The following is a 144,179-nucleotide window of genomic DNA, read 5'->3' as shown; positions in this document are numbered from 1 at the left end:
GCAATCATCAAGAACATAATGAATGTTGGCAAGGATGGGGGCAGGAAGTACATTCATAAGTTGTTGGTAGGATTGCAAATTAGAGCAACCACTGTGGAACACTGTATAGAGAATACCCAAAATACATATGACAGTTATCCCACTCCTTGGTATTTACACAAAATAAATAAAATTAGCAAACTATAGTGATATAGCCACATCAATTATTATAGCAGTGCAATTCTCAACAGCCAAGTAATGGAATCAGCTCATGTGCCTGTGAACAGATGGATAAAGAAAATGTGGTATGTATACAAGTGGAGTTTTATTTAGCCAGTGAATCTCCACAACATGTACAAACACAAGAATGGAATCCTAATTAGAATAAGATATACTTCATGTATATACTATATATCAAAATAGAGTTTTTTTCTTTCATGTATATTCAAAAAGAACAAATCAAAAAAAAATTCTGGCATAAGAGATTGACAGTTTTCTAAAAAACCAACTATATTTATATTCACTAGAAAATTCCATTGATCCTAAAAAAAATAAAAATTGTACAAATTTGATATCGGTTGAAGGAACATCTGAATTAGGTCCTAAACTCATTTCAAATTGACTTCTTAGACATGTTATTAGGCATTCCCAGGTAAAACACAAAATATTAAAAGCAACGACAAAAAAATAATGGACCATAATATTATGGATTTAAAAACTTAAGTGAGAATATGTAAAGACATGGAATGGAAGGTTAAGTTCAAATATTTATTCAACTTGAGAATGATAAAAAGTAAAACTAACTTTTATTGAAGATTTTTTAAAACATATCAAAATAGAAATTATAATATTATAAATATAAATCTTTCCAAGACTTAGTTATTAATACTTAATATTTCACTGCATTTACTACAAGTTTATGTTTAATGTGGACTGCAGGTTTGATTCATGACATACTGTTTCCATCACTCTGCAAAATCTCTCAATTTTATTTCATTTTTTTCATTTCTTGCTTCCATCACCAACAACAGGCTCCTCACAGATAGTAATATAATATATGCTCAATGTGCCAGAAACATATATTTGATATACATTTTGCTACAAATATGATTTCTTAATTTTAACATGGAAGTACATTTTAAGAGCTATCCTATTTGCAGTGTAAAAATCAATAACATTATTTATTATTGTTATATTGTATTTATATCTTTGTGTATCTCACAATTAATTTATGCATTATTTCACTTGGTCTTATTCTGTTCCAACTGCTGTAACAAAATACCAGAGACTGGGTGGGTTTATTTATATGTTTTGGAGCCTGGAAAGTCCAAGATCATTGAGTCATCTTACTTGGTTCTTAGTGATAGCTCTTTGCTTCCAGTGTGCTCACTTGGTAAGGAGAGAGAAGGAGAAAGCTCTTTGGTTGTTTTTATTTGTTTGGTTGGTTTATTTGAAACACAGTGAATGCACATATTTATGGAGTACAGTGCAATAATTTGATAAACGTTTGCAATATGTGATGGTTGAATAAAACTAATTAGCATTTAATTTAAATTAGCATTTAAACAGTATTATTTCTTTCTGTTTGGGAACTTTCAAACTCCTCTCTTCTAGTCCCCCAACATTCTATGTAACATAATCTCTCCCATCTAGCTGTATGTTGGTACTGTTATCACAAGTCCTTCATTACCCATAACGTCTACACTGCTCGCCTCCATTTGATCACTCTTTTAATCTCTTCTTCAGTCAGATCTGTTCTTCCCTTATAAGGGCACTAATTGCTCTATGAAGACGCCACCCTCATGACCTCATTTAATCTTATCCCCTCAAATGGCCCCACTTACAAGTATCATTACATTGGAATTTGGGGCTTCAACACATGAATTTGGGGAGGACAAAAGTATGTAGTCCATATCAGTTAAGTTGTTCTGCCATAATATCATGAAACAAGCAACTTGAAATTCTTGATAGCTTATACAGGTTTACATATTTTCTATTACTTTGCAAAAAAAAAAATTATGTTTCTGCAGAGCTCAGCCCAAATCAATGCTACAGTAAAGTACATTCTTCCCTCAGGGAAGCCATGTTAAGAATGGGGGAGAGAGAAAGAACCACTGTAGCTAATACCTCATGACCAGGCAATGGATACTCTAAAACATGATTCCTGGTGCACATGCTGAAATTATTATCAGATATTGACCAGGCATAGATTTTCTGATTTAATCCAACCCTCAAAAAGTTCTTTGGTTTGTTCATTTGCTTTTTTGAGATGCCTCTAATGACTAACATTAGGTAGGCCAGACTGTTTTAGAAGAGTGGTGCTATCATGCTTCCACCAGCAAGGTCTAAGGATTCTCATTACCCCAAGATCACACCAGCATTTGGTATCATTTGCTACTTATTTTCCAAGTCAGATGGAAATGAATATTTCTAAATTTGTATATTTTTCCCTTTGTATGTTAATTTATGTGACTTTAAATGAAGTTGGGCACCTCTTTCAGAGTTTTTAATTCAGATTTCTCATTCTGTAACTTGCCTCTCCATGAGAGTCTACTTTGTCCTTGTGGATTGCCAGGCATGCTTTTAGAAATCTAGATGTCAATTCAAAAGTAACATTGATTTCTTTAGTGAGCCACCTTATGATAATATTTCCATGGCTTTCCAGATCAATCAGATATCCTTGGTTAGTGCTGAAATTGTAGCTCAGTGATAGAGAATCTGGATAACATCCCCAACACTAAAAAGAAAAAAAGAAGAAGAAGAAATTCTTATCTATAAAATTATTTATTTATATATTTTATAAAAGCTATAAAAGCACATCATGGTCTTGGGGAGTTATATAAAATTTTTCCATCCATAAAGTAATAGCAGTATTTTAGATTTTCTATATCCTTGTAGACTGAAGATGAGGTTTTAAAAGTCTAGCTTTTCCTTCTTATAAGAAATATCAGTCAGGACACCTGGTTGCCTTTCCACAAGTTTTTAACATTCCCATAAAAATCTACCCTCTCCTTTTCTCCTTTCTTGCAGAATAGTTCTGTGCTGGGTCTAAAGGGCAAAAAAAAAAAAAAAGTCTCTGAAACTTCTTTCAGAACCCAGTCTCTAAATTTCATCCTTCTAGCCCGATAGTCTTCTAAATGAGCAGCCTGGTTTCTTAGCCTCTGGGCTGCCTCTTCTTGGAATCATTAAATGACTTCACAGCAGAAACCCAGGACTCAACACTGAATTGGGGTCTTGTTGACTCAGGAATTATTTACTATACTAGTAATTTCCTCAGACCCTCAACAAGTTCTTTGGTTTGTTCATTTGCTTTTATGGTTTTTTCAGCTTTCCTAATTGTACTCTGATGTTTTCTGATATTCTACATTTATGCTACAATAAATAAATTTTTCAGTATTTATGTGTGAGTTTGAAATAATTAATGTATCACTCAGAATAATTAAGCTTTTTACTTATTTTTTTTAAAAAAAGGATAATTCACAAACTGTACAATAACCCACTTAGAGGATTTTTTAGTTTATGTATCCAGTAGTGCAGTGATCATCATAGTCTACTTTTAGAACATTTTTATCAATGCCCCCAAGAAACCACCATTACTCACCACCAAAATCTCCTGTTCCAAAACAAACACTAAATTGAGTTTCTACAGACTTGGCTAATATGGATGTTTCATAGGAATGGAATTGTACAATTATGTAGACATTAGTGACTGGTTTCTATATGATTGCATCCTATGTCCATCCATGTTGTACCTTGTATCCATAATATTCATGTTTATTGCTTACTAAAATCAAGGGTGGAATGCTTTCTCTCATACATGGAAACTAGAGCAATACAAGGAAGAAAAGGTGGTGTTTAGGGATTAGATATCAGAAAAAAAATAGGAAAGAGTAGAAGGTGGAGAATGAGAGGGCAGGGAAGATCAGTACAGTACAAGGTGGAGAATGTGAATAGGGAGAAGGATGGGAAAAGTGTGGAAATACAGAATGAACTTAACAAAATAATGTCATATGCATATTAAATGTACAAAAGGCAATTTCCCTTTGTGTATATGTAGAAAGTATCAATAAAAAATAAGTAGGCCTTACACCTCTTTTGTTAGATTGATTCCCAAGTTTTATTTTTTGTCTGTTTGTTTGTTTTGAGACTATTGTGAATGGTCCTCTTAATTTCTCTTTCAGCTGATTCATCATTGGTGTTTAAGAATGCAATTGATTTATGGAACACAATTTTATATACTGCTACTGTGCTGAATCTATTTATGACTATTATTAAGTAATGTTCACCATCTCTAGCAATTAGAGAAAATGCAAATTAAAAATACACTAAGGTTTCATCTAACTTCAGTCAGAATGGCAATTATTAAGAATACAATTAACAATAAATGTTGATGAGGATGTGAGGAAAAGTGTGTAATCATACATTGTTAGTGGAACTGCAAATTGGTACAATCACTATAGAAATAAGTATGGAGATTCCTCAAAACACTGGAAATGGAAACACCATTTGTTCTGATCATACCACTCTTAGGTATATATTCAAAAAGGTTAAAAAATCAGACACATCGATGTTTATGACAGCTCAATTCATAATAGCTAAGCTATGAACCAACCTAGGGGCCTTTCAACAAATAAATGGATAAAGAAAATGTGGTGTGTACATACAAAGGAATATTATTCAGCCATAAAAAAGAATGACAGTATGGCATTTGCTGTTAAATAAGTGAAATAAGCCAATCTCAAAAACCAAAAGTTTTTATGTTCTTTCTGATATGTGGATGCTAACACACAACAAGTGGTGGGAGGAGAGGAGAAGAGTAGAGTTCACAGATTAGACAAAAGGAATGAAGAGAAGGGGGGCTGGAAATAGAAAAGACAGTAGAAAGAATCGAACATAGCTTTCCTATCCTTATATATGAATACATAACCAATGTGATTCTACATCATATACAATCATAAAACTAGGATTCTTATTGTAACAATTGATACTTATTTTATGTATGTATAATATGTCAAAACACACTCTACTGTCTTGTATATCTAGAAAGACCAAATACATTTAAAAAAAGAATAGAAAATTTAACTTAAATAAATAAATAGAGGGACAAATGAAAATTGGTAGAGCAAAGAAAGACTAGGTGGAGGGAGAAAGGAAGGGAAAGGGGGGTTAGGAATTGAAATAAAATTTCTTGCACTATATGATGTTTTGTCAAAATGAATCCAATGACTACAAATAACTATAATGCTATAATTTAAATGTTAAATAAGACACATATAGGTTTATTTCCAGATTTTTAATTAATTTTCTTTGATTTATACACCTAAACTTTGCTAGTCCAAAACTATCTTGATTTAATTTGATTTTGTACATTAGATTTTTATCATTTAACTTATTAAACTTGTTAATAGTTCAAATGTGTTTGTATCTGTGTAATTGTCTAATCGTCAATAAATACCTCAGGATTGTGTACATACATGTAAACTGCAGAGTTTTACTCTTCTCTCTCTCTTCCTGGATACGGTGTGTGTGTGTCCTGTATTTTATACTAAACAAAGGTGCCAAAACCATACATTGGAAAAAAGATAGCCTGTTCAACAATGGTGCTGGGACAACTGGAAATCCATATGCAGCAAAATGAAAATAAACCCTATTTCTCATCATGCACAAAACTCAAGTGGATCAAGGATCTAGGAATTAGACCAGAGACCCTGAGCCTAATAGAGAAAAAAAGTAGGCCCAAATCTTCATCACTTCCTTAACAAGACTTCTAAAGGACAAGAAATAAAATCAAGAATTAATAAATGGGATGGATTCAAACTAAAAAGCTTCTTCTCAGCATAAGAAATAAGCAATGAGGTGAAAAGAGAGCCTACATTTTGGGAGCAAATTTTTGCCACACACACATCAGATAGGGCACTAATCTCCAGGATATATATAAAGAACTCAAAACCTTAACATCAAAACCACAAGTAATCCAATCAATAAATGGGCTAAGATTCTGAACAGACACTTCTCAGAAGAAGATATACATTTGGTCAACAAACATATGAAAAAAAAATCTTCAATGTCTCTAGTAATTAGAGAAATGGAAATCAAAACTAATATTTCATCTCACACCAGTCAGAATGGCACTTATAAAGAATACAGACAACAATAAATGTTGCTGAGGATGTCGGGGGAAAGGCACATTCATACATTGCTGGTGGGACAGTAAATTGGTGCAACCACTCTGGAAAGCAGAATGAAGATTCCTTAGAAAACTTGGAATGGAACCACCATTTGACCGAGCCATCACACTCCTCCGTTTGTACCCAAAGGTCTTACATTAATGTTTATAGTACATAATTCACAATAGATAAACTGTGGAACCAACCTAGATGTCCTTCAACAGATGAATTGATAAAGAAACTGAAGTATATACACACAGTGGAATATTACTCAGCATTAAAATAGAATAAAATTATTGCATTTGTAGGTAAATGGATGGACTTGGAGAATATCATTCTAAATGAAGTAAGCCAATCCTGAAAAACCAAAGGCCAATGTTCTCTGTGATAAGTGGATGCTAATCCATAATGGGAGGGGGATCATGGGAAAATGGAGGAATTTTGGCTGAGCAAAGGGAAGGAAAGGGTGGGGAGTGGGAAAAGGACACAAAAGATAGTGGAATGAGATGGACATCATTACCCTAGGTACATGTATGACTGCACATATGGTGGAATGTTACATCATGTACAACCACAGAAATGAAAAGTTGTGCTGCAATTGTGTCCAATGAATCAAAATGCATTATGCTGGTATATATACCTAATTAAACTAAATTAATTAATTATTTTAAAAATAATTTCCAAAGATTCCAATAAAACATTGAGGGTAAGTGGTAAAAGCAAATATCCTTGGCTTGTTCATCACCTAAGGGGAAAATATTTCAGTCTTTCAGAATTAAGAATAAAATTCTTCAAAAACTCGGAATAGAACCACCATTTGATCCAGATATCCCACTCCTCAGTCTGTACCCAAAGTACTTACATCAATGTTTATAGCAGCATAATTCACAATAGCTAAACTGTGGAACCAACCTAGTTGCCTACCTAGATGGTGGGAAATTTTTGTATATTCTGTTTATTAGATTGAAGAGTTTCCTTCTATTCTCAAGGTGCTAAGATATTCCCAGTTTTACAATGAAACAATGTTGGATTTTATACTTTTCTCTGATTCTATTACTATTATCATGGGTTTTTCATCTTTTATTCTATTGATTATGGAGTTTACTTTAATTCACTTTGTTTGCTTGCTTGATGCTCACTTCGTGTCTTAAATGTAGTAATTCATTATATTTCTACCTCATTGGGCAAACTTCATTGTCATTGTTCAGAAGACACAAGCTGTGCATAGTTATACCCTATGGATGACTATGCTCTTCTTTGACTCTCTTTTTCCTAAATTACTTGCTAAGTTTCTGGCTGGTGGCTTTTATTAGTATCATACCTACGTTTTAGCTTTCAGTAATTGTTAACTGATTCCCATATTGTTCCCAACAGTGCCCTGTCCTATAAATTTTTCTAATGTTCAATTCAATTAAAACCAAATTTCTTTGCAGGTGTAGTCCATAAAGTCACTTTGAGGCTTGCTCCAATCTCATAGGATTTGCCATATGTGTTCCCCACCCCACCCCCCGTTCTCCCTGTGGAACATCTGATGTGTCTACAATTTCGCTTGTTGCAATGATGAATTTATATATTTTATTTTCTTTTATAATTGTTTCTTTGGGGAAATGGTCCATAAACCGCCTCACAATGTTATTCTGGAAGTGCTTCTCACTGTAGCTTCTTCTATTTATGGCATTTTTGAGTTGTTGAATCTGCTCTTTACTCTTTGCCTATTATAAACGTACTTGGAGACCAATATTAGAGATTTCATATTAAATTATAAAGAAAGAAGATATAGTGCCTATGTGATTCATCTTACCTCTCTTGTTTGATTGGGCAAGGGGAGGCAAAAGGTCTCAGAAACTCACATATAATAGGCTTCCCCTTGCATTCAGTTATTCAGAAGGTCAAATGTGTATTTGATCATCATTGCAAGAGAATCATAGAAGATGTTATCTAATTTTACTTTATTCTGCTAGAATAGATTTTTTTTGGCAAGGAAGAAGGTGTTTGGAAATGGCTATTGGGTTAAGAGCTACAATATATCTCATAATGTATCATGTCTATTATCTTATTTTTCCAAAGTGTCCATATCTTTATGATTCTTTTGGTTCTAAGAGATTTCTTTATTATTAGCTTTTGATTTACAAATTTTCTTTTCATCTGGGTATAATCTGCTATGTAACTCAACAATAAACTGCTTTACTGTTGATGTGTAACTCATAATGTCTATCATGAATTTACTTTTATTTCTATTTTTATGCATTAAACAATAAAGTTGGAAGTATATTTTAAAATATTAGAGGAGGTAGTTTTACCATTTTAGTTACATTGCTTTTCATATTTTCAGAATATACAAGGCTTTCACTCATTATGCCCCATCATTGCTATTTTTTCCTTTTTATTGGTTCACCTACATACACAATACATATTTATTAGGATTCATTTTGACATAGTTATAAAGGCATGGAATATATTTTTTGTCAATTCAGTCCCCAGTACTTCTATTTTTCCTCCCCTCCTCCCTTCCCCCTGTTTCCTTAACTCTTCTGATCTTTCTGCTTTTTACATTTAGTGCTTTTTATTTTTATTTTTTAGTGTCTTATACAATGATGGGGAGATTCACTGTGGTGTATTCTTATAGACACATAGGAAAGTTAGGTCAGATTCATTCCCTTGTTCTTCCCTTATCCTGTCCCTTCTCCCTCAATAATAATCCTCTCTTAGCATTTATGTTTCATGCCTTTCTTCTCTTATATTATAACACCTATTTCTATCTTTATATATTTGAAAACATTTACCATAGTTATTTTAATGTCTGTTTTTCCTGACTGTACCATTACCTATTTTCCTGGATGTGAAATAAATTATATACATCTTACATATAAAAGTCATCATCATCTGTCTTTTATTGCTGAACTTCCTCATATGTCCTGCAATTTGTTCATGTAAATTTGTGTCCTACAGCGTTTTTTTCTCGATTGGTTTTTCTCCACCTGTTCCTTACTGTGGGCATTTTCTAATGGAGTAATATCACCACAGCCTCTGTACTGTCTTCCAAAGTGTTCTAGCCTTGAGCAAGATTGTATATCCTTGATACAGGATGATAATTATTCACAGTGAAATTAGCACAAGTATTTGCTCTTTAAATATTTGTTTAAATTTATGGGAAGAATCATGGGGTGGGGGGAACTGTTCTTTAGAAAAACTTGGCTATAAAGTATACTAGCTATGTAATTTAGGACAAGTCATATAACCTCCTTTAATCTTTGCTTCCTTACGTGTAAAATAAGGGTAATATTTCTGACCTTGCCCAAACTGTAGAATGGTTTAGAAATAATATGTACAAAAAATGTCAGCAAATTATCAGCACATCATAAGTGATAATAAATAATGATAATTCAGACACTGAATTATATTAGCCTATATATGATGATTATTGCCATATATTACTATCTTTGATTATAATATGATTATCTTCTTTTATTATCTATATTATTGTCTATATGATCATTATTATATTATTATCTTCCATGAAGAATTTTTATCCTGAATTAAACATCCTGTCAATGCTATATGTTTACTAATTTGTTTATCCAGTAGTGGTTGAACTGAGATATTAATGTTTTCTTCATAATCACCCACAAAAATATATATCTATATACACATAAGTATCAAAAAGAAAAAAATAATTTGTCTACTGTCTGACCCTATTTGCATAAGAAAAAAGAATTACAGGAAATTTCTCTTTATATTAGAAAATTGTTTTTAGTCATGGCCCAGATAGGCATATGAACAGACTGTAAGACTCTATGTGTGCATTGTGTGTATTTATGCATACATACAGACAGGATGAGATATTGCAGAGTAAAGGAACATTTATATGCTGGAACATTTAAATACCAGATTCATCACTCTCTAGCTTTTTGAGCATGTTTCTCAGTCTCTCTAGGACTCAGTTTTGTCATCTGTAAAATGGAGACTATAATTATTGCATACAATTGTTCAATGGATCAAAGATAAGAAAGCTGTTAAAGCAATAAGCACAGTATTATTTTGTGAACTTTCAAGAATTTAAGTAGTTTAATGATAAAAATATGTTCATAGTTCTCTCATTGAGAAGAACAATAAACTCTTCATGATAATCCTAGAAATACTGGCATATTTACTACTATTTACATTTGTACACATTTTATTACTAGTACAGAAAGTGTCATATAGGCCTTGGAATTAAAAGTGAGCATTTAGATATTTCAAATTTTGTTTATTTAAGAAAATCATTTAACTATACTGAGCCTCAATATCCCCACACATAAATATGTAATAGTGACCTAGTAGGCTGTTAAATGGATTAAAGAGACAACACATAGAATTCTAGGAGGAATGTCTGATACATAATATAAAATCTGATACATAATATTAAATTTTATTAACATAGCATTACTTAAGCACACGGCTGCATTACTTTTAGCAATATAAAGTTAGTAACTCGATAAAGTCAATTTATGTTACTACTCCCTACTCTGTGATCATTAGCATGTTGGTGATTTTGATTGTGTGAGGAACATGACAATCTCATCCTGCATGATGTTTACTACAACATAGAAATTGTGGCATATACAAGGTTACAATGAGCTCTCTAGTGTTTCCTTTTTTTACAGTTCAAGTAAGTTTCAATTTACCATTTGTTCTCAAATTTTCTCAACTTCTGGAATTTACTAGAAAACAAGAGGAATCTGAGGCTAATGAATTAAGAAAACTTTCATGGGAGAAACCTTTACAGTGAGAAAAATCCTATTGCAATTTTAAAGTTTTATTCCCTGCACCTACCCCTCTAACTGGAAAAAAAAAAAGTTCACTGCTATTTGATTTCAGCAATAGAAATACTCTGCTCATATCACAGACTCATGGTGCCTCATGGGCATTAGAGTATGAACATCAATAAAGAAATTGTTCTTAACCTTCAACTTATAACTTTAGAAAACAAAGCAAAACTATGATGGAAGTGAAAAAACAAAAATTACTGCATGGAAAAGTGGCATGCTCTCATTTGAACACAGTTTGTGTTCACAAGGCTCATGTGCAGGAATCATGGACCCAGGGTGGCAGTGTCAAGGTGATGCTTTTAGATGTCCAGAACTGTGAACTTAATAAACCTCTTTTCTTCATAAAGTACCAGCTTTGATATTGTATTATAGCAACACAAAATGGACTAACAAATGGTATGCAATAGGAAATCTCCTAAATTGAATTATTTTTTTAATTGGCCAAGAATGATGAAACTTTAAAAAATATATTTTTCTTTCTTTTCAGTGAAACTCATCAATGTTGATTAATATTTAATATGTGTTTACAGCTATGTCACTAACACATGAAATATTTAATTGATATTTTCCTTTTCAGAGGAAGAAAATCTATTAAGCTATCTCTTACTGGATAAGGAGCAATAGTGCATAGAGCTCTGTATAAGTAACATTTTGACAAAGAACTAATACAATAATTCATATTCAAAATACTGAAATTTGGCCGGGCATGGTGGCACATGCCTGTAATTCCAGAGGCTCAGGAGGCTGAGACAGGAGAATCATGAGTTTAAAGCTAGCCTTAACAATTGCCAGGCACTAAACAACTTAGAGAGACCCTCTTTCTCTAATGAAATACAAAATAGGCCTGGGGATGTGGCTCAGTGGTCGAGTACCCCTAAATTCAATCCCCAGTATCAAAAAGAAAAAAAACTCTGAGATTTGTATTAAAATTAACTTACCATTAGATTAGTAATTTATAAAGCCTGCAATCATCCTTTCTCCCCATTAAGATGTGCACCAGACATCAGCAGAGAGATACAATATGTATTTGTTTTGCAGTTATAGTCTAAGATGTCAAAAGCCTTTCATAGAATTTTCTCATATTCAAGAAACTCCATTTTATTTAATTTGTAAAACTGTAAGCCCCCTCTCCAAATTGGCTTCTTTTTACTTTATTTTAAAGCGAAATAAAGATATCTGTATGGTGATCAAATTATATCTGCTGTGGTTTAAATAGGGTTTATTTCCTTTGAAAACTCATGCTATAATTTAATCCCCATTGTAAAGTATTAAAATGGTAAAAATTTAATCTATTAAGTATTTATAAGTGGGGCTTTTGAAGATGATTAGAACTAGATAAAGTCATCATGATTGACTCCTAGTAGCTTTAAAAAAGATGGAATGAGACCAGAACAAATACTCAGTTTCTCTGTCTCACACGTGATGTCCTGTGCCACGTTGGGACATTTCCTGAAAAGGCTACCACCAAATGCAAACCCCTGAACTTGGGCCAGAACTATGAACCAAAATGAAAATTTTAGCATAATACCCAGTATGTAATATTGTATTATTAGCAGTAGAAAATGGACTAAGACAGTATATTATCCATGTAACAAGTATTTGGTTCAATTATTATCAAATACCATGCAAGAATATGCTATGAGGAATAAAAACCAAACAAACAAAAAAAATTGTGTTCACCTTATTAACTTGGTCAAGATTTTTAACTTCTCTGTATCCACAAGGTGATGATACAGCCTATAGTAAGGGAATGAAGTAAAATAATCAATATCTTCAAGTTAACAAATGCAAGTAGAGACATTCTTTAAATTTTAAGTGAACGAAGCAAAATGTAAGTTTTTAGGTAAGGAAGAGCAATTGTATGCGTTGATTCCATTTAGCCAAGATCTCTTATGTGCAATCAGTATGGCCCTATTTTAGATTTCTTAGAGGGAAAAAAAATTTACACAAACAAATAGAATATTCACAGTTCTGTTCTTTTCTCTCTCAATTCCTGATTGGTCAGTAGGGCATTTCAAGACAGAAGACTATGGAATACGAAACAATTGTGTCTGTCACAAAGAATCAATGAGGCAGAAGTTAGGCTTAAAATAGGATCAGGCTAGTAGTCCCTGCTGCATACTCTTCCAACTTCCACTAATATACACATAAAAAGCAGAACATTTTGAAAGTTTTCAATGCAGGAAACTATGATTGACAGTCAGCCAATTGCCAGAATGTGGAGAAAATTTCCTGTAGCTAATAGCCTGAGAGAACTAGATTGAAAAATATCAGCTAGCCTGCTGTGGTAGGCTACACTTGTCTGATTTCCTGAAAGTGGATAAAGAGACATTTATTGTTTTCTCCATTGTCTGTCATTTTCATTAAAAACAAAAACAATCTAAACAAACTGAAGACTGGGGCATGCCAAACTTTGGGATGCTCTTTCCTTTCATCATGAAAGATATTTTTCAGACATCCAAAAGGCTAAATCTCAATTCCTCTTTCTTCATCCAAATGGGAAAAAAAGCAACTTTCAAAAAGCTTAACAGATTTGGAACCTGTGTGACTAAAGATGAGCCATTTCATTCTTGAGACAAACCCCTTGCAATTCCCACAAAATTACCTCTGTCCAGCAAGGTGATCTGTGGGAACCCTGGAAATCCAAATTCCTTTTCTCCATTTGCAGAGATTACACACTCAGTCTATTGGAAGAGGATACCGAAATAGTTTTGCTGCTGCTGTTGTTTGTTTGTTTGTTTTTAATCATTTCCAAATGTTAAAGTAATGGTGCTACATGGGAGTCACTGACTTAAGGCTCCTGAAAGATGTGTTTGGGTATTTTCCCTTTGTTGTTGTTGACTCTGAAGTTATTATATTGCTTGCTGTGTGCTTTTCATCTGTCAAAGGCAGTTCTTTTTTTTTTATGAGAAAAATTAGATCCAGTGTAGCAATTCCCATGGATTCTTTGTTCACTTTGTCACCCATGAGATTTTCAGCAGGATAAATGAGGAATTTATCAACACTGTTTCAAGCAAGATGAGATTTCTCATTTTCTGGATAGTTGAAAGATCACAACCATACTGTGATTTAACAGCATAGCTTTGTGATTTTTCTTTTTATAGGCAGATTTACATCCTCTATTTAGCTTTAGCCTGACTTCTGTCTTCAAGTTGGTTCTTTTCTATACTATGGTATTTCCTGCTGAAATACTTTGATACCCTCCTTTGTTCTATGAAAATATATTTTTCATGGGATTTCCCCCACTTTTTCCTCTTATTTTGCTCTAGCTTCTTTTTATGAGAGAATATTTTGGCCTTTAACTTTCTCAGTCTGCCTTATTTCACTTAAAAAATACATATATATGGATAGTTTAAGTATATAAACTATATCCATATATATTTTATACATATAAGTATATAAACTATATCCATATATATTTTATACATATACATATATACTTATACATGTATATATTTTTACATTACATATGTATATATTTTCATGTAATATATACATAAGCTATTTTCACAGTATATTCCAATTATGTGCCATACTTCAACAATTGCTAGTGATATGTAAAAGATTTTCTTGACATTCTTGTGATGCCATTTTCTATTGACTTTATCATCATACACTACATTTGCTTTGCTAAGTCTGATTATTCCAAGATTCCCTCTGGTATGCTTCTCTTGAGAGAATTTCAAAGATGTATATTCCTTTGAATGAGAAAATAAGTAAGTGAATTCTGCAGTTGAATATTTCTGTAACAAGAAAGCAATTTTGATTATGATAAGTCAACCTGTCATAAGAAGACGAGGCCTTTTGGTTTTTTATCAGTAGAAGTTATCTTTGCTATAAAATCAAATTATTCTCTTGGTGAAATGTAAGAGCTATTTGATTTTTTCAAATTACATTAGAACTCTAATTCTATTATTTTAGAAATGTGAAGAAATTGACATAATATCAACTGACTTATCAACCACAATCTTATGGATTTAATAATTTTCACTAATACCAGGAAACTACTGGCTTTAGTACATACTGACTGTGAGATGAGAAGACTTCAGAATCTAGAGTGAACTACTCTGCTAAACTTAAATTTTATATATTATTAATTAATAAATAGTATGAAATTTTTACAAAAATCCAGCCCAAATTTTAACCCATGGCAGAATTTAACTCTTTGTAGAAAAGCAATTTCTCAATAGATAATTTATTTTCAATTCAGGAAAAATATTTGAAAGAAATACTATGAATTGAAATGTTTTCTGGTTTCATATAGTTATGACTCAGAAGAAATACAATGGATGAATTTTAATAAGTATATAGATATTTGTCCATTGATAGGAGTGTTTCTTTTTTCATTTTAAAGTTCGTTTAGAAGGCTATTTATATATTCTAACACAGATATTATTGCTCAAAATATTTAGGTAACTTATACCTGAGATTTGTTCTTTGTGCCTATAGAGCACATATTTGAAATATCCATAACAGTGAAAAATATTTCATTCTTGAAAGCAGATTTAATTTTTAAAATATCTCAGAGTCATCTGGAGGCAAGCATCAGGAGTAAATTTGATGATCAGGATGAATGTTAGCTTCTGGGTCAGTGATAAATCTAAAGTAATGAAAACTAATTTAATCGCACAGTTTATAACCTGCTTTTATGGAAATTCTCCTTCTCAAAAAATTACAGGATAATGTTGCGAATGAGCAGCATTTTTTAAGCATATAGACCCCCAAAGATAAAACTCTCATTCAATTTTTCTGTATCTTTGAGTATAATATTTAAAAATCAATTTTATTGCTGAAGAGTAAACTCCATATCTTCTGATATGATGCTTAGCATGTGCCAGGGGAAATGTTACTAGAATTAATAAGACATACCTGTTAATTTAAAATATTTATGGTAGGAAAAAATAATTTCAACTAAATCAGTGTTTTTAAAGGAACTTTCTGCAATTACCAATAGAATTTATAATCTATTTATTTTAGAAATAATTATAGTGGCTAAATTTATTTGTTTTTTATTACATCTATACTTATATTTTGATAGTATACATATATTTCTATCTAACACACAATTTTTAATAAGGAAACAGAAATACTTAAACAAAATTGCTATCATGGATTACGTGAATTCCTGCCCCTTTATAGATATGTAATACTTCATTTAACTTATGAAACTCTTTAATAAAGAAAAACCACTTAAAAACTATTTAGTCCCAGCTCTAAAATTTAAATATTTTCAAAAAATCCATGCCTGCTGTCCATCTGTATAATGTATCCTTTCTCTTGTCATTCATCCTATGGCATGGGCATTTTGATCTGTTATCCCTTCTTGGTCCTTTGAATGTAAATTTCCCTCTTCACCTGACAACTCTTACTCAGCTTTCCAGTCATAAACAGACTACTCTTTCCTACCACTACATAAATTTATAAGCATATTTACATTATTATATTATTTTTAATATAACTGTACTTTTATTGCATTATTCCTTCCAGACTTGGGGTTCTTTCAAATTCACTTTTTATCTTTCCAACTTTGTATCCCAATCATCAATATAGAATTTGATGCACAGATATTTAATAAATATATGTGAGATCAAGTAATAAAGAAAACTTTCTTTCAAGATTCTTCATGTTTTCAAACCTGAAATATTTATAAGCTTTTTATTTTTCTCTTCTCATTTGGCATCAGTACAGTGCTGAAGAGGATATATAAATGATCAATTTTCAATGAGATCTTTCTAAATATATGTACATTTTGGATTATAATTTGGCTTAACATTATTATTACAAATATAATTACTAAAATAATTTGTATTTTTTTAAATATTATACTGCTGGGTAGCTAGTCCCTTAATGAGGAGAAATTCATTATTCAACAAATATTGATTGTAAGCATAAATATGTAAAAACTTATTTTGGTTTTAAAGCAAGTTTTTTTTTAATTACTAATTTTTATATTTTATATTTTATTAGATTTTACATAGAAATACATAAGTAAAAACAGTAATTCTGTAACCATGTTTTATTCTAGGATCTTTTCCCAAAGTGATTTGAGTAAGGAGATTTAAATGATTTTCCTGGGTTATAGTTGAATAGAATCAATTATTTCTTGCAGTCAATATCTAGGTTAGTGTTCCTTTAATTCGAGTATTTTCATTTAGAATTTAAGGGCATCTTAGTTTATTAAAGGAGAAGTAAAAATCCTTGCTGCTTTGGAGGAACAGGATTTTTCCATTACTAGTTAAAGGTTTTGCTTGAGAGAATAACCTGTTGTTCATTTTCTGTTGCTGACAGTAATATTTTCAAAACCAGTCCTTTCAAAAATGGTTGTTACCTTACTTAAAACCTAGAGTATATGCTCAAAATTTTTTTAATATCTTTATTTGCTTCTTTATTTTTATGTGATGCTGAGGATCCAACCCAGTGCCTCACATGTAGGAGGCAAGCGCTCTGCCACTGAGCCACAACCCCAACCCAATGCTCAAAATTTTAAAGAGCTAAATGTACATTATTTTCCTTCCATATTGACTAATTTGTATCAATTGTAGCAGGTTAAGTCTCTGTGTACCTGTGTGTTTTACATATATATATATATTTATATGTGTGTATCCAGACATACACTAATGTGTGCTTTATTTTAAAAAGTAAACAAAGTTTATAAAATGAACACTTGAAATAAATGATTGTTTACTTGAAAAATTATTTAAAAGTTTTTTTGAATGTGTAATTTGTTTTTCTGTATTTCACTTTTATAAAATACCTAATAAATGTAACTATACATAAACAAATACCTCCCATTTGGCAATAGCTTAGAATTCAAGTATCCAGTTATCTCATAAAAAGAAAGGTGAAAGAAAGAGGGGGGGAGGGGAGGGAGGGAGAAAGTATCCAAGAGAGAAAGAGAGAGAGAGAGGACCCTGGCTGGGGAAGGGAGAGAAATAAGAAAAGACTTCTGCAATTAAAGGAAACAGGGAAGTAGATTTGCCTTTTTGCAGAAAAGAAAACTTTAATTTTAATTGAAAATAAAGTGCTATGGTTGATTATTCTCTGACCAGAAGAGCAGAAACTCTGTTTAGTCATCCTCAAAAAAAGCCAAATTTGACATGCTAGAGAAGAGATATAAGATAAAAGACAAAATAATGTGTCAGTAGTAAAGCAGAAAGAATGAATCAAAAGTTCTGGAAGGCTGAGAAGGAGTGAAAAAAAAATCAAGTAGAAATCCACAAGATGAAGGAATCAATAATCCAAGTTAAAAATTCAATGACTAGCATCATCAAAAGACTATACCACTTGGAATACAGAGTTCCAGGCAATGAAGACAAAATGTATTGTCTTTATTATGACTATTATTATTCAATAGTAATAGACATGAGTGGTAGAAACATGAAATTAAAGGGATAATTCTATTAACTGGATCTTCTGTGCTTTCTTCTAAAGGCAATTTATCTGTGAACCTGCCTGGCTTAAGGATATAGGATATTCCTCAGCAAATAACCTCTTATGTATAGGAGAAATTTAAGCCCAAAAGGTTTCTCTCTGCCAGTATGAACAAAGTTACCCTGAATAGGGGACTTTTGTGACCTTTGTACAGACTGGACTCCAGGATGCAGGGAGATAGGATAATTAAAAGTAAAGCCCTCTAACCATAAAATCTATAGGAACAAGCTTCAGTTAGAACCAGTCAGAGTGGGCCAAGGTGATCCAAAGTTGCTTTGGATCTTGAACATGTCATTATAATACTAAAATCTTCCTCCCTATCATGTGAGGTGATGTGCAGTGGAGATTTGGAGTCTGATGCAATCAGGTTGTCAGTCAAAAGTCAAGAGGTGGACCTGGGTGGGACTCTAAAACTTTCCTGGGATCCCTACAACATTGGAGGGCAGGAGGGGTATGTGGTCTGACTGCTCTTGGAGAGGACCCACTCTCTCCCTTTCTCCATTGAAAGGGTCCCTTTTCCCCTTTCCCATATCTTTTAATAAACTCTTGCCAGGCATGTGGCACATCTGAAGTCCTTCCTGCATGGTCACAAGAACTAGGGAGGGAGGACATCCATGGTCTCTTGGGTTCTACAAATGTTCTTGCTCTGCAGTAATTTCAGTAATTCTTAATGTAAGTCACTCTCACATAGGACTGCTGCTATTGTGCAAGTGGTGAGGAACAGAAAAAGAAAATCAGCCAAGGGAAGAGATCAACTTCAATATCTTATGAAACTTGGGGAACTAAAAATTATTGAGTAGCTATTATGTGTCAGACATTATGAAAACTGCTTCATACAGTTATCCTTTTATAAATTTCTCCTCCAAATTACACATAAATATAAAAATGCTTGAAATATGCTATAGGGGAAGACTGGAAACACAATTGAAAAAGTTTTTTTCCACAGTGCAAAATCTGCAATACCTCTTAAAAAGGGAAATTAAATTTTACTTTTATTCTATATTATATTTATGAATTCTCCAGTATAAAAACAATGCTTTAGTTTTCTCATAATTGAATAAAAGCAATGATTAAAAACATGGACATAATCTTCATCCCCTCCTGTGTAGGAAATCTGAGTTTTAATAATGACTTACAAAATCTCAATTTTTTTAAAAAGAAACTATAAACACAAGGTTAATGACAGCTACATAACACAGGATCTGTTTTTATCTAATTGTAGAATTCTCTAACTTGGGAATACTCTGATTCTTTGTTATGTCATAATAAATATACATAATTATAATTGTGTTAATATAAGAAAAGTGGTCAGATTTTTAACATTTGGGCAATGCCTCCTTAATATAAGTAACCCACACCTGGGAGTTAGGCATACTGCCCCCAAATCCTTTTTTCATTATTTTAAATTATTAAATATATGATGTTTTCTAAAATACAATAAGTAAAATATAGTAAATACTGTATGTAAGTCATGAATTATGTCACTGTACAAAATGCTTTGTGATTACAAACTATTAATATGGATATTGACAAAGATTCATTTTGTCAGTAATATCACCTGTTAGTATCTGTTAGAAGAATCTGAGGGACTTATTTCCTTTGTTGAAACTTTATGAAAATCTTCTTCATGATTTTGACATTTTACAAATTTTATTTGGAATATGCTCAAGATTTTTTTTTTCCCACCAAGACTTTTCAACACATCATTTTGTCAAAATGTTCATTCAGAATATATTAATATATTAAGGAAAATTTTATTGAGTTTTGAGGATGCAGATACAATTTTATATATAAAATTCATCTGAAAGATTTTATTTTGACAAATATGTACATTAATTGAAGTCTGACTTAAAAATCGAGAGGTCATGCAATACCTGATTTCTCATATGTGGGATCCAAAATGGTTGCTGTCATTGAAGGACAGAGCATGATGTTGATTAACAGACTGAAGTGTTTTAAGGAGGAAAAAATGGGGAGACATTGGCCAAATTACATATAATTGTAGAAAGATAGGAATTTTTTAAATCCAAATTAGGCAAATATATAAAGAAATTAAGCAAGTTATTGTCTGGGGCCAGGGAGAGGATAGGTGGGAGGATGGGGGAGGAGTAATGGGGAATTACTATCAATGGTTATGGAATTTCTTTTTTGTGTGATGAAATATTCTGCAATTGATTATGGTGATGGTTACACAGTTCTGAACAAATTAAAATCATTGTGGAATCTGAATGGATAAATTTTATGTAAATTATTTTTTAATAAATCTATTTTCATTTTTAATATGTTTTTTATTTATATATGACAGTGGAATGCATTAAAATTCTTATTACAAATATGGAGCACATTTTAATATTTATTTATTTATTATTCAATCATTTTGTTTAGCCTGATATTCTCCAGACTTTGAGAATATAGAAGAATGAAAGAAAATGAGAGAGAAGAGGACTAAGTCCTTCTGAGCATGCTGACATTAAAATACTAAGAAAAGAGGAGAAACCACCAAAGCAACTAGGGCAGACAGAATCATGTCTCCCAAGAACCTGTGACTATGTTATGCCATGATGGAATTATGACTGTTAATTGCTGACTTTAAAATAGGGAGTTTGCAATGAATTAGGTGCCTATCTCTTTAAAGTGGAAGTGGGAGGCAGAAGAGTCATTGTCCAGGGATACAATATGGGAAAGATTTGACCAATCCTATTGCTAAATTTGAAGATAGAAAGAAATCAAAAGTCAGAGGATGTGGGCAGAAATTTTGAGACAGGACCTCACTAAATTGCTGAGGCTGGCCTCAAACTTGCTATCCTCCTGCATCAGTCTCCCAAATTCGTGAGATTACAAGCCAGGCCTGTGCTGCTATGCCCAGCTAGAGCCTTTTAAAATATCTTACCCTGCTAGTCCAAATCCATTGTGATTATTATTTTCTTTTCTAAAGAGAATCTGTTCATTATTTCAATGTTCATCTGTGGTTCAGACATGGGCTCTCATTTCCATGAGAGTTACCCACACTAATCCATATAAAGTAGTTAAAAAACACTTCCTAAGTGCTAAATTCATACCTATTTTAAAGATCATATTTTTACAGTTGAAGAAATTAAGCTTAGAGAGAAAAGAAATTTGCTGATAAGTGGAGGTGTCAGGTCTAACGTCAAAGAAGGGTTCAGTTTAGTACCAAAATCAGAAATGAGAAAGATAACAAATGAAAGATCTGATTTTAAATTTGAAATGTATTAATAGCAAGCCATACAAATGTTATTTAACACCTGATATGTTACTATGTACAGACTTTAGTCCAACATATTTTTGTGTTTCACCATCAAGGTGTTAAAATGAGTTCAAATATTTTAGAGATAGACTCTCCATGGTCCATCATATCTCTCTCTGTAAGTTTAGTTTATCAAATAGTGCATTTCAAAGAAGTTAGTCTACCCCACAGGGAATTATTAAGGAAATTAATCAACTTGAATTTCAACACTTATTTACTAGCCAGTGGAGACAGTTTCTAAATAATGGCAATAAAAAATAACAATGATTAAGATTGATTGCAAGTTTGAAGAGCACTTTACATGCATTAAGAAATTTAATCTTTGCAAAAATCCCCGGAGTTGTGTCCATTTATTACTCCATTTTTTTTTTTTTTTTTTGGCACATGAGAACCTTGCTGAACCAGTCACTCTGTGAAAACAATAAAATAACAGAGAAAAACTGCAAATAGAAAGATAGTATGGGTTTTCTAATCAGAGAAAACACAGTCTGAGGATATTTGAAGGAACAAAAGCTACAAGAAATATACCTAAAATAACTCTTGCTAGTGATGAAGCAGAAAAGCTAATTTAATCTGAATGTGTGGAAAAGAAACAAGTGCCAGAAAAAGGAACTACTTTCCAGGAAATGAATGAATTTTGCCTTTCTATATATATAGCTGTTTGAGGTCTGAACATTCCGAGAAAGTTTGGGATTGGAGAGGGCATGGCTGTCACAAATACGAGACGTGGCTTATGATTTCCCTGAAGGCAGGAGTCATGGTTTAGATGTGAAGTGAGCCCCTAAAGTCTATGTGAAACAATGCGAGAACTTTCAGCTGTGAAATGAGGGATTATGATATAAAACCTGATCCATAGATTAACCCACAGATATGGATTAACTGGGTGGTAATTAAGCTGGGGGATGTGGGCCTAGAAGAGGTGGTTCAGTGGGGGGTGTGACTTTGGTGTATATATTTTGTCTCTGGTAAGCAGAATTTTCCTAGTGGCCATGTCCTGAGAGGCTTTCATCTGTAACACTTATAGCAATATAAAACCTGACCAAAATCCCAGGAAATGAGGCCATAGGTGTCTGAGGGGTGAGGGTGGTAAGAGGTGTCAGCACTGAAGGAAAGGAATGAAGACAGTTGACTCTGATATGAACCTATCCTGGTTGCCTTCGGAAGTTAAGCATGTTTTAAATGTTTCTCGATTTGGTCCTTAAAAAACACCACTCTCCGCAGCCTAATGATGGATCCAGCAGGTTGGGGAGCATTGGATAATTATACTGGCATCCTAAATGCCCAAGAATGTTACAACCTGAACATAGAAGCGAGTATATCCCAAGGACTCATAAGCTACCATGAAAACAGAATCATGATACCAGCCGATGTGGATAAGGTACCAAGTCTGAGCTCTCTGAGAGTTCTGAGTGTGTCAGTATCTAACGTGTGTCCTCACTATGAAATTTGTGAGGTGTTTTTTTTTTTTATAAACTCAGATTCAAAACACAATGTTTTCATAAGCATGTATGTGCCTTTTCTAAAGGAAATAGGCTTCCCGACATTATTCTATGAACTAAGTACATAGGAAATGTTAATTTAAAATAATACTGAAATGGGTACTAAATAATTTCTGTATTATTTTTTTTTTAATTTGGGATAGAATTATTAGAGATAAAGTGTCTAATAGTTGTTTACATGTTTATAGCCCCTAATAGTTGTTAGTACTATTAGAAGGAAAATAGTATTCCAAGTACCGAAGAATTCATAATGGCAAAAATCCACCTTATTACTATAATGAAGCTCACAGGTCCAATTTCCCACATAAAAGAAACATTAAATAACAAAACATCTTTCCATGGGAAGAATAATACCTGGAATAAATAGAACAATGAATTATACAGCAAGACATGGAAGGAATATGTATCCATCCAGTAGTTCCCTCACTTTCTGGGCAAATCCCTAAGAGTTCCTGTAACCATAGTTTCAATATATTTATTAGTACCTTGTCCTTGGAGTTCTTCCTAATAGATACCATTAGATCCAAGTCTATTTGGGCTGCATCAGAGTAAAGCTAGTATTCAAATATCAAATCCTTTCTTGTTTAATTTTATCTTCATTTGTCAAGTACATAATAAAATATATATGAAATATGTGTCAATATATATTCTCTAGCATGCATAAAAATAGTCTTCCAAAGCCTATACAAATGTAAAATGTGAAATTTTGATGCCCCTTCTTTTTTATTTTGAACACCATATCTGCTATGTCATCCAGTTCACATATAAATTGTGAATAAAGTATAAAGATTACCCTCTACACATTTACCAAACTAAATCACCACTTCCCTTCTCATTTAGGCCATAGTGTTTCCAATCATAGCAATAAGTGTGATTGCTCATGCAAAAATCTGCACCTGTGACCAATAACAAAAATCATATACTGGTATTTACTAAAAATCAGTATATTGATGAGATGTGCATGGTATTTTTTTCAAGACTAATGCAAAACCTGAGGGACTGTAGAAAAGTCCATTATTTTGCATGTAACAATCTGCCAGGGAGACACAAAATTTGGCCTTCCTTATTCACTATAGGTATCATTTTGAGAACGTGATGAGTTTGTCAAGGATAAGATAGGAAAATAAAAGTATGCCTACCAAGTCTAGATTCACTTTTCACACTATCTTTTCTCATCAGTATTCTGAAGGGTTTTTTCCCCTTGAAGAATCACTGTCACTTTTCACATTTTAACACCCCATCATCAACTTTTCCGAAAATGCAATAACACCAGGAACTTCTTCATCTGCATGTGTCAAAAAGAAAATGTAAAAGATGTATGGTTCGTGACATAATAACATTCTACAAATTTCATAATTGAATTCTGAAACCTTTGGAGGTATTTTTCTCAGACTGATCCAATAGCTATGTCTTCACATATGTGTTTTAATTTCATCTTCATTTTTGTTGAATTCTCTTAGTATCATATCTCTCTGCCCATATAATACTTTAGATTTTTCCAGTGTGGTATTAAAAATACATTTAGTATGTTGAATTTCATAGGGTAAATACTGGGAAACAAGGGGGAATTCAAAATAGTTTAACCCATTTGATTTAAAATAAAATTCCTAACTGAATAAGTAAGTATTTCAATTTTACATGAAGAACATGGATTCTGAAAAATCTTCTGTGGTATTACAGTTCGATAATCATACCTTTATAACTACAAAGCAATAAGGTAGAACTGCTATATATAAACCAGGTTCACCTTGAGTTCCTAAACACCATAAGGTTAGTCTAAGCATTGAATTTATAAAAGTTTGGCATATACTAAGTGGTTTTATGAGTTTCCATTACTGTTAGAACATATTGCCACAAAATTAGTGTTTTAAAACAAAATAAATTTATTCTCTTGTCATTCTAGAGGTCAGAAATCTGAAATCAGTTACACTGGCTCATGTCAAGATGTTGGCAGGACTAGCTCCTTTGTAGGCTCTTAGAGGAAAATCCTTTTCTTTGCCTTTTGCTAGTTTTAAAGCTATAAGCCTAGTGTTGATGGCTCACACTTCCCTTCTGTCAATCATTGCTTTCTCCTTCAAAGACAGCAGCTGGAAAGACCACATTGTCTTCCTTTGGGATTGCATTAGACACCCAAATAATCTGGGAGAATCTTCCCATTTCATGATTCTTAATCACATCTGCAAAGTTCCTTTTGTTATGAAGTAACATATTTATTTACTCATTCCAGGGATTAACACATGGACATCTTGAGGGGCCCCTTTCCAGACTATGTAAGTGCTCAATAAATGATAGGATTTATTATTATCAGCAGTGGTATATCAATGAAATAGGAAGTTGGTAACAAAAGTAGCAGTAGTAAGCAAAGTATAGTTAATATAACGGTTTGGACCTGAAATGTCTCCAAAAGCTCATGTGCTAAGGGCTGGGTTGCCAACCTGTGGCACTATTGGGTCTAGATGGAAACTTGGGAGGTGGAGCCTGTTTGGAAAGTGTGGGTCATTGGCGGCATGCCTTTGAAGGGTATGTTTTGCTCCTGGATCCTTTCTTTCTGGATCTCTGCTTCTTGACCTTCACAAGGTGAATAGCTTTTCTTTGCTATGTCCTCCTCCGTGGTGTGCCGCCTCACCAGGGGCCCAGAAGCAATAAATCCAGCTGGAAATAGACTGACAGGTCCGAAACCATGAGCCAGAACACACCTTTCCTTCTTTAACTTGTTTTTCTTAGGTATTATGTCACAGCAATGAAAAGTTGAGCAATAGTTAAAAACCAAGTATAAGATAACGAGTTTTAAAAGATGTTGCTGCTCTGTCATACATAATCTTTCTGACAAGCCTACAATGAAACATAAATTTCGATGGCTAATTCCAATCCTTTGATTTTAGCATTTCTTAGGCAGCCAACATATTAATCCATCAAGTTCCTACATGATATAATAAAGACATAATATAAAGAGTGATAAATGCTTCCTCTTTATGTCATTGGAGCCCAGTAAATCCTTTAAGTAATGATGCATAAAATGAATAGATTTTTATGGAAAAGAAGAAAGAAATTAAAATGGAAAGACAAAGACTATAGTGTGTTACCTTACAAGATAGGATACATAAGAACAATGAAGAAGAGGAGGGAAAAAAAAAAGAAGGGGAAAGGAGGAGAATATTTATTGAGTTTCCGTTATGTCTAGAAATAATTTTTAGCAGGTTACTTACATTCATTCTGAAAATAATAGCAGCTTTATGAGTTTGAAGCTATTATTCTCATTTTACAGATAGAGTAACAAAAACAATGAGCCAAATTGCAGTGGGCCAAATACATATTTCTGGTGCCTTGTCTCCAGATTGCAGACTCTTAATGAAGAAGCCTCAGGAGACACCTGTGGCTGGGCAGGGGGCAGCACGCCCCCTAAACTCTAGCAAGCAGGTGGTACCCAGAAGAAATCACTGCCAGTGGACAAGGATTGGGAGCTCAATTATCTTTGAGAATTTCACCAAATACTTTTCCCTTGAGATGAAAGGTACTCAGACACAATGGGAGAGACAAAAATTACAATACACTCATAAGTATTGAGTTTATTTAATGAAAATATGTTTTCTGATCTAAAAGTTAATATAGGTGCTTCATTGAAAACATGGAAAGTGCAGAAATGTACAAAATAATAAATAACCTGATGGTACCTTTTTCTCCATTTTTTTAATAGAATTGAGATGTTTAATATCCTGATGGTTTTCTAAGATTTAAGTTATAATTTATGAAATTTAAGCAACAGTGAGTTTGAAGAAAGATATCACGTAACTTTTATAATTTGGAATTTCTGAAAATCATGACATTTGTAAAGTAGTGATATGGTTTAGATATGAGGTGTCCCCCAAGAGTTCATGAGTGAGACGATGCAAGATAGTTTAGAGGTGAAATGATTGGGTTATAAGAGTCTTAGTCAAATCAGTGCATTAATCCACTGATAGGGGTTAACAGGTGGTAAGAGTAGGCAGGTAGGGTATAGAGAGAGTAAGTGGGTCATTGGGGGCATACTTTTAGGGTATATATTTCGTTTCTGGTGAGTGGAACTCTTTCTCTGCTTCCTGGTGCCATGTTCCCAGAAGTTATCCTTTGTTACATATGTCTGCCATGATGTGCTCTTACCTGAGGCCTCGTAATGGAGAAGGCTGTATATGGACTGAGACCTCTGAAACTGTGAGCCCCTCAGAAAACTTTGCTTTCTACCTAAAATTCTTCTCATCAGGTCTTTTGGTCACAGCAGTGAAAATGCTGACTAAAGCAGTAGTAAAGTCTGATAAAAGCTAGAGAATGCCTTTTATAGCAAAAAATTTTAAAAGATAATTTTGGAAGATTTCAATTAGGATAACTTTCATGTTCCTCTGAAGCCAAGAACCTCGATTCTAGATAATTAAAATCACCTTTGCCAGACTCTACCCTGGCAATCTGGAACACTGTCATAACTCTGTGCTATTATTTTCAAAACAGAACACCAGGAGGTCCTATTTTAATGGACTGAGTTTTCAGTGTTCTCACATATGTTAATTTAGAGGAACATAGCTTTTTTAATGTCAATTTTCATATGCTAATTTCTGTAAGAAAGTTATAAGAAATGAACCATAATACTAAAAAAGTAGTAGTTCCAATTTGGGTATTATATTTGATTCCTCAACAATTTGGTTTTAAAGTGGTATATTCTTTTTTTAATTTTTTCCAAACCAGGGATTGACCTCTAAGGCATTTGACCACTGAGCCATAGCCTCAGCCCAATTTTGTATTTTATTTAGAGACAGGGTCTCACTGAGTTGCATAGTGCTGCACTTTTGCTGCAGGGGGTGGACTTTCAACTGGAGATATCCTGTCTCAGCCTCCAGAGCCACTCAGATTACAGGTGTGCACAAATGGTATATTCTTTTTATTTTTTTCTCTTTTTTTCTTTCTTTTTTTTTAGCATGTAGTAAAGTTTATTGGATAGAATCTTTGGGAGCAGGACATTTTTTAAAAAAATTCTAATTTGTTATATATGATGGCAGAATGCATTACAATTCATATTACACATATAGATCACATGTTTTCATACTTCTGGTTGTATATAAAGTATATTCACACCAGTTATGTCTTTATACATGTATTAAGGTAATGATATCCATCTCATTCCACTACTTTTTTACCCCCATTCCCTGTCCCTTGCCCTCCCACCTCTTTGCCCTATCTAAAGTTCTTCTAATCCTCCCATGCTCCCCTTCCAACCCCACTATGAATCAGCCTCCTTATATCAGAGAAAACATTCGGTATTTGGTTTTTTAAGATTTGCTAACTTCACTTAGCAATCTTCTCTAATTCCATCCATTTACCTGAAAAGGCCTTGATTTTATTCTCTTTTATTGCTGAATAAAATTCTATTGTGTATATATATAGCAAAGTTTTCCTGTCCATTCATCTACTGAAGGACATCTTTGTTGGTTCCACAGTTTAGCTATTATGAATTATACTTCTATAAACAATAATGTGGCTTGTCCTTGTAGTATGCTTTTGTAAGTCCTTTGGGTATAGACCAAGGAGAGGGATAGCTGAGTCAAATGGTGGTTCCATTCCCAGGTTTTCAAGGAATCTCCATACTGCTTTCCATATTGTCTGCACCAATTTGCAGTCCCACCAGCAATGTATGAGTGTGTCTTTTTCCCCACATCCTCGCCAACACTTCTTGTTTGTATTCTTAATATCTGCCATTATGACTGGAGTGAGTACTTTTGATTTGCATTTCTCTAATTGCTAGAGATGATGAACATTTTTCCATATATTTGTTGATTGTGTATCATCTTCTAAAAAGTGTTTGTTCAGGTCCTTGGCCCTTTTATTGATTGGGCTATTTGGGTGTTTTATGGTGTTAGCTTTTTGAGTTCCCTATATACACTAGAGATTGCTGCTTTATCTGATGTGCGAGTGGTAAAAATTACCATCATGTATGTTAGTTGAGTTTTCTCTCTCCTTCTCTTTGTTAGCATGGCTAAGGGTTTGTCAATTTTATTTATTTTTTCAAAGAACCAATTTTTTGTTTTGTCAATGTTTTGAATTGTTTCTTTTGTTTCAAATTCATTGATTTCAGCTCTGATTTTAATTATTTCCTATCTTCTACTGTTTTTGGTATTGATTTGTTCTTCTTTTTCTAGGGCTTTGAGATGTAGTGTTAGTTTATTTATTTGTTGACTTTTTCTTCTTTTAAGGAATGAATTCCAAGCAATAAACTTTCCTCTTAGAACTGATTTCATAGTGTCCCAGAGATTTTTGATATATGGTATCTGTGTTCTCATTCACCTCTAAAATTTTTTTCATCTCCTCCTTGATGTCATTTGCAACCCATTGTTCATTTAGTAGCATATTATTTAGTTTTCTGATATTGGAGTAGCTTTTATTTTTTATTTTATCATTGATTTCTAATTTTATTCTATTGTGATCTGATAGAATGCAGGGTAGTATCACTACTTTTTTGAATTTGTTAAGAGTTGCTTTGTGGTATAATATATGGTCTATTTTAGAGAAGGACTACATGCTACTGAGAAGAAAGTCTTTGCTCATTGAACTATGAAATATTTTATGTGTGTCAGTTAAGTCTAAATTATTTTTCTTCTTTTAAATGAGTTCTATAGCTTCTTTGTTCAGCTTTCGTTTGGAAGATCTATCCAGTGGTGAAAAGGTGTGTTCAAGTCACCCAGAATTTTTTGGTTGTGGTCAATTTGACTCTTGAACTTAAGAAGAGTTTGTTTGATAAACATAGATGCTCCATTGTTTGGGGCATATTTGTTTATAATTGTTATGTCTTGTTGATGTATGGTTCCCTTGAGCAGTAGGTAGTGTCCTTCTTTGTCTCTTTTGATTAACTTTAGCTTAAAGTCTATTTTATACAAAGATGGAAACCCATACTTGCTTCCACAGTACATGTGAGTGGTATGATTCTTCCCAACCGTTCACCTTTAGTCTATTGATGTCTTCCTATGAGATGTGTCTCTTGGAGGCAGCATATTGTTGGATCTTTATTTTGGATCCAATCTGCTAGTCAATGTCTTTTGATTGGTGAGGTTAGGCCTTTAACATTCGAGGTTATTATTGAACATGATTTGTATTCCCAATCATTTTTGTTTATTTTGGTTATTTAACTTGACTTGATTTCTCCTTTGATTAGCTTTCCTTTTAGTGTAATACCTCCCTCTGCTAATTTTCATTGTTATTTTTCATTTTCTCTTCATATAATATTTTGCCAAGGATGTTCTGTCATGCAAGTTTTCTAGCTGTAAACTCTTTTAACTTTTGTTTATCATGAAGATTTTTATTTCATCATCAAATCTAAAGCTTAATTTTGCTGGCTATAAAATTCTTGGTTGGCATCCATTTTTCAGAGCTTGATATAGTTGTTCCAGGATCTTCTAGCTCTCAGAGTCTGGCTTGAAAAATCTGCACATAACCTAATTAGTTTCCCCCTATATGTAATCTGATTCCCTTCTCTCCTGGCTTTTAATATTCTCTCCTTATTTTCTATGTTAGGCATTTTCATTATAATATGCCGTGGTGTGGCTCTGTTATGATTTTGTACATTTGGTGTCCTGTAAGCCTCTTGAATTTGGTTTTCCAACTCGTTCTTCATGTTTGGAACATTTTCTGATATTATTTTGTTGAATTGATTGCTCATGCCTTTGGTTTGGAATTCTATGCTTTCCTCTATCCCAATAACTCTTAAGTTTGGTATTTTTTTTTTTATTGTTGGTCGTTCAAAACATTACATAGTTCCTCATACATCATATTTCACAGTTTGATTCAAATGAGTTATGAACTCCCAATTTTATCCCGTATACAGATTGCTGTATCACATCAGTTACCCTTCCATTGATTGACATATTGCCTTTCTAGTGTCTGATGTATTCTGCTGTCTGTCCTATTCTCTACTATCCCCCCTCCCCTCCCCTCCCCTCCCCTTTTCTCTCTCTACCCCTTCTACTGTAAATCACTTCTTCCATTTGAATTATCTTGTCTTACCCCTCCTTTCCTCTTATATGTCATTTTGTATAACCCTGAGGATCGCCTTCCATTTCCATGCGATTCCCCTTCTCGTTTCCTTTCCCTCCCACCTCTCAACCCTGTTAATGAAAATCTTCGTCTCAAGCTCTTCGTCCCTACCCTGTCCTTGTTTCCTCCCCTTATATCAGAGGAGTCATTTGGTATTTGTTTTTTAAAGATTGACTAGCTTCACTTAGCATAATCTGCTCTAATGCCATCCATTTCCCTCCAAATTCTATGATTTTGTCATTTTTAAATGCAGAGTAATACTCCATTGTGTATAAATGCCACATTTTTTTAATCCATTCATCTATTGAAGGGCATCTAGGCTGATTCCACAATCTTGCTATTGTGAATTGTGCTGCTATGAACATCAATGTAGCAGTGTCCCTGTAGCATGCTCTTATTAGGTCTTTAGGGAATAGACCGAGAAGGGGAATAGCTGGGTCAAATGGTGGTTCCATTCCCAGCTTTCCAAGAAATCTCCATACTGCTTTCCAAATTGGCTGCACCAATTTGCAGTCCCACCAGCAATGAACAAGAGTGCCCTTTTCCCCACATCCTCTCCAGCACTTATTGTTGTTTGACTTCCTAATGGCTGCCAATCTTACTGGAGTGAGATGGTATCTTAGGGTAGTTTTGATTTGCATTTCTCTGACTGCTAGCGATGGTGAGCATTTTTTCATGTACTTGTTGATTGATTGTACGTCCTCTTCTGAGAAGTGTCTGTTCAGGTCCTTTGCCCATTTATTGATTGGGTTACTTGTTGTCTTATTGTCTAATTTTTTGAGTTCTTTATATATTCTGGTTATTAGGGCTCTATCTGAAGTGTGTGGAGTAAAGATTTGTTCCCAGGATGTAGGCTCCCTGTTTATCTCTCTTATTGTTTCTTTTGCTGAGAAAAAACTTTTTAGTTTGAGTAAGTCCCATTTGTTGATTCTAGTTGTTAACTCTAGCGCTATGGGTGTCCTATTGAGGAATTTGGAGCCTGCTCCCACAGTATGTAGATCATAACCAACTTTTTCTTGTATCAGATGCCGTGTCTCTGATTTAATATCAAGCTCCTTGATCCATTTTGAGTTAACTTTTGTGCAAGGCGAGAGATAGGGATTCAGATTCATTTTGATGCAAATGGATTTCCAGTTTTCCCAGCACCATTTGTTGAAGATGCTACCCTTCCTCCATTGCATGCTTTTAGCCCCTTTATCAAATATAAGATAGTTGTAGTTTTGTGGATTGGTTACTGTGTCCTCTATTCTGTACCATTGGTCCACCCGCCTGTTTTGGTACCAGTACCATGCTGTTTTCGTTACTATTGCTCTGTAGTATAGTTTGAAGTCTGGTATCGCTATACCGCCTGATTCACACTTCCTGCTTAGTATTGTTTTTGCTATTCTGGGTCTTTTATTATTCCATATGAATTTCATGATTCTTTTATCTATTTCTACAAGAAATGCAGCTGGGATTTTGATTGGCATTGCATTGAACTTATAGAGAACTTTTGGTAATATCGCCATTTTGATGATGTTGGATCTGCCTATCCATGAGCAGGGTATATTTTTCCATCTTCTAAGGTCTTCTTCTATGTCTTTCTTTAGGGTTTTGTAATTTTCATTGTATAAATCTTTCACCTCTTTTGTTAGGTTGATTCCCAAGTATTTTATTTTTTTGGGGGATATTGTGAATGGAGTAGTTGTCCTCATTTCCGTTTCAGAGGATTTGTCGCTGATATACAGGAATGCCTTTGATTTATGCGTGTTGATCTTATATCCTGCCACTTTGCTGAATTCATTTATTAGCTCTAATAGCTTCTCTGTAGACCCTTTTGGGTCTGCTAGGTATAGAATCATATCATCTGCAAATAGTGATAATTTAAGTTCTTCTTTTCCAATTTTTATCCCTTTAATTTCTTTCGTCTGTCTAATTGCTCTTGCCAGTGTTTCGAGGACTATGTTGAACAGAAGTGGTGAGAGAGGGCAACCCTGTCTTGTACCAGATCTTAGAGGGAATGCCTTCAATTTTTCTCCATTCAGAATGATGCTGGCCTGTGGCTTATCATATATTGCTTTTACAATGTTGAGGTATGATCCTGTTATCCCTAATTTTTCTAGAGTTTTGAACATAAAGGGATGCTGTACTTTGTCGAATGCTTTTTCTGCGTCTATCGAGACTATCATATGGTTCTTATTTTTTAGTCTATTGATGTGGTGGATAACATTTATTGATTTCCGTATATTGAACCAGCCTTGCATCCCATGGATGAATCCTACTTGATCATGGTGTATAATTTTTTTTGATATGTATTTGAATCCGGTTCGCCAGAATTTTATTGAGAATTTTTGCGTCAAGGTTCATTAGAGATATTGGTCTGTAGTTTTCTTTCTTTGAAGTGTCTTTGTCTGGTTTCGGAATCAGGGTGATGTTGGCCTCGTAGAATGAATTTGGAAGTTCTCCCTCTTTTTCTATTTCCTGAAATAGCTTGAAAAGTATTGGTGTTAGTTCCTCTTTAAAGGTTTTGTAAAACTCTGCTGTATACCCATCCGGTCCTGGGCTTTTCTTAGTTGGTAGTCTTTTGATGGTTTCTTCTATTTCTTCTATTGTTATTGGTCTGTTTAGGTTGTCTATATCCTCCTGGTTCAATCTGGGCAGATTGTAAGACTTAAGGAATTTATCTATGCCTTCACTATCTTCTATTTTATTGGAGTATAAGGCTTCAAAATAGTCTCTGATTATCTTCTGTATTTCTGAAGAGTCTGTTGTGATATTGCCTTTTTCATCCCGTATGCTAGTAATCTGGATTCTCTCTCTTCTTCTCTTCGTTAGCATGGCTAAGGGTCTGTCAATTTTATTTATTTTTTCAAAGAACCAGCTTTTAGTTTTGTCAATTTTTTCAATTGTTTCTTTTGTTTCAATTTCATTAATTTCAGCTCTGATTTTGATTATTTCTTGCCTTCTACTTCTTTTGCTGTTGTTTTGCTCCTCTTTTTCTAGGATTTTGAGATGAAGTATGAGATCATTTATTTGTTGGTTTTTTCTTTTTTTGAGGAATGAACTCCAAGCAATGAATTTTCCTCTTAGGACTGCTTTCAATGTGTCCCATAGATTCCGATATGTTGTGTCCGTGTTTTCATTTAACTCTAGGAATTTTTTAATTTCCTCCTTGATGTCTTCAATAACCCATATGTCACTCAGCAACCTGTTGTTCATTCTCCAAGTGATGCTTGATTTTTCCTTTCTTCTTTTATCATTGATTTTCAGTTTCATTCCATTATGATCAGATAAGATGCATGGTATTATCTCTACCCCTTTATATTGTCTAAGAGTTGCCCTGTGACATAATATATGGTCTATTTTTGAGAAGGTTCCATGTGCTGCTGAAAAAAAAGTGTAACTACTTGATGTTGGGTGGTAAAGTCTATATATGTCAATTAAGTCTAGGTTATTAATTGTGTTGTTGAGTTCTATAGTTTCCTTGTTTAACTTTTGTTTGGAAGATCTGTCCAGTGGTGAGAGAGGTGTGTTGAAGTCTCCCATGATGATTGTATGGTGGTCTATCAGACTCTTGAACTTGAGAAGAGTTTGCTTGATGAACACCGCTGCACCATTATTTGGGGCATATATATTTATGATTGTTATGTCTTGTTGGTTTATGGTTCCCTTGAGCAGTATGAAGTGTCCTTCTTTATCCCTTTTGATTAGCTTTGGCTTGAAATCTATTTTATTAGATATGAGTATGGACACGCCTGCTTGTTTCCGCTGTCCATATGAGTGGTATGATTTTTCCCAACCTTTCACCTTCAGTCTATGGATATCTTTTTCTATCAGATGCGTCTCCTGTAGACAGCATATTGTTGGGTCTTGTTTTGTGATCCATTCTACTAGCCTGTGTCTCTTAATTGGTGAGTTTAAGCCATTGACATTTAGGGTTATTATTGAGATATGGTTTGTACTTCTATCCATATTTGTTTGTTGATGTTACTAAACCTGATTTGTTATCCTCTTTGACTACTTTCCCCCCTTTACTGTCCTACCTCCCATTGTTGGTTTTCAATGTTATTTTCCATTTCCTCTTCCTGCAATGTTTTGCCAAGGATTTTTTGAAGAGATGGTTTTCTAGCTGCGAATTCTTTTAACTTTTGTTTATCATGGAAGGTTTTAATTTCATCTTCTAACCTGAAGCTTAATTTTGCCGGATACACGATTCTTGGTTGGAACCCATTTTCTTTCAGTGTTTGAAATATGTTATTCCAGGATCTTCTAGCTTTCAGAGTCTGTGTTGAGAGATCAGCTGTTATCCTGATTGGTTTACCCCTAAATGTAATCTGCTTCCTTTCCCTTGTAGCTTTTAAAATTCTTTCCTTATTCTGTATGTTGGACATCTTCACTATAATGTGTCTAGGTGTGGATCTCTTATGGTTTTGTACATTCGGCGTCCTGTAGGCTTCTAGGATTTGGGATTCTGTCTCATTCTTCAAGTCTGGGAAGTTTTCTCGTATTATTTCATTGAATAGGCTGTGTATTCCTCTGGTTTGGAGCTCTGTGCCTTCCTGTATCCCAATGACTCTTAAATTTGGTCTTTTGATATTGTCCCATATTTCTTGGATGTTCTGTTCATGGTTTCTTAGCAGACTTGCTGAGCTGTCTATGTTCTTTTCCAGTTGAAATACTTTGTCTTCATTGTCTGATGTTCTCTCTTCTAAGTGATCTACTCTGCTGGTAGTATTCTCAATTGAGTTTTTAAGTTGGTTTATTTTTTCCTGCATTTCTAGTATTTCTATTTGTTTGTTTTTTATTTCCTCTATCTCCCTGTGAAATTGATCTTTTACTTCCTGGATTTGTTTGTCAATGTGATCTTTCATTGTCTGATTTTGCTGTCTCATGTCTTCCTTGAGACTCCAGATCATCTGAAGCATGTATATCCTGATCTCTCTATCTGACATTCCATCTGTTGCACCTATTACCTCTTCTAAAGTTGAGTTGACCTGCATTGCCTGTGGTCCTTTCTTTCCTTGTCTTTTCATACTGCTGGCGTTTCTTTCTGCTTGGTGAAACTGTTGTGTTTTGAAATTTTCCCTCTATTTATTTATATTGCTCTTGTATAGTTGAATAATCACCCTTGCAGGGCATGTAGTGGCTGTGATCCTCCTCCAATTGGTGTGATCCGTCTACCACGCTGGCAGGCCCAAGGTCTGCTCTGCTGGTCGGTCAAAGGTCCGCCTACCCAGCAGGCACGAGGGGCACCTCTATCACTCCGCAGGTTGCTGGGCCTAACCTCCCGATGGGTCGAAGGTTCGCCTAGCTTGCAGGGGGCTGCTCCCGGAGCGAGAGCTAGGCCTCCCGGGGGAGCGCGGATGGTGGAGGCCGACTGCCGGTTCAGGCGGGGCGGGCCAAGCCGCACTGGGTGCCGGCGGCTTGCAAACGCGGCTGGTATCAGCAGGACTTAACTCCTGCACCCGCTGCGGGGGCACCTTTATCGCCGAGTAGCTGCGGTCGCGTGGTTGGGACCCGGGCGGGTGGGGCCGCTTCTCCCAGGGCGAGAGCTGGGCCTCCCGGGGGAGCCCGGATGGCGGAGGACTGCCGGTTCAGGCGGGGCGGGCCAAGCCGCTCCGGGATCCCGCGGGTTGCAAAGGTGGCTGGCGTCTGCAGGACTTAACTTCTGCACCCGCTGCCGGTTCGGGCGGGGCGGGCCAAGCCGCTCAGGGATCCCGCGGGTTGCAAAGGTGGCTGGCGTCTGCAGGACTTAACTTCTGCACCCGCCGCCGGTTCGGGCGGGGCGGGCCAAGCCGCTCAGGGTTCCCGCGAGTTGCAAAGGTGGCTGGCGTCTGCAGGACTTAACTTCTGCACCCGCCACGAGGGCACCTTTATCTCCAAGTAGCTGAGGCCACCTGGTTAGAAACCGGGCGGGTGGGGCCGCTTCTCCCAGGGTGAGAGCTAGGCCTCCCGGGGGAGCCCGTATGGCGGAGGACTGCCGGTTCGGGCGGGGCGGGCCAAGCAGCCCAGGGATCCCGCGGGTTGCAAAGGTGGTTGGCGTCTGCGGGACTTAACTTCTGCACCCGCCGCCGGTTCGGGCGGGGCGGGCTAAGCCGCTCAGGGTTCCCGCGGGTTGCAAAGGCGGTTGGCGTCTGCGGGACTTAACTTCTGCACCCGCCACGTGGGCACCTTTATCGCTGAGTAGCTGTGGCCGCCAGGTTAGGAAGCGGGCGGGTGGGGCCACTTCTCCCAGGGCGAGAGCTAGGCCTCCAGGGGGAGCCGCCTGCCGGAGCGGCTGATGGTTGGGGGACTAGACCTCTGTGCCCGCGTGGCCTTCCAAGATCCACTTCTCTGGGGCAACCTGTCACTTCGAGTAAACCTACCAGTTCACGGCAGCTCTCCTCTTAAGGAAGTTATGCTAGAAGTTCCTCCGTAGCTAGGCTGCAGCTGTTTCGATGAGTCTTTCATATCCCGTTAAAGTGGAGATGTTGGAGTCGCTTCTTCCTCGCCGGCCGCCATGTTGGATCCCCTTAAGTTTGGTATTTTTATGCTATCCCATATTTCTTGAATGTTCTATTCATGTTTTCTTACCATTTTCACTGCGTGGCCTACATTCTTTTCAAAATTATATATTTTGTCTTCATTGTCTGAGGTCCTATCTTCCAAGTGGTCTAAATGTTGGTGATGCTTTCAATTGAGCTTTTAATTTAGTTTATTGTTTCTTTCATTTCACGGTTCTCTGTTTGGTTTTTCTTTAGAACCTATATCTCCCTAATAAAATGATTTTTTGCTTCCTGTATTTGCTTATGTATCTCTGTCAAAATGATCTTTTGCTGCCTGTATTTGCTCTCTTATATCATCCTTGAATTCACAGAACATTTTAATTATTTGCATCCTAAACTCCTTTTCTGTCATTTCATCTGCTGTGCTGGCCATGGATTATAATAATGTGGTATCTTGATTTGTTTGGGGAACTTTCTTCCCTTGTCTTTTCATGTTACTCTGTCTTCCTTTCTAGCTCTTTGGATCTGAGGCGTTACTATTTTTACCCTATATGCTTATAGTGCCCAGTAGGGTTCCAATACCTCACCTTTGAGGGGAAGAACAATGTTTATACATCCCAGTATATACAAAATATCACCAAAACCAAATAGTTCTTATTAAGACATTTACAGTTTGGCCACAACGTAAAGAAATGGTGAATTCAATTATTATCTACAAAATAATCAGTAGGTATATAAAAGGTTTTATAGTTTCTGACAGTGGACAAAGAACCAGGGGTGAGGTGTAGGAAGATATGCTGAGGAGGTATGAGATGAGGATATATAGAGAGTTATTATACTAGGAAGCGTGAAAGAGAAATCTAAAGAAGAAGGTAGTAGCAGGAGAATAGAGAGGTAGTAATTTTGGGTAGACAAATAAGAGGGAAGACAGTAGAGTACATAAGACAAACACACATATATATTAAGAAAAAATGTTTAAATAGTAAAAAATGGAGAAAAAAAGAAAAAAAGAATATACAACACAACTATAATATACTATTTAGTAGTCTCAGTCCTCGATATCCTAATTCATGCAAAGTACTTGGTTTCACATATGTTGGGGATGTGAGAGCAGGAGAATAAAGAGGGAGGAGAAAGAAAACAAATCTCAGAAGAAACAAGGATTGTTTTGAATGGAGCTCAGTATCTTTCCTGCTTCCCTTCTCATCCAATAGGTGGGGTTGTCTGTTCTTAGTTGGTACCTCCATCCTTAGGATGGTGGGGGTTGCTAGGGTGTAAGGGTTGGTCTTGAGGTGCAGGGCACCTGGAAGTAGGGTATGGCATGCACTGGTCCCATTGGGAGACTGCACCTCAAGGATCTCCTTTGGGGTCTGCTTCTGTGATGTGGGCACCTGGTCTTATCTCACCTGTAGAACTCACAGTTCCTGCCCTCTAAATTAGTCTCTAAAGTGCATCTCCCTCACCCTCTCCCTTTCTACTTCCTAATCAGAAATTTTTCTTTCCCGGGTTCTTGTGTGTTGCACTCTGGTGGCTGCACACCTATCATGGAGGGCTTTTTTGAATTGGGCAGTCACAATGCCAGGTTGGCAATTGCTGGGAATTTGGGGGAATTAGAAAACTATGGGTACCTGACTATCCAGTCTTCCAAACTGGTAGTTGCTCCAACTAAAGATGGTGATGGAGGTTACCCAAGATGCAGGCTTCTGCTTTTAGTGATGGGGTGTCAGGTCAGGTGGGGAAAGTCAGGTGATGGCATTGTGAGATGCATTCAAAGATCAGCTCTGTGTGCAGTGTTGAGGCTGTCAGCCTTCTCCAGAGCCGGTGATGTTCTAAGGTGCAGGCAGGCTAGTGCGAGTAGGGGACTGTGGCAGTTGCTGTCAAGTCCCAAGATGGACGTGACCAGGGAAGCTCCACATTAGTAGATCGGGGTCCATACAGGAGTGATGGCCAGAGTTCCTGTGCATGGGTAGTGGCCGAGTGCCCTTCATGGGAGCGGCGTCTGGGAGTTTTGCACCAGTGCTGGTGCCAGTGGTGTCCCTGAGGCACCCTGATTCCTGTGTGGGAGAGTAGTCAGGAATGGGGAGTCCGTTTCTAAGGCTGAGACCCGGGGCCCCACGAGGCACAGCGGTTGTGATTCCTGCACGAGATCAGCTGTGGAGGGGTACTCTATCATTCTCAGGAAAGCAGTATTCCCACTAGTTGAGACCCTGGTCATGGAACAACACAGAATGCTGTCTCCCTCTGGCCTGCCATCTTGGATCTTTTTAAAGTGGTATATTCTTAACATAATGTGTTTTCATTCTTATTTGAAAATATGGAAAAATACAATAAAGGAAAATACTAAACATGCTTCAAAAATTAGTGACGACTTTGTCTTGTAGAATATTTTTGCCTCTCTTTTTATACATAAATAATTGAAATTTCATTGTGTATAAAATTGTTACCTTGTTGCATTTTAGGTTATACATGTACTATGAGGCATTTCCATGTCATTATATATTCTCTGAAATGATTTGTGAGTAAATTTATGAATAAAATTATATCATATAAATTTATTTAGCCAATGAACATTCAGTTGTATCCTAATGATTACATTATGAATAGCCATCTATAAATATTATATATGCATTTATGTAATTACATATATTCACATATATTTATAGTTTTTTTCTATCTATAAGGATTTATATAGGTATCTGGAAATAGACTATACAAACACTATCAGATAGTGGAGAAATTAAAAGTTGAAAATATCTGAGAAAAGTGAAGAGAATTTGAGGAAAGGAAGAGAAAGTCAAATAGAGGTCTACCATAATTTCCATATGAAAATACAAAAAAAGTGAAAGAGGCAATTTTCAAGGAGATAATGAATAAGAATCTCACAGCATTGGGAAAATATCTAAATTTTCAGATTTAAAGAAGCATATCTACACAAATAGAATAAATGAAACAAATCTATAACTAGAGTCAGTAAAGTGGAAATTATAGGATTCCATACAAAGAAAAATAATCTTGAAAACGTTGAAGTAGTGGGAAGCCATTAAAAGAAGTGTTCAATCATTGAAGTACTTTAGATAGATGTATGTCTTGATTAGATTCAATCTGTGAAAAATTATTTTGGTGTGAGAATTGAGAACATATTTTTATGGACTAATGTCAAATGAAGAGAGATTAGTGTGACAGTTCTTGCTTTAATGTTGACCATTAAATCCATGAGAAATGTCAGAAAAAGATGAAGAAATATTGCAGGAAGGCTACTGCTTCACAATGCCCAATTCTCTCTTTCCTGAGCATGAAACTAAAATGCATTTCTCATCCTCATTTGCATGAGCAATGTCTAATGGAACTGGATGAAAATAAAGTGCTGTATTTCTAAGATTCACTGTTAAATTATCTTAGTATTCTTCTGACCTCCTTCTTATCATCTTACAATGATTTTGCAGTTCTATATAGACTCAGATTAAAAGTTTTAAACCATTGTTTTGTCTGGCCAAGAGAGCTAACTCACCAGGGACATGGACTTTGGATTTTACATGAGTGAGAAGTAATTTCGTTTGTGTATTTGAAGGAATTAATGTTTTGTAGATTGTTAGTGACAGCAGTTGACATTAATTACTCTTTATTGTAAGACAAAATGTATTCAATGGTATTAGATTTGGTAGCATTAACAGGACTAGACCACAAGTTGCACGTGAATAAGGAAGCAGAAGAATCTATAGTGATGACCCTTGGTTTTCTGGTAGAGAGTCTGGTAGTGCTAAGTTATGTGACGTTCAGAAACAATTGCCCTTCACTAAGAGAAGAAAAATAGGATTATGTTTTTCATGGGGAGGCCAGGTAAGAGTTAATGCTGGTGCTCTGATTTCAGACAAAGCTATGGTTTAAAACTTTTAATCTGATGACACTATCTAAAAGATACCATAGACTGGAGATGAACAACAGTCAATAGAAGAATCTAGAAGAGAACTCGGCAGGCCTATACCAGTGTGTGGCACTGAAAATAAAAAGAAGGGTATTTTGGAATGTATGGTTATCAAAATACAGATTGTGAGTGGCAGGAAACAGAAAAAAAATGAACTTTTTAGACTGTGATACCATAGGTCAAATATGACATTGGGACATTAAACTTTAAAGAGAAATTTAATGGCACCCTTCACAGTAAAGAGCAACATAGATATGGAAATAATTTTGAGTAAATAGGTGTGATCAAGTCATTAGCAAAACATTCAAGTGGAGAGGACTATAAGTATTTTTAAAACTGTTAAAACTCATATCACTTTTAAGATATAAGAGTGTTCAAACAGATGCAAATAACTGATATATCAATTATTTAATATATCCCAAGGAGAGTATAGACACAGGTAAGAAATTCAGGACAAGAGGAAGAAACTATATTATGAGGCAGATAACTGATAGAAAAAATAATGGCAAATACTATGTGAGAGTCATTGTTCTGATCACTTTGCATTCCCTAATTCAATTAATTTTCCCAGCAAATCTATAAGGTACTGTTTTAGTCAGCTTTTTTACTGCTGTGGTGAAAAGACCTGATAAGAACATTTTAGGGGAGGAAAAGTTTATTTGGGAGTCACAGTTTCACAGGTCTCAGTCCATACATGGCCAGCTCCATTCCTCGGGCCCCAAGGTGAGGCAGGGCATCATGGTGGAAGAGTGTGGTGGACAGAAGCAGTTCAGGATATGGCCACCAGGAAACAGAGAACTTGCTTTCCTCATCATGGACAAATTATATACACTAAAAGTATGTTCCCGATGACCCACCTCTTCCAGCCACACCCTTCTGGCCAACACTTAGAACCCAGTTAATCCCTATCAGTGGACTAATGCACTAACTAGGTTAAGGCTCGTATAACCCAATCATTATATCTCTAAACTTTCTTTCATTGTCTCATACATGAGCTTTTGGGGGACAACTGACACTTAAACCATAACAGATACATATTCTTATTAGTTTCATTTCACAGAATAGTGTTCCAATGCAGTGGGGTAGGTTGAGGACAAGATGACGAAAATGCTGGGTGATAGCACAGGAGACATGTGATTTATTGGGAAAGATTACTATGGATTAGAGATTATCCCAAGAAGAATTCAGTGTTTATGGGTTGATAGCACCTCCTTCTTCAAGCCACTCTGCCAGGCAGTACTTCTTTGTCCAGTGGTAGCTGATGGACAAGTGGTACATATCCTTTCCATACTCATCTCCACTCAGAGAGGGATTTTATATGGTAGGCTACAGAAGCAATGATGTTATCAGCATTAACTTGTTTTTTTAACTTACATGAATAGTGTCCCAAGTAGCTCCGGTCTTGGTATACTTGTAAGAAAGTAGCTTCTACATTAACACTAACTTGCTCTAGTTCCCAGTGTGCATAGGAGAAATCCAGCATCCTTCAGAATAATATGTACCTGGACTTTCCAACCCAGGCTTGCTCCCATTGTTTTCTTAATTTGGTTAGGCTTTGGGGAAGAGAAAGGGGACATGCAGGGCCATGGTGGTTTTCTATCGTGACAATACAGATGTGTAACTAGAATTTTCACTCAGGTTGTTTGTTCAAAAAAACTCTCTTTAACTGCTGAGCTATGCTACTTTTTAAAAGATAACAAAATGCAGTACACAGAAATCACAGTTGGCTTTTCAAAAAGTCATGGATTGAAAATAATCCACAAGGCAGTCAAGTCAAGAGGCAGGAAGATAAAAAACAATAGCAACCTACAAGTTTAGAGAACTATGAGAAAAATTGACTCCATAAATTGATGCAAATAATATTCAGAAGAAGGAAAGAAGAGTGAGTGTTTGTTAATAAGCATTCAGAAAGTGAAGGCTTTGGATTTCAAAACATTGTATGCACTGAAAAATGAAGAGAGGTGAATGGTAGCTTTAGATATAGCAAGAATAACTCAGAGGGGAGAATTTTGAAAGCAATTAAAATATGTTTTAAAGGAATGCACCAATAAAATAAATTACTAGGCTTTTAGTTCATTTAATCCTGACAAGAAATTCTTATGATCAGTGTCATTATCATCCCTATTTTAACAATGAGGCAAATGAGGCTTAAGAGAAATTACTAGACTTTAGTCTCAGGTAGGGATGGGTAAAACAGGGATTCATATCAGCTGTTAACCCCATTCTTTCACTTTTCCTACTAAAATCCTAATAAGCAAAAAGCCAAAATCTAAGTTAAATCATTAAAAAATGAATTCAGCATATTCATTAACAAAATGAAGAATTTGACTACAGTCAGTCCTATCCCTAAAATTCTTGATTTTCAGCTATGAATCAGGAATAAAAATAACTATTTTGTTATAAGACAATAAGATTGTATTTCAGTAAAAGGATAAGATATTTAAATACTTTGGGATTCAGTTAATATGGTTCTTTTTAAAAGAATTTTATGGGGAAAAATGGAATCAAGAGGACAACAGTAGAATATTGGTTGTCACTGCTGGAAGTTCTTAGTAGGAACCTGACATCACAGGATTTTGCTTAAGGTTTTTTTAAAGGTCATTCTTGACTGCAGAACAATTTAATAAATTATAAGATCCTGAGGTTTCTTGAAAATACAGAGAGGTTTTGAATTTTTGTGTTCACTAATCCTTTATTTATTTTGGTGTTGACTCTAATCTTTTTAGTTTAGCTTTTTAAAAAATATGTGTATAATATTTAAAGTCATATACGTCTATAAGCAAGAGCAGGAATTGTTTTCCTTATGATTTAGAAGAAGAATTTGCTAAGGGTTTTTAATACCAGAAAAAGAAATTTAAATATGGGTGGCTGATTTCATACCTTGATTTATTTGTGATTGCAAATTACAACGTATATGGTTCTACCTAACTTTGTTGCCTAAAGGCTTTTTGTGTAGTTTAGTTATGTTGCAAACTTTACACTGTTTTTTTATTCAATATTCCTCATCAAAAACTGTTTAAATATTCAGCAAAGCTTTAAGGCAATTTTTATTTGTATTAACTCTTTGGCTATTTATGCATAGAACCACAATGAAATTGATAAATTATAAATGGAACTGTAAGCTTCATAATGGGGCAGAAAATTCCTCTGCATTTAACAACACAGCGTAAGTTTTCTGTGAGATTTGAAAAAGTATCTAACAGCAGTTTGGATTTGGAGAGGAATTTTAGTTTCCTATGGAGAACCAGTACAGACAGTTGTATTTGTTTTATTTGGTGTTGTTGTTGTTGTTTGTTTGCGTGTGTGTGTGTGTTCATCCAATGAGGCATAGATCATGCTAAGTTCTCCTGGTATAAGAAAGACAATGGAGACATCAAACATCCTAGTGTTCCTGTGTACCTTTGCACTTGCTCTCATTTCAACTTAACTCACAAAAATTAATCATTGACCCTTTCAGGTCTTCTTACAGATTCCTTTTGTTCCTACTTTGTTTGATTGATGGCTTTTATTTCATTTCTATAAATTAAGAACAGTTTATTTCTACTCCATTACTGGAGCAATAATGTACAGGAAGCTTGAACTCCAACTTGTGGCCTGAACAGCTGAAATCTGGGCCTAGTTCTCAACAAGAAGCTTACTCAGTTTCCTCATCTAGAAAATGGGGAACACGTCTACATAGCTTACTATTAGAGAATAATTTTTTCAAGGACACAAGGAAAAATACAAAGTCCATGGAAGTGTAAATAGTAGCAGTTCTGCAGACCCTGAATCCTTATATCATGAAGCCTTCCTTAAGGGATAGTTTTCTCCAAATATTTCTAGGGCCCTGTGCATGCACAGAATGATCATTATGCAGGAAAAAAAAAAAAAAGAGGAATTTCGTGAAGCCAAAATAAGTGGGTGAATGAGACATAGACTATTATTTGACAAGATTGTCTAAAAAGATGCATATGTGCATTGGAAGACCCCCATTAGCCTGTATAGTGCTGCCATCTTAAAAGAAAGTACTCCTTTCACAAAGAAAGTACATAAGTATACCCATCTAGGACAGCACTTTTAGAAAATATACAGAGATCATCAATGCATACAACTTGTATTTTCACTTTTATTCTACTTGGCATGTCTCTAAGATTGAGATCTAATTTCTTAATAAGCATGAGTGTGTGTTTGTGTGTGTGTGTGTGTGTGTGTTTTCACTATACTGAGCAACAGTCAATTGACAGAGTGCAGTACAGAGTACCTAGGCTTACAAAGAAATGAGCTGCAGTGACAGCAGCAGAGGTGAGTCTGGTCTCAAATTCCTAACCCCTTTCACAAAGGAACAAACACAGCCAAACACAGATTAATGATAGAAGTGAATAAAGATTGCAACACAAGATTTGGAGAGTTTTTAAGCCTTTTACAGTGTCATTCAGTAAACATGCAATTTCTCTACAGTATAACGCACCATCTTCCTCTCTACACACATATCCTCATTCTTTGATGTAGTGTTCATTACACAATATCTACGCTTTAATACAAATATTCTTTTACCAATTAAAGTCAAGTCATGGTTACTAACAAAACCCTTAAAGCTGTCGAATAGAAAGAAACATATTAAAACTTACTGAAAGCAGTTTAAAGGGAAAAAAATAAGACTTTAATATAGGCTCTTTAATGGTTGTTATTTGGGAAAAAAACAAAAAGGAAGATGTAAAATACAAAGTACTGGAAATTTTTTTCAATATACTAAATTATTCACAAGATGAAATGTTTCTTCAGAGAGCATAGTAATTTAAAATGTTCTTAAAGGTGATATTCTATCAAATCACTGAGACATCATCTTTTACATCTCTGCTCCAAAATTATATTGCAAAGATGTTAAAATGTAAAATATAGATTATGTTTGAAAATATAAAATTCCAGAATTATGCAAAAAAAACATAATTTACAAATTGTGCAATCCAGTTCCAGAGAAGAACCTCCCTTCACAAACTGATTCACATTGCAAAGCATTTCCAAACAGGGCCTGTTAAATAGCTGATCTCTTCTCTCAGCGAGGATTAGATGATCAGAAAAACCTTAATTATCTCATTTCCTGACTCTCCGCATCCTGTTTTTAGATATATTTTCCATTTCAATTCACAATGGGGAAGACATCACCTACCCAGAAGAAGAATATGCAAACCTTTGGGCAGCTTGACAGCTTGTCAGAAATCTAGCTTGTGTTGCAAGACAGAATGAGTACAGCAAAGTTTGTCTGACATTCACCAAACCAGTAGCTAAAGGAAGATGTAACTTTTTCTTCTGAGGCTGTTATTTCCCTAGGGACAGAAAACCTTTTCTGACTCACCGCTTCCCAGAAACCATGCATAGTGCATCATTACAAAATGAAAAATTGGTTTTTAAAAGAAAATTTTGATTGGTTCAAGTTTTGCTCCACTGAGTAAACTCGAACTCAACCTGGCTTTAGGAACCCCTTTTTTGTGCAGCCTGTCTTTCAATGATAGAAATTCAATGTCTGAGGTTTTATAAATCATTTTTCTCTCCCTTCCCACCCCTCTCTTCATAGTCCTGATGCCTTATGTCACTTACTACAAATATGTCTAATCATTTGCAGTATAACAAGAAAACTCCACTTATAAAGTTTCATTCTTTTTTTTTGCTTAAAAAAAGAATGGAAATGCCTTGCTATAATAAAATCAGTCATTTACATGTGATGATAAGCTGGAAAAAGATAGGGAAAGACTATAACCCAACTATATTAGTAAGGACCAACCTGAATTTGAAACCAGTCGATATTTCAAACTTACCACTATTTATGTGTCATGAAAATTAAGCTAAAACAAACATGATTTATATTCAGCTTTGAAGTTTAAGAAATAAATAGAATAAAAGTAGATAAAAATTATGAAAATGAATGAAAAAATGGGCTTGATATTGCATTGTCTCATGTTTCATTATTTATCCATACCACTATCAGATGCACTGTTACTAGCATATTGGTCACAAAGCAAATAGCTGATTAAAGGTTTCCCATTCATTCTATCTAGAAGATTGATTTTAATCTTTACTTACCTAAATAAGATACTAACTTTGTAAGTAGAAAGGCCAAACCAAAATCTAATTACTGAACATTTTCCATAAAAATAGAAGTAATGGCCATCTTATTTCTTTTGTACCTTCTAAGTGAAATGCAACATAATTTGGGTGGGGGAGATGCTTTACTTTCCTGGAATATGTGAGTTTTATTTTTTTCTTTTTTCACTGAGCACTTTAAAAATAGGAAAATATTTTTCTAATTCCTGTGAATATGAAATGAGAAAGGGAGGTACAATATATGGGTATAAACTTTAAGAACATATTTTGATATCTTTCCCGTTTTATTGGATATTTATATGTGATATAAATACCTCTCCCAAAGATCTTACACTGCCCACCCACATGGTATTCTCAGAATATCTTTAGAAAGGACAAACACATTTTACTAAATGAAAGTCAATTGCCTCATTCCTAAAGGTGAAAAGGAGACAGTTTATATGAGAGGTTTACAGAATATGACTTTGTTAATGATGGGGAAGCCCTGTGAAACACATTAAAAAGAAGAAAAATACTTCTTCAGAATGTGTATGGTGTTAAAATCTTAATTGATTTTTCGCTGCAAAAAGCAAATGTGCAAAATAGACAAAAGCAAAGAGCTACACCTCCGACATTATGCATCATTAGCTGAGCACTACTCCATTTTAATGCTCCCATAATGGATTTGGCAGCCCAAGACAAGTACAAAGAGCAGTGATTATGGGTACAGGGTAGCATTAATTCCTTGAAGAATGTATATACCTTATGAATACTTTGATTTAGAAGAAAGCATTCCTTGGGCACTTTGTCATCAGCTATGGTTCAAGTAAACCTCTTACTGATGTCAATGAGCACTTAGCTTTCTTGGTCATCAGGACTAAATCTGTAGTTAAGAAGTCAAAGCATAGAGGGTCCCTAAATATTTTGGAACTTTCAGAAAAAGGAAGGGCCACATCTTGATTGACAGCTTAATCTCTTTCTCAGTGTTGGAGCTATTTTATATAAGATCAATCATAACATAACAATCTCCATGTCTCACAATTTCTTTCCCCTAAAGTTATGTTAATTCATATAATTTTAATTACATGTGTTCTTATAATCTGCCCTACAGGATGAAACACACACACACACACACACACACACACACACACACACACACATTACACACAAAACACTAAAATAAAAATCCTTGATTTTGGAAGCCTGCCCTAAGATATGCTGAGAAAAACTTGTATTATCATAGCATCTACTAAAATATTTGCAACTGTTCCTCAAGCAAGATTTGTATTCAAGTTACCAATTGATAAAAATCTGATTTTTTTGCTTGGAGAACTTGAAATAGCATGGAGACTGCTGCTTTCAAAGAAAGTTTGATGCCAGTTTAAAACAGACTTCAGCAAGCAACTCCAAGTCTGTCATTTAAAGGAACGTGGAGGCATTTGCTTTTCCATTCCATTCTTGCATTTATTGCATAAATTTTACAAATTTTTCTTTTTGGCCTACAACTTGCCTTGACTCTATGCCTAATCAGACTACCATTTTTTTTTTTTTTATGAAACAATGGTTTCAGTTCCCTTATTATCCCATAAGGCTGCACGATGCCAGTCAAGCATTCCGATTTTTTTTCACTCCAGCTGTGTTAAACCACATGTTGATATGAAGTAATTGACCTTGTTGTTCATTGACTTGTATGATGCTTTACTACCTACTGTTTTGTGCCACTCACTTCACTTTACACATCTTCTAAAGTCACGACCTTTGCAGCAGATATAATTCACCAAGCTAGTTTTAGGAAAACAAAACATTAAACACAATATGGCTAGCATATGGAAATATCAAAGATAAGCAGTGTTTTCTCATTTAAGATCAAGAGAACTAAGATCTTTTGCTTTCTGGAAGTAACAAAGAATGATAAATTTTGACTATTCAGAAGTTTGCTGTATATAATAATTTTTAATATTTTTAAAGTATTGACTTATTTGCTTGTTTTCTGCATGCTTGTTATAAACACAGTTAATTCTTTCTTTTGGGGTGACTTCCATTGGATAGTAATAGCAAGATAGATTTCAAACATTCAAAAGAATTAAAAAGAGCACTTATAAGTAAGTGGAGTCAACCAGTGAATTCCATATATTAAAATTGGGCATTTTACATTCAAACTGATATAGGCTTTATATGCCCAGGAATAAATCTGAATTCACAGCATTTGTACAAGTACTATAAGACTTATTGGAACACCTATCAGTCGAGTGCTAATGACATGGATATTATTTATAGAAATTTACTGAGAAAATAGAAACTAATCTATAAAAAATAATGATATAAATTATACTAATTATACATTTTCTCTATGTTTTAGGGACTAGTTTTATTACCCTTTGCATTTTAGGACTATGTGATAATGGAGGTCTGGGTATGAGCTACCTCAGACCATATAAGAATGAATTAAAAACCAAGTATCATGGGCATTTATTAAAATGCTAATTGTATTAGTCTGTATTCTATCATAAAAGGAAACTGAACTATTATAGAGAAAAGAGAAATTAGAGCTGGTGAAGTTTAGGTTTAGGAGACAGGAATAGAAACAAAGAAGTCACTTACTGTAAATACCCTGAGAACTGAGTTGGTTGGGCAGCTCAGAGTCTGCAGGAAAATTCCAGAAGCTATCCTCTTTCATATGCTGAAGTCACAAATAAGAAGCTCATGGTAAAGTCTTTGGAAACTATCATTTCTATAGAAAGTATGCCCTGATGCTTGTCGCTGTTGTTCTATTCCAGTTACCGGATCCAAGAAAATGTGCAGTCACTTAAACTTTCTCAATTAACTGAATCCAGAACTTTTAGTTAATTGTCCCCACATTAATAAAGTCAGCCCTCTGTAAGAGCATATCCTCCCATCACTATTCATCACCTTTAGACTGCATCCTCATTTTTCTTCTTCTTCAATGGTAAAATTCTTGCAACTATTGTGGTATACAAGATATATTAGTAATAATATTCTGCACTCAATCTCCTGAAACATAGCAGAATTTGAGTTTGCTTACAGTTCTAGAAGCCATGGAAATTTGGGGTATGGATCTTGAGTCAAGTGCAATATTTCTTTTTACTACAGTCATTTTCTAAGACTGTTGTAATAAGGTTGCCACCAATTTGGTGGATTAATCAACGGGAGTGTACTTTCTCACAATTCTGGAAGCTTGAAGTCAGAAATCAGTTTTCTCTGCTGATGTCAAGGTTGCACTACCTGCTGAGGCTCTAGGGAGACTCCGTCCCTCACTGGTTTTTTGACAGCTGGCATTCCATGGCTTCTATTGACAGCTGGCATTCCATGGCTTGCTGACTCCACCACTCTAATCTCCTCTGCTTTTACATCCCCTTAGCCTCTTTCTTCAGTGTGGTGTTTTTTATCTTGAACTACCTTACAGTTGTGATTTCATGACATGAGGGCCCAACCAGATAATCCGGAAATATTTCCCTATCTCAAAGTCCTTAACTTGATCACATCTGCAAAGAGGTTTTTTTGTTTTTCCAAATAAAGCAACATTTACAGGTATCAGGGGTTGGGATGGTGTGTGGGGGGGGGGGTGGCAGTCTACTGACCCTATCAGATATTTATTTATTCATTCTTAAATGACCATCACACGTTCTTTTTTTTAAAGAAAGAGAGAGGAGAGAGAGAATTTTTTAATGTTTATTTTTCAGTTTTCGGTGGACACAACATCTTTATTTTATTTTATGTAGTGCTGAGGATCGAACCCAGCACCTGGTGCATGCCAGGCAAGCGCATTACCACTTGAGCCACATCCCCAGCCCCACAAGTTCTTAATGAAAGATTGGCCACCTTTCTCCAACAGGTGTGCACTAGCAAGGAAGACATGTCAGAATTTGGAGTGACAAGATTTAATGTCATCTGTCCTATTTATCCAATCTCAGTTTCTGGAAGTGATTTGCTTCTTAGTCAATACTTTAAATAGGAGACTGTGCAAATCTATGATTTTTCTATAAAATGCAATTTAGCCATATATAGGAATTTGGGTTTAATTTTACAAAGAGTAAATCTTTAGTTACAGAAGATAGTTTTAAGCAATTGTAGAAACTTGATACTTTCTTACTCTAATCTTGAATTGAGAATATAAAACACTGTGTTGATAACTTTTCTCATTTATTTCTGATATAATTTTCAATGACAGCAGCTACATTATCATCCAAAGCCTATCCTCTATAGGCAGTTGGCTTCAGATAATAAAAAGTGATGATTACAATAACTATTTTGCCTCTAAATGCCAACTAGCACATGCAAATAGGCCATTAATGCCTTTAAATCTAATCAGATCAGAGAACCAATTTCCAGAATCATGGCCTTAAGGTCCTGCTTTCTTGGAACTAATATATAATTTCTCTCTCAGGGCTCAGTCATGAAACCAGAGCCATTCAACATATTATTGAAACAACATTTTTCTATAGGAACTCCAATGTACCCAAACAGAGGAGGTAAGGATGTACAGTTCCAAAGAGGGAAATGTTGAATGAATCAGAGTCACTAATCACAACACCTGAAGCACTGATCTGTGCTAGCAGGTCAGAATTTGCAAAAAAAGAAAAAAAAACTCCAGATATTCCAACCAAAGTAACCAAAGGGGAAGTGGGAGAGAGGTAGTCATGCAGAGTTCTTTAGAAATTGTTTTCACAAAGGGCAATTGAGCCCTCAGTGATGAGTAAAAGACCTCTGTACATTGCCAGGTCCAAATAGTTGAGAAGGCAAACTGGAATCTGGAGCTGCTGATTTTGTGACAGATGACCACCACCTTCTGAGAGTAATAGCTTCAGTTTTAAATCCACCTTTCAGAGCATACACAAGTTGTTTTCTTAACTATAACCTTAACCACAGGGATTAGGATTCTGAGAAATGTAGACCCTAGCTATAGTCAAAAGTGTTGATACTAAGAACATAAAACAGACTCCAACACACAAATCCTACTAATAAGTAGGGCTTAAATTCTGAAAAGAAAAAGAAAACTAACAGAATCTTTTCCATTATGAAGACAGGAATACATGGAAAATATGCAATTAGGTAGTTTTTAATAGGATTGTTTCCATTGATTCTATCCACCTACTTCAATGCTCAGTGGAATGCATAGGAAAATAATAATATTAAACATTTGAAATTTAGAGAAGAAACACAAACAAAAGCAGTAGCAGAACAACTATGATAATATATATAAGCCACAACAAAATGTAATGGGAGTGGGGTGATTGGAAGGGAATGTCAATCCTATTTAAATTAAAATCTTAACTCTCTTAAGCCTCCTCCAGCTTCCCACTTTGAAATTTTCTAAGCAATCTCAGATATAAGATGCCCTGCTAGATACACATTGTGTAGGGTCAGAACTTTCTGGTCTTCTTTCATTTGAAATGAGCCACACATAAGAGTGCCCATCATTCTTAATATACTCTTAATTATTTTCTTAATTATTTTCCTGTGCTTCCTCAAAGGTGTTAACTCAGTAAAAGATACCTTGGTCCTTATCCTTTCTTACAAAACTATGGGGAAAGGAACAAAATAGATCTACTTCATCCAATTCTATCTACACTATTTCTATATGCTCAATTTTCCCTAGTCACAAGACTAGAAAATAAATTGCGTAAGATATTTAGCATGTGGTGGCCTAATTCGAACATTTTACCTTCTAATTATTCTTGACTCATGTCAGAAGTTATTAGAAAAGAAAAGTAATCATGTGAAAAAATGGAAAACGTCAAATGGCAAGGATTGACTGTGTTGGGATATAACAGTGGGTTTAGTTAGTAATGATTTTTAGCTTTTTCAGTCTAGTATCAGTTAAATATTATGATCCTGTTGATCTGAATAAGGGGAAAGGAGACAAATACTTTGTGTAGTCTTTACTTTATAAGCCCAAAATAAATTATTAGCATTGAACATAGAAGACATTTTACCAGCAGTTTTCTTTACATTCTGCCATCTTTCTTCTTTGTTACTATAAGCCTTCACTTCTATCCTAGCATTTCCTTGTTCACAGGAAAAACTTAGCAAACAGAAAATGTGTCGGGGATTGGGAAGTAATGCAGAAGTCAATGATTTTCACTGTAATTCTTTTTCTATTTCTTAAGTGCTAAGAAACTTACAGTAACCATACTAAGTTTGTGAACTTAAGACCCCTCCATGATCCTGAAAATGTACTGCTGTTAGCAGTCAATTCAAAGGACGGAAGGCAGAGTTTTATGAGCAACAAAAATTTTAAGATGCTTTGAACATCAATTCTTTCTTCTTTCGCTCTTGTAGACCATGATGAAAGTCACATCTTTGAAATCTTGAGGCATTAGTCTCTATGCCCTCTGTAATTTTTCTCCCTTTCTTCCCCATGTCTGAGGCCTTGATCTCTGGCCATCTGCTTGTTCTCTTACTGTGGTGTCCCACCTTTCATTTGTACCTGGGTCATATTCTTTTCAGGTGTGAAGCCTCTCCATCTTACCTCTGAACTAAAACAGCTTTTGAAAAGCCATGAATCTACCAAAGGCTACAGGGAGGAAAAGTGAAGGGAAGTTAACTTAAAATAAACCATAGTATTTTTCAGATAAAGTTTCACAAAGCCTCTTTGATATTTTTTGAGCCCCTCTTCTAGAATATTTTATAAACTATAAAGTTTTCTCCTTCCTCTTTTCTAACTAAATGGTTGCTGCTATCAAGTACTAACTGTTGTGTTTATGTAGAAGACAGGAATATGCAGCCTCACAGCTAAAATAATGATGTTAAAGAGTTTAAGATAATGATTGATATCAATTAAAATGTCTTAGACTTCTAGAAAATAACTTTCAAACATTACTAAAGTATGAGAATATATTTAATGTGGCCAACAGAGCAATGTATTGTATGTACTCTATAGTATAATTGTTATGTGTACTCTATAATTATTCCCATTCCAAAGATCAAAAAATAGTCTGCTTAAGACTTCACATGAGTCATGTGAAAACTTAGTATGTTCCAGGGACGTTTAAGGAAACCAGAATGGCTCTGCACAGTGCAAGAGAAGGACAAAAGCTAACTGAATTGGGAAAGGTGGTTGGGGTCCTGTGGGACTCCATGGGCCATCAGAGCAAACAACATGGAAGTCATTGGTAACCCTGTTCTTTGACAAGAACTTTAATGGCAGAAAATATAAACCAGAAAGTTTGTGAATAAGAAATAATAATATAGAGGCAACATCTTTGTGTAGACAACTCACTCTCAGCAATCTTTGCTATGTAGTTCCCAAAAGAGGAAATATCTAGAACAGATATGCATCGATGATTAGTATTCTGCTGAATTATTGAGTTCCACAAAGTAATATAGAACATATTAAGTGAACTTAGGTATGGAATAGGGGAATACATCTAAAGAAAATTACACATTCAAAATTATAAGACTGCATGTATAGTTTTATAAGAGTTAAAAACAAATGAGAGCTGTAAGTGGTCTATTGGCTTGATAGAATTAAAACTATATAAAACAGAATTAATTTGGGCTGCACATATTTTCTTAGAAGCTCATGAGAAATTATTTATTTATGGTGATAAATGCTAAACAAGAAAGAAATTAAGTCTTAGGTTTGACATAAAATTTGTTGCCCTGAGCAAGTTTCTGTCAGATTCAATTCTGTAATTTTTATAATCAAAGAGTTAGAATAAGTAAGATTGATTTTTCTTTGTGGTCCCTAAAATCCATGATTTTTGTCATACTGTATGATAAATAAATATTTGTTTCTGTGTGATTTTTTTGATTGCAAATAACAGAGACCCTTCTTGTTAGCTTGATTTGTTTATCTCTCCAGAGACTATATTTGAACAGATGGAAAAAATAGATGTGCTTGCATAGGACAGCGCCATTATAAAGGTGCAGCTCTTTCTAATTTAAACAATTAATAAAATTAACACAACCTAATAAAATTAAAAAAAAAACTTTTTTTCATTTTGTTTTGCTGGTAACTAGATAAACTGACTTTAGAGTTCATATGGAAAAAAAACACTCTGGAAATGTATAACAATGAGGAGAAACTACATTTATCATCTATTTAAATGCATAATTCTTCAGTATTTAAACTGATGATTCTGGCACATGAATGCAGTAATTAGTGCAACAGAAAAGAGAGTCTAGAAATGACTGATGAAAACATGGACTGTGTACAATTATGTTCGGGACAACAGAATTGCTATTTGAGAAAAATAGTTCCATATACACTTCACTCCTTTTATCAGAATAAATTTCTAGGAGATCAAAGAAGGGGCAAATTGGAGCATTGCATGGGCTAACTCCTTGCCATGAACTTGCTGTGCCCCCTTCACCATGAGATTCTGCTCTACTTTTTACTCCTTGATCTCTGTCACACTTGTCGTTTCCACATCCAGAGCCTCTCTGACCTTCTGCAAAGCAGGTCAGAGTTCTCTACTGGTTGTAGACCTCTCCATCCTAATTCATTATTTGGCAACTCACCCAATCTGCTCCCTATTATTCAGAAATAGATTAAGATAGCTTAGTTATCTCAATGGATAACACAGATCTCAATAGATACACAGAGAGAAAAAGAACTCTTACTGATGTTTTGTTCATATCTTTTTCTTCTTTTCTTCTGACCCTAATGTGACTTGGAAGTAAAATGATAGCTATCTCTATACATGTGCTCAGCTATTAAATTAAACTAGATCTTACTTTAAAAACCAAATCCTCAAGAAAAGAATGTCTGTGAAGTCATCCCTTTGTAGCATGTGTTAGGACATGATTTATTAATTAACTCTCTTTATGAGAAGATCACTACTGGTCAAATAACCGGTGGTCATGAGAAAATGGCCTTGTATAAAAAATAAAGACAGTTTCTTCTCTGTAGTACCAGGGATGGGTAGGGCAGATGGTGCAACAGGAGTTTGGATGGTATAGTCACAAAATCCAGGAAAATCAAAATTACAAGGAAAGGCAGGTTAGTGACTTACAACTTAATGACTTCACATCATTTCATTGAAGCAAAATGATAGCCTGATATAAGTTTAGCTTGAAATTCCTTTTTAAAAAATAACTTGGTCTTTGGCATAAAGTTTTAACTGTATTCTCTTAATTTTTATTGATTTTTTAAAATATATGACAGCAGAATGCATTACAATTCACATTACACATATACAGCCTATTTTTTCATATCCCTGGTTGTATATAAAGTATATTTTTAAGGAATATAAGAACCCAATTACTCTACATTAATGTCATCAATGCATTTTATTAACTTGTCATCGTGTTTTCAATTTATGTCATCTCACAATAACTCTTGCATTTTATAAATCCGTTCCCCTATAAACTTTGCCATTCTAAGTAATATTTTAAATTTCTTAGTCACCTATATTTAGGTTTGGAAACTTGTGAAGTCAATCTATGCTCTTACATTCACATGACGACACAAATTATGGATCTTAATTCTGAATAGCTCTTTTTTAAATCTCCCCACTTTCCTAATCACTTCTTATTCTCATATATGTAATATAATCTTATTTATATATGACAGAAGAATGCATTAAAATTCTTATTACATATATAAAGCACAATTTTTCATATCTCTGGTTGTATACATATTATATTCACACCAATTCGTGTCTTCATACATGTACTTTGGATAATAATGATCATCACATTCCACCATCATTAATTACCTCATGTCCCGCCCTCCCCTCTGCCCTATCTAGAGTGTGTCTATTCCTCCCATGCTCCCTCTCCCTATCCCACTATGAATCAGCCTCTTTATATCAAAGAAAACATTTGGTGTTTTGAGATTGGCTAACTTCACTTAACATTATCTTCTCTAACTCCATCCATTTACCTGCAGATGCCATGATTTTATTCTCCTTCATTGCCAAGTAATATTCCGTTGAATCGCACCCTATTCTATCATAGGCCCAGCTTCTTCTGCTGAGATTAAAAGTAGAGGGAGGTAGCTCTCAAACAGATATGCTGTATTAGTCCATTGTTGCAACAAAATATCAGAGGTGGGTTAGCTTTCTGAAGAAAATAGGTTTATTTAGTTCACAGTTCTGGAAATCCAAGGGCAAAGCATGGTCATTGTTTGGGCTATGATAAGGGTCTCATGACTGATAAGTGGATGGTATCACAATGATGGGAATAGGTGCAAGAGGAAGAGATCTCATTTTCAAACAGGATGCAGTGAGAGACGAGTGTCCTACAATTTCTTCTAAGGGCAAAGTTTTAATTGAACTAGGAACCTCCCACTGTGTACCACCACTTAATTGTCCCATTGTCTCATATATCACTACAATGAACACCCAAGGTTCCAAAACCTGAAACTTTTTGGAACACATGCAAGCCATATCCAACCTATAGCCTGTCACTGTCTCTTAGATTATATCACTGTGTTCCAAGAAAAAGATTCTGAAAGTCTGTTTCCCTATACAGGTATGCAGTGACTTTCTGGAGGAGATGGGCAATTCTGGAATTTAAGATTTAAAATTGAGACATTATTATTTTTTTAGATGAAAGAAATAGAAATATAGCAAAATCAATATTGGGATAATTTAATTAACAGCACTGTTCACCTGAATGATAAAGGGCTGCTCATAGAGTCATTTTAGTTACAAAAAATATTTTTAAAGGCATAATAATCTTATGATCTTCTCAGTCAATAACTGCATGGGTAATTTTGACTGTTTTCATTTCACATGATAGAGTAAAGGCAATAGAATTTTTTCCCAGATAGTAAATAATTTAAAACAAATTTTATTAAAAACAAGCAGTGATATATTATAGAATAGAATGTAAAATCCACATGAATAATTTAGAATAAAGCAGAAGACCACAAGAATTTCTCATTTATTTGGTTAGTCTCTTGGGAATTTATCACAAATACCCAGGAATATTCATATTATCCTCTTCTTTCTTACTTTTTGGAAAAGTTTATAAAGCAGTGTTCTATAAAAGTGAACTATTTTTAAATTTTCTAATTAAATATGTACAGAATTTAGATTCATACAGCCTTATGTAAAATAATGAAAAAATGAATAAAATGCTCAATTTAGTACATAGTAGGAAGCAAAAGTTTCTCTAGTCATGTTATTAGGTGGTTTAATGTGGAATGTCAGTAGTGCTTCCAAAGTTCCAATTTTGTAAAAAATCGAACCTGATATTAAAGGAGTTTCCTATTCATGTTTAAACTCTAATAGATGAATTGCATATAAATGTTTTAAATACCTATCAGAAAAAATGAGAAAGTCTCAGCAAATTTAATGTTGCTTAAATTGCAATGTCTATAGAAAATAGCAGAAGCTTGAGGGTCTGTTATATTCTTCCTCCTGCCATATTGTATCTGCATGAGATTTGACAAGCTATTTTTCATGAGTAAAACACAGACAATAATCCCCATGTAAATAGTGGGAGCACCCCTAGGAAGTCACATAGTTTCTGTAGATAGAGTAATGCAGAGATTGAAGCTTTGGTGTTTTGGGAATGTTGGGGATTACTCTGGGCCTCATATATGATAGGAAAGTGGTCGAACACTGAGTTTCTCCTTCAGCCTGAGACTGAGATTTTTGTGAAAGTGCATCTGACCAGATTCAGTTTGGGTTTGGGTTTGGTTTTTCCATATGGCCTCCTGTTGGTAAAAGAGGAAGGTAGGCAGCGCTCTACAGACCACTTAGCTTGACCATCCTGCATGTTCTATGGTGCCCCTTACTTGACACACTATGAAAAAATGATATAATGTTAGTCTGGATTATAAGTAAAAAAAAAAAAAAAAAGGAGAAAGCATCTATGTATTTTTAGACTATTTTGTTACTTTTTGATATTGCCTGTGCTCAATTTATCTTTCAATTTAATATCCCTAGTTTTGATTCTGTGAAATCTCTCTCCCTGTACATAGTCTTGTCCTCCTCCACACTGTCACTTTATATCACTAATCTTAGCTCTCATTTTTTTAAGGAGTGAAAAGAGCTGAGAAAAAGAACAAGTTCAGGATAACAAAATGAGTGTGTGTGAGATGCTGGGCTGAAGAGATAAGCTATGGGTGTGGTAATGCATATGCTGTACATGTGTCCATGCTTCAGAGATAAGCTGTGCCAGGTTGTAGCATTAGAGGTTTAAACCAGGATTAATAAATCCGTGCACAGGTTATATGATCTTTGGTTAAATGTCTTACTAAAATGGAAACAACAGACATGGACTGTTGAGTTCACATCCTGGCTAGGTAAGAGGGGGGACCCTCATCTGTCATTTCATGCACTAAAGATGCGGGACCAGTTTACACTGTAGAGTTTTCAAATACACCGTTGACTGACTTGAGTTCAAACTTTTTTCCATATAATTTTACTGTTACCTGGAAACCTGTACCATTTATTGAAAGGGCATAAGATGTTCCATTTCCTAAAATGCAAATTTCGCTACATGGAGTCTTTCAATCTCTACACAAACCTTCACAACAAACTCATACTTTGTGGAATGGCATATCATGCCCTTAAAAACAATGCAAACCTCCCTGGTCTTTCTTATTCCAAATATTCCTCGGTTTCTCTTTCTTCCTCCCTTCCCCCCACCCCACAACACTCTTTCTGCATGTCTTTCACACACACACACTCACACACACAACTATTCACATCAATATATAAGCAGTTCTTGTGTTACCACAACATTTTAGACCTACACCTTTGCAACTTCACAAGCACCTTCCTGTGCTCTTTTCAATATTTAGACATAGCAGAAATTTGGGGGGACCCTAAAGCTTGGTGGGGGGATCTGCTGAGCTGGGCACTACAATCTATTGTGTCCTAGTCATTCTACCACAATAGGAAGTATATACCGTTATGAGAGGATCATGGCCTTTTGGTTTATGGTGTTTGGCATAAGGAACAGGAAATAACTGAGTCATTTTATGAGATAAATGATGAATGAATTAATGAAATGATATTTATTTCTTGATAGAGATCAATGAATATTTCTCTGTGACTTTTAAGCTTTTATTTGTAAAATATCTAGAGAATGCACTAAGAAGAAACATAAGTAAACATGATGTTTTGTCCTAACATCCAGAAAATAATTATTAGAAGTTTGCTTTATTCCCTGAATTCATTCATATATCCAAACATCTATAATTTAAAATAAAAACAGAATATTCTAGGAGTGCATTTTTTAAATTGTTTTACTTTAAAATGAAACAATGGGTATTTTTAACAAGCTAGGTACACCCATTTAAATGCCATGAAAATAGCAGGTTATTTCTAAAGAAAAGAACTGCTTTTTTGTTTGGGAGAAACCTTAATGAGCCCTTTGGTTATTGTAAGGAGAGACTAGATTGTAGAAGCTGAGGCAAATTGGAGTTAATTTGCCCAGTCAAACATTATAAAACACAGTCTTGCTATTGAAAGAGGATGGCTGATTTTTTGCTGCAAAGATGGCTTAGTGAAATGAAAGCACTTCCCAGACTCTCATGTAGCTTAAAATGTAAGGTAAAAACTCCTAGAACTGTCTGTAAATGACGTGTTCTTAGAACTGTCTGTAAAAAACATATGCCACATGCTCCCAAACCCTTTCCTCTTCCCTTGTTCCTTCATTCTGCTTAGAATGTGGCATGGTCAGCCCGGAACTCTTCCTGCATGTCCACACATTGGCCATGACCTTTCTGAAGCATGAATCTGATACACATGTCTGTTTTGCAGGTAGTTATTTCTACAAAAACAATAAAAAAGTGTGATTCATGTATTTAGTACACTTTATATCAAACCATCTTCTGGGAAAGTGACAGCATTCTCACTCCAACAATAGGGGAATGTTCTAAATCCAAGTATTTTAAATATCACTGGATACCTCATGTTTCAATTCTTGCTTATTTCTCAACAAAAGTATCTCACTGGCATTTTAATATGCATATAAATATTCCTAGCTAGGTTAATTTTTACTAATGTTTAAAATTGTGCTGTTATAATTTTTTGCTCTTACTCTTTACATCAATTTTTATTCTAATTCATCATGCTTTTAAAGTAATTGAAATAATTGTATATTTTAAAATTTAGTTCTCTGTGCATTAAAGATAAAAATGCATTTATTTCCTCCTCTGAAATCTATCTTTAATTCTAATTATGTCATGTTTCAAGGTACAAAATCTAAAATGATTTAATAAAATGTGCTTCTAGGCTATGAAACGTATTAATAGGAGAGAGACACTTTATTGTTTAAAAACCTTATATCTTTCCAAGAATGGTGGCACATTCCCGTAATTGCAGACTCCAGAGGCTGAGGCAGGATGATCATGAGTTCAAAGCCAGTCTCGGCAATTTAGTAAGGCTTTGAGCAACATAACAAGATCTTGTCTCTCAAAATAAAAGCAAAAACAAAATACCCTTATATCTATACATGTCTATACACACAGAAAATAAAGAATATTGTTCATCAGAAGTCTTAACTTTATGTTTAAATGAAATCTTCTAATACACATTGAAAACAACTTGCCTGTGTCCACATAGGGTCAGACCTTAGTAAAATCAAGAACTAATTCAGCAATTTTAATTAACAAGAACTCACTTTTCGAGAAAAACTGACTAAAGAAATAAAGTTGTTTTTAGTGACTTTGCTTATTTCAGAAACATTCTGAACATTTGTTTCTTTAAAAAATATATTGCTCCACTAGCTTTCTCTCAGGACAACAAATTATTCTTTATGGTAAATAGCTCTCTTCTGAGGGTATAAATCACTCAACTGGGTAAACCACTTGCTTATCGAAATAATTTACTCATTTAATGCTTGTTTCACTCTACACCATTCTAAATAATTCTTATATAAGCTTCTTCACTTGATGCTAATCAGATTTCTGTATCAATGAGACTAATATCATTGACCTGCCTAAACCCAGATCCCTAAACTTTACAAATATATGTCAAGATCCTTTGACACATACATACTTCATAAGCACTATCAGATAAGTATTTTTATCTTAAATTGTAAAGAAAAATAAAATTTTAAAATACGATAAGGCATCAAGGTGAAATCTCCCTTATCACAGCTGGCAATACTTTAGAATACACATATTTACGTATTAAATATATTAAATATTATTTATTTTTATATACAAATATGAATTATAAAGGGAGATGAAAACAAGGAGAGATTTGAAAGGATTAGCTCATGGAATTACAGAGGATAAGAAGTTCAGACCCCAGAAATTCAGTAGTATAGTTTCAATATGTGTCCAAAATTTGTTGAGGACCATGTCCTGACCCAAAGACGGGTAGGCACATAGAAATAACTCTCACTCACTCAGTTTTGTTCTATTAAGACCTTTAATGGATTGGGTGAGGTCTACCCACAAAGGAAAAGGCAATCTGTTTCATTCAGTCTGTAGTCATACCAAATAGCATCCTCACAAGACTCAACCAGAATAATGTTTAACCAAATATGTGGACATCTGATGGTTGGCCCCATCAAACTGATACATAAAAGTAACCAGCAAAAGTCTACCCCATGTCCACTTGTACTCATACACATTTCCTTAAAATATATGTAATCTCCAAATAAAGATAATAGTGAGATCATAATGCTGTAGAGCATAATGTAACTATCTTGTGTACAACACAAATTGCACTAAACCTGCCCCCAAATGGGGAACAAAATCTTTGAGCAATGTTTGGTCTTCTCCTTAATGTCCCATAGCTAAATATTATGGCACAAACTTAACAATAGTTAACTATTGTGATAAGAAATCAATATACTTTATGTTACATGCTAAGGGAATGGGAGAGGGAATAAAGAGCTTTTGGGGGAAGGAGGTTCTTTATCAAATATATTGCTCCACTAGCTTTACTCAACTACCAAGAACTTTTCCAAGCTTCCCTTTGTAGAACATTACTTGGAAAAACCAGAAATTTGTGGGGTTTTATTCCTAATTTCTTTTTCTCTTTTTAAAGTTACATGAAAATGAGGTTATTCCTAAAACTATAGAAAGAAAGAAATTTAAATTTTCAAAAACTATACTTTTTTTTTTTTTATAAGTTTTAATCCTGCAGGTACAAAACATAAGGGTGTGTTTCAGGGCACACAAAAATACTTTCAGGTCAATTATACAGCCCTCACCCAGGGAATTAAAATCCCTGAGCTTATCTATCCTTTTCAGCACTTTGTCCAGTGAAATAAAGAGCAAAAAGCCAATCTCATTATATTACTTATATTTCTAAAAATACTTTAAAAGATCATACACAGTTACCCATTTCTCTGTTTCTTGTAAGTGGTGGATTAGAAGTATCCAGTGGAGATATTTAGAATATCTTTATTGCCATATTATACTGTGTACTATAAATGCTCTCTTTACAAGTAGAAAAGAGTCATTAGGGTCTTTAAAAATAATATAATTAGAGAGGCAATTTCAGAAACCCAAGAACCAATTTAGAAAATTTGCCCTTAAAATTCTGTTTTTCAAGAGCCATTCTTGACACCAAAATCTGTGTTAGTAGTCAAGGTTCTTACAAGAAACAGAATCAATAAAATAGATTACAGATGGATACACAGATAAACAGATTGAGATTTATTATAACATTTTATGTAAAAAAAATACATATTATATATGAGAGACATATATATATGAGAAGGATTAGAGAAAAAGAGAAAAAATTCAGGGAAATGTTCATGCAATCAGGGAGGTATAGAAATTTAAATCAAGGAGGGCCAATAGTATAGGTCTAGTCTGGGTCCAAAGACAGGAAACCAAAGTTCCAACTAAAATATATTCAGTCAGAGAATGAATTCTTTCTTACTCAACCTTTTATCATATTTAGGGCTTTAACAGATTTTGAAGTAGCCTACACACATTAAAGATGGCAATGCACTTTACTTAGTTTATGGTTGGAAATGTTAATCTCATTAAGAAACACCCTCACTGATACACCCAGAAATAATGTTTAACCAAACATATGAGCTCCCCAACATTCAGTTACAGTTCTATATAAAATTAATACTCACAAAAGTTCATGCGGGCCTTCTTCCCTTTAATTCTCCTTCCCCTATGATTTTTTTTTCAACATATATTTTTTGATGTCAACCAGAGGACCTTTGTATTTCTGTTTATTAGGAAATTTACTCCTTCCTTAAGAATAGTATAACCTTTTTCATTAACTTTCATCTCCTTTTCATTTTTGATTCTAGCATAGGTTGTATTAATTCAGCTCCTTTAAAATCTGCTCTTGGCTGGGCACAGTTACACATGCCTATGATGACAGCAGCCCAGGAGGCTGACTCAGGAGGATTTCAAGTTCAAAGCCAGCCTCAGCAACTTAGCAAGGACCTAAGCAACTTAGCAAGACCCTATCTCAAAAATAAATAAATAATGGATAAAAAGGACTGAGGATGTGGCATAGTGATCAATTTCTCCTGGGTTCAATATCTGGTACCAAAATTAAAAAATAAAAAAATATATAGATAAAATCCATTCTTGGATGAGTGGCTGTGAATGGAATGGTGGGGGGGGGGGTCACAAGCAGAGCAGGAAGACACACAGCTTAGAATTATTGCCAAAATGAACTTTCATAAAATTACATTCCTAGTTAGTTCACATGCTGAAAGGTTACCATTTTATTCCTTCATCTTGGTTCATATTACCTCATTTATGTTTTCAATCTTGGTGCAGGAATTTGAGAGGAGACAGAAAGCTACATGCCATGATATAAGGTATTATCAAGAAGATCTCACAGATCTTATCTCTGAGTCATTGGGTAGGAAATGAGGAAGGTGCAAAACACTTCCTTCAAATTCTACAAATGGTAATTTTTCTTCCTATCATGCAGTAAGTATGTATCAGAATCAATCACCAACTTTCGTTCCATTTCAGTATTTCAGCAAAGAAATTAATGAACAAGTGGACTGTAAATTTGTTTTATCAAAAGCTTTTATGAGTTTGAAATGTACATATTCCATACATCTATACAGGTCTTCCTGAGATTTTCATTTTAATCAAAGTGATATTTTGTGAATTTCATAGAAATTAGCTACTTTTGTTGACCACACTTATCATTTTCATCAAAAACATAACTCTTATTTTTTACCTTGTTTTGTCATTCAGATATCAAAATAGATTTTTTGTGCTTTTCATAATTTTAGCCTAGCTATCTTCTATAGATTATTTTTTGAATTTTCTAGAGAAAATTTATCCTTTAGTATTTTATAACTTCAATTTTGCAAACATCACTTTAACTATAAAAATAGTAATTCTGGGGGGGAATATAGTGTTTACATTAAATTGATTTACTTTTACAATAAACTGTTTATAAAAATATTTAGATGTTCTATTCTGGCTTTTGATCAGAAAACCTACTAATTTATATGTTAAGCATTTCTTTCAATCTGTTATATTTAAAAATAGGTCTATTAGCTTACTTTTTTAATGAGAGGCATATTTAGGAATTCTAGTCAAAATTGTACACATCTTCAAGTTTAGCATATGATATTTTATTTTATAAGTCTGAATAGGAGCGTGTCCCATTATTCTTTCCTTTTCTGTAATAAAATGTAAATTTCTGCATATAATTATAAAGCTATGTCAACATTCAATTCAATAAATATTGATTTTAAGCCTTCTAATTGCAAGATGCCCTATAACAAATATAAATTAGAATAAAAACAGCCCTTGATTTAGCTATCTGGTCATACCTTCTGAAAATTAACACAGATATTCACATTTTACCTTCCAAATACATTGTTGCTGGTTTTATTGTCCATTTTTTGTTGGTGGTGGTGCTAATTTACAGTGCACTTTTTAAGCATATATGAGATTATATTTTCAACCTTAAATGACCTACAGAACACCAAGGAACATTGAATAGGCAGAAGGAAGTCAAGAAGGACATGGAGTTGAGCAGATCTGGACGACAGAGTTTGTGCAAAGAAATTATGGACAATAAATCTAAAAAACAAAGTTGTGTTATAGAGAAATGTATAAAAGTTATACCATATTCAATAGATATATCTTGCAAAATTATTAGAATAATCATGCATTGCAATTGGTTTCATTTAGTACCATATGTTTTTGTTCAAAAGGTTGGAGATCTGACTCTCCAAGTGGTCTTTCCCTTCCTGTGAGCATGTGTGTAAGTTCTAGGGACCTTACACTAAGATGAGTTATTGGTAGAAAAGATTTTTATTTAGTTTTGTTTTAATGGACAAATAATAACTGTATATATTTATGGTGTACAATGTGATGTTTTGATAGGTGTGTACATTGGAATGAATAAATCAAGCTGATTAGTATATCCATCAACTCACATAAATATAACGTATTGTGACACTAACACTTAAAACTACTTTCTTAGCAATTTTGAAATACATTAAATTATTGTTAACTATAGTCATCAGGCTCTGCAGTAGATCGCAAAAATTTAGTTCTCTCCAAATAAGATTCTGTTCACTGTGAGTTCCACATGTAGTATTTGTCTTTCTGTACCTGTCTAATTTCCTTTAACTTAATATTTTCCAGGCCCCTCCACAATCTCACAGATAACAATATTTCATAATTTTATCCATCATATACCTACAATATATTTGTTATCCGTGCATTTGTTGACGGACACTTAGATTAATCCTCTATCTTGGCTAACGTGAATAATGCTACAGGGAACATGGAATAACAGCTATCTTTCAGCATGCTGATTTCAACTCCTTTGCATATATTCCCAGCTGGTGGTACTGTAGTATCATAAGGTCATTCAATCTGTTTTCTGAGAAATGTCCATAGAGTTTTCCGTAAGGGCTATACTGATTTATATACCTATCAACTGTACATAAAGGCTCACTTTTTCTCATGTCTTCACCAACACCTGCTATTTTGTCTTTTTCATAATAGCCATTCTAATTGGAGTGCAGTGTTAATTCACTGAGGTTTTAATTTGCACTTCTCTAAAGATTAGTGATGTTAAATATTTTTTTCCTTTACCTATTGGCCATTTTTATGTTTTCTTTATTCTGATCCTTTGTTTATTTTTGAATCAGGTTGCGTGTTTCCTTGCGATTGAATTGTTATTTGAATTCCTTATATTTATTGGAAATTACCCCTTATCTGATGTATGGCTTAAAATTATTTTCTCCCATTGCATAGATTGTCTCTTCAGTCTGTTGATTGCTTTGTGTGCTGAAGTTTTTGGCTTGATATAATTTCATTTGTCTATTTTTGGTTTGGTTTCATGTGTTTTGGGGATAGCATCCTCAAAATTATTTCCAGACTAATATCATGGAGTACTCCCCCTTAATCTTCTTCTAATAGTTGTACATTTTCTGATATTACATTCAAATCTCTAGACTATTTTGAGCCCTTTTTAATAAATACTATGAGATAAAGATCCAGCTTTATTCTTCTGCATGTGGCTACACTGTTTTCCCAACAACATTATGTGAAGAGATTGGATTTCCCTGTTGTGTTTTTAATACTTTGGTTTATAATGTCTCAATGTAAATACTTAGGTATATTTCTGGGCTCTCTATCCTACTCCATTGGTTGATATGTCTCTTTTTATGCCAGTATTATACTGTTTTCATTGCCTCAGTTTTGTAATATATTTTGAAACCAGGTATTGTGATACTCCAGCTTTTTGCTAAATATTGCTTTGGCTATTTGACATCTTTTACAGTTCCGTATGAATCACAGGCTATTTTTTTTCTACTTTTGTGAAAAATATCATTGGGAATTTGATAAGAATTGCATTGAATCTATAGATTACTTTGGGTAGTATGGACATTTTAGAAATACTAATTCTTCCAGTTCATGAGAAATAGGATATACTTTTGTTTTGAAAAAAGAAATTTCAACTTTTTTCATCAATATTTAACTACTTGATTATATTTATTTATTTATACTATTTTTAAAAAAGATTTAATACCACCCTTTTGAAAAAGAGGAAATGGTTGCCTTAGCTGCTCACTAATACAGGGATTCCTTGTCTCTAATTCTAATTTAGACAATCATGATTTGTCTCTGGATGAAGTAACCTGTTCTGCCCTGGCATCTCAGACATCCTCAGGACAGCTTCACTTTAGAATTGTGAGAAACCAACCACTCACTCTCTATTCCATATATTTTACTTTACTCAGTTTTATTTTTAGTATCTACAGAGCGTAGAACTGCATGAACATTTTTCAGACATCACTTTACTGACAAGGAGACTACATAACACGTAACAGGAGCTGAATGAGTATCCTCCCCTCACCCTCCCTCTCCAGGATATTTCAAAAAAGGTCTACACCCTGGAAACCAAAAGAGTTGAGGATTGAGCCTGACCTGGTGCCCTTTAGAAGACAATGGGAAGGCACTGAAACTTTTAAAGCAAGATGATATGATCTGAGCTGAATGTTGAAGGAAGCAATTTAGCCTCAGTGTCAAATTTGTTTTCAGAGGAAAATATAAGTCATTTAAATAAACCAAGTATAAATAACAACGAAAGTCATCAGAAGGCATCAAATGGCAAGATTTCACATACAGATTTAGCATGCACTCTACCCTACAACTAACTGAAAGAGAAGAGAAAGAAAGTGAATAAAAAAAACCCTAAGCTTTCAAATTTTGCTAATTGAGATTTTAAAATTTAGAGGAAGGACATAGTTTTGAATATACAAACAGTCAAATTCAGGCTTCACCCAATGGGGATACAGATTTAGTTCACATATACAGGATAAAAAATATATATATCCTGTTGCAAATGATACAGTGTAGCTCTTACTAGGCAAAATGTTTATTTTTTTTGGGGGGGAAATAAATAGTAGATGGTATTGTAGTTCTTTAAAAAAATACTAGATTACCATTCAAAAAATCTTTTTTTAGTTAAAACCATAAACATAATGGTTAAAAACGGAATAAGAAATGAAAAAATCCAAATGGGACTAACAAGCGAGATTAATCTGGGGACATTCTATCTTAGGTTACTTTTAATTTATAATAAGTTAGAAAGAAAAATAAAATAAATTGTCCTCATTTCTCAAATATTGATGCCCATTATAATTACATGTATTGGCAAATCATTTCACAGATCTGTGTCAAAGTCTGTTGTATCAAAGTGAGTTTATTATAATTATTGTTGTTCAAGTACAAATGACAAATTACATAATATGTGTTTTAACATTTTGAACCAAAAGTTCAGTGTTTATAGTCCTTGGGCAAATGCTCATTGCCTTCCAAAACTATTAGGCACACAGTCAAGAAAATTCACTCTCCACTGGAGCTTACTAAATCAACACTTGTCAAATTAAATCCTTCATCTATTTCTACTGTTTAGAAAATTCAGAGACTAATCTTAATATAAAAGTTCAATATATAAACTCTTCTATACATGAAACTGGAATTGTGGTAAATAAAACAAATCAAAGACTAGTTTTCAGTCATGCTTTAAAAAATCTAAATAAAAATAAACATGAAATTTAGAATAAAAAGAAATTATAATGGGAAGGGATGGTCATCAGAAATTATTTACACCCAAAGATATGTCACAGAACTCTGAAAAGCTATGGAAAAATCAATAGTCATTCTACAAATACTTGTTCAAATTTTATTAGTATTTATAAAACCTGTTGTAATATACTGTATGTAGACTGAAATATCATTTGGTAAATATCAGCATTCTTTTTATCATTAGTTTTGAATTTATACTTTGAGAGACAGGAGATAAAACCTCTCTACCTGTATCTGTTTAATTGAAGAGTAGGAAAAGTGTGTTTAAGCCTTAAAAATATTATCACATAGCAGAGGATAGCATGCTCAATGAGATCACCTACAAATAAGATGGATAAATTTAAATTATTCAAGATTGCATTGCTCTGTTTCCATTGCTATAACTAAATACCCGAGACTGGGTAATATAGACATATGAGATCTATTTAATTTAGAAACTAAAAATCCAGGATTGGCAGTTCTATAAATTTGACCTCAGGTAAGGATCTAATGGTAGATACCATCATGGCAGGATTGCAGGGAAGAGGTAGGGAGTAAACGGCCAGTCAAAAAACGTCAGGCAATAGAGAGGGACAAGACTTACTCTTTTACTATAATCCTCTTTGAAAACTATCCAGGTCTAGTGAGAACTATATTAATTTCTTCTGAAGGCAACATCTTCAAGGATGAAATTATTTCCCACTAGTCTCCACCTCTTAAAAATTTCATCTCCTTCCATATTACCACATTGGGACCAATCTTCCAATAGGTGAATCTCTGTGGACACAGTTTGTATATTATATACAAACTAATATATAAATATGAATGATTTATCCCCAATATACAAACTATAGCCAAATCAGACTGAAAAATAAAGTTAACCATCATGGTCAGTAAAAAAGAAAAGAGTAAGAACAAACAAAAGAAATACAGAACAAATAAGATAGGTAAACCAAAATCCAACCTAGTAATAACTGCATTTTATGTAAAAAATCCAAATATTTTATTTACAGTCTGACACTATCTTTTAATTTATAAGACCAAAGTATATATTCTCTTTAAAATAGCAGCTTTCATGAACAATACATAAATAAATTGAAAGTGAAAGGAAAGAAACTGTTTATAATACAAACTCAACCAGAAGGCTAGCTAGCTAGACTCTATTAAAGGTAGAATGTATTTCAGGAGAAAGAATAATAACATAGGGGCACATCATGATGATAAAAGCATAAATTCATTGAGAAAATATATCAGTCCTAAACATGTATGCAACTGATAACAACAAAACTTACAGCAAGAAAAGTTTAACTTAACAAAGAAAAATAAATATTCATTATTACATTATACCAACACTCCTCTTGCAAAACTGGTATAACACGTAGTTATAGAAAGTAGAGATACAGAATATTTAACAAATGTGACCCAACTGATAATAATAGAACAAAGTTTATAATCATAGAATAGTACATCACAAATCTATAAAATACACATTCTTTGTATAGCCATAAGACTTTCTAATCAATTTACAAAGATAGAACTGGTATAAGAATACATCCCCTGACTAAAATATAATTAAATTAAAGATCAATATCTAACAGGTACTAGGAAAAATTCTAAAATGATAAACAGCATACTTCAAAATAATTCATATCTCAAAGAATTCACAGAAGATTACTTGTCCCAATCTGCTTTCAGTTGCTATGCTACAATACAAGAGATGACAATTTATAAAGAATAAAATTTATTTGGCTCACATTGAGAACTCCAAGAGCACAGACTGACTTCCACTCAGCATCTCCTGAAGGCCTTCTTACTGCATCACGTGGCAAGATAGAGTGAGAGTGCTAGCTCAGGTGTCTCTTGCTCCTCTTCTAAGTTCATTAATGCCAACAGGGGGGTTCCACCCTCATGACCTCACCTAATAGAATTTATGGCTCCACCTCCAAATGCCATTAACATATTAATTTGGGGATTTATTTTCCAACACATCTTTATATTATAAATATTATAACTGCATTTTATGTATTATTACTGAATCAAAATGAAAATGCAATGATAATATACTATTCATTTAGTTAGTTAAAATTAAAAAAAAAGCTGACACTACCATATAATGGAAAGGACACAGAGCAACCTGATTTCCAATGTAGCTTTTCTAATTATTTTTAATATACTATTTTCAATTATTTTGGAATACTGTTAGGCAGTTCCTAATAAAATGGAACATAATTACTGTATTTACTATTTACTCAAAAGAAGTAGAAATATATGTCCACAAAAATATTTGGGCATAAATATCTTCAGAAGCTTTAGTCAAAATAATCTACAATTGCAAACAATTCAAATGTTCATCAACAGGTAAATGGACAAATTGTGCACATATCCATACCACAGACTATCATTCAACTAAAATAAAAAAGTCCTGAACTACTGATACATGCAACCATGAGGATATGTTAAAAAATATGTACACAACATAAAGAACTCAGGCACAAAAGAGTACATACATTATAATCCCATTTATTTGAAGTGATCATAATGTATGTACTCTTCCACAAGAGGCAGGATTAATCTATAGTGATAGAATGTATATCAGTGTTCAAGATTATGGACTGACCAAAATTCATAAAATTATGTTTTTAAAATAAGTACACTTATTTCCCCTTAAGAAGAGAATTTGAAAGATCTTGATACTACGTTAAATTTGAAAAGGAATCAACAGAATGATGAGAATACTATGGCCCTGTATCATAAAAATGGACACCATGTTATAGACACTGGCATAAGCACTTAAATATGTTTGGGGAGAATAAGAAAATTTTTAATGGTGATCTTTTTTCAAGGGAAGATAGCTTCTTTCATATTAATGCTTCCTACCCTGTTTAAAATTTTCAATCATAAACATGTTATTTTAAAAAACTGGTTTTATATGTATGGGGTGTCATGGGCTCTTTTTATATCTTAGTTTATATTTTTTAAAAGTTAATAAAGATCATTAAAATACAAATTACAGCAGAGTTTCTTAAAATATAGAATTACCTCAGCAAAGTGTTTACTTCTCAATTGGGAAAATTTTGTAGCAGAAAATTTCAAACTAATTATCTAATTAGTTAACAGTAAGTATAAGACATCTTTGAAAGGAATAGAAATCACTAGAAACATTATATTCAGTGATAATCCACTAAATAGGGAAGAGAGGTGGGAGGGAGAGGGAGGAGAAGGGGAACTGCACAGAAGATGGAAGGAGACCCTCATTGTTATACAGAATACATGTATGACAATGTGAGGGGGAAAAAAAGAAGTATGTCACATTAGATTGGGTAGAGAGAAGTGATGGGAGAGGAGGGGAGAGAAAGGGGGTATAGGAAGGGCAGCAGAATAAAATAGACATTATTATTGCTGTATGTATATACATGACCATATGACCAATGTGATTCTGCAACCTGTACACTCAGAAAAATGAGAAATTATACCCCATCTGATTCAAATGTATGATATGTCAAGATCATTGTACTGTCATGTGTTAACTAATTAAAACAAATTTTTAAAAATAGACAAAATAAAAAAATAAAAATATTATTTAAAATAAAAAAAGAAATATTATTTTCAGGAAAAATATTTTACAAAAATCCCATCAAATATAATGAAAAGTACACTTGCCCATCTGGTTGCCAGAGGCAGTTATCTTGTTGTCTATTGTATTTACTGTAATCTTGACACAGGTATTTCAATTGCATATTGCTAATCCATTTTCTGTGTATGGATTCGGTATAAAATTGTGTTGGGGTTTGCTTTTATTTTGCATCTTCAAAGACTCACTTTATGGATATAACTTACAAAGATGATGGTTTCTTGAAGAATCTGTACTGACAAAGGAACACCTGGTACTCGATAAGAGCTCTGAGATTGTCAAAACTAATTGAAGGACACTGTGCACTTTGTTCTATATTTCTGAAAATCATTCTGTACGTTTGAAGACCTGCAAGCATTGTGCTCACCTAAAATATGAATTGTCTATTAATTTTAACATTTTAGAGTTTCAGAAATTCTCACTTTCCAACTCAAAATAGAGTTAATCCAAGTTGATCATTCTAATTTGTAATCAGGGAAACCAATAAGATTCGGATAAAGTTTCTAATTTACTTTTCTGGCACAGAAATAATCTCACTTCTAACCAGGCCACATGCACAATTTATTATTATAACATTCTAATTGAATACACATTTCCCTCATGCTAGAAGACAATTAGAAATATCATGAACAGTGTATTAGACCTGGGTTCAAAAAAAAATTTTTTTTTCTTTGTGGACATACCCATCTTTTTGTTCTCCATGCTCTAGATAATTCCACTAGAAGTATCCAGAGCTTTTTCTTTTCCTTGCTGAGATATGAGCAGGATTCTGCTGATCTTTAGCATAAAGAGCAGGAACATTGTTATTATTTCCCTGATAATGCAAAACATGGTCTATGATAAGCTCAGCCTCCCAAGAGAATTAGCTATACCCATTTTCTATTCAAAAGGGAATAAATTACAGTTCAGCAGGAAAGGTCTATCAGTAAATACTGCTTTGAAATACTGCTCTTGGTGATCATATAATTATCATTTTGCCCCATTTTCCCATTTTAAAGCTAACACTATAAAATTTCATGAAAACTGACAATCACTCTTCTGCCAGGATGCAGATTCAAGTAATACAATACAGTGAAATTATATTTGGAAAACCGTTTTTCTGTGTAACTAATTTACTTTACTTTCAATGTGGATGGTAGATACAGAACATTTTCTATTTTCCTAGGCAAGGGTAAGAAGTACAGCTTCTAACATTAAGCCTGACAAGAGTGAGAGAGGTTAGAAATGGCAACCATCCTCTATCTTTGTCACGTATTACACACGGGGCTAATCTCAGCATAAACAAAACACACTCAAAGTGCAGGATGGCAGACACAAAAATAAATGAGCTTTAAAGGGACACCTTGTGCAGAATCGGTGGATTTCCACATGATCTCCCAAAGCCTAAAATATTAATTAAATACAAGTAATGACATCTCAGCAAGTAGAATCCAACTGGGATGGCAACACTCAGGCCTCCCTTTAAGGAAAAATAGTCACAAATGTCCAGCATATTAGTACACAGTATGTGAAATTTATGCATCATTAAGCTTTCCTTGATTTTGTTTATATGCCATTTGGTTTAAAAGGTTATAACATTGACAGACGCTAAAATGTTATGGGAAAGGAGATGCTGTTTTTATGATTCCCAGATTGCATCTTGTATTTTGGATCAGAAAAATAAGTGGCATTTTTGTTGTCAGGTGGTGAGTAGTGTTCCCCCAACCAAATGAAGATGTTGAGGAGCAGAGGAAAGGAGGACAGGAAAAAAATAAAAACATGGAGGGCATCAGTTTAACACACTTCTGGGAGAATAAAGAAATCTGCTTGTGGGATATTCGTTACAACCAAGGAGCACATTCTTTATAATCAAATGTATATTGATATTCGCATGTCCTTTCTTTCAATGTCCAGGGACAGAAAAGGCTTGCTTTACTAAACTGCCATTGACTTTCTATTAGAAATCTCATAGCTCCCAGAGGTTTCTGCATACTAACGCACTTAGTTAAAAATCTAGTAGAAATGAGCACCACATTTAAGAAGTTCTAAGTCATTGCTTCTCACACTTTAGCAAGCCTAAGAATCACCTGGAGGGCTTATTAAAACACAGATTCCTGAAGACAGGTAAGGACATGAGAATTTGCATTTCCAAGAAGCTCCAGGGTGATGCAGATGCTGTTTGCAGATGAACATGCATAGCATTGCTCTTGTCATCCTTTGACAATATTTACATCCAGGTAGATTAAATGAATACATTAAATTCTACTCTTATTTTTAAAAAGCCAAGTACTCAGAGTTAGCCTATAAATTTTTAGCAAAACTGTCTTTTCTAATATAGCTATCAGAAACAACTAGAAGAGCTGAAAAGTGTTTATTTTTATGGTTCACAACCCTAACCCAAGGTTTCAGTCTCTGTCAGATGTTCAAATGGTAGTAAATGGGCTTCATAAGAAAGGTGAATTTTATAAGAAAAATATCAAGTATTGCATACATGGTAATTCATAGTCACTAAAGACCACAAGTTGAAATTCTATATTTGTTGAATGTGTCCTTTCTAACAAAACAGATCACAGATGGTAATCACATTACTGTGGGGATGAGGAGTCAAATCAGGATTATAGATCTCAAGAGATACACTAAAGATTGCCATTATTTTAAAGTGACAGTTCTTAAACAACTTTATGAATTATTATTATTATTATCATCTCTTTTTAGTTATACATGTCAGTAGAATTCTTGACATTTACCACCATAGCAGTCTGGGTCCAAACTATGTGCTAAAATTCATACAGTAGGCTATACAGGGAAAGTTTAATATAAAAAATAGCCTATAAAGAATTGTAATTATAAAACAGAAAACTATGGGTACCCTACGGATGAGGGAGAGTCCCCAAGGGAGGACCGCATGCAGAACTCTGAGAATGTGCGATTTAGCCACCTGATAGCAGAGCTGTGTACTGTTTGGCCAAGACAGAGATTGTCTGGAGTTGCTAGGTGAGCCATAGACTTGTAGACTTGTAGCAATAGTCTTGTAGAATGGCAGCGTGCACTAACTGCACTTAATTAGCCGACATATGCCAGTTATGTCCTCCAAAAAGAAAGAGAAGGATGTGAGGTACTCCTGAATGTACAGAATCAGCAACTGGTGATAGAATCATGCAGATGTCCTGGTGCCTAGGAATAGAGGCTTCCAGAGTGTGCAGGCCACATGAGGACTTGCAGGAGGAATAGCACTCAGTTGCTTGACTTTGTGGGTGATAGACAGGTGCTTCCAAAAGGATTCCAGGTGCTGTCTGCTTGAGCAAGAGCCCCTGTGCAGGGGCGTTGATTTCTGTGTCCAAGGGACTGGAAGAAGTTTATTATATCCAGGTAAACTCCACAAGGTCCCATAGGGAACACATGCTAAGCCTGTGGCTAGGGCAGTGCTTCACCAGATGTTCTAACACTCATACGCTCGCCTTCCTCTCCAACATCTGCTTGTGAAAGAGCATTATTTCCTATTTGACAAGAAAATGCTACTTACTCTTAATACAAATATGAAATGTAACCTGGGAATTATAAAAATAATACCTCCTTTCCCCTTAACATTTTAGTGCCTGTCAATGTTATAGTCTTTTAAACCAAACAGTCTATAAACAAAACTAGAGAAAGCTTGGAGATGCATAAATTTTACATGCATACATTGATATGCTGAATGTCTGAAACTATTACCATGTTACTAGCGGGGGATTTTTGTGACCCTTACACAGACCAGATCTTAGAACTCAGAGAGATAAGTATATTCCCCCCTAACCATAAAATCTATAATAACAGGTTCCAATTAGATCTGGTCAGCATGAGCTACAGTGACCTAGAGTTGTCATGGAAGTAGAAAAATGAAAGTGACTGAGATGGGACTCTCTGGAAACTTCCTTGGGAACACTAGTAAAACAGGAGGGCAGGAGAGGCTCATCTTCCCTCTCCTCTCTGAGAGAATCTGCTCACTCCCTTAGGAGTAACCCCTTTGATCTTTTCTTATCCCTTCTAATATACTCATGTCTGCCACTCTAAGCAACATACCTGAATTCTTTCTGACTTGATAGCAAGAATCAGGGTTTGAAAGGGGGCTTTTGTATTATCTCAGTTTCACAGTTTTATGGAAGGCCCCAGCCCTGTAACAAATTTAACCTATGAAACCATGAGCTAAAATAAACTTCCTCATCTAAACAGCTTTTACTAAATCTTTTGATCACAATCACAAAAAAATGCTGACTAAAAACCTTCCAAAACTAATAAAAGGACCTTAAATCTATTTGAATCAAACTAACCTCATGTAATTTATATTTTTTGCATATTTTTTTTCTATCTAATTTGTATAACAACACAAACGGAAGCAGGGTTACAAGTCACCAGTCTATGGCAGTAATCCAGTAATACACAATACCTTGGCATAGGATGAAACTGGTGGACATTAGAAGTGGTTGAATTGGGAGGATTATTTTTGAAGGTATTGCAAAATGCATTTGTTGATGGATGAGACATGGGCTATTTCAGATGAAGGGGAGTCAAGGCTGACTCCAAGATGTTCTAGCATAATTAACTGACAGATTAGTGGTATTGTCTACTGAGGGAAAGCATTTCTGAGGAGCTGTTTTGGAAAGTGGAGAATGTAAGTTTGATTTTGGAAAACACCATTTTAATAAATCAATTACACCGGCTGGGGTTGTGGCTCAGCGGTACAGCACTCACCTAGCATGTGTGAGGCCCTGGATTCGATCCTCAGCACCACATAAAAATAAATAAAGGTATTGTGTCCAACCACAACTAAAAAATAAATTAATAAACATTTAAATAAGTAAATAGATAGATAAAGTACACATAAAAGTCGAAAAATAGCAAATTAGTTGTGAGTCTAGAATTCAAGAGAAAGGTCAACACCAGAGATAAAAATTTGAGAGCTTGTTAATGTGTATGTGGTATTTAAGGATGCAAAAGAGGATGAAATAGTCCAAGGGTTTATTCCTAAGCCTCGTCAATATTTAGGCAGTAGAGCGAAAATAGGCACCAGCAGAGGAGAGTGAAATGGAGTTGCCATTTATATCTGAGGGGAAACAGAGATTAATGTTCTGCAGGACATCTGAGGAAAGTGTTGTAAAGGAAGGAAGTGGTCAGACAGGTTAAATACCGCCAAATGCTTAGCTACTTTGAGGTGAAGTGGCCATTAGATTTGGTAATTTAGAGTTCATAGATGGAACTGAAAAAAATCTGTTTCAGTGGAGTAAGTTGACAAAAGCAGAACTGGAATGGATTCAAAAGGAAATGCAAACTGAAGATGTAGGGTCAGCTGACAATGACAACCTTTCTAAAGTTATTTTTGCTCCAGGCAGAAAGGTAGAAATAGAGTAGTTCACTGAGAATAATGAGAACATACAATAGAAACATCATAGAATAGTAAGTGGCCTGGAATGGGACCTAGAGAACAGACAGGGGTAATGAACTAGGCAATGCTTTAAAGATGTAATAGGAAAGAAGGAAATGGAGATGCAAATACATTGCAATGGAAAATGTGATGGTGAAGGTTATGTAAGTTATCTCATGATCAATACTGTTTTCCCAGCAACAGGAAGGAATAGAAAGTAATTTTACAGATGATTAGGGATTTTCCAGGTGTACTAGGTCAAGGAAGGTGATTTTGGCTAAACACAACATCCACAAATATCTAAAACATGAAATATCACTACCCTTGGATTCTGCAAAGACAGGCTCAGGATATAGGGACTATTTTGATCTTTGTTAAGTATTCTTAAATTACTTAAGTTCTAGTTTGACTTTAAAATTACTGTGAAGGATAAATTTATAAACTGAACCAAATATATCGTTCACCTATTCTTATAATCTATTTTTGCTTTTTTATAGAAAATGTAATCAGTACAAAACTAAGGTATCTTAAAAATCACGACTCATCAGAACATGGAGTTACCATGTAGAGGAAAAACTCTGTGCTTCTAAGAAATTAATGAATTTACAGGTAGAAAGGTCTTTTGTCTCTGAGTTTGTTGACAGTAAATAGGAAGCCAAGATACCTTCCAACCACCTTTCTATGTAATTTTTGAGGGAGAATTCAATATCTAAGGTAAAAATGAACACAGATGTTGCCTTGTCGCTAATGAAATTGAAATAGATGAGGTCCAAGGAGAGATGGATGAAACAAAGACTGGCTCCTGACCCCCCCTCTGTTAGGGTAAGATGGTAACATGAATATCTGTGCCAAGATGGAAGTTAATGAGCAATCATAATTAGAAATGTATTTGACATATTTTCTTTACTTTGATTCTGCTTAAAGGGAATAAATAATGATCCAGAATATAATCAGCTGTGGGGTCTTTGCCGCTAGCCTGTAATTCCAGAAGGAATTGGCTCACACAATTGCAGCACAGCCTACAAAGCTGCCAGTTCCCTATTTGCTTGTTTCCTTGGGATTTTTATCACTCTCTTCCCTGTTTTATTTATCTATTTATTAACAAAATAAAAGTCTATATCCTCATGGACTTTTCTTTCTCCATATAAAATATTCACTTCAACATTTGCATTCGTGAAACAATTGTCTGATGCATATGATGGGTTACACAAACATAAATAAAATTAAACAAAAAGAGTGTGTTTTTGTGAAAGCATATGTTTGGGGACTGGGGGATCAACAGATTCCCCGAAGAAAACAAAGCCTCCAGGATAACATGCAATGGGTAAGTCCCACTTCACAGCCAATGGGACAGGGAATTACAGCATTTTACCTAGAAATCAATCATAAAAGTAGATATTTTTATATACAGCCACTTTCCACACATAATACACACTTAAAACTAAGCTTAAAATCTCTTATCCAAGCCTAATCTCACTAATATGGAAAAGAAATCATCTACATCTGCAAAGAGAACAAATTTGAACTATCCAGATAACTCAAGTTAATAATATATTTGCAGAAACAAGATACTATGATCTGAATGTTTGTGTCTTCTCCCCCCAAATTCATATGTTGACACCTAATCACCAAAATGAAGGTGTTGGGAGGTAGAGTTATTTGAGAGTTATTACATCATAAGGATTAAGCCCTCATAAATGAGATTACTTTCCTATAAAATAGGACTAAGAAAACTCATTCACCTTGTCCCCCATGTGAAGTATAAAAAGGTAGCATATTTGAGAATACGGGACTTCACTATATGTTATGGTTTGGATGTGAGGTGTCCCCAAAAAATCTCACATGTGAGACAAGCAAGAAGGGTCAGAGGAAAAGTGATTGGGTTTTGAGATTCTTCACCCAATTAGTAAATTACTCATCTGATAGAGATTAATTGAGTGATAACTGAAGTGGTAGGGTATGGCTGGAGGAGGTAGGAATCAGGGTGGGGCTTTGGAGTGTATATTTGTATCTGGCAAGTGGAGTTCTCTCTCTCTGCTTCCTGTTCATTATGATGTCAGCTACTTCCCTCTGCCACACTCTATGGCCATGTTGTTCAGCCCCCACCTCGAGCCCTGAGGAATGGAGCCCACCTTCTATGGACTGAGACCTCTGAAACCTTGAGCCCCCAAATAATCTTTTCTCCTTTATAATTGTTCTGGACAGATCTTTTGGTCACACCAGCAAAAAAGCTGACTAAAATACCATATACTAAAATCTATCAGTATGTTAATTTTTCTGGGCTCCAACTTTCTTTTATTAGCTACACAGTCTATGGTATCTTGTTTTAGCAACCAAAACAAATTAAGAAATAGGTTTATGCAGATAATAGTTTCAATTCTTCACTTCTTTGAAGTAATTGAAACCAGATTTGTAAAATTACATCAGAAAGCAGTGTAAAATAAATGACCTGGGAAACATCAGTAATAACCTAAATTCATTACTACAAGGCTGCCTGAAGTTCCCATAGCTGTCCCTTATGCTCCATTTTTAATATTATAAGAAATTCAGAAATGAACTTTCTTCTCCATCTCCCACAAATTTTCAGCTCTCTTGTATAATGATTTCCTAAAAAACATAGTTATCCAAATAGTCATTTTTGAAAAATCAATTCCACTTTAATGACCTTGTCTACACTTATATAATTTAATTTTTTCCTACTGTTCCTGGGGAAATGTGATTTTTTTTACACTATTAACTGCCAACTCTCAGAGCTGGTTCTTCCAAATGAACTTTTTTCCCCAGAATTCACTGGAGTCATAGTATATAATTAGTAACATATGAAATTAGATCTGCTATCCTGTCCAAAGAATTATTTAAATCTTTCTCTTATCTTTTACAGTATATATTTATGTTTATTTATTTTCTATGAGTCTATGTGTTCTTAAAATATTAGCATATTAATGGATTATTTTAGGCCACACAATCACAATTTCTTCTGAGGATTACAAATATTTCCTAGAATAATATCTGATTTCTTAATAATATTGATATTTAGTGACATAGAACCTTTGCGTTTAAAATTGATGTTATATTTACTCAATTACCTTTGTATTTTCATGTAATTCTCTTAAGAGCTAATTTTGGCCAGAACAAAAGTCTTGACTTTCCCCAGATCAAATACAAGGCTGTATCAATTTAAATCTGGGAAAATGAAAGGCAAGAGGAAACACTAAGAAAAATCCCAAAAGTTGCAGTGAATTCTCTGAATCTATGGCTTAAAGCTAAGACCAATTTGTCTTTTGGTTAATGATAATGTTGAAGGAGAAATTTCTGGAGCTAACCCAGTGGAATGCATAAGTACAGAATTGAAGATATTATAGTGGATTTTCAAAAGTTTTCTGAGATATAAACAAAAATAATATATTTTTATTTCCATATTTCTCAATTCCTGGTAACCACCATGGTATGTACTAGATCAATCAAAATACAGTCTTGACCTCCTTTTAAGAGATACATTCACTTACTAGAAAAGTCAATGTTAAAACACTTCTGTATCCTAATAACTTTCACTAGCTCCTTATTACAAAAGAAACCTATTTCCAAATTATGGTGCTCTGTGAGCTTATTGTTTCCAGGAATACAATTAACAGAAGTAGTTAAAGCCAATAAAAAGCTCTTGTTAAACTTAATTTAGGTGTCTGCACATCCCTGAAGCCTCAGTTACTTACTGAGGAGAGCCAATGAATCAGAAAATATGACATGGTAGTATTTAAACAACACAATATTCTGACACTTGTTAAAACAATAAGGAAAATTATATTCAGTATTATTGCAATAGGTGTCCATACTGGTGCCACATGATAGAAAGATAACAAAGAGACCTAGGGATTGATAAACAACTGGAAAAGTAAGGGCACTTGATGGATGGAACATTATCAACAGGAAACAACCATGGGAGAACAAAATCTTCTCTAAACTGAGTAAACAAAATTCTTGCCAAAGGGATGTAAGAATTTACACACTGAAGGTGGTAAATGAGGAACTTGATTAGCTGTCAAGGTGATCAGATATCAATAGCAGGTGGGCAGTTTCTGACTTAGCAATATTCTTGCTAAAAACCAAGCACTTCAGACCCAGCAAGGACAGGACAGAAAAAGAAGGCCAAAGTCAAGGCCTAGGTGAGAAGAGGACTCAAAGGGACCTAACAAAAGCTGGTTAAGTAGAGAGTCATTGTCAATAAAATGCTTTAGAAACTCCAGGGATGACAATAACTTAACCAATGTAAAAAGAAATTCATTTCTCTTTAATCTCAGCCTAGGGCTAAGAAGTTCCATGACTTCTAGAAAACAAACTCCTATCTTGTTGCTATTTTATCTTTAAGACATGGCTTGCAATACCTGGTTCAAAATGGTTGCATGGCCTTCAGCAAAGAGGTGCACATCCCTGCCAGCATAAAGAAGAAACAATGAAGTCTACTCTTGTCCCATAAGCATATTTACTAGAATCACACATGCTGGATTCCCTTATATTCTGCTGTTCAGAATATAGCCAGATAACCATTCCCATCTTCAAGAAATGCAAAATTTATTCTGAGTGGCTATATAGCCTAAGGACAAAATGATGAATGCATGTTTCGACACAAGTAGCTTCTTCTGTTATAAAATCAGAAACACTGTTAGAGCAAGAGCTTTAGAACAGGCAGAAGACACTCTTGCTGACAGCTCTTTATTTTATTTTTTCATAAATTCAACAAGAGCTTTAGTATAGGTTGATAGGAGGACAGAAAATTGATTGAACAAGATAAACCCCAGTTCTGTCCTCACAAACAGAACTCCACTTCTATTCTCAAAAAAGAAGTAAATTGTCCTTTTATTCTTAATTTAAGCCAGTTGCTTTGAAATAATAAATGGTTTGGGTATGGTCGCCCTCTGTAGCCCCATATTTTTGTTGCTTTGTAACTAAAGGACTCAACCAGAACAACTGTAGAGAGGAGGAAAAGTATTTAAGGACTCACAGTTTCAGAGGTCTCAATCCACAGACAGCAGGATCCAATTCCTCGGGGCTCAAGGTGAGGCAGGACATCGTGGTAGAAGAGTGTGGCAGAAGGGAAGCAGCTCACAAGATGATCAGGAAGCAGAGAGAGAGACTCCATGCTTCAGATACAAAATATATACCCCAAAGCCACGCCCCCAATGAACCACTTCCTCCAGCCACACCCCACCTGCCTCCAGTTACCACTTAGTTAATCCCTATCAGGGGCTTAATTCACTGATTGGGTTAAGAATCTCACAACCCAATCACTTCACCTGTGAACCTTCTTGCATTGTCTCACACGTGAGCTTTTGGGGGACACCTGGCATCCGAACCCTAACTCCACAATACCACAATTTTGTATAAAATGTAACTTACAGGCAAAAAATTGATTTCAGAATATGGGACATCTTGAATGGGGGGAGGGAATCAGAAATTCCCAAAAACTTTTCACCTCACTGCTTCTTACAATTTCAATTATTATGCAATTCAACAAAATAACCTCCAAACCCAATGACACAAAATAATAGCTACTGTTCTTTCATTCCTGATTTTTGGCTCATGAAATCAGGCAGGACTCAGCAGGCTGACTCACCTATGTACAGCTTGCTGCTGTCTGGGTAGATTTCCTCAGCCGAAGGGATTCAACTTGGCCTTGCATATTTGGATGTCAACCGGGGCACTCCAGTTCTCTTCTACATGATTTCTCACAGATTCTCTTCTTCCAGGTGCTTTCTCTTCATGTACATCTTAGAAGGGTAATCAGACTTCTTCACACAGCCAGTATCTTCCAAGAAAGTAAATATGAAGGTGAAAGAACTAGATTCATTAACCCAAAGTCACCTAGAATTCTTCCATCATACCCAATTTGTCAAAGTCATTTGGCCAGCCTAGATTTACTGGACAGGAAACATTTCTAGTCACAGCAACTTATGACCTAACCCCCAAGTCAAAATACACCGATAGTCTCATAAAGCCCCAAAGTCTCATTTGATTATTCAGATTTTAAGTCTGGTATGTTGTGGATCTCCAACAGTTCTGAAAATAAATAGGGTTCCACTTGATCCAGAGACCTATAGAATAAAAATAAAAATCATCTTCCTCTCCCCACGCCCCACACCCAGTTCATTGTACAGGTTGTGCCACTCATTACTGCTCCCTGTACTGCTGGCTCGAATTGTTCAGCTCTTACCGGGCTATCTGATATGCACTCATTTATTCATCTGTGTGTGGGGGTCAGTGCTAGTTTTTGAGTGACCTTGGTTCTGAGCCAGAGATCTTGCTTATTTCTTGTAATCTTTCATTCTCTAGTTCTTCTCTCTCTTGCCATGCAGCCTGGGCAGAAGACACTGGAGCCCTTTCCACAACAAGTTTCTAAAAATTAAAAAATAAAATCCTGACATGAGGCAACAAAATCCTATACATCACTTTTATCACATTATTTTTCTCAAATCAAGCGAAGTTTAGACTCAACAAGAGAGGAAACAGATATTCTAGCTTGATGGGGAGAGCAGTATACATACATAAAAATGAAAGAAATTATTGGAAATCATCTTTGCACTGTTAATCTTCAGGCCTTCATGTTCATTCAATAAATTCTATTGTATTCTGCCACTTTTTACTAAAAGCAGACTTCGGAGAACTCTTCATTATTATTTTTTTTTTCTAAAGACCTTGACCAATCTCAGAACTTCATAATCTTATGCTTGGCCAACATAATGTGACTAGGTTGTCTTTGTTCTTGTTGGTATGGATTTAACTATAGAAGAAGACATCAAAACTTTCATATAGAATAATTAGGTAATATTTTAATGTCAAATGGAAGTATATGAATTCTCATTATTGGTAAGGCACTAACACAAAGTGACAGAAATTGAATAAGTAGTAAGGAGTATGTGCCTGGCAGTTGCTTCCCCAAATCATTTATATTACATTATATAAGTTTTGCATTATATCTTCCTTCGTAAAATACGGTGGAATTCCACATTTATTCAAACTGTTCAGAATTTCAAATCCATATTTTAATAGCTATTGTTAAAATGTGCATTAAATTGTATCAAGGTCCATGTGCAGAGAAGAAACATTTTTCTGATTCATGTGCTGTTCAGAGTACAGATGCAATATTTGACCAAATCCTGTTATCACTTTCAGGAAAGGACATTGATAATGGCAAGATGGTCACTGAAGTAATCTTAAAAGTATGTGTTATGATGAAAATAGATATTTAAGTTTGTATAGCAGGAGAGCAAGGAGGAAATATGTTAGCAACCATCTTAATTATAAGTTTGTGTGAATAGTAATATTTCATATTGTATCAGAAAGTCAATCAGAAACAGGAAATTCAAAGTAGTACATCTTTTCTCAAGTTAAAAAAAAAAAAGAGTTTTGAACCAACAGAGCCACAAAATAATCTTACTTCAGGAAATGAGTTTCCGCTCATAGGAATTATAGTCCTAATTCAATATCTTGCACAGAGTAGATACCTAGTATATACACATTTTTTTAATAAAAATGAAATGTTGAATGTCTACCTAAAAGGGCAAAGTTGGAAAAAAAAACAATCTTCCATGAGCAGGAGGAAGAAATAAGAATAGTCTCTGAAATCCTTCAACTGTAAACCTAAGATTCTCAAAAAAGGAAGAATTCTTGTATCTTATCTAAAAAGGATTATTAGTGAAAGAAACAGAACAGTCATGTTATAAAACTGTCACATATCTGCCAGCATGGGCCTTTGAGGAAATTACAGTGCAGCTGCAGTACAACACACTGAAAGGGCATTTTAGAGCAGCAGTGACATTTCATCTTACTCACTATCATTGTCATTCTTGTCATTTTTCCCCTTAGAAGTATTTATAATAATGTGTATGTCTTTTTAGTTTTCTGTTCAGCTTTCATGCTTATTAGAGGTTATGTGTTGTAGACCAATGACCATACGTACTTAATTTTCCCTGTATTAAGCTCAAATAGGAACCAAATAGATGTTAACTCAAAATTATTTTCAAGATGATTTACCTCCAAAGATTATTTTTTTTCCATAACTTCATACACTAAAACCGATATCTCCACCTTGCATAATTTAATATAAGAAAACACAATTATTACGAATATATAAACACATACACATACATACACATATACGATACAAATTACAATAATTTCATACAAGACATGAAGCTTATCTCTCCTCAGGCCTTAACATTGCAGATATTAATTTAATAGTGAAAGTGAAATTATTCATAAGATATTTCAGGAGAGAAATGGACCCTTCAAAGCACATACAAGTTTTATTTGGAAATGATTTTTAGAATTACAGAAATCTATAGTAAATAGTGGGCATTTGAGAAGTGCCAGTTCCATCATTCACATACACAGTTTTTCTTTTGTCAGTGGCAAGTGGTGCCCAGAAATGAATAATCAAGAAATTTCATTTTCATGAGTGCATATTATAATTCCAGTCCTCCATATATTTTGGTAGGGACAATATTGTTTCTCAGACCCAGAAAAGAATATCAGTTATCAATCTTTACTCACTTCGATGCCTATTATCAATATTTCAAACTGATTGTTTTTTGAATTAATGTAGAGTTTGTCTTTTCTCCCTTGTGAAAGGATGTATTGTGCAAATATAACCCACAAATCATTGCCAAGGCACCACCTATAATATTGTCTTTATAGAAGTGATATCTGCCCTACTCACCAATAAATTATCATCCTTGTCAATAAATCCCCATTAAAATAATATTATTTTCTTGAAGTTGGAATTTTCAAAGTTGAATAAGAACAGTTTTATTGATCCATGCATTTCTACTTTTAAAACTGGCATCTTGGCTTGCATAAATCAAACAGTCATTTATGGAACAGCAGCAGCATAAATAGGACATTGGATAATATATATAAAACACTTTTAAAATAAATCAGTGCACTTAAACTTCACTTAAAATATAAATTTGGATTCTCACTCTCAGGAATCAGGAAAAAATAAAGGAAGTATCGAGTAATTTTAGTGTACTTGTTAAGAACATACTCTTTGACATCAAATAAAATAGCTCTGCTTGTTTAAAATTGTAAAAACCAAAGCAAGTTTATTTATTAGTTAAGTAGTTGTATAAAATGCCAATATGTAGGTGAATATCCAACTCTCAGGTCATTGCATGCATTAAATGAAATAATGTACATAAATCATTAAGCAAAGAATCTGAGAAATAATATCTTAATACATAACAACTGTCATTACTAGTATCAATTTAAAATTAAGTATTTTCAGATCAGTTGAATAAAAGTATCCTCAATAGCTATAAATATAAAATTAATTGAAAGTTTGCTAATTTAGGTTATTTCACCTGAGATAGTTTTTTTTTCCTTTTTTTTGCCTGGGAGATATATATATATATATATATATATATATATATATATATATATATATATATATATATATATTTATAGTTTAGATGGATACAATACCTTTATTTCATTTATTTATCTTTACGTGGTGCTGAGGATCAGCCCCTGGGCCTCACCTGTGCTCTGCCACTGAGCTACAACCCAGCTCTGCCTGGGTTATTTAAATACAGCATCCATATTTCACTGTATAGTACTAGCTAATGGCATAATTTAACTTGCTGTTTAAAATACACTTATTCAGCTCCTCTCCTGAATTCACAGCCAGAGGTCAACTACAAGGTCATGGTGAAAAACTATCTATGGAATTTGAGAATTTACTTTCCATATGGATAAAAATAGTGAAGTAAGGTTTATCTTTTTTCTTTCCCAAATTACAGAGAAAATATGACATTATTCTAAGAAGCCCAAAGGGAAAACAAAACTGCCCTTTTGTCTTATGATTACTTCCCTTAATTTCAGGTTTAAAGAAAGACTGGTTGGAGAAATAACAAAAAACTAGCTAAAATGACTTTAGAGGCTATTGAGTAAAAAAGTATATTTTCATGAAATATTTACACAATGATACATAAATCATCACACTAAAACTTGAATTGTAAGTTGACTCAGGAAGTTACAAAGGTTAAAGCTTAGACAAGTAATAAATGAGGAACACATCCTCATTACCTTGAGGGGAGGTGGTAGATCAGGACAGAGGTTTTCTACAGAACTGATTTATTAGTGCTCTCAAGCAAAAACATACTAAGAATCTTGTTCATAAAGTTCTCCTGCTGTTAATTCATGCTGTTTCTATTTGCATGGATGCTGTGTGTGTTTATTAGACTCCTGGACACAGATATACCATAGAAAAGTAAAACAATCTTTTTCCTAAGTAATAGAGAATTTTTATATATCTGGTTCTCAATTTTAACTCTGCTATAGAATGTTTCTAAAATAACTACGAATACTACAAAGATTGGGACAGGCAGCTGTGCTTTGTATCAAAGGGAAAAGAAACCACCATCCATCTTTGCCATCCAAGTTCATACTTAGAAAATTATCTTTGATTGCTTTGCCACTCAAACCCCATATACTTACCCACCCAGTCTTGTCAATTTTATCTCCAATATCTTTCCTGTGGGTCTCCTGTCTTTCAGGATCTCTGCATAAATCAGTTCACATAATTTTACCTTTAACTCATTTTTGGCATGATCTCCTGACTGTTGTTCCTAAAACCCAGCCTTTCCTTCTCCAGTTCTTTCTCAAAACCACAAAATTATTCTGAAGATACCTCACTGATCACATTCCTTATGTGATCCAATGTTTTTAAAGTTTCCCTCTGAAGAAAAATAACAGCCACAATATTTTAACTCAAAGAAATCAGAAATCAATAAGCCTCACATCATTTAATCCAGACAACAAATTTTGTGTCTGGCAACTACAAGTACTGAAGTATTTATTCTTACTTAAGGTTGTAAACTGGATGATTTTGAAGGTGATAATTAACTTCCTGTGACATCACTGAACTAGAGCTAATGAGCTCAGCCTGCTGAGAAGGATTTTGGATATTCTTCAGAACATAAGCAAAGGCAAACTGATGAAGAGAGAAAAAGTATTTAAAAATAAAATGAATTGATTTGAACAGATTAATATCAAATTAAAAAGCAAAACTTTGATTTTTCAGCACATCATTGGGTACCACTCAATTCCAAACTGACCCTTAATGATCTCCTCTCTTTCTTCCCAGCTAGCACCACAACTCCTCTCTACCCTCCTCTCCAAGATATGAATTTTAAGGGAAACAGAATCTTAGATCACATTTCTTACACAGTTTATGTACACACATGCTAATTTGGGAGAGGATTTTGATTTCTGGTTTTTGCCTGCATGCTTTTCCTCTGTTTTACTTTGAGTGAAATTTCTACTATTATTAGATTGGTTATTTGAAACGGTACTGTGCAGAATTAGAATAGACAAGAATAAAGAAAATAGAAGATCAACAAACAGCTATATCCACATATGTGAGCTAATGCTCAGGGAAGGGAATTACTCAAGTAACTTGGAAAACCTGAAAGTGTAGCAGAAATAGATGAAACAATCTAGTCTGGGGGAATATAGTCCCTGGAGGCTCTTTTGAACTTTTCTTTTGGAACTATCAGCTAAGATGCCTTTTCGTTCCCTGGAATGGTAAATTGTCAAACCCATGTAAGCTCTGGCTGCATGCAGCCATCTTCCCTGGGGCACAGACATAGTTTTCTGAAATTGGAGAAGATGAGGCTAAACAGAGAAACCGAGCCACAAGATGGAGAGATAATCACCAAACCATTGTTTTAGTCCTTTCATTCAACCATGTGGACCAGTTGCCTCCACTGGCTTTTCAGTGTAAGGAATCAAAAACTTAATTTTTTTCTTTCCCTCTCAAGTTCATACTAATTTGCATTATTTTCTCAGTCTTCACAGTTGAAATTATCCCAGTTAATACTGGAATAAAAAATACTTTGGGAGTTTATTATAGTTAGTTTATAAATGTGTTGAGTAAATGAAGGAGATGTTATTATGAATTATTTTGATCATGATTTTCGTGGCTGGATTATGATCCATTACAGCACCACTCCTGTAAGAGTGACCTTGTGGATTAAAGTTAAAGTTACACAAACAATGTAGTCCAGTTCTTAAAGAAAAAAAATTGTTTTTAGCAAGATTCGGTTTAAATTCTGACTCTCAGTTTTTTCCTGCACGACATTATAAATTTTACTGAATTCTCTAAACCTTATTTTGTGTGTAAAACTAGGATTCTAATCACATCATTATATTTTGTGGGATTTAAATAATATGATGAATGAAAATGTCCCTGAAAGCATTGCACAATGAATGCTAACTACTGCAAATGTTGTCATTGTTTTTAATATAATTTAAATGTTGTATGGATAATCATCATGGGCAATTAAGATAATAATAACAGCACAGGAAATTTGCATCAATGAGAGTGAGAAATTTTTCACTTCTGCTATACAAATTGTAAGTGCTAATGAATAACTTTTAAAAAGAAAAATTGTGACTCTTATGCAAATATAAAATGAAAGTATATCAGATTTATTATGTTAAATAATAAAGAGGTTAGTTATATGTAAAAAAACCAAAATGGTTCAGGCAGAACTCAAAGAACAGAAGCATATGTATAAAAAAAGCTGAAATGAATTTATAAAATCATGCAATATTGATCAGTAGATATAGCAATAAAAATTTCCTCCAAACCAAATTCAACTACATTTGTACAGAGAAGAATCATTTGCATTATTATGAATTTATACAATCGACAGAGGTACAGAATATATCAAAGAAAATGAAATTTTCATATCTGCATAATACCAAATAACCCCAGAAGGAGGCACTAGACAATGGGGTCAGCATTTTCTTGAAGACATTCAATGATTCTTTTGGGTTTTTTTTTTTTTTTTTTTTGTCCATTTCAAAGATTTCCACAAGTTTTCCTAACATTATGCTTTCAGAAACTCACTGTGTCATTCACTACCTTATAAGCTACCCTAATCACCTTTGGAATTTGTTCCTCACATTTTATTATCCTAATGTTCTCTCTATATTTTAAATTTTAAGCAAAAAAAAAAATGTATTGACGCTCTTGTCCACAAGAAATACAAAGGTTTGAAAATACAAAGGTTTCCCCATGTATTCCCAATCCTTAAATATTGATTATTTGCTTTTCTGAGTACCACTACTATGGGTAATACCTGTAGCATTGGGTATTCTTCATTTCTGGGCATTTTCTCTTGGGAGCACTTCTTCACATTTTTATACCCCCAATCAGAAGTACAAATTATTTCATATGACAAAGTTATCTATCACTGGTCCCAATGGTTTTTTCCATCTTCATTCACCGCTGTTCTTCATCCCTGCCTTCACTTGTAGCTAAACTTATCTCTGTTCACAGAACAAATCCTGGGTAACTTTATATCTCTTTTTATAATATCCCTTCATCAAGAATGTTCCTTCCTTCAAATGTGAATGTTCAAAAATTTCATTTCTGAAATCTAATTGCTTTGCCTCAAATTCTAGTCCTGTCTCTTGTTTTTAGTAATCTAACCTCTCTGTAATTCAGTTTTCTCATTTGTAATACATCAGTCTTCTTGAGAGGTTCATTCTTATAATTAAATGAGATAAAAGCACTTGATAAAATTCCTGGCTTCTAATTAGCAATCATTAATCATTAGCAATGATCACCACCATCACTGTTACCATCATTCTCTAAGAACCACAAGGCTCCATTTACCAAAAGTTTTGCCCTAATTCAGTGAATAGAAAATATAAAAAGCTTTTGGCTAAGAACCCTCATCGTTTTTAGACAAGGAGGTTCTTGTCTGAAAAGATTCAGTAGAGGTATAAATTCATGGATCTTTCCACAAACTACTTCCTCACTCCTGGCATCCCCTTCCAAAGTAGAATTCCAACTTCAGTGAATGTATTTGCCTTTCCTTAACCTTTCAACTAGTTCACACCATGACAGCTACAACGTTGACTTCCCTTTGGGATCATATTTTTATGTGGTAAGATTTATCATTCCCCAGGTTTTTATTTTGTGCTTAACTTTAATTTGTCATATTCTTTGTGGTATCATTATTATTAATTCTACCTTTATAGTAAAAAAAAAAAAAAGAAAGAAAAGAAAAGAAAGTGTGCTGTCCAAGATCTCTAGTTCTCCACCAGAAACTCACTGTTGCAGTTTCTTGAAGGTTATATACAATGGAATTGTTCCATAGAAGAACTTCAAGCCTCAGGGCTGTGTCCTAGTAAACTGGAGAGCATTGTGGGAAGCTAAGAGACTTTTTTTTTGGTTGGAGTACTGGCAGAAATTTCCTGTAACCAGAGAATGTCATCTTTTAAAATTTTTTGTATACTATTTAAGGTTTTTTCCAAAAAAAATCCACATCAAAAAATCCTATCATAGACTCTCATCTGATCACAGCCCTCTAGATGCCATAATTCAGGTGGAAACAAAAAATATAAAAAGGAAGATGGGTCACAAGACCCATAACTAGCCAAGTTTAAGGGAGGAATAGCTAGGCATTCCCAGGTTGGAGTTATTTTCTCAGATAAGCAACAACTTGGATACATGTTTCCATAGCAGCTACCTGTTTGAAGTGATCTCAACAGGAAGCCTGTGAATTCTCTAAACTCTAAATCTAAAGATTCATTCCAGCAAGACTTAATGGCTTCTATTCTCTTGGAATCAATCACTCTTTCATTGGATAACAATTTATTAAAGGGAGAGTTACCTTGCTAATAATAGGAGATAAAATAGTGAACAAAATAGACGTGACGATATATGCCCTCACAGGGCACATAAATCAGGAAGGGAGTCAGACACTGAAAGTAGAATTTACTCCCCAAAGAGTGAATATGGCTTCTACAAGAGAAGTGAAATGTGCTGAGAACTGAGGAAAGTTAAGAGCAGTCGAACAGCAGAGGCAACTAATGGGACCAAGCAGGTTGAAGAAGGGTATTCTGGAGAAAATGTCATCTGTATTGAAATTCACAGAATGAGTACAGACTTACCTAGGAATCTTGAAGCAAGAGCAGAGGAGGCCGAAAGCAGAAATAATAGGATCAAAAAGGCTCATACCATTACAAATTCTACTTGTCAAAAAAAGAGATTTTTTCCATATTTTACAGTTTTACTTTATGAAGCATATGAGAACCAGAATAGTACATTTTTGTCCAAGATTCAATGGAACTTTGGAGTTAATTTAATTGATATAATTATGAAAATTATATGAACCATGTGGTAATCAAATGCTAAAACCATCACCAGAGTTTCAAGAAGAAATATACAAATGTTTAGTATTGAGACACTTTGGATTTATATGTGTGTGAAAAGGACTGTTTTGGTAAGCTATTGATAGTTTCTCCTCTGAAGAAAGCTGTGGCTTTATATGACCAGAGACTAAATATTACAGCCCAATGAGTCAGAAAGATGGGAATGTTGGATGGTCAGGGATGGTGGCAAACTTCATTTTTATTATCTTATATGTCCATGATGGGATTTCCACTAGAATACACTCCTTGCATTCTCCTTAGTATCTATCCCTCCCCAGTTCCCCTAACACACACACACACACACAACACACACACACACACACACACACACACACACATACTTATACTTATTCTCAAAGTAGATGAAATTATTTGTATAATGATAATTTCAGAGAAATAACTGAATATATTAAGCCCAATCAGTACATTTTTGTCTTCTCTGAATTGGGTGGCCATTGTTCTCCCATATGAAAGATGACTGGCTGTCTTCACAGCAAAGCACAAGAGGAATAGAGATACCAATTTTTCTGTCAAATACTCTGTATTTGTTTGGTGTCCTACCATAAACTTTGTCAAAGATAGCATAAGATGAGTTACACAGAGGAATAATCTGACTAATGTGATTTCCAAGTTATATAGAACATTCCTGAAGAAACTTTAAAAGGATCAAATTCTTTCCAAATTTAGAGCCTCTTTCTAGCCATCTTTAGAAAAAGGAGTTTCAATTCATTCAAACAATAAATATTTAGTATAACTATTTAATATTTTTCTTACTGAGTCCCTATCTTGTGCCACATATTGTTTTAGGCATTGAAGATAAGTTAATGAAACAGATAAAAAAAATCTTTTCATTTGTGCATGTTTTGGTGCAGGTGGATGTGAGCCCATAGTATGTTGATGGTGAGTGCTAAGAGAGAAAACAGCACAGAGGTAGGGAATATAAATGCCTGGAGATGGAAAATGAAAGGATTCTATGACCATGAAAGCATATAAAGTCATACTAGACAGGAGAGCCCCATAAGCAGGCTAAACTTTGAACCACTTTAAGCCAAATTTCTTTAAGTATATATTTAGCATCTATTTCTAGGAGAATCTGAGTGGCAAATAGGAAAAGGGCGGGGGAGTTCATTTCACCCTGTTATTCAAAGCCATTTGATTCTAGCATAAAGCTTTCAAAGTCGCCTCATCAAAAAGTTACTGGAATAATCCACCCCAGAGGTATTTTGTGTAGGATGAAAGTTCACTGCAGAAAATTGTCTATTAGGGAAGTTTGGGTAAGTATAACTTTTAATCCCATCTGATTACCAACAATGTCTTAGCACCCCATTAATGTTCCATGGCATTTTATACGCGGGGACTCCTGTGAACTGCCTGTCTGGCTGACACCACTTTATCTGGCCCTGCATTAAAGTGGTGAGTCATGTGTAGTTTCAACTCCAAATGAGCTGTCAGAAATATTACCCTGGATCTAGGGGAATGTGGGAAAGCTTGCACCACAAGAGAAAAGAGGAATGCAGGCCCACAGTCCACCAATGCCATAATCCAGTCCAGTGCTATTGCTGTAAATGAGCTAACTAACAAACTTATTATTTTTATAGATCATCTCTAACTTATTCTAAATGGCTCTCTTCCCTGTCCTAGTATTTTTTCCTACATGAAATTGTAGAAAGCACTCATCCCATACACTATCTTTCATAGACACATGCTTCTGTTTATTTACTGCCAATGTATTTGTTTGCTGCTAAGCAGACTCACAGTAATGGCTTCCAACTTCTTTGTTTTATATACATCTCCAGTTAGAGCTAGCTGAAAGCAGCTCTCACATCTCCACATTCACTTTTTCCAAAATAGTATGGTAGATTTTAGCCCTTTTGCTATCACATTTACCAAAACAGCTACTTCTTTATGTCTGCTTTTGTGTTCATAGCAATATCTTAGCCTCTTTTGTAGATTTGCCAAAATCTTAATTGCATTTAAAAAGACAAGCAAATTAAATGCATAAAAGAGTATACCAAAAATAGAGGTTTGAGGGGGAAAAAAACACAAAAGAAAATGAATTAGAGGAGCACTTAAGGCTCATTTAAATTTTTTTGAAATTTTCAATTATTACCATGTTAGACAGTGGACAAAGGACTTCAGATGTCTGCAGAAGAATTTTTAAAAGTACATTACCTTCCTAAAATTGGTATCTAACAAAATAGCCTATTCAGTTTTGGGGAGTCTAAAAATGAGCTACTTTTTTTTAAATTTAAAATTTGTTAAATTTGAATAATAAGTAAATGTTCCTTGAGATTTGTTTTTTGAATTTCACATCTGCTGTATAATGAATTTCATAACAATTGCTTATATATAAAGAAAAGATACTTAATGAGAAATAGACACAGATCTACAGTAAAAATAAATGCTAAAAAGCCATTAACAGTAATTTTTCCTTAAACAATAGAAAGACGATAAATCAAAGAGTGGTCTTATATGATACATGAAAATAGAGTAACTAGTTTATAATACTACAGCTAACAAAATAGCAGAGAAATAGAAAACTATTAAGCCTCTACTTCTCAAACTGACAAGATATATTTACATAAGAATAAGCGTTTACTTTAGAGCTACTTCAAGGCTTATCATCCAAAGAAATAATTTAACGTATATACGAAGTTGCATCCAACTTTTGTATCATATCACCTAAGGAAATCTAATTCCAAATATTCTTCTAAGAGCTCAGAGAAACTAAAAGCCTACTAACAATACAGTCACACTATATCAGTGCCTACAGTTTGGCAACAGAAATCTGACTATCCTTAGGATTATTCAATGACTGATCATTATTCATCTCTTATTTTACATTTGAAATGCTGAGCCCTGAACCATGTTCACATTTGTAATAATTTGTTTTTTAAGTTATTCCTATGATTGAAAGTTCTTAAACAAGTCAATCAATAAATCTTAAGAATTCCAACATACCAGTTAATATTGTGTGATTTGAAAATGAGGTAAAAATCAACCTAAACTGAATTGGGACAGTTCAGGTAAAGCTTTATACACAGTTTTATCTAAAACTTAAATCAGAAGTGATAGGCAGCTACAAAGATGGTCCCTGGTGATGCTACTCTTCTAGTATTTATGCACACTCCCACTGAATTAGGACTTATTTGTGTAATGAAGAGAGTATAACAAAAATTATCATGTAGAAATCTCGAGGCAGCTCATAAAGGCATCACAGCTCCCACACTGGCCCTGTGGGTCACTCTCTGGGGAAGCCTGCCATCAGATTGTGAAGTGCTCACGCCTCCATGTGGGGAAGATCATTTAAAATGAAGCTTAGAACTCTCAATAATGGCCAGCACTGACTTTTCATTCACGTGAATGATCATCCTTGGAAGCAAATGTTGCAGCCACAGTCAAACTTCAGATGACTCCAAAACTGGCTGCCATATTACTGCAAGAGGAATTTCATAAGTGATCCCCTAGCGAAAACTCCCCAGACAAGTCCCTTGTTAATTCCATCCCTCAGAAACTGTGAGAGATGATAAACAAGTATTGTTGTTGGAAGACAGTCATCAGATGTGATGTTATATAACAACAAATTGCTAGCAAATTCTGCCACCAAGTGTAAGTACACTACTTGTTCTGTATCTTCAACTTGGCTTCAAACAGTCTGAATAACTTGAGAATGGTAGAATGTGGAATCAGAGAAGTTGTAAAGGGGCAGATCATGACTAGCTTTATAAGGCCTTTAGCTTTTCACTGTTAGTGAGATGAGAAACCATTGAAGGAATTAGAACAGAAGACTGTTTCTGTCTGCTTACATTTAAAAGCATCAACCTAAGAGTCTGTAGTAAGAAGTCTATTGCAATCATCTAGAATAGAGATGATGTATGAGGTGAGATTGATGGAGTAACAGTCAGAATTATGCATTTACTACTTGTGATACATTTGTCAAGTTACTTAGTTCTCCCAAGATTAGTTTCTCTATGGGTAGACTTGCCACAGCACCAGCTTTCTCACAGCATATTATGGGAAACAATCACCCATGGCTCAGTCACTAATAGTTACAAACCATGACTGGAAAAAAGTATATGCAAGAGACAGGAAAAGCAGCAGTATGAGAATATAGATCACAGGTTCAGGAGGGTTTGGAAATATTTAGAAAATTCTGACTTATATGGTTAATACTGTCATTAAAATTAAGAAAACCAAAGATGGGGGAAAATGACATTTCTCAATGTTATGGAAATTTTATATAGAAACTATTATTAGATAAATGAAAATTAGATTGTTCCACCTTTAAATCTATCAACATAGATGCCATGTAAATAAGTTTCCATGAGGGTTTCTATATCATTGCTGATTGAGGCTTCTAAACTCTGGTACTATAATTCAGATCATTAGCACAATACAGAGGTCAGTGTTGATCTAGAGAACCAAAAAAAAACCTGCTGAAACAGGATCAAAGAGAGAGCCACAGGATCAACACTAAGTCTCTAAGTAGGTGCCAACTGCCTCCAGCTTTAGGTAAAAAAGTGATTTTTTTATTATATATATATATATATATATATATATATATATATATATATATATGACTAGTATATATACATATACATATATCCAGAGCCGATCACGAAACCCTCAATATTTTCCAATATATTAATTTGTCAGCAGTTTCAAATTATTAAATAGAAAAATGTTTAGAAAAAGTTAGAACTAATCAAGAGTAGAAACAATGAATATATTTTTGAAATATTCTTGATGAGGACCAATTTCTTAACATTCTGACTCACTTGCAGTGTTCCTTATGGAATTGGTGAGTTGTGAGCAAGGTTAGCGAACAGCTGTCCTCTGACCTTCAGAAGTTTTCAAGCCTCCTACCTCTCCAAACATAAAAACCCAATTCAGATGAAAATATGTGCCAAATAACACAAAACACAAACCAAAGGGCACTAATTTATAAAAGAAAAACAAACCTGGACAACACATGGAAAATATGCAAAATTCTTTTAAAATAGTTTTCAAAAGCTGGGTAAGGATTATGAAATACAAATAACATAAATCAAAATCTGAGACTAAATTAACATAGCTAATTTATAGAAAAATTCAGACAATTATTTACTTTTATGCACTTTATCAGTGCTTTGTTTCCTTTATGGTTTTTTATCCAAAGTATTTAACCGTGACCTATCCTCTGATCCAACACCGTTTTATGTTCACACTGTAAGTTTAAAGGTGCATTCCCCAAACAAGTGTTATAAATATCTACAGATTCCTGAAAAAAGTTCTGGTTGACCTTTTGAAGAAACTGATAGTTCAGATAAGTGAAAAAGCCTGAATCTCTGTATAATGATCTCTCTAGTCATAGTAAAAAGGAGGTAGGAAAGAAGTTTTTCAATTTGAGTAGTTATATCTGAATGGCAGAAACAATTCCCTGAAGTCATAAGAGCCATCGAGTGTCAGACACTAATATCATCATCCTATATATTTTAATAAAGCTGACCACATAGCTGATAATGTTCAGCTTTGCTTGCTCAGAATCTTGCCTGGAAAATCTCCTAGGTAAAAATAATACTTTCCATAACACAAAATTAAGTATTTTCTCTTATATAGTATGTAAAAGTAAGTGAATAAGCTGATAGAAATTATATTTTGAGATTTTGCTGAAATACAATTTAATATATGCCTATAAAATATATCACTAATGAGATCTTCATGATAAACATTTTGCATCTAATTGCCTATATAAAATATCTTTTTTGGTGTTATTGCATCTACAAGATGCATTTGCCAAGCTTCCTTCATATCCTAAGTTAAATAATCTACTTTTACTCTATCAATGCAAGACTGTGATGACACAATCAAGTATTTTTTTCAATTTATTTAATGTGTTTGATTAGTTGTGTGGTAGAGGGAAGCTCTACATATATATCCCTGCCTGTGTAGATATCTGGCTAACAATAGCAAATGTAAAATTTATTTACCTCTTTCCATGATAGACTCTGTATATAAAGTGATAAGTGAGAGGCTGGGTTTTCCCTAGGGATATACATCCAATACATAGGGCACTTACTTGCCACAAACAGTTCTCAAACATATGTAATGCGCTAGTCCAAACTGAGGGGTGCTAGAAGGGTAAAATGTACACAGATTTCAAAGAGTTAGTACAAGAGTTAGTAAATATCTCAGTAATAACTTTGTATTGATTATGTCTTGAAATCACAGGCTGTACATGTTGGCATAAGTAAGCTTTAATATTAAAATTATTTTCACCTGCTTTGTCTTTTAATGTGCGTCCTTAGAAAATCTCAAATTAAAAATGTGAATCACTTCTGTTACTCTTATTGTACTTCATTAGACAGCATTTCTCTAGAGGTTTTGCCTAACATGTTTTTTTTCCAGGTTTGGCAGCTTTTCAGTGTTTTTCAACTTGAAAAGAAAAACAATTTTTCTAATCTAACTACTAAGGAATGAATTTTTGCTTCTCTAGCTTTCTGAGCTGGGATCTGTTTGACAATGTGATGAAGGGAAATCTAATTACAGATTTGCTTCCCTCATTTTCTCACTCTCTGTCATTTGACATCAAAAAGTGTAGTAGATCAATAGAAATGGGTTAACCAATTAATCTACTCCTCCTGAAGGGTTATTAGTTGCTGATTACTTATTTAGTCCTCCAGCTTGTCTGTAGAACGTGGCTGTTTCTGTACTCATGTATATGGTGTATATACCTCTTAGCCCTGCTTAATATAGCCATGAAGGCAATTTTTCCCCTGTAAACCCCCCCAGAAGCCTCTGAAATTACTTTCTCTCTCTCTCATTGGTCAGCATGTCTTATTACCCACTTGGGCCTCAGATTTCTGCACACTCAGTCTCAATAGAAGTGGAAGATTTCTATTGCCTGTCAATACTGGGGTCTCCCTTGAACCCAAATGATCCTGAGTTTTCTACCAACATACAGTTTTCTGTATGCTTCAGACACTGTACATTCTTTCCTTACCATCAAGTACCCCAGAAGGCACCAAATTCTGCCTTCCAACCTGTATTCTAAGCAGCTATCTATAGATGGCCACTTAATTCCAAAGTCATAGAATTGATCCCTTAATGTTTATTACAAAAGAAATAAATCCAGAAACGCATGTTTTCTATTTTATATTTATTCAGTTTTATAAGAATATATTTACATAAATTTGAGGGTTTTCTTTTTTTGTTTTGTTTCTTTTTGTTTTCAGTTCAACAACAACAACAACAACCAAAAAAAAAAATACTTTGTGGCCTAAATACTATATTTATGGCCTAAATACTATTTTATACAGGAAATTGGTTGATTTATCTAATTCTTCTTTCACCATTTGCTCCCTTGAGTTCTCATGTCAGCAGCTGGTAACAGAAAAAGAAACACATCAGTATGTTGTAACTAAGCAAAGGCTATGCTTCTGCCACTCTGGGTTCATAAAACCTTTAAGAAGTAAGGTACAAAGACTTACAGAAAACACTGACTTCCTCCATGGAAAAGTGCTCTATCTTTGTCATATTGGACTATAAAGTACTGTGGCATTTTATCAAAATAGCTTGCAAGACTAAACTGAAAGTATACTAAATTTTCCCTTCATAAAAGGATATATAAAAGGCAAACAAAATAAAGATGTTTCACAAATTCATTCAATATCTTTGGTCTCTTTTAATAAAGAATGAGCCATTGATTTAAAAAATGTAAGAAACATAGCAAAAAAATAGACAGCCAGGTATTAATACTAAATACTGCATAAAAAAAAACCCCAAAGTATAAAAATCCAAAAGGCCTTGATGAAACCTCAGTGGATTTACTTTAAGACCAGAGAGCAAATGGAGAGATTTAAGTTATCTGAGGGTATTGCTAAGGAAGGAGGTTTGAGACCACAAAGATAAATCAAAACTTAAAATGATGTCTTGGATAAATAAATTAAGCAAAATGTTTAATGATATATTTAATAGCATTGAAATAGTTTTAAGCACTAAAAGGGACAGCTAATAAAATTAAGATCACAAAATCTTGAGTAAGCAATGTTTTGCTTTTTATCTTTTGAAAAGGATAAAGGAATAGATTTCTAAAGCACTCATTTTATGTACACTATGATATTTTAAATAAAAATCCTACATTATTGATCAGATAAGCCTATATAATGGTATAATTATAAACATAATAATTATAGCTAATATCGCTGTCCTGTGTTCACAAAATTACATGATATGTTACACTTTTATATGCAATGCATGGGTTATTTTTCAGAAACTAAAGCACTAGTCCATTTTCTATGTAAGAAGCTTTAGACAAAAATTTACATTACTTGTCCAAAGCCACCCAACTAAAAAGTGACAGGAGTAAGATCTAAGTTTAAGAAGTGAAGATCTATACCTCAAGGTCTTAAGCACCATGATATAACATATGATTGTTTGCTTTATATATTACATATCCTTGATAACTTAAATTTAAAACAATGAAGTATTAAGAGAATACTCTCTAGATTTGTACAATTTTAGAATTTTAGAGGAAGATACATTCCTTTAGTCTATCTACCATTAAACCATAATTAGTTTATATGGCCATGGAATTTAATGATGTAGGTCAAGTCATTTTTCTAGGAAAGTTTTGTTCAAAATTCAAGACTCATCCTGACAAACTCTTAAACTTGAAAATTTAATGAGGTACCAACTGAAAGCTTCAGATATCATTCAAAAACTGAGTTCCTTTTATTATTTTACATCTCCTTAAGACAAACCTTTGTTGCTCAAAATTGAATTCATCTTAATTATTGGTTTCTTCTTAGTCTTTTTATTGGTTTCTTGATGTGGTAGGCAGACTTCTAAGATGCCCCCAAGATGTCTCAACCACCCTCAGATATATGCACTTGCTATAATATGTGAGTCTGTGAACTTGATGTATTTGACTCCTGTGATTAGGTTAGATGATATGGCATAGTTGATCTTGAAATAGAGAGCTTATCCAAGTGAGCTTAAAGTAATTACATGAGCATGTTTTTAAAAAGAGAGATTTTTTTCATTTGATTGCAAAAAGAAATTAAGATATTCAAAGACTGAGAAACATTAACTGTGCTTTGAAGGCTTGAATATGCAGAGACTAAGAATCAAGGAAGATTGAGAGTAGCCCTCAGCTGACAGCCTGCAAGGAAATGGAGACCTCAGTCTGTAGTCACACGGAACTGAGTTATGCTAACAGCAAGAGAGGTCTTGAAAGCAGGTTACCCTAAAGCCTGCATGTAAGAACTCAGCTGAGATGACACTGTGATTTTAGCTTTGTGATATCCTGATTAGAGAATCCAGCCATGTGGAGAAAAAACTTCTAATCTAAAAATCTCAGAGCTAAAAAAAAAATGGAGGTCAGTCTAATATAATTAACTTGCTTGTTTTCTGCATATATGATATAATGAATATCTGTGAACTGACCACCCTAGGAAAAAACTTAAATATCAAAAATAAATAACTTGTATCTGCAAATTCCTCTCCTCTTCATGCCCTGTACCTTCTCAATATGCTAGATTTGTTATTAACCTTTAGTTTTTAAAATGCTATCATGTATATTTTATCATATATTTTATTTATATAATTTATCATATATGATATATATATATATACATATACATACACCACACAAACACATACTTACATACACGTAACTGTTATAGTTTGGATCTTTGGATCTGTAATATCCTCCAAAGACCAAAGGCTCATGTGCTAAAAAGCTTGTCCCTGAACAGTGAAGCTCTCTGGAGGTGGTGGAACCTTCAAGAGGTGGGCCTTGTGAGAGGTCTTAGGTTATTGAGGGAATGCTATCAAAATGGATTGTGGGATGCTGGTCTTTACTTCTGTCTCCTTGCCTTCCATCTGCCATGAGATGAGCAGCTTCCTCTGCCATGTTCTCCCACCATGATAAGTTACCTCACAAGCCTAAAAAAAATAGGACCAACTGACCAGGGACTGACTGAAACCTCCAAAACTTAAACCAAAATAAAATTTCTACTTATGATTTAATTATTTCAGTATTTATTACAGTAGTGGAAAATTCACTGACACAGTGACTAAATAAAATTTCATCCCAAATAAACTGTCCAGGATTGGCTTAAAATTTTATAAAATTGTATCATTATGGTTGAAATCTTCCAAGACTTTTTGTTTTCACTGAAAATGGCATTCCTAAAATTCATTCATATGAATGAAATCATTCATATAATTATACTTTACTATTCCATTTATGACTCTATTACAATGGTTAATACCCATTGTCTTGATGATAAATATTTGATATTTTCCCAATTATTGCTATTAAAAATGGCATTGCTTAGGCAAGCTTGTATACGTACACATGCACAAAAATTTATCTTGGTTATACCTGGAGAACAGTTGTTAGATTATGAATGGTCAAGTATGAGATACTGCCAGACTATTTTCAAAGGTTGTTATACAGATTTATTTTTACAGCAAGAATAATGGGAAAGTACTCATTTTTTCCCAACACTTAGTATTTTTCATTTTAATCAATATTTATTATTTCCTGTTTTCTCTAACATTTATTATTGACAGACTTGTTTACTTTTCAGAATAGAATCTCAAAATAGAATGTCTCTTGTTTGCCTTTAGTATTACCAAAGTTACCAGGTTTAACTTATTTATGTTTTTGATATTAGATGTATATTTCTCTTCTGTAAAATGCCATTTATGTGTTTTCCCCACTTTTCCCTTAATTGTTTCTTGTTATTAATTATTTTTAAACTTCTTATAGTCTCAATAATAAGATTGTTTATATATTGCAAAGATGGTCTGACAATATGTAATTTTAACTTTATTTAAAATATCATTTTATGATAAAAGTTCTTGACTTTAAAATTTGAATATGGCAATCTTAAAGAGAATTTTTTTAAATTTGAATCTTTAGAATTCTTCCTGAACCAAGGTCAGGAAGACACTCATCTTTTTTTCTTCCAAAATTTATAAATTTTGCTGTTGACATTCAGAGGCTTTATCCATCTGGAATTGGGACAGAGGAGACATAGGGTTTAAGTTATCTGCTCAAGCCTCTTATTGTGCCATCTGGCCCTGGTAGTGCCTTTTCCTGGATGTACCCTTTCCATATCACAACAATTTCTGCCAGGCCATCTTGATCACATGATTTGGTGATATCTGGCACAACTTAAATCATGTGTAGTAGTTTTTTAATTTCATTACTTTGTGTCTGCTGGTTAGACACTATTGTCACTACCCAAGTTCAGTAACAAATGTGGAGCTTATTTTTTTAAAAGTTGTCTATTTTCTACTGTACCTAGCCTAGAACTCTAGGAATTTCCTTTCTGATTCTCTCTTGTAGATTGCTATAAACTCTAACAGGGTCTTTTCCTCCGAGAATATTTCATATGTCATATGAGTATTCCATTCCATAAGATAAAGCCTAGGAAACAGTGCTTCTTGGACTGCAACCTAGACTGACACAGAACTGTTTCTACTGTGGATCCCTCAGAACTGCAAGTCTTTTGTGCACCCATCATTCCCAAAGTGAAACTAACTTCCTTCGGACAATGAAGAGGAATGAAACTCTTGTTTCATTTTTTAGTGGTAATAGGTATAAGAGATGGTTATTTTTGAGGCTATGAGACATCCATAATTTTTACAAATTTAGTAGACATGTTAATCTTGTTAGGCTTTATTTTTCACCATCTGAAGCCCATTATTCTAAGACGAGTGGCACACTAGCCACTGGCTCATCCAGGTCAGTAAGCATGGTATCAGAGAGTTAGAGGACCAGTGTAATATTCTACAGATGTCTAACCAATCCATCTTTCAGATCATGCTGTGACAGAAACAGGATAGTTAACATAGTCTTGGGGCAACTGTGTAAACATATAACATTATCCATTTCATGTGAATAACACTATTTCATTCTCTTTTAGAAAGTATTGGGAAAGAATATATTCACCAGGTCAATGGCCACATGTTATAAACCCATGTTTAGGTTAATCAGTTGTAGCAAAGACACTACACCAGGCATAACAGCTGCAACTAGAACTACCTAACTAAAACTGGTATTTTACGGTAGACCACTCCCTGGCTTTAAAGGGGAGCCACAATGATAAATTAAATGCTATGTGGATCACTATCACTCCATCTTTTAGTCTTTAAAGCCCCTCTGGCTGCCACTTGGGCCTGGCTTCTCATGGTTGAATGCAGCCCTGTGACTGTGTTGTTTAAGCATCCTATCATAATGAGTACTGCTGAATTGTAAGGGCATTTCCTACCACCTCCCCTGGCTGACAGATGACAGCCACTAAGGAACTTCTTTCTAAAACCAGTGACCTTTTCACTCATAGTTTTTTTTTTTTTCCCTAAAAAAAAAAAAATTGTAAATATTGTATCCTGTAAACTTTCTTTTGGGACATAAACACCAGATAGCCTCTGGCCTAATAAAGTGCTTCACTCTAGCATTCTCTCTATTCTGAGCCCTCTAACATTTTCTTCCACCATTTGCCATGGCAATTCTACCATTTCCTCTAAGTTTAGTTAGGACTGTTGTTTTTGCCATGCTTCTAAGGATCATCCAAATAGGGTGTTCACATTAGGGTCCTTAGCAGAGTGTTAAATCTATATACATATACAGTGCCTTGAAATCTACAAAAATCCCCTTACCTGACTTTATGTTCTACCCACTTCTATTCAATACTCTCAGAATTTGGTCCATTACCTCATTCCCAGCTCTTGCCTAAACATGTTGACTAGATTCTGAAGTTGCCTTAATATATGCTCCCTTTCCTCACATATCAGGCTACACATCCTGGTTGTGTTATGTTGTTACTTATTAGTAATCAGGGATTAGTCTAGTGGCTAAAGAAGGGAATTTGGTAAATCCCTTAGTGGGGTACATCTTTCCTTGGACAGGAGAGGTTTATTCATTGTCTTTGAATGAGATAGTTTGTTATCTTTTTATTTTTCATTTTAATAGTCTGATTTTCTTGGTTCTTTTTAGTTATATATGACAGTAATCTGACATAATTATACAAGCATGGAATGCATCTTCCTCTAATTCAAACCCCAGTACCTCTCTTTCCTTTCCCTCTGCCCATCCCCACTTCTCTTCCCTTTATTGATCTTTCTGACATTAACCCAAACTTATTTTTTAATTAATTTCTTGTGAATATATACTATGTTGAGATGCTACTCTGGTGTATTCATATACAGGAAAGTTATATAAGATTCATTCCAATGTTTTTCCTTTTCTCATACTTTAATAGGGAGAAGTTGACCTTTCTAAGCACTCAAAAGTCTGTCCAGGGCAGAAGTCTAAAAGTTTTAACCTTTGGAGTTCTGCTACTCCAATAATTATATTCTGAACTTAGTATTCTCTGACTTCTAGTTTCAAAAATAAAAATACAGAAGATATCTTTGTATCAGTAAGAGGGTCTTCCGACTTTCACATTTAGCTTTGAATGGCCAGTTAATCACTGTGTGCCATTCTTTATTTCAAAGCAACCCTCAAGTTTAGCAACAGACAACCAATTTCACACTCTTTATAGATACCATTTCTTCACTATTTCTCAATTTCATGATGCATGCTATCGTTCAGTGCATCCAAACTCACTAGTATGCCTTTACAGTTCTCATGGGTAAAAAATTGAATGAGTGTGCTGCTACTTTGTGGCAAGTGCTTTCTGGGTTCTACAAACTACCAGGAACAAAGTCCTTGCTCCTAGATAACCATCAGTTATCCAGACTATAAACCTCATTTTAGTATATTCTTTCTTGCACAATTTCTAGTACCAACTCTTACAGATTGGGTACACTAGGAAGCAGGTATCAAGATGGAGATTAACCTCTAAAAGATTTGTTAAGAGAGCTCTTAGGATTACTGCCTATGGAAGAGAAGGTAATGAAGCAGAATTTGGCTGAAGGCAAAGCTGGGCTGCTATGTGGCCTCTACACAGGCCACCATTACCTAGTAGGGATCTCTGAATGCAGCAATGTGTCCCTAGAAGGGATTTTCATTGTAAAAAGATTTTTAGTTATGAATGAAATTCTGCTAGATGAGATAATGTTGGCCAATGACTTCTAGTCTGGTAGTTTTAGTAGCAAAGATAATACAGAACATGTCTTTTGCATTTCCATCATAAAATATATTTATAAACAATCTTATTTTATGTTCATACTTAGCATGAATGTGCAGAAAAAAAAGCCCTGACTGTACAGATCTTTTTATGTGTTTACTTGATGAGCCCAGATCAACATCTTATGTTCTACTTGATTAAACAAGCCCACATTTTTCTAGAATTATATTATTGATTTAATTCTGTTCCCATCAATAATTGTCTAGGTCAATGGACTAGGTGCCATGCTGTAGGACTAACCAGGGTTGGTTTATTAGGCCTAGTGAGTAAGTTTTGTTAAGCTTATTAGAGCTTAAGCTTATAAATTCTCAGCTTATTTTTCAGGAAAAAAAAAGTTTAGCTCATAGAATTTTCTGCATTTGTTTTTATAATGCATAATAAATTATTGAAGAATTTTTAATTGGTATATTATTTTTTTCAAGTGGTTCCTTGAGCAAGTAAATTTAATAGAGATAACAAACATTTTCCATAAAAGATCAGATAATAAACACATTTTAAGCTTTGTGGGACATATTATCCACAAGATGACCCTAAAACTCAACCAATGTAGTATAAATCCAGACACAGCCAATAAGAAAATGAATGGTCATGACTCAGGACCAAAGAAACTACAAAAACAGATGGCAGAACAAATTTGGCACAGGGTTTTTAGTTTGTCCAATCCCTGTCCCAGTGTCTTGAGTACATGCTTTATTTTGGATCCTTTCTCCTATTTCTACATACTATAAATTTAAAGGCAGACAAGGGATATTAAAAACAGTATGTAGTTGTCTGTGTTGTGTGGCACAAGCATGGCTCTTTCCTTCTTGAAGCTTTCTAACAAAAATGCTCTTAGTACAGACAATTATGAAAACCAGAACACACCCTATATATTAATTCTCATTTAGCACAATGGCAACAACACAATAATTCTGATTCTCCTTTAGAAAGTATTGAGAAGAATATATTCACAAGATCAATGGCTATATGTTACAAACCCATGTTTAGGTTAATAAGTTGTAGCAAAGACACTACACCTGGCACAACAGCTGTAACTAGAGCTACACAATAATGGCAACAACAATAATTTTCAGCTGCAGAAAATTATTAAATAAGAGTTAAGTAAACATCTGAGTAAATGCACTAAAGATTATATACTGAATTTGGTAAGTAGATGAGGTTTAGATGTCAAATAAACTTAATGGTGGTTAGTTAAGTATCTGTACTGATATCAGCAGGGATCAGCTAACAGTGTAGCTGGGCAAATCCTCTCCAACTACCACTGGAAGTGTACATACAGGACAGTAGCATCTCTTCGTAAGAAAAGATCAAGTACAGCTCTCTGGTCAATACTTATTAAATTCTAAATTAATAGTACATAGTATTAATTATATAAGTTATACATAATTTATACATATATATCTACACACACACATATATATGTATATATATATATATATATATATATATATATAGAGAGAGAGAGAGAGAGAGAGAGAGTACATAGTACCTAAATTATAGTACATAGTACCTCAAAATTAACTTCTTGTTTCTCTGATACTCTAAATCTACTTCCTTTATGGTAGCTTGTGCTTTAATCCACAATATTTTTCAGTGAGATTTTTTTTCATTGTGGGAGAATATTTCTTGGTGTCAGAGATGGATCTCTACCAAGTGTCTTTACTAGTTACTGCACCCTTTCCCCAAGACCCCTTCAAACTCTGTGTTCTCAGGAAGATATGCCCATGATCATAACATACTATGTATGATCAAACTAGGTGTCATATGACTTAGACTCTAGAAACACTCTTTCTAGGGGCTGGGGCTGTAGCTCAGTGGCAGAGCACGCCCCTAGCACGTGTGGGGCACTGAGTTCAATCCTCAGTACCACATAAAAAAAAATGAAATTAAGCTATTGTGTCCACGTACAACTAAAAAATAAATATTTTTTTTAAAAAACACTCTTTTCAAAATTCCCAAGTCATTCTTTATATCTGAAAAAATTCAAATTCTAGTCTAAGTTCTACCAGTAATAAATTATGTAACTTTATAAAAAATCATTTGATATTTATTTACCTCAGAATCTTCATATGTAAAATGAATATACTGGAGAAATCAAAGTTTAGAGAGAAAAAAGTATGTGTGTGTGTGTGTGTGTGTGTGTGTGTGTGTAGAGAGAGAGAGAGAGAAGAAAAGAGGGAGTCATATATATATATATATATGCATTTATATAGATATGTGTACATAAAAAGATAAATACAAATATATTTTAAAGTGGAGTTGAGTCAAAAGAGTCATTACTGGTCCCAGAATATAGTAAATAGTTCATATTCCTGAATTGTCTTGGACAATCATAAATATATTTTAATAAATGTTTATAATTATCAAAGAAAGATAAGGAAGGGGCAATGATGTATAGCAAAATTGTTATGATAAAAATTATCTTTGTGAGTGATAAGAAAAGCCAATTGATCAGTTTATGGCTAATGTGCAAGTAAAAGATGTTAAGAGAATTGTGTATATAGTGTAGTGAAAGCAAACTACAAACATTGATTAAATTGTTAATAAGAATTTTTCCAAAACAAGAAATCTTCAACTTTTCTCAGTTCATTTTGACCAAAAAAAAAAAAATAGAAATCTCCATTCTGAAGCCTATTATGCATATAGTTTGAAAATTCTATTGTGGAAAAAATCAAATAACTCATTAAAGTCAATTAATTGTTTAAAAGAGAAACAAGTTTCCTGATTTCCGTTTCAATACTGTTTCTACTAACCAATTAATTACTCCAAATAGTGTTAAAATTACTATTTCTAGTAGATTATAATTATATATTAGCTTCACATTAAACAAAACTAGCAAAAAAGAATTTTGACACACTGCCAAAGAATTGGCTATTCCATGTTATCTCATTTTGAAGAGAGATCTTTTAGAGTAAATGAGGTAAAGAACATCGTTCAATTTAACCAAAAGACCAATGCAATCAAACTTCTACATCTACTTTGGGTGTCTGGGATCCTATCTATGTAGAATCTAAATTGTCCTGCCAATCACAGTTTGGAACTAGGTTATAAACTACTGAAATCAATTCATGCCTCACATACTTTTCTTCCTATCTCAGGAAAGATTCCTTCATCACCATAATAGTTGAAAACTTTTCTCTTTTCTGATACCTACTTTTTTTGTGCTACAAAACTCTCAATCTTCCTGAGCCACAAGTGTCACTTAGAATTAAGTATTCTCTTCAAATTTTAATAGCTCCTTTTCCCCTTTCTCTTTTACAAGAAAACTATTTCATTTTGCCCAGGCTTTCCCTTAACCTGAGATTGTATTCCTATTTTGGGAAGAAGGTGAGGAAAGTTATTCAAATTGCTTTGATTTTATAAAATAATATTGTATTTTATGTTACTACTTAGAAAATAAAATTGATAAAATTTAGAGTACATTCCCTTATATTATTATATTATATTATATTATTTCTCTCACTGATTCAGGAAATCATTTGGTTTAGGAATCAAACACTAGGATTTCAGATGAACAAAGATTCCAGATTGATAAGCAGATATGTTTACAAATTGTCAGAAGTGTTAGCAAATTTATCACTTCTTGATTTCAGTTCCCATAATTACTTAAATTGCATGTATAATACCAAAAGAATGTTTGATTAAGCCAGTTCAACTGAAGGTTAAGGAAAAATATCTTAGTCAAATCAACAGTTAATATTATTTCTATAATATTTACCATCTTCTTAAAAGCTTTAACAAATAATATCTCATTTTTAAGGCCAAGCAGTGTTTCTGGTCTAATATTATATATGAAGAAATGGGTTAAGAGTTTAAGTGATTTTTATAGGGTTCTAAAAATTGAAGGATCTAGTAAGGATCTACTCATTTATTAAAGAGCCAGAATAATTATAAAAATTACAATTTAAACACAAATGCTTTGACTTTAATTCTGGAGTTGTTTTTTACTGTCTCATGTCCAAAAGTTCCAAGTGCATATTTCATTGATCCAAAGTCATTTTAGACAAATAACAGCACATACATATATGATTGTATATTAAAACTTGATTTCCTGAGTGTAGGAAAAATAGGAAATTTTTTACCTAAAGTGTATACAGGGTAGTGCCATCTCTTTGTGATTTGAGAGATGATTGAGCTTAGCTCACTGGTTAATACTTTTTAAATGTTATAAATAGTACATCAAAAATGACTTCCCAACTTATCTACCACTCTAAATCTACTCACCTTAGGGTAGGTTGCATTTTAATTCAAAATTTTTTCAATGAGCTTATTTTTTATGCTAGGAAAATGTTCTTCAATATCAAATCTTTACAAGTGCCTTTAGCAATTACTGCACCCTTCCCTAAAAAAACTCCTCAAACTTTGAATATTCTTGAACATTGTATACTACATATTATCACATTAGATGTCACTGAAATGTTACCTTGAGTATAAATCCATTCTTTGTGAGTTGTTGAGTCATTCTTTTCATCTGAAAGGATTCAAAAAATATACTAATCATAGATTTATTTTCAAATGAATATAGCTTTGGGAACTGAGAATATAGCTCACTTGGTAGAGTGCTTGCCTTGAATGCTATATATCTATCTATATCTATATCTATATATCTATATCTTTTAAAGATTTAAAGAGATATAAACCATTACAGTTCAAGCTCTGAAGTCTCATTTCACTTTATACCTTTGCCGGATTTTCTTAATTTCCTCAAAAGTTTTGATGAGAATTAAAATTGTATTTAGAATACTATATCACAATTTTTTCAGATACCATTGTGTATCCATACAGATTTTATTCCTTCCTTAAATAATAAACCTAACACAACAGAGTGATTTTAACAATAAATCAATAATCCCTTAAAATTAATGCAGAAAGTTAGGTATGTGGTGTGTGTGTGTGTGTGTGTGTGTGTGTGTGTGTGTATGTTACTGAAGTGACTTTGATTAATGAGTGCTGTATTACTCAACTTGAAATATTCTGTTCCTAAGCATGATTCACATATATCTGGAAAGAAATTCACAATGGATTGCTTACCTAATAAAGAAAGCCAAGCATCAAATCAAAAGACATTTTTAACCTTGTGTATGACTGAACTAACCCATTCATTATTTATTTATTCAATAAATATTTATTAGTAACAAATTATGTGTCAGGCAATAAGAAAGTCCTTGATGGTGCATTGATGAATAAAGAAAAAAATACCTTTTTCTTCTTTCAAAGGGCTTATAAGCCTAATAGAGAAGACAGACAAATGAGTACAGTTATAATGAGAAAGACACCATAAGAAAAATAGATTCAGGAAGCTATATAACCAGATTCAAGGGGTATAAAAGCCAAGTTAGAGGAGTTAAGGAGATATGTAAGTAAAGAAAATCACTAAGGATTCTTTAAATTTAGTCATGGAAGAGATAAAAGGGCCAACAGTAAAGAAAGTGGAGGTTGAAATATGACATTGTTTAGAAAATCACTCTCTTGGTGAGACTTCACTGAACACAGTTTTCAGTGGACATGGGTTTTTTCTATGAGGTTTTGATTAAAGAGGAGAAGGAAATTGAGAGACCAAGAGTGACTTGTGTTGAAAATTGATATAAAGTGGAAGTGATAGAGAAAATATGAGAAATCAAAGAATATCATGTTGTGAATGGAAAATAAAAGAGAGGGAAATCAAACTTTAAAAGTGAGGAATTTTAGCTTAAAAATTTAACTATGAATTTCAGAGTTACAGCACAAAGAACTTCATATTTTATTTATAGATAACATTAAAATAAAAATAATTAGAACTATGAACAATGATACAGCAGTTTATCCTTTAAAATCAAAGAACATATCTGAACTACAAAACATATTTTAGGAAATGGAAATAAATGTTAGAAGATTTTCACTTAGTACTTTTAACTGTATTAAATAAGGTGTTATATCTAAAATATATGAGGAAGGTGATCATTAAGGAAAGAAAAGCAACTGAAATCCTAAAAACATTATTCATAATTTAAAAACTTATCTGCCAAATTGTAAGCCATGATGAAAGTAGTTGAGTAATACTGTAAAAATCATATCTGTAAAGGTAAAGAAAAAATCAAGATTTTTTCCTACATTGGAGTCAATTGAAATTTTAAAATCTCTTAAGTTGAAGAACTCCATATCAACTTTATATTAACTGAAAGATCATTTCATTAAACAAAATATGCTGCAAATCAATAATAAAGTGGCTAGGGTTGTGGCTCAGTGGTAGAGCACTTGCTTAGCACAGGGGAGGCCCTTGGTTTGATCCTCAGCACCACATAAAAACAAATAAAATTTATTTTTTTTAAAAAAGAACTAAGCCTATAAGGTAAAATCAATAAAAAAGTAAAATCAACAAAAAAAATCAGTAAAAAGGACAAAAGATATTAAATGGCAACTCACAAACAAAAAACTAATAGGTATATGTACCTTTTAGTACCTAATCAAAATAAAGCATAAATTACATTTTCCTTCCATCCATCAAAGAAGTAAGCATTTGCCAAGCAGATACTTTCAGGCATTAGCAAGTATGCTTAGAAAGTAGAAACTTCATCCATTATCGATGCAATTGTCAACTAGTATGACCATTTTGATGTAAATTTTGGCAGTATTTTAGTAAAATATAGCTTGTAAATTTATCAAGAACCTCATGCATATACAAGTAAAGTAATTCTGCTAGACACATAAGATTATGTTTCTTAGTAGTATCATGGTAGTGTATTACTTGAGTCTCTTTTTAGAAGAGTGGACATATTCTAGATGTATGCTATACATTATTTTGCCCCAGAAAAATAAATTATAATATAAACTCAAGAAACATCTTAAAACAAACATGTCATGAAATATTACTAAAGCAATAGATGTGACACAATGCATTTATATAAACTAAAACAAATACAAACCAAAAACTCTATGGGTTTTATAAGGCAGTCTATTGACACATATCCAGTAAAATAGTGGAAACACTTTTTTGATTGTTAGTGTGAAAAGGGAAAACCATTTAATGGAAGAAAGTAATCTGGCATAAAACTGTAATGAAAGATTGCTATAAAAAGAAGATGACTCAGTTCTCTCTTACTAAGTTCCAAAGGAAAAAATCAGAAAAAAATATAAGTTAAAAGATAAACAATATGGAGAACCTATTCAGAGGAGATGATCTATGTATATCAAAAATTAAAACATATATTTTATTTTCTGCATTACAGAAAGAAAGTGAAAATAATTATTAAAGAAAGAATATAAGGGAAAAATGTTTCTGAGTTGAAGAAAAACCCAAGTCTACCAGTCAAAAGAGCCTAATGAAAATATAGCATATTATATAGTGTTAGAGCTTAGATCTGTAGTGTCCTATAGTGTATTAAGGCTTGGTCCCCAATGCAGCTTTTAGGAAGCAATTAGATCATGAAGGTTTTGATCTCATCAAAGGATTAATCCATTGATGGTTTCATAATTTAATGGATTCGGGGGGTGGCTTGGAACCATAGGGGGGTGGCCTAGATAGAGAAAGTAGATCACAGGGGGCATACCCTGGAAGAGCATCTTATTCTCCTTCCTGGTCCTTTCCTTTCCTCTCTCTCTGTATGTCCCCACCCCCACCCCAACCTCTTTCTCTCTCCCTGCCTCCCTCTTCTTGTTGTCATGACGTAGGCAACTTTCTATGCCATAGCCTTGCACCATGATGTGCTGCCTAAGCACAGGCCTAGGAAAAAATAGAGCCAGCCAACCATAGATTGAAAGTTCTGCATGAGCCAAAATAAACGTTTCTTCCTAGGAAATTGTTTTTCTCAGGTATTTTTTTCATAGTGATGAAAAACTAAATATCACACATAGGATTGACTGTATTCTAATGGAAACATCTTCCAGATTTCAATGTCTTAATCCAACTGACATTTATTCCTTGCTTGGCAAGCAAAGACTTGAAAATGTTTATAAAAGTCTGCTAAAGTTTTAGTGATGCTTCAAGGCAGCTGGCCTCCATAAACTGGTTGAGTGATACAGACTGTTTCTGTATTGTGGCACTTGATCTCAACAGGTGCACGCACAATTTATATGATAGAGAAATAAAGCCCAGAGAATCAAAGATCAGTTTATAAATGCACATGTCCCTTCTGCTCTTGGATCATTAATCAAAACTACTCACATGGCCAGTTTTCAAGAATGCTGGGAATGCTAGGAAGAGATAAATAATGCTGGTGAGTACAAGTAGTATTTCTTCATATGATATATAAATCTCTTTGACGCCTACATTCAGGAGTAAAATTTAGACAAACATAATTTGAAAATTAATGGATAAATATTTGCCCTAATTCTTCCAAAATGCAGGTGATCGTACAGAATAAAGGAAATCCTTAAACAGGAAGGAACTCTAAATGTCACAAGTCTACTCCAGGTGCCTGCATTTAATAATTATATGATTGTTAGTAAATTAATAAACCTCATTGAGCCATAATTTTATTATCTTGAGTATAATAATAGACTTGATAATTGTTAAATGATCTGAGTATTTATATTGTGTTAGTCATTTTTCTAAATGTTTTGCACATGGAGCTCATTTTATCTTCATAACCATTTCTGACATCCCATTCAGTATTCTCACATTACCATTGAGCACACTAACTGGTTAAGTACTTTTTGAGGTCACGAAGCTACAAGAATAGAGGAGCAAAGATTAGAACCTGGGCAGTTCGAAAAAAAAATGGCATAAAATTTTCTTTTTATGATGTTATTACCCTCCCATTTTTACCTGGTTAACTAGAATAGCAAATGCCTTTATAAAAGTACTTTATAAATTTCAAGACCCTGCACAAAGTAGATGGTCCACAAAAATCAGCAGACTTTTCTCATGTTCTTTGGCTATCATTCCTTTGAATTATAAAAAATAGAACATTTTTATATGTTTTTATATGTTTTAATAAGGTATGTTACTTCATGTCATAATATTTACATTGTGCATCTTTCCCATTACAGGTTTAGAATATGCATGCCACAACATTTCTAAACCAACCACATTGATTAATTAAAATACAAAGGAAATTAAGAAACAGAGAATTATAAAAATGTAATTTTATTTATTTGAGCTCCATGTGCATTGTTATATTAAAAAAATATTATCCAGAAAAAGATAAACATATTTAAACATCATTTAACTCTGTTCTACAATGTATGAAAATACCTGTCTTTTAAATACATGGAATATAAAGCTTGTAAATTTTGGCATGAAAATATGAACATTTTGCTTATAGTTATACTATTTTGTTTGATCAAACAACTGTATGTAGTTTTGCCATTAGTTTATGTATGCCTGATAATTGGTTTGATCATTTTTTAAAATTTTTTCAACTAGTCATTTCTTTCCTTTCCTCACACCTCTTTTTCAACCTAAGGGAGGCTGCATTCTTTCATGAGAAGTTACCACTGATAATTTTATTGCTGAATCTCCTTTGCTATGTAGGCATTTCAATGAGAAGTCTTCTAGGCCTTGATACTCAAATCCAGAAGCAGGAGTCAACTCCAATCCAGTATGCCTTCTTGATCTCTGAACTTTTTCTCCTTTTTTACAGTCTTTGAACATCAAACACTTCTTATCTGAACTCATATCTTCTTGTAATCTCTTGTTAAAGGCTGCTAAGATTAGCCACCAAAAGACATCATAGTCTGCTTCTTTACAATATTTTTTCCTCAATCTTTAGGTTCATTAGGCAGGAGTTGCTTTCAGAGTTACCATAGGCAATGTCTTCCTCACAGGGCTTTCCCACCTTCCAAACTGGTTTTGTATTTTTGTTTGTTGAGTATTATTTAGTTTGCAAAGCGATAGCCATATATTTCAGATTTGCTGTGGCAACTCCCTATCAGTACATTTTTAAATTAGTTAGAATAATGTTATTTACCATAATAAGCACATCCCATAATATCAGTGTCTGGAATCAACGTAACTACGTTTCTTGTGCATACAATTGTTCCAAATTGAGGAATGGGTTCTGGTATGAAAACGCCAGCAATGTTCCATTTAATATAGGAGCCAAGGTTACTGTGCTGCTTGACATCTGTCCAAAAGAAGGAAAGAAGAGAATTTTCAAAGAAGATATATTCTCTTTCTTAATTAGCTTGGCCTCAGAGTGATACACATCATTTTTTGTACCTCCCCCCTTTGTAAGGACAACACACAAGCCCTACTTGGATGCAAAGAAAATATGATCGGAAAATATGATCACTGCAGAGGTAAGTAATATCAAACAATAACATTGGATGATACAGAGGAACAAGTCCTGGCATTAGATAGCCAGCTGTTACAGCTACACAAAGACCAGCATATATTTTGCTTTCAAAGACTATCAGCTATTTTTTGACTGGCTATGTGGTTTTTATTTAGTCTAGCATGCATTTACACTTGCTTTCCTGTTTTCCTTTAACTCAATTTTGATTTATTCACTTGTTATTGTGTTTTAATCTCTTAGGAAACTTTAATGAATACCAAGATCTGTGTCTAATCACAGACTCTGGGTTAAGGACTTAGACATATATTTAGTAAAATCTTCCCTGGTGGTTCTAAATGGCTGCCACAGTTGAGGGCCCTCTGCCCAGTATGTGTGGGGAATCAGAACCTGTTTATTTACATACTTCCTGAGTATACAACTGGGTCAATATTCTATTACTTCAGTTCTTTTAGGGGCTTAAAATCACTCTGCTGATAAGTGTCTTGAAACTCTCTTTGCTTCTCTGTTGGCAGAGAGAAGTGGATGTGATGTCCACTAAGAATGATTACGATTTTGGTTTTGGCTTTGGATGTGTGGTTTAATGTATTACATCTTGGAATTGCTTTGTACCCCTATGTGTTGTTTTATGAGATTTAAAGATTCTTTGGATGGCATGATACAACCTAGTGATGATCAGAGATGAAATGCAGAATTCATTGTTACTTACAATCTAAATGAGAGAAAGCTGCCAGGCAAGACAGACAGAAAGTTTCCCCCAGTGTCAGGGTAACAACAAGCTGGAACTGTATAGGGGCAGTTTGTGAAAAGCAGTAGAAATAGGGCTATCTGGGTTTATTAGGCTCCCCATGGATGGGCTGATGATTGGATAATTTTTCTGGCCCTCAGGCAAAGGAGCTTTCACTAATTATCCAGTGCCCCATCTCTTTGACAATTAAGGCAGGTATACAGTGGGTCCAGAGTATACAAGTCCAATAAGGAAAGTAGTTAGGATGCAAAACTTAATCAGATGCTTAAGAAGGAAAAGTGACAGCCTCTAGCCAGGATCTTAAAATAAGGTCAAGACAGAATTAAAACAAACAAACAAACAAACAACAACACCAAAAAGAACCTATATTACAAATTGATCATTTGATGTCATAATGCCCATAGCCTGGTTAGACGAGGACAGTGGAATAGGTTGCCTTGAGATAAAAGACATCCTGAGACTGCATGTGTAAGACCAAAGTTTATTAAGAAATGTTTATGAATAATATCCAGTGGTGAAGGGTTAGACAGGTGCTTCACCAGAAAGTCCAGTGACAATAGACTAGAAAGGTGCATTTCTCAGAGTCCCTCTAATGCTTCACCAAAAATGGTGCCTCCATTCCCCCATGATCCTTTGTCCTATGGTAGCTGACTATATAGGCCCTTCCCTCTCCATGGTGCTTTGATCCATACCAGTTACCAAGGAAAGAGGTTTACAAATTAGGCTACGGAAGCAGTGACACTAGTAGTTTGCTTAGTTTGCTTTGTTCCTTGGATAACCACCATCCCAAGAAACAACTGTCCTATGAAAAAAAGAATCCCTACAGATAACACTAACTTACCCTAATTCTCAGCATTATATCAAGTGTTCCTTGATATAATATTTATCAGGACATTCTAGTCCAAACTCACATTTATTATTCCTTTAATCTGGCTAGATCCTTGGTCACTGAGAGAAGAACTTCAGGGACATGGTGTTTACTCCCCTCCTTTTTCTCCAAGAATAGCATAAATGTCTTAACATTAGTTTTGAGTTCAATTATTTGAAACATATGAGTGACCTGAATAATACAGGACATTCCAAGAGTAGGGCATAAAATACCCTAAATAATATGGAAAATATTTTATCATGCATATAAAAAAGACAAATAAATAGAAGTATAAGGTGTTCTTTAAAGCCTGGCCAACAAGTCCCCCATTTATATGGCAATAGCTAAGAAAACAGATCTAAAACTTCTGGGGTCTCTAAATATATATATTGGTGTAGTTATAAAGTGTGTTAAAAGTATGATTTATATTTTCTATGTCAATAGTGTTTTGGTGTTTTCCAAGGACAATTTGGCAGGTCTACCTGTTACATTCTTAGAAAATATACATAAAAGTTGGTGGTATTTGTTTACAACCAAACAGGTATGGTAGTCATGGTCAGAGACTCAGGATGGCAGGAAACGGTGGAAAGCTAGAGAAGTGGAACAAGAGGTGTTGAAGAGTAAGATACACTGTCCCCAGGGATAACATGGTGGGCCAATATGTAGCAGTTGTCTCCTGGAGAAAGCAATAATCTCCATGATTTTTGAGGATGTCACAAATTATAGTACCCTCTACAAGATTTTGCTTTAAGCATGCAAATGCAGGAGTGTAGGTTTGGGCAGAACATGAGAAATATACAAGGTCTATGCAAACAGAGACCTCAGGAAACATAATGGAGTCCTTAACATCAAAGGAAGGAAAGCAATAGATATTCCATTGCTTTGGGAGAGGCAGCCTGCAAGTGTTTCTGGGCAAGGGTTTGATGTAAGGGATGAGGTAGTCTCCAGGGCAGGGACAAAGTCATATGCAACGGGAAAGTCTTGGGGTGGGGTGATAATATCTGAGACATGGAACGGGGATACCCGTCCTAAGTACATACCAGGTTGATATGGGTTATAGTTTTATGATTCTAAAATATTATGTAAAGGTGGAGCCACTTGTAGAATTTGAGGGCAATGCTGGACCAGGAGCTTCACTTGAAACTATCTTTAAAGTCAAGGGGCATTGTGAGAACACATCTATCAAAGGTCATGTTAGCACCTGGTACACAATTAAAGGTTTGGTTAAGGGAGACAATGTTAGTCAGTTTTTCACCACTATGATCAAAATACCCACCAAAAACAGGTTAAAGGAGGTAAGATTTATTTGGGCTTATGAGGTGAGGTAGAGCATCATGATAGAAGGATGAAGTGGAAGAAAACTATTCAGCTCATGGCATACCAGAGAGAGAGAGAGAGAGAGAGAGAAGGCAGGATGTGTAGAAAAGTCATAGTCCCCAGGGGCATACTCACAGTGACCTACTTCCTCCAGCCATGCTCTACCTGCCCAGCTTCCACCACCTCCCAGTCATCCATTCAGCTATCAATGGGTTAATCCACTGATGAGGGCACAGCCCTCAAGATCCAACCACTCTCCCCACAGAAATTTCATCTTGGAAACTTCTGTAATGGGAACCAAACCTTCAACACAGGAGTCTTTGGGTAAAAATTAATATACAAAGCATAGCAGCCCAAATCTAAAAGCTCTCAACTGTTCAAGGTTTTGCCCAGATAAATAATGGGAAGGGTTCCACTAAAAATTCAGTTAAAAACACATAGCCTGATTTGGTTATATGTTGGCAATAGGGGGTCAAGTTGTTTAAACTGTCTGTGGCTGAGGTTGGAATTCTGACATGTTTATAGGAAGGCCTTATAATTTAATAAATCTGCCCTTTGCCTCAGTGATCGATTCATTTGATGATGGAAAGCCAGTGAGGTCATTGGATCTCAGAACTTGCGTTAGAAACACTTGATGACTCTCAATATTTGCCATGTTCAGTTGAAGGAATGGCTTATTTGGAAGGGATAGGCCTCCACACTTCAAACCAATAAGGGCATCTAAACCCAGAGCAACATGATCAATGAATAACAGAATATATGCTTGACAGTGTTCTGTTGTTTGATGTTCATCTTCTTTATCTAAAATGGGTTGTCTGGATTTTCTTATTATGGTGTATGACATTTATTCCATTCTGACCTCAACATGTGTTTTTCATTTACTAAGTTGGCTTTACATCTCCCATCCGGGCAAGTCACATCATTTTTGTGAATATCCTGAAGCATTAACTTAAATTTCCTGAAGGAGATCAAATGGGGAGTACAAATTAATTATCTATTCCTTATAACTAAAATATAGAGGAAATTTTGACTTTTATTTGATAAATAATAGTTGTAACCAGCCCAACCTTGGTGAATGGAAGTCACCATGAATATGCTCAGCTCATGTTATGCTCATCCCATGCATAACCTCTGCCCCTACCATCATGGCTATTTTGGTCTTGAGCCAATTGGATGGTAACAATGGTGGATGGAGAAAGAGAGTAACTAATATCCATAGAAAGGGTCAGTCTATCCATTTTATCAATATCATCCACTGATGAATAACCATTTGTTTAACATTGACATGGGACAGAAATATCTCCATATTTATTGCCTATTCAGAAAAGTCTATCCGCATATCTTCCCTAAGTTTTCTTGTTACCAGTTTTCTAAATCAATACCTTTTAAATCCCTGGCCAGTCAGACAAACTATTGATAACCGTCCAACCCTGAACTGGATTATTCATATATTTGGTCATTTGTCTTCAAAAAAAAAAAAAGAGAGAGAGAGAATGAACTAGATACAGCACTTGGAATTCTGGAAGAATTTATCTTCATCATGGTCTTCCAGGGATATTCCAGAAAGGGTCTGTAGTATTTTCGAGTGGTGCTTGCAATCCTGCACCTGCAGAACCATAGGTAATCATGGCCCAAGTCTTTTCTTCTTCTGTTATCTAATCATAGGAAAGTTCCCATGGTGCCTTACTGTCACCTGAGTAGAGGAGTAGCCTAGTAGGAGAATTACCATGGGTATTTGGGGCACTCTTTCATGCAAATAATTTGAGCCTTTAGGGCCTACTCCAATATGATCCCCTATATATTACTTCTATTTGCTATTGATCATGCCTACCTTTATGACTTGGTACATCTGATAGCATTTGATGGCCCACAGTTAAGTGCTCATTATCTACTAAGATTCAGGAATAAGCCAAGAGTTCTTCTCATAAAAAAAAAAAAAGTAATTATCTGCAGAGGATGATAGGGCTAGTTCCAAATTCCTAAAGGCCCGCATGGCAATTCACCTATACAGGCCTACCCAATGTTCCAATGGTATTTTTATCTGCCCTGATACTTCAAGTACCATTGGCTTTGCTAGATCACATGCCCAAGTGGCATAACAGCTTGCCTGACAGCCTAAACCTGTTGTAAAACATTCTAAAGTTATGGACACCTCTCAAAACTAACAGCTTTCTGGTATGCTTGGAAAATGAGCCAGTGTATCACATCCAAATGAGGATTATGGTATCACTAAAACTCAAAAGACCCACTATAAGTTGCATCACATGTTTTTGTTGGAGGAAAGACCAGAGGTAACAACTCATTCTTTAATCTAGAAATTATATCCTGGAATGCACAAAACACTAAGCCTCTAGAAAACTCACTGAGGTATAAGGCTTCTGAACCTCTCATATGTATTCTCTATGCAAATATCTCATCAATAAATCTAGTTATTACTTGTTGCTAGATTCTATTACTGAGATAGACCAACATGATATCCTATGGAAGTGAGGACAATAAAGATCCCTGAAAATTAATTATGACATAATTCTGGAGACTTAATACAAACCTGAGGCAGGGCAGTAAAGGTATATTGCTGGCCTTACCAGCTGAAAGCTAATTATTTCTGGTGGGCTTTCTGGGTAGGTATAAAGAAAAAGACACTTTTCAGATCAACACCTGCCTATCAGGTACCAGATAATGGGTTAATTTGCTCAAGAAATGAGGTTAAATTTGCTGTGAATGCTGCAATTGTAGTCACTGCAGTGAGCCAATGTCATTAAGATCCACTTGTCATATGACCAGGTCAAAGGAGACATGAGGGGCATAAGTATTCCTACATCATTCAAATCCTTACTGGTGACACTAATTTCTCCAAGAATACAATATTACCATTTGAATTACTCTTTTCCTAGGTAAAAGCAGTTCTAGTGCTTGCCCCTTGGCCATTCACATCATAAATAACATTAAAGGTCAGGAAACAATATTAGTATTCTATAAATTGCTGGGTATGTCTATTCCAATTAGGAAACAGGGAAATAATAAGAAAAAAATGGGTTTAGGGACTTAGTGGGTCCACTGTGAGATGATGTACCTGAGCTAACCTGCAGCAGTCACCTGAACTCCATAAGCCTGGTGAACCATAGTGACATACTGAGTCTTCTGTAATTAACGTCGGTTCACAAAAAGTGTCTAATAGTCCCCAAAAGGTCTGATTATTTCTCTTCCTTCTATGCATAGTTACCTTGGTAAAAGGCTGTGGGTCCTTTCAAGGAAAGCCAGAGGAAGATTAACAAGTATAAATTTTTGGCAACGTACCCTCAATGGGGTCTGGTATCCCTTTAATTTAAGAGACCTGGGACTGATAACTGGCTCAAGTTTGGGAATTGATTGAGCATCCATGATGCTCTACTTTGATGATTAGAGTTAAACTTTTGTTTTCTAGACTGGTAACCTTTCTACTTATAAAAATAGAGTTGGGATTTAGTGGACTTCCTGTCAATTTCACTTCTAGCAACATTATGATCAACTGGCCAGGCCTTGAGTTTACTTGACTTAGACTATTCTGATTGTTGCTTTTTCACCATCATCCCCCACCGTAGGCTCCATCCAGAATCATGGATGGATGGCATGGATTGAATGTTTGTTTCCCTTCAACTTCAACTTCATATGAGAAGTATTTGCAAATAGGGCCCTTTGAAAGTAATTATATTAGGCCATTACATAGGGCCCTCATAATGAAATTGGTGGCCTTATAGGACTAAATCTATTTTCCTCATTGTGTACATATGAAGGAGTGGCCAAGAAGGCAGCTATCTACAAACTAGGAAGATGGCCCTTAAAAAGAATAAAAACATGCTTGCACCAAGAGCTCAGACTTCTATCCTCCATGACGGTGAGAAAATAAATTTCTCTTTTTAAGTCACTCAGTATATAATATTTTGTTATAGCATCCAAGTTCAGACATGCAGGTATGCATACTGATTATGTGTGTGTGTGTGTGTGTGTGTGTGTGTGTGTGTGTGTGTGTGTGTATATATATATATATATATATATATATATATATATATATATATTTCTGTAAACTAAAAAAACTGTTCAGATGCAATGAACACACATAACCCTCAGATCTTCACTCTAATTCCATCCTCCAATAAAAACAACCAAGGATGTTTGTAACTAAGAAAATGATAATGATCTTTGCTAATTAAGAAAATGATACAAAAGGGACCTGAAGCAATCCGTTATTAAAGTGAATAAATACTCAAAATCAAACAAATAAATGTGGTATCTTAAAACTAAAAGAGGACATTAAATAAAAACTAAGAAGATCAAAGTAAAATGTGGACCTTAGTTAATCATAATGTATCAGTATTGGTTTATTCATTATAATTCTGTAATACTAAGATAAAAGGTTATGGTGTGGGGCATATTATAACTATACTATAATCCTAACATTTCCACAAATTGAAAAGTGTTCTAAAAACAACATACACTTAAAACATATATTTAACATATAATATACAAATAACATATATTTAACATACATTTAGTCAGGTGTTTTTTATTTGTATGTGGAGTTTTGTTTTCATCAGAAAGTTCCTTTCTCATATTTTCTCATATATTTCCTTATGATAATGGTTCTGAAAGTGTGATCTTTGAGCCAGTATCAATGGTGTCAACTAAGAATTTATGAGAAATTCTTGAACCACACCCAGGAAATGCAGAATGACAAACCCTGATATTAGAACAATCTTTTTTTTTAACTATCAAGTGATTCTTACATGCCAAAATTTGAAGAACCCTATCCTAATATTGGATATGGACATTAAAATATATATTACATTTTATATAATATAATAGCTTAGAGATTAAAACTTTTTAGAACTAATTTCTCAAAGATGAAACAAATATTTGTAAAAATACCAATAATTATATTTTCAATCATCCATAATCTTGATAAACAATTATTCCATTCTATAACACATACTAGAAGATTTTTCCATCATAAAATCCTAATACATTTTGTGAGTCATATATTAGGAAAATTGTCCAGGAAGATAAGTGACTCAGTCAAGGTCACAGGACCAGTTAAAATCACAGATGATTTATGTAAAAATCTATAAAACTCCAAAATACCTGCTATTTTCATGTACTGATTACTTCCCATTAAAACAAAATAATAAAAAAAATTCTGAATATGTAACATAGTCAAAACTCAGGCATTGAAAAGAAATACTAAATATGGAGTCAGGGGACCAGAGTTCCAATCACAACTTAACCTTTTCTTTGTTCTGTGATTTTTGTCTTTGAAGTTACTGAGTTTCAATTTTGAAATAAGTCTCATTTCATTGAAAAAAGTTTCATATTTTAAATAAGGCTGTTAGTATCCATTTGTCCACCAGATTCTTATGCCTATGAAATTAACACATAGGGAAGAATTTTAAATATTAAAGAGAACACAAATAGGCTGTTAAATTCCTGACTCCTGTGCCACTTGGTTCTTCTGTTCCCTGGTCAATGGCCCTCTGTTGCCAGGCTTGTCAGTCTCAATTTCTTCACAAACACAGGGAGTGATAAACAGAAGGTAAAAGTAAGAGGAAAAGAAATACCTATTATATGCAGTTGTGTTCTATTTATTCATTCCTTTTCAGGTAGTGGGGGATTCTGATTAGGTATGTTGTCTGATGTTATACAAATTCATGTACATGGGTGATCCAAAAACCTCATATGAAATACTAAATTAAGCTATTTATGTGTAATCTGGAGGGGGGAAAAGACATATTTATCTATCACATAGATTTTAAATATTTCAAAGTCAACTTAAATGTGGATTTAATACATTTCTTGTAGTACTAAAAGCAGGGTAGTTGTTAGTAATGCAGAATCTGTGTAGGGGCATAAGTAAATAGAGTAATTACAAGCCAATCACCTTAATTAATACAAAGCACAAAACACTCAATAGCAAAGATTAAAATTGATCCTATGCAAATTGATTCGGATGAATTACACAAGATGCATAGTCAAAAGTCAATGAATAATACAAGCTGATATTTTGACCTCATGTATGTAAATTTGAGCTTGTAAATCATACTATGGTTCTAATATATTTGATGCAATTGTTCAATAGAGGAGCTTTATAGAGATTATGCCAGCTTTTGAAATCATTCACCATTAAGCAAAGAAAAACAATGGCTTTGTTTAATTTGTAATTTAACATAGATAGAGTATATCTTGATTTAAAGATACACTGTAGAAATGTTTTGGAAATAATCTGTCTACCACAACCATTGCAAAACATTTTTCACAAGTGTGAGAGCCCATCGTTCAATCAGGAAGATAAAACCAATAGATGTGCCATAGAACAGTGATTTATTATAGAGATTAAGTCTTGCTCAGTCGTGGAGCTGGTGAAGAACTATGGAAAGTTGCCTCTTTCCAGACTGGAAGTGGCCCTGCAGACACTGTAGAGCAACAGGGCCAGGAAGAAGGAAGAAAACTTGATACGAACCAAGGAAAAGCCATAATAATATGACAACCTCAAGAAAAAAAAAAACAAAACTGCAATTCAGGAGTGGCAAACCAGAATTACAAGTGCCTTTCACTGCTTCCAGATTCATCCATGTGGATGATGAGCAGAAGGAGCTGGTGACATCACTCAATTGGGTCTGGGCTCACACAAGACAGAGAGGTTTAGTCCCAGTGGCCATCCCACACCAACAGGTAATCAGCACATAAGCCACAGGCAGGAGGACTTTGACATTGACCTTCAGGGCATAATAGCTGTGCTTGGTTAACTTAAACCCAGAACTATGCAGAGAAGAAAATTATTGGAAATAGCTCCAGTTCAGCTACTTGAAAATATAAAACTAACTGAAAAGATTTTGATAAATCATTCCCAATTGATCTAGGGCCTAGGGTAAAATAGGCAGTGATGCAGTAGAGTAGGCTCTGTTTAATATCAGATGGGCCAGTATCGGAAATTTAACTCTAACATTTTCTAGTTGTATAGCTTTGTTCAACAGGTAATTTAAATATTTCTGAAACTATTTCTTCATCTGTTACTAAAGCATGCCATTACAGATTTAGTGATCCTAGATTGAATATTAAATGAAATCATATATATATATATATATATATATATATATACACACACACACACACATAAATGTATATTTGTGTATATATGTCATCTAGTGAAATTTCTTATTAGTATTACAAGCTCAATAAATAGAGCTATAATTAAATTTTTGATATACAATCTGTAGTGTTGAAACATGGAACACAGGAAATTTATCTAGAACTTTAACCTTAACTTTAAGCTATGCATAGCAGGGAATTCACTCAAAGAGTTAATTAAACTAAAAAAGCAAAGTGACCCATTCTGTATAATCAATCAAGAATTGACCACATGCCACCTTTCTACTAAAAGAAAGCTATTATAGAAATAAATACTATTTAGTTTACAGTTACAACTAAAGACCTAAAGAGATTAAATATTTCCATAAGAAAAACAATTTTTTATAGAATCACCACTTTGGATCAGGTCTAAGGATTACACAGAAGAAATTATTGATCATCTCCTGTTTAGTGATTAATTATCCCAAATTTCCTTTGCATAAAACATAATGATATGAAATTTTTAAGAGTTTCTGGTTATGTTCTTACCTTGAACCTTTATCCTCAGGGTATTTTCTTCCTAATCTTGAATACAGCAGTAAAAAACCATTAATGAATATTCAACCCCTTGCCTTTTTTATGAATGATATTTTAACTCTTACTTTTCCCTCCCAGATTTACCCATGTTTCTGTCCGTCAAAACTCATCTCCTTCCTCACTGTTATGTTTTTAAGCCATGCCAGAGTGAAATGTACAGTAGATACTTCCTGATCACTAGTTCTAGAACTTTTACTTAATAGCAACTGATTTACCTAATAGAAATTAATTACTATATATTAAATTTAAATTTCATTAAATCCTACAAGAAAATTGAAATATGTGCATTTGTGATAATCTCTTACTATATAAAAATTCAAAGTCCAGTAATTTACCCTGAATTTTATATTCATGACTTCCTGGTTAATTATGCTGTCTGTGATCCAGAAGTCTGCAGTTTTCTCTGTAACCTGTGATTTACATCAGCAGTTCTACAGACATGGAAAGTCAAAGAAATAAAGCACAAAGGCACACAATCAGAACTGTACCAGAACTGGCAAGATTATAAAAGTGAGAAGAGTGCTAGACCATTTCTACTGAACTTTCTTTTTATACAACGTAACACAGAACTATGCATAGTTTTGGTGTGTGGGGGGAGGGTTTTTTTCTTTGCATTTGTTTTTAATATGAGCAATTTCTCCATGGTGACCTGGACAAACAATAAGTCCTATCACACAAGTAGAAAGAGGCAACTTTTCGCATATCCTAACACTTGGAAAAAGGAGAGGCCTGCAATATATTCAGGGGAATGCAATCTCATCTCAAGTTCCTTTGATTCAGATAAGATATGCAAAAGCCAAGAAATTATACAGTAGCTGACTATTCGCCCAGCTCTGTTAATATAATTGATAGATTTTGCTGATACAAGAATCCCATGTCTTTAAACACTGCTAAGTTCCTTTGACTTTTTATGTCCTCTTTTAATTCGCCTCCCCAGAACCCTGGTGAGAACATTTTTGAAATCAATATGCTAGTATTGCATAATGTAGTCCATAAGTTCAAAATGTTGTGCGAAATATCCTTTTGAATAGTAATACTCTGATGTTAAATTTCCTTAATTCATATATTCCCAATAAAATCTGCTTCACTAATATGGCATTTCACAAAATTGTGAGGCAGTTATAGAGAAATATGTAGATAAGCAGCAACCTATGCTAAGTCAAAAAGCTGAGCTAACAATGAGAATATTACCTTTCTGTATCTCATTCAGATTGATTTAGATAGAATACACACTGCACCTGACCATTGGTCAATATATTTCTTTAATTTTTGTTTATTTTGGGCTGACCTTCTGACTACACTTTGGATACCAGCTTAGATTAAACTGGTGACTCATATCTCATTGTGAAAAATATTTCTAATTTCCAATATCAAAGGATTTTACAGATAAATGTTTTGTGCAATCCAAAATGGCATTATTTTATTTGTTAGCAAGAAATAATCAATTATAAATGACTGTTTATGCTGTTTTAGGGAAGTCAGATTTCTGTTTGGAGAATGGTACATTTATGCTGCATATTGAAGAACTGAATGGAATAGTGAATAAATGTTCAAAAAATAATGCAATTATGAGAAAGTTTAAATAGTGGTTTAAGAAGATTTGTCCATGGGGCTTTCAAATAGTTGACCACTTCCAATATGTTGCCATCATCTGTTATGTATCATATAACTTTTACAAGATTATGAATCAAAGTCCAGCACTGCAAAAAAATCATACAACTATATGTAATAAACTTTTAAACCCCTAGGATAGTCCATGAAAGGTACAAGAGTGAAATTTGCTGGGTACAGTGGTGCACACCTGTAATCCCAGCAGCTCTAAGAGGCAGGGGCAGAAGGATAGCAAGTTTAAGACCAGCCTCAGTAAGTTACTGAGGCCCTAAGCAACTTAATGAGAACGTCTTAAAATAAAAAATAAAAAAGGATTGGGGATGTACTCAGTGGTAAAGTATTCCTTGGTTCAATCCCCCCCAAAAGAGTGAAATTTTATGGTTGTTACTAATTCTAAACTTGGAAGATTATGTGAAAATTTTGATGATTTATTATTACTAATTATTGAAAAATTGTGAATTCAGTATTTATGAAGTACGAGAAACTAAGCCTATGTCCATTCAAGTTAAATCATATTTCTCACTCCATGGAAGGCAGAAAAATTATCTCCGAAAAAAGTACATACCTTAATCTCCAGAATATGTAAATATGTTAAATCACAAGACAGTAATTAAGATGATGGATGAAGTTGGCAATCTGTTCATTTTAAAACGGGGAGGTTCTCCTGGATTATCTAGGCGTGGCAAATGGAACTGCATGAACCATGAATCCAGAAGAGAAAAGCAGAAGTATCAGTATCAAGGTAACCTGAATTGGAAAAGACTGACCAGCCATTGTTGGATTTGAACATGAAAGGTGGCCATGAGCCAAAGAATGTAGGTAGTTCCTAGAAGCTGGAAAAAGCAAGAAACTATTTTCTCTAGAACCACCAGACAGGAAAATACCTTGACTTTAGCCTAATAAGATGCTTTACACTCTTCAGATCACAGAACTATAGGATGATGAAATTGTTTTATTTTAAGACACTAAATTTGTGATAATGTGTTATAGCAGCAATTAAATTAATATAGCATTCATGGAAGGAATATGCTATGATAAAGGTCATCAGAGACTACAATGGGATTACAAACAGAATATTTAATTCAGTAGGAATTCAAAAAAAGACTTTCCTAACAAATGGCAGATGTGGGAGCTAAGTTGCAATGAAAGTGTAGGTTTGGGGACAAAGCAAATACGAAAGAAAGTTATCTTAAGCAGAGAAAGGTCACTAAGTGCAAAAGCTCACTGAAGTTAGAAAACAATGACCTGATCGTTTGTGCATGTGGCTAGAACAGCTGGGCACAGGACACATGAGTAGGGATGAGTACATGGTGTGCTTTGTGTGTTATACTGAGGTGAGAACTTTTTGTCCTGTAGTCAGAGGGCAGCCAGGGTGGAGAGAAGGGGAGGAGTTCAGAAAATTGTTAAGAAGTGTTATGAAAAATCAACTTTCATTTCAAGACCTCAATTAAGTTTTCATATCTTTTGTAGTAGAGTTCTGGTAAAAAAGCTCAAAAAACCTCCCAATGTATAGCATTCATCATTTTTTGCCATGCAAATTACTTCCAATGTGGCCAATTTGACATCACATAATTCGCACAACCATGAAGATATGTGCAAATGGCTCTTGCAAGCTGGTAAAAAGCTCACCTCCAGCACATTACTTTCATTTTTTCCACAGTTAATAACAACTTGAGGAAAATAAGACCTGTGACTAATGTGTTGTTTACTTCCATTTCCACCAGTTGAATGGGATTAGAGGTACTCCTTACTTTGTCCTTGAAGCTGTCCTGTCTCAGTGACTCATGTGAAGTTTCATCTATTCAAGAAGATGAATTCATTACCAGGGAGGAGATGGTAGCTGAACTGTGGGTCTTACTTGAATCCAAAAACATTGTGTTACACCCTCCTAAGAAACTACACCCTCCTAAGAAACTACCTCCTTTCTTTGTTTACTGACCTCCCTGTTTTTATAATGCTTTCATTTTCTATTATAGATTTTTAATTTTCATGCATATTATATCTGCCCTCTGAATAGATATATCTCAGCTAAAATAACTTTAGCTGATTTCCTTCTTTGATATCATCTTAGATGGTTTTTAGAGGAAATACAGCATCTTTGTTCTTTGTCATTGGTTACTTTTTTTGTATTTTAGGAACAATATTCAATTAAATGTATTCCATGTTTTAAAAAAAAGTATTCCATGTTTTTATCCTTAATTTATTTAGAGGAGACATCTTTAAAATAAAATAAGCAATAGTCGTTCATTATTTTACGGCAAAACTTAGAGTGAAGAGGTCAATTCACAAAGTTGAAATTAATTCTTTCATTCAGTGAATATTCATTAAGCATTTACTATTTAGCAGGAATTTTATAAAATTTAATGTTTATCAGAGATTGTATAGATAATGAAAATTCATAGTCAAAAAAGACACAATAAACCTCAAAAGAAGAAAAATATTTCAAACACATAATTGGCTAAGTTTTTCAGTAAACCCATGACATTACTCAATTTAAACTTTACGGTAGAAATTAAAATTATGGAAGTCAAAACTTCAGTTAAGTATGGGAAAGTCAAAATTCATAACTGACTTAGGGAGCTTTAAAAATATTCTATTTTGTCTTCATTCCTCCTTTTTCCATCCCCTTCACAATATTGGTAATTTTTATATAGTACCAAAAGCATATATTTTTGTGAATAATTGAATATTTCAGCAGTGTAAATAAGATGTTCATGAGCCCTGAGAAATCTATCAGTGTTTCCTCCAAGAAACCAAAACCAATATGCTACTGAAGTGTTAGCTAATTAGATGCACTTCTTTCATTCCATCTTCAACATTTCTAATGTTGAAGTATCATCAGCAACTTTGCCATATCACTTTTTAAAATATATATATATATATATATTTATATATATATATATTTCTTTGAAAGTATATATATATATATATATATATATATATATATATACTCTCTATTTCTGTCTGATAATTATTAATTAGCAGACTAGCTCCCTGTAATTAGTTTAAGCTATTTATATCATGTTTTAACAATTTTTTCAGTATTTAGAATAAATACATATCAAAATGATATTTTCTGATTTTTTTTAATTATGAAAGATTCAATACACAAAGAAACACTACTGTGCCAGTTTTCCATTTGAATCAATAATGATTGGAAGACACTATTTCAAGAATATTGAGAAAAAAATTATGATTTACTAGCGTTTTACTGGCATTTATTGAACACCTACTATATATACATTCTGTATTAAGTGCAGGGGGAAAGAGATTATGAATATAGCAAGCAATTAATAGTTGCTGAGTAAATAAAGGAAAAAGTTACAGTTCCCATTCTCGAGGTGATACCAACACAGGACCTATAAGACATGTACAAAAACAACAGTAACATTGCACCCTGTACAACCTCAGGTTAAGAAATACATAGCAAAGAAATTTAAACTATTAAAAGAGTAAAAATACACTTTCCTGAGCTGGGCCACAAAATTTCACAGAAGTACCCTTTCAGCATATTCCTGAAGAAAACCATAGTAAATCCTCAAATTTGAGAATGAACTCTAACAGGAACATACAATTTTGTCACTAGAAGACTAGATTATTAAACTTTGCTTTATTGCTAGAACAAAAGTATTGAATTTCATTTAATTAGAACAAGTCATTTATGAATAGCCTTAAGAGGGGCTTGGATATTGAGGCATATAATTCTGGAACAGAGGCTAAAAACTTTTCATCCATCCAGAAAGAGATAGTTTAGAGCTCAAATTTTAAGGTATCACTTGCTATGATTTCAAAGGAATGGCAGATTTTCATGAAATATTCAAAATATTCTGATTCAAGCCTCATAGTCTTAATTTCCAGAATTTCAGTCTTGTCATCACTGTCACGTCTAACAAAGGTTTCCCATTATTAAACATGCTCTAAATATCTCCTATTCTGCACCAGCTCCTATAATATCCCTTTTATAGAATGTGGCTGCTTCTGAGCTGGGTTTTCCACAGTGTGAGAGCAGCAGCAGCCACCTCCTGATGTTGCTAGCCTCCCCTTTACTCGCTCTTCCCTAATTCTGCAGCATCGTCCTGGGAGTAATATTTCTTCAGAAAGACTGACTTCAGAAGTAGTCAATTTCTTAATGGAAAAGTGGATCATGCCTGCAAAGGCCTTGTCCTTCCCTAGGGGTCTACCAAGATAATTACACTGTGCAGTACTTAGTAGCCCAATTCCAAAGCATTTCTTCTTATTCTATCTAAATCTGGGAACTTGGCAGTGTATTTTATATTAAGATTATAAAGTGATATCCAATTCCCTTTCAGTTTCTTCTTCTGTTCTGTCAGAGAAGAACAGGACTAGGATTCCCTTAGACTTTGCAGTGTCTGTTCCCATACTACTGTGAACAACTTGGTTAGAATATACACAGTGTATTTCCTTGAGAGCAATAATAACTGGTAAAATCATAGGACATTTCGAATACACTTTAAAATAAATAAACCATTATAATCTTTAAAAGAGAACACAATACTGAACTTGGTCAATGTCACCAGGAACATATAAAAGCAGCTTCACTTACTGAACAGTTCCAGCTTCAAACGTCTGTTTCAGGGGAGGACATTTACTTTTTCTTTATGTAACTCAAAGGATCACAAAATTTATATTCTCTTTCTTTATTACTTTTTATTGTAGGGAATATTATTTTGATTCCCAAAACAAATAATCAGGTCCCCTAAAGATAAATTCAGCTTCAAATTCTCGAAATTACCACCTATTTTAAAAGATAGTTTTATATTTTCTTATTATTGAGACACTTTGAAGGATAGATAGTAGGATCCAGATTCAATTACGACACCCAATTGAATACCAAAAATAAACACATGAAGTGAATCCTAGAACTAGGCTTTCTATCTAAGCATAAATGACAAGAGCACCTAGCACAAAACATGAGAAGGAGCAAAACTTGTGCACAGTATTCTAATCATTGGGAATTTGCTATGTCAAAGCAGCAACTCAGCTGTAAAAAATGGAAAATATATATAGAACGTGTATGTCATTAATCAGAAGATACATATAGATGGGGCAAAATCTTGGTTGCAGGAATCTTTGCTATCATGGCCAAATTGGAATCAATCACAAATTTAGTATGGTTTCTTGTTGCCCTAATTTTTGACTCTGTCCATGAACCCATGGATAGAGTTGTGCAATGGGGCAAAAATCCAGGAAGGTTAAAAAACTTGATATGTTATCTAATGTTAATATTCTGATTTAAAATCAATATTTCTACCTATTCCCAAGGTTTCAACAATATATTCCAAAATATAAATGCTTTTATATGTTAGGTTTAATAAGTGTTATTAAAATGCATCTTCAAAATCACATTCTTATGTTAAAATAGGCTTTAATTAGACTTAGAATTCTTATATAAGGTATTGACATTAGGTTCTATACTTCCTTGCTTGAGGAGGACTATGAATGCAATTTTCGTGGATGAATCAAGCTGTGTAATTCAGGCAAAATGTTTCCCTATAGCCTAGGGTAAAAATGTAAGTTCTATCATAGCAGTCAACCTAATTATCCTTTATTTCTATTCTTCCTATCAAAGGGCATATTCATACCTTTAAAAAGAGCTTATTAAAATAGACATTTTACGTGCACATATTTCAGTAACACCATATATACTGAGAAAAAGCCAACAACGTTCCTCTAGCTCTTGTTAAAATTATTAACTTCTTTTATAAGCAAAAATGTTAAAAATTTTCATGTAGGGTGAAAAGCTGTGACCTCTTTGCCTCCTACCAGGCACCTTTATTTTGTGGCAATGAACATTTTTGCTCAAGTCACATTCATCCATATAATGGGGCAGCAAAGAAAGCATAAATAAACAGAATTAAAGATAACTTTCAAACCTCATCAAATCGAGAGTTTCCAGAATACTTTCCTAATCAAATATTTGATAAGATTGATTGTTTGAGCTTCTGTACTTTGCCCAGAAGACTCAAAATATATACGTGGCCTAATATGGAATATGATATGTGGGATGGGGTACACATAGTATATTATTATCTTGGAAATTAGCCTATTTTCAGAAATTAAAACATACATATAATAGGTATATGTACATATATATATGTACATATACACATATACATGTGTATATGTACATATACACATGTGTATACATATACATGTATGTACATATACATATACACACCTATATGTGTATACATATATACATATATATGTACATAAACATATGTACACACACTATATATATATATATATATATACACACAGAGTGTCACTTAATATGATTCCAAAGGAATGTCATATATACAGACCACATATATGTCTACATATTACATACATACACACACTACACACACAAGGGAAACAAAGTAATATCATTATTAATTATTAAAACATAATAGGTTATATAATAAAGCAGATAAGAAACAGAGAAATGTTTTTCTTTCAAAAATAGCTAAGAGTTGTCTATCCCCAGACTATCTCAATTTAACTGAGGGGAAAATAAGTCAATCAAAGGAGTAGGACAGTAAGCACCTAGTCAAAATTGGAAGTACAAGAACAAAAATTGGAAGAAATAAAACAAAAACCTGATAGTCACTGTGGAAACATCATTCTTGCCCTTTTAAGCCCATTAAGAGAACATTAGACAACAGATTTTAAGCACTATGATTTCAGGAGCCAGTGAATACCTCTGTGGAATTAGCTAATCTCAATATTATTTAAACAGATGCTTCATTTCTGACTCCCTATCTTTCTGATATTGTGATCTAATAAACATTGCATGTTTTGAATACTCATTGTATAGTTGAAAATTTTTCAACATGATTAGTCATGGCTCCCCAAGGTAAAAGTCAAAATTCACCTAGACTTCTGGTTCTATAAAGAGCTCAGAAGCCATCACTACATTCCTTGGAATAAGTAAAAGATGAACAAATTAAAAATCAATGATTTATTCTTGGACTATTGGAAAATAAATATTGCAAAGGAAACCACCACCTAACACATCGTAGAAATAGGCAAAATCAGAAAGATGTGGCCAACATCAGTTAATCTGGAGCTGAAGCCACTGGAGCCCTAAGCTTGTAAGAAACTCAATGGTAATTTTGACGAATTGTTAGAGTATAAACTGAAATGAGAGTACAAATCTTTCAGGACTACAGTCTTAAGGGAGGTTCCATATTTCTGGGATTTACCTCCAGGGAGTCTACTTCTTCATGTGAAGATCCTCCCCAAATTCTCTTCTTGATCTGGCCTTATGAAACATAATCAGAGTTTTCTCTAGAACAAAGAGAAAAGATGTTGCCTAACTCTTTTTCCACTAAAGGAAGGGCATATAGATGCAGGGCAACTGATAGACTGAGATTAAATCATAAATTTCAAGAATTTACCACCAAAATGAGGCCTAATATAATTGTGGATCACTACTAACACAGCTACAAGATATAAATTGTCTTTTTTAATATTTTGTTTTAGTTGTAATTGAACACAATACCTTTATTTTCTTTTTTATTTTTATTTGGTTCTGAGGATCATACCCTATGCCCCGCACATGCTAGGCGAGCACTCTACCACTAAGCCACAATCCCAGTCCCTCAAGATATAAACTCTATTGGAAGAGAAATTAATTCTGAAGAATCCCAAAGTGAATAGGGGAGACAATCAAATAAACAAACAAGCAAACAAACAAACCAAAAATTTTGAAACCCCAGGCACCTACAATTATAGATATCATTAAACACATTCCCGACTATTAGCTAATTAGCAAAAAGCCTATACTTACAGACTGCTTATCTCAGTTGCTATTACCTACTACAGCAGGCAGGTCTGGCATCCAACATTAAACTACAAGTTATGCTATAAGGAACTGACAGACGCTTCACTGAAGAAGATATACAATTAATCAACAAACATATGAAAAAGTGTTAAACATCTCTAGCAATTAAAGAAATGTAAATCAAAACTACACTAAGATTTCACTCACTCCTGTCAGAATGGCAATCATCAAGAATACAGGCAACAATAAATATTGGCAAGGATGTGAGGGAAAAGGTACACTCATACATTGCTGGTGGGATTGCAAATTGGTGCAATCACTATGAAAAGCAGTATGTAGATTCCTCAGAAAACTTGGAATGGAACTACCATTTGACCCAGCTATTATACTCCTTGGTTTATACTCAGCAAAAAGACTTAAAATCAACATACTACAGTAAAGTAAAGCAGCCATGTCAATATTTATAGCAACTCTATTCACAATAGCTAAACTATGGAACCAACCTAGATGTCCTTTAATAGATGGATGGATAAAGAAAACATGGTATATATATTCAATGGAATATTATTCAGCTTTAAAGAAGAATGAATTTATGGCATTTGCCAGTAAATGGATGGAGTTGGAGAATACCATGCTAAGCAAATTAAGCCAATCCCAAAATAAAAAAGCCAAATGTTTTCTCTAATAAATGGATGCTAATTCAAAATAAGGCAGTGGGACAGTAGAGAAGAATAGAATTACCTTAGATTAGGCAGAGGGAAGTTAAAGGAGGGGAGGGGAGGGGATTTAGGTATGGAAAAGATAGTAGAACAAAATAGACATTAGTTTTTGTATATATGTGACTGCATGAACAATATGATTCTGTAACATGTACACTCAGAAAAATGAGAAATTATATCCCATCTATGTATGATATATCAAAGTGCATAAATGCATTCTACTGTCATGTATAACTAATTAAAACAAATAAAAATAATTAAAAGGATAAAAAACACAGTCTAAAAAGACAAAGCATGTATTATAATCAGACTCAGATATGATACAGAAGAATTATGAGAGTATTTAAGATAACTGAAATTTTTCTTTTCCTGGAAAAAGCAAATAGCATACAAGTAAAAAAAAGGAAATTTTAGCACATAGATGGAAATCCACAAGAGAATCAGGAGATGATCTAAATCAAAAAACACAATAATGGAAATGAAGAATGTCTTCTATGTAATAATCAGTAAAACTGAGCCAGAAAAAGAAGAATAAGTGAACTTGAAGATTGATACTTCCCAGAGTAGAATTTAAAGGGGGAGGAGGAGAATTGAGAGGAACATGTAAAAACTATAGAATCATTTCAAATGTTGTATGATATGCATAACTAAGACAGAGGTTAGGAAAAACAAAACTGCCTAACCTATTGAGAAACAAAGGTCACATTACTGTGAACTTTTTGTCAGAAAACATGCAAGCATAAAGAAAGGTGAGTTAAATATTCAAACTAGAAGAGAAAAAGCATCAACCTAGAATCCTGTATCCAAAGTATCCTTTAAAAGAAAAGGAGATTTAATGACTTACTGAGATTTGCATGAACTAAAGGAATTCACCTCCATCTGACCTATTATTCAAGAAATGTTAAAGATGTTCTTTAGAGAGAAGAAAAATAATATAGGTCAAACCCTTCTTTCAGCAATTGATATATGAATCAGGCTGAAAATCACTAAAGTAGTGTTTGATCTGAATAACACCATCAATCAAATTTATCTAATTGACACTTAAAGAAAACTGTATCTAACAGTAACAAAATACACATATTTCTCAAAATCACATGGAACATTCACAAAGATAGAGCACATTCTGAAATGCAAAGCATCCTTTAATAAATTTTAAAACATAGAATCTTACAAAAGTTGTTTTCAGACAACAATTGAAATTAACTAGCAATTAATAATAGATAGTGTAAAATTCCCAATTTGGAAATTAAACCAGCTGAATTACATATGGTCACGAAAGAAGCCCCATAGGGAATTCTTAAAATGCTTTTATCTAAATGAAAATAAAAGTGCAACTTTTCAACTTCAGCCTGGAGTTCTGGAGGCAGAGCCCATCCACCCCACACCACTGTGACCTGGAGTTCCAGGGAAGAGCCAACCCGAACCCATGCAGGTAGCCATACCACACTGGGGTTCCTTTTTCACTAAAGCATGGCTCCACAGTTCAACATCAGGGTACATATAGGCTTGAGGCTGTCACAGCCACAAAGTGGGATAGAGCCACTTCTATCAAGGGACAACATAAACCACCTGGTAAGACATAAAAAAGTCCCTGTGGCCTGGCTGCACCAGAGGTTTCTCTACTAGGGGTGCTAAACGTTATCCTGTTGCTGAGGTAACAGAGAGTCTTGCATGGGGTTGCCTATCTCTTATTTCTACCAACAGCCAACTTCTTATGATTACCCTCTCACTAATCATATAATCTAATTCTCACTTCCTACCTCATAAACATTTCAGCCAAACCTGTATGCCCCCTTTCACCATCAGAAACTCTAAACCACTACGCAAACCTATTGATTATATGGTAGAAGATAAGTGAACTCATCATTTCTAATTATAGTTACAAAACTATAAATGTAAAACTAGAATCTAACTGATATATGGCTGTATGTTGGGTAAATTGAGTGCTGTAATATTGATCTCTCCATTAAAAGTGAGGTATTGGTAACCTGTAGGGACACTATAAGACAATAGAGCAGATGCTGTCATATCTTGAATGTACACTGCAAGAGAGGAAGACACATAGACATCATGAAAATACAAGGGAGGAAAGTGCCCCAAACAAACCAAGATACTACAACAATAGAATCCATAGATAACTCAGTAGGTGAAATGTCAGAGAAGGAGTTTAAAATAGACATAACTAAAATGATTTGGGAATTAAAGAATGACATAAGTGAGCAGATACGGGCAAAAATCGATCACTCAAACAAAGAGATAAGAGAACAAATACAGGTTGCAAGAGATTACTTCAAGAAAGACATAGTGATACAGAAAAAAAAAACAGAAATCCTTGAAATGAAAGAAACAATAAACCAATTAAAAAATTCAATAGATAGCATCATCAACAGACTAGATCACTTGGAAGACAGGATCTCAGACAATAAAGACAAAATATACAATCTTGAAAATAAAGTTGACCTCACAGTGAAGATGGTAAGAAATCATGAATAGAACATCCCCAAGAATTATAGAATACCATCAAAAGACCAAACCTAAGAGTTATTAGGATAGAGGAAGGTTCAGAGATTCAAAACCAAAGGAATGCACAATCTTGTCAATAAAATAATATCAGAAAATTTTCCAAGCATGAAGAATAAATTGGAAAATCAAATAGAAGAGGCCTATAGGACACAAAATGTACAAAATTCCAACAGATATACAACAAGACACACTATAATAAAAATGCCTAGCATAGAGAATAAAGATAGAATTTTAAAGGCCACAGAGAGAAAAATCAGATTACCTAAAGGGAAGACCAATTTGGAACTCAGCAGACTTTTCAACCCAGACCCTCCAAGCCAGGAGATCCTGGAACAGCATATGCCAAGCTCTAAAAGAAAATGGATGCCAACCAAGAACCTTATATCCAGCAAAATTAAGCTTTAGATTTGATGATGAAATAAAAACCTTCCATGATAAACAAAAGTTAAAAGAATTTACAACTAGAAAGCCTGCACGATAAAACATTCTTGGCAAAATATTCCACAGGAAGGAAATGAAAAACAACAATGAAAATCTGCAAAGGGAAGAACTAAAATAAAGGAAAAGCTAACTAAAGGAGAAACCAAGTTAAGTTAAGTTAAATACAAAAATAAACAAAGATGACTGGTAAAAGAAATCATATCTCAATAATAACCCTAACTATTAATGGCATAAACTCACATCAAAAGTCATAGGCTGGTAGATGGGGTTTTTTAAAAAGACCCTAAAATATGCTGCCTTCAAGAGACTCATCTCATTGGAAAAGACACTCACAGACTGAAGGTGAAACATTGGGATAAAATATACCATTGACATGGTCTACATAAGCAAGCAGGGATTTTCATCCTCATATCAAATAAAGTAGACTTCAATACAAAGTTAATTAAAAGGGATAAAGATAGACATTTCATACTGCTTAAGAGAACCATACATCAACAAGACATAACAGTTATAAATATATATGCCCCAAACAATGAAGTATCAACATTTATCAATCAAACTCTTCTCAAGTTCAAGAGTCAAATAGATTACAATACAATAATTCTGAGTGACTTTAACACACCTCTTTTGCCACTGGATAGATCTTCCAAACAAAAGTTATAGGAAGAAACTATAAAACTCAATAATACAATGAATAACTTAGTCTTAACTGACATATGTAGAGTATATTATCCATCAACAAATGAGTAGACTTTCTTCTCAGCAGCTCATGGATCCTTCTCTAAAATAGATCAACTATTAGGCCACAAAGCAAATCTTAGTAAATACAAAAAACTAGAGATACTATCCTGCATTCTATCAGTCCACATGGAATGAAATTAGAAATCAATGAAAAAATAAAAAATAAAAGCTACACCAAGAACTGGAGACTAAATAATATGCTATTGAATGAACAATGGGTTGCAAAAGATATCAAGGAGGAGATTAAAAAATTCTTAGAGGTAAATGAGAACACCTGTACAACATATTGAAATCTTCGGGACACTATGATGGTACTTCTAAGAGGAGAGTTCATTGCATGGAGTTCATTCCTTAAGAGAAGAAAAAGTCAACAAAGAAATGACCTAACATTACATATCAAAGCTCTAGAAAGAGAAGTACAAATCAATCCCCAAAGGAGTAGGATACAGGAACTAATTAAAATCAGAGTTGAAATCAATGAAATTGAAACAAAATTAACAATTTTAAAAATTGACAAAACAAAAAGTTGGTTCTTTGAAAATATAAATAAAATTCATGAACCATGAGCTAATAAAGAAGACAGAAAACTCAAATTACTAACATTTGGGAAGAAAAAGGAAACATTATGATGAACCCTACAGAAATACAGAAGATAATTAGAAATTATTTTGAATATTTGTCAGAATGATACACACAATTTAAACAGATCAATTTCCAGCAAGGAAAGAAAACTTCAGACCAATATCTCTAATGAATATAGAAGTAAAAATTCTTAATAAAATTCTGGAAAAAAATAGTGCACCATGATCAAGTAGGGTTCATCCCAGGGATTCAAGGTTGGTTCAACATATGAAAATCAATCAATATCATTCATCACTTCAAAAGACTCAAAAATAAAAATCATATGATTATCTCAATATATGCTGAGAAGGCATTTGATAAAATACAGCATCCCTTCATGCTCAAAATGCTATAAAAACTAGGAATAACAGGAACATTCCTCAACATTGTAAAGGCTATCTATGCTAAGCCCCAGGCCAACATCATTCTAAATGGAGAAAAATTGAAAGCATTCCCTCTAGAAACTGGAACAAGACAG

Source organism: Urocitellus parryii, chromosome 5 (genome assembly GCF_045843805.1).
Source record: "Urocitellus parryii isolate mUroPar1 chromosome 5, mUroPar1.hap1, whole genome shotgun sequence".
In the NCBI taxonomy this organism is placed as follows: Eukaryota; Metazoa; Chordata; class Mammalia; order Rodentia; family Sciuridae; genus Urocitellus; species Urocitellus parryii.
Note: the sequence above shows the minus strand (reverse complement) of the source record.